The sequence below is a fragment of the Dipteris shenzhenensis genome, chromosome 13, assembly GCF_047967505.1.
Source record: "Dipteris shenzhenensis isolate YYH24624 ecotype China chromosome 13, Dip_SZ_1.0, whole genome shotgun sequence".
Lineage (NCBI taxonomy): Eukaryota > Viridiplantae > Streptophyta > Polypodiopsida > Gleicheniales > Dipteridaceae > Dipteris > Dipteris shenzhenensis.
The window spans coordinates 49971437-50115615 of record NC_141608.1 but is presented as its reverse complement, the minus strand read 5'-3'; the positions used below and the strand labels follow the sequence as shown (position 1 = coordinate 50115615).

The following is a 144179-nucleotide window of genomic DNA, read 5'->3' as shown; positions in this document are numbered from 1 at the left end:
AATGTCATATTTTCCACTGTTTTCAACATATAGGTTAATTGAGTAAGAGCAATGCTTACTCAGTATTTAATTGGAAGATAAATTAGGAATATGAAAATCAATAAAAGCTCTCGCTTGAACGCAGTCACTCGAATTCTAGTAATCCTCAGAACCACCCCTTAAATAGATCACAATGGGACACTATTGGCATTCAATAGTAAGAGTGAAGTGGTATTATAGGGCCCTAGTGGAGAGAGGTATTATGCCGAGTATTCCCGGTACTACTTTAGCACTAGACATGACATCCAGTGGTAAAGCTACTATTTCATCTATTATGCATAACCTCAGTCTATCGACTCTAGTTTCTACATCCATGACACCTGCATGTTCCCATTTTGCTCTGATCATGTCCCTAACATCTATGCTACCATTTTCATTATCTTTGTCCTTTCCTATTGCCTATCCATCGTACATGGCTTTGACCCCATCTTTCTCTTTTCCAACTGCCCTTGCATCCTCATTGACCCTCACGTTTCCTATGTTCTCACCATCTACTTTTGTAATGGTAGTGGCTGCAGCACATGCAATACCATCTATTACCTCTATGGCTACATCAATAGTGTCTTCACCATTGTGGTCCTCTCCAAGAGGTGTTGCCTCATCAGCCTCTCCATTGTATGTCTCCGTGGCACCCACATTTAGTGATGTTTCATGAAGAGGCCCTTCAACTCTTGCACCCACTTCAGCCCTTTGGGGTGGGTATGGTGGTTCTCACTCCTGCAAAAAAAGCCAGACTTCCTTGAGTTACTCAACAAGGTCCATGTGAAGACTCCGATGCTCAAAGGCCACCTCCATGAGGATGTGGAAGCTCATGTGAGGAAATTTCTCATGGCATGTAAAGCTAAGGTGTGGAAAATGAGCATGCCTTCCTACACATCTTTTTGTTATCATTGGAGGATGCCAGCTGATGTATGGTATAGTCAATTTCCCCCTGACCATTTCTAGACTTGGATAGACCTAAGGAAGTAATTCTTATAGACTCTCCAGTTGGAGAAGTTTGAACATATGATTGTCCAATAGTTGTCTACAGACACCATGAAGCTTGGCCAAATCATCTCTAAGATGTACACAAGGATGAGGGTCCTAGCCACGAAGATGTTTGTGCCACCTAATGGGGCTATCATGAAGGGGTGGTTTTTGAAATCAATACCTTCCACCATTTCTATAAGTCTGGTTGACAAACTCCTTGAGCATGCCTCACTACAAGTTTCAAAAAAAAATCATACTCGATCATGCCTTACTTGTAAAAACACATATTGAATGCTTAAAAACCAATGCCTCACTTTTGCCTGATTGTGCTTTGCCACAAAAAGTGTGCCCATGCACCTTTGGCTCAATGCCTTTGGTGTCTATGAAGCCTATAGGCCATCAATTTCTCCAACTTGTGCTAGCCCAGTGCCAACCTATGGTACGTGTCTATAAAGTCACGTGCCTTCTGCCTAGTAGCTGCTAATGTGCAATAAAGTTGGTGCTATTGCTCAAAAATCTTGCAATTTTTCATCTACCACCATTTTCTTGTCTCTTGCCTCTTGCCCTTGTACACTCCCTAGTTTCTCCATTATGCCACCACATGTCACACTACCACTATCATGCACTATGGCCATCATGGTGCCACTCAAAAATCTCACTTTATTACCATGGTGTCACAATGCCATTTCTAGGTGCCATGCTTGTCCATCATTGACATGTCTACATTGCTACTATTGTGCCAGCTATGTTTTCCATCAAATTACTGGATTGCCATCACCTTTGATTTAGCTACTACTACCTATATTCCTACTAATGTTGTTGCCACCTGCCTACCTACTTTTCTCTCGTGTGCAGTTGATGTCACCACTACTGTTTCCACTTGCTCATCTCTTTGTCACCCGTGTAAACTTGTTGTTCCCATTACATTCAACTACCCCACCAAAAAGTCTTCCCATGCCAGCATCGCCTTGTGAAATGCATACCAAATCCCTACCTCTATCACTCCTAAACACACCATGTCACTTTGTAGGCTGCAAAATCTATTGCCTCATGTCCATTCTTCCAAATTTGCCTCATCACCTTGCCTTCACCAACACATCTTTTCATAGTGCACTCAGACAGTGAGATCCACTACATTAGATCTTATGGCACTTGTACGCCCTCTGTTCTGTCCTTTTAGCCTCCAATAACACCTCCAAAAGGGATAAGAACCCTTGGGAAAGTCAAAACATTGAGTGACTATGTTCGAGTGAGAGCAATGTTTGAGCGGCACATTCTAAAATTATGGGATATTGTGTCCTTTCTTGGATGAGGGATGTGCACATTTTTTGAGCAAAAACCTACGAGCACAAAAGTCCGAGCGATAATGTTTGACCTATTAAAAAGAGGTTATATATTTTTCTTAGCTCAACCTGAGGACCTATAAATTTTATGATGCAACAAATGGTGAAAGGAAAAGAAAGGATATTTGAAAGTCATAAAATAAGTCACCATTTGGACATTATATATGTATATTATATAAAGGTATGTTTATATCTATCTCTGTTCATCAATATTTCATATTTATTTACATATTCCTTGAAATAATTTAGAATTTTTTGCTTCCCAAAAATGACTTGAGCCTATATATTTTGACCCCTTCCACCTTTTGTCCGCTCATCGCTTGGGGGTTTTCGCTTGAAAAATGGAAACCCCCCTTGGATGAGTATGATGAGGTGAGTGACACAACTCCAACATTTACAGGCAAATACCTATTAATCATCAAGAAGGACATACCCCATAGTTGATAAATTAGTATTGCTTTTATATAAAGTCATATAAACTAGATACCCATAAAGTCATTATTATTAAAGAGAGTCATTGTCCTTCTACATGCTAAAAGGTAATAAACATGAATACTATTCTCTTTCTCAAATGATTGTTTCATGAGTGCAACATCTCAATGCAGGGCAATATGAAATACCATCCAAGACACCCCTAAAAGATAACTTTCTATAGAATATGCTCTAATACAAATTGATATTGTTATTATGCGATCATTTGTTTCATTGCACAATTTTTTTCTCTAAATTTTTGTACAATGATAGTTCAAATTTGTTTTGTAGTACTCTAATGGTATCAACGGTGAGATAACCAAACTGAATATTAATAAGTTTTCATTTGTCAATCCTCTACCAAATCCAAGGTAAATTTATAGTGCCATCCATATTGAGTAGTACCTTGCAAAACTAGAAGCTCTTCAAAATTAATCCTTTTGTACTTTTCCCAAAGTTGTACTCAATGAAAAGAGGGGGCTAATAGAAATGGTCATTTCCATGAGCTCTTGTTCCAATTCACCACACACTTAGGTGTCCTGTAAGAGGTGCTCTTATAAAGGCCCCAAGCTTTAATAGCATCTCTTACATCAGGCCAAGCCTTCATGACGAGTTGCAAAAGAGCCCATGGAAACCAACATTTTTACCTACCTCTATGTTTTTATACAGTACATTTTTGCAAAAAGATACAAAAGAGTTAACTTTGAACAGCTCCATTGGTTAGGAGACATACTTAACAAGGATGAAAGATGGGGCTTAGGGTGGATCTGATAGAATCATGCAAAGGGACAAATGAGAAGTTATTAATATTTGCTCAATGTATCCCACAATTGATGTTCTTAGAGGAGATACTACAAAACAATTTTAAACTTGCGAGAGAGCAAAAAAATGAAGAAAGTAAAATAGTGTACGATAAAGTTTTTGGAAACATAAAAACATTATCAGCCTCCCTTGGAGTTAGTGCTAAAGAAAATTCTCTTTTGTGGATTTCTAGAATAGAAGTTTATTTTGATATGCATTGGAACATGGCACTCATGAAATAAGTACTTGCAAAAAATTAGGATTATCTATGTTTATTGTCTTCCATTATATGCAAGGGTTGTAAATGTCTAGGAATAATAATAACACATAATTTATTGTAGTCATTAGTTGGATGACTAATTTATCAATTATGTTAATGTGCTACTCAATCATTAAGAAGAACTGACTTTCTGCACTCATCTCGGGCATGGATTAGCATGATAAGCTTTTCCATGGTTCCCTAAGAATTGACATAAAGAGAATACCAATAGAACCACAAATAAATACATGCTTTGAAGCTAAGGTCAACACAAAAAGGATGTCAACTCAACCTTGAACCCAAAAGAAAAAGCCACCATCTGAAGTGCTTCATTCTTAGACATAGCATACATGCATCTAGGAAAATTTATTTATTTATTGAAAAGCCTACTATTTCCCCTTTTACCAACCTTAAATTCCCCCAAAGATCTTCGCACATTCCTTTCAAATGGAAAAAATTTGACTTTATGCACTTTACGCAATTACTGCTTACAAACCAAGATGAAAACTTATAATGTATTTTAATGAAGCCTCCTCTAGCATTGTCTTAGTAATTATGGACCCCTTCATAGACCTATTATACACAAAAAAAAAGACAAAGAAGTCCTCTTCTACAATGGGGAACTCAGCATCAGGCCCTTGGAAGGCCTTGGAAAGGATAGAGAAATGGGCAAATAGATTTCTTTGGAGTCCCATTTCTCCATTTTTTGGCTATTTCATGTCATCAAATAGATCCTTTGCTTTGATTTCCATACAAATAGCATTGGAAACTTATTAATTTTTATCATACCAACCTAAGCTCTCTTGAATACCATCTCCTAAAATCGCTGGCCTTTGAGGCCTTTAAAGTGATACCAATTAGGCTAGCTGAAACATGTCAATACACTACCACTAACACATTATCACACTAAATCCCACATTGAGAATCCTTGTTAACATTTATTAAACATAAGACTCCACTCAACTCTATGTTTTAATATCCATGAACATAATTAGTGCTTTTAAATCAAGACCATAACATGCCAAACTTGATAGAACCAACCACATATGTCATTGTATCTTTTGTGCATGTGTGAGAATGGCCAAATGCATTGAACCTTGGTCTTCACTTTTCCTATCGCCTTTTCATTGTGCATTGATATTTTGCAACCCTTCATTTTTTACTTGTAAGAAAAGATAGTTGTGATTTCTATGAGGCTTTGATAGAGCGGCTTAATATGAGCCACATAATGCTTTCAATGTGTGACAAATGATTGTGTTGCATTTTATTTTATGATTGTATTTCGTTTGGAACTATTTAGTGGATCTTTACTCCTCATGATAAGGTAAGAAGGAAAATCAATTGACTACCCATGGGGTAGCTATCACTATGAACCATGGAGCATCTATGCCATAAGTTGTTCTTTTGATTGCCAGCCAACCACTAAAGATCATAGAAGATCATCATGAAAAATCTTGGAGTCTAGATCACATTGGTAGTAATTAGTAGAATCTAGCCAGTAACAATTAGTATACTCTAATTCACACCACTGGTAATTGTTTTGCAAGTTAGAGGTGGGCTTTTTAGAATAGCTAGAAGTACTAAGTACCATCTAGCTAGTGAATAGTAGCGATTACTACTTAGTAGCATCTAGTTAGTAAGGTTATTACTTAGCAACTTGTAAGTTAGTAGTCAAAGTTTATTATTTAGTCTTAGTTTACTAGTTAATAAGTTAGTAGTCACAAGTTTATTAGTTAGTCTTAAGTACTAAGTTAGTCTTACTTTAATATTAAGTACCTACCTCCAGTCTGAGTTGTAGTGGTTCAATTGCAGCTCCTTGTAATAGCAACTCAACTTGAACTCCTCCACATTATTACCCACATGAACCTTTCTTTGTTTTCCCTTTGTTTGGATAGCCAAAAATTTAAAGAAAGTGCCTCCTAGGATGCCACAATATCTCAGTCTTGTGGAAGACACTATCTGTTCCTTTTTTATTGTACGTGAGGCTTAACTTTTCATAGATTTGAAGGTGCAAGATGTTGTCACAAATTTCCCATGAAAGGAAAAGAAAATGGCATAAGGGGGCCTTAGGGGGCTTCCTGGATGCCGCGATATCACGGTCTCCAAGGAGCCCCCTTGTTCATTTCTTTGCCCCTTCAAAAATCCTTTATATGGGGTTAAAGTGGCATGAAGGAATGCTTTGTCCTTCATTTGTATGGCCCTTCATTTTCTTCGGCCCTATGAAGAGAATGCAAGCGTGCATCAAGGAAATCAATGTATAGGAACTCATACCACCACAATAGGATTGATGTATACTTGTATACTTTACCTCAACGATGATGTGGATTTTTTGGATTGTGTAAGCATGCTTCTTAGTGAAGAAAAGCACAACAGCTTCACTTGGCTCAATGGGAAAGCATATGCTGCTAGTGATCAAAGAAGGAAGCAAGGGCACGATACATGTAAGTGCAACTACTGTGGCAAAGAAGCCTGAAGGATGCATTGAAATATTTTGCTATACCAAGTAGCGCAATGAGATCCTAAAATTAGATAAAGGTAAAGAAAAAGCACTTGTATCAGACAATAAAGGAGAAACAACTATGCTAACTGAAATTGATCATCTCAAAGATCAAGACTGGGCTTTTTAGATTGTGGGAGGGTAGAGTTTACTATCAGTTTTCAGGCTCTTTATGAGAAGATGAACATTGAGCTCTTTATGAGCTTCATTTGCTATGAGTTGCTCCTTGTGAGCATGTAGTTTTAGTTCCAATGTTCTTGTGTGCATGAGGTTTTATTTGATCTCCCATTTTGGTTGAGGGAGGGCTTGTTAGGAATTCATCCTCATTGGAGTCCTGTGGGTGATTAAGGTTTTAGAAGGGTCTTTTTTACTCTATTCCTATTGGTCATGATGAAGTATTTGGAGGCATGGTGATTGGTCCAAAGATGAGTCACATTAGTAATGCATGGGTGACAATGTGGCTCTATTGAATGCATTTTCGTACATAGCAGGAGGTCGTGATGAATCATTTTCATTCTAGCTATCTCCAAAAGTCAGTTTGAGGGTCGACTCCCATGAGCTCAGGAAGGTGGCATGACCTTTGGCCTCTATGTAGAGTCAAGGGTAGGAAACCATGTAGTTGGTCTTGATCTCATGAGGCAGTAATATACTGTCAGTGTTGATGCTTAATATTGTGGGAAGCAGCTCGACTTTTTAGTGTGTGAGTTGTAGTGTGTGTCTAGTGTTCCTTTGTGGCCATCTATGGTTGTACTGAGAAACAAGCCCAGTAGGGTCATATAAGTTCTTGTTGATGATAATAGATTGAGTTATCTCTTGTGAGAGTGATTGAGTCATTTCCATTTTGGTTCTCTTTTAGATGCTCTTGCTTTCATCTCGGTTGTGCTCAGCTAAACATATAACTTTGCATGCACCAAGTAACTAGAGGCATTAAGCCATTATCCTTCAAGCCCAAATTATCCATTTTTTTGGCTATCTTTCCATGACACATAAGTATTTGGTCTAGCTTTTGATCGAGCCAAAAAAATGGGCAAATAGGTCTCCAAGGAGGCCCCGATATTGCGGCCTCCAAGGAGACTTGTTTACCCCTTTTTTTTTCCCTTTCAAAGGCTCTCTTTTCATCTACAAAAGATGTCCTTTTCCCATTTTTTGCCATGCAAATGACAATTACACGTCGTTTAATTGAGATTTCCTTTTGTATCCAACAAGGACACTTACCAGGTGTTTGACCCAGCCCTCAAATTGCCAAACAGGTCTCCAAGTATATTGCCCTTAAGTATTGTCCATGATGGGTAATGGATTTTCCTCTCTTAAGGGATTTTTTGGAGGGCGAGAAAAATGAGTGGAGAGGACTCCATGGAGGCCATGATATCACGGGCTCCTTTGCTCATTTTTTGATGGAATAAAATAGATCAAATGCAACAAACATTTGGCCTGCGATCTAGATGATAAGCGATATCATGGTACCTTTCAAGCCTCCTTTGTTAAATTTTTTGAGGCTTAAATATAGAGAACAATCAGGGACTCACTTGGTGAAGGAAGTGGAGAACGAGTGTGACATATTACATTAGCACATGCGCCAGTCAATCCATCCAAGTGATGGAACGGAGGGTGCACCAATGGATCCAACGTGTGGGGGGCCACCGAGCTTGGCTAAGTATTGAAAAAGGCCGAGGGTAAAGCGAGGGAGGCAAGAGTGATGGAACCTGGAATAACAAGTGGGAGGGAGCAAGAGTAAGTTGTATGGAGTATGAGAGTTAGAATGGGAAGGAGGAAGAGTGTGAGAGTGAGCAAGATCAAGAGCATCGGCATGAGCAATAGAGTGAGCGAGTGTTGGAGAGTGAGAATGAGGGAGTGAGCGAGTGTTCGTAGAGAATGAGAGAGAGAAAGAGAGAACAAGGGGAGTTCAAAAGTGAGAATGAGGGAGAGACTTAGAGAACAAGAGAGATAAAGTGAGAGCAAGAGAGTTAGAGTGGGAGTGTAAGTTGGAGAGTGCGAGTCAGTGCGAAAGTTAGAGGTAATAGGTCAAGTGTGAGAGGGATTAAGACTTTTCTGAGAGCCACACAATGACGAGTGATTGGTACAAAGCATTGTTAGTGCCCACAAAGGTTTTTTTTATCGACATCTAATTTAATTCAGTACAGCAATGAACCTCACGCTCACGTTGTGTGCAGCTAAGGGCCAATGCATGCGCATACCTTTGTGTGGAGCAGGAGGCACTGCTTATTGGTTCTTGCTGGGTAGAGTCGAGGTAGAGAGCAACAGATGTGTTCAGCAGAGCAGTAGTCGATCATCAAAAAATGAGGGAGTCTACTGCAATATGATTGCGTGAACAAGAAGAGCAACCTACAACATCAATCTAGAATGTAGGTAGTGTGTAGCCATAGGGTGGACACTTATTTTCATTAAATCAATGACAAACCTACTGAAAGAAGATTTGAGGCATGTGTGAATGGAGGATTACCAAAAAGCGAGTGAGCCAAAAAAGTGAGCAATACAAAATGATAAAACATTTATAATTCCCCTATTTGAGTATCAAAAAAATATAATTTATTAAAAATTCTATATGTTTCCTCAATGCTGAAAGGTTAAATATGCATATAACTTTAAAGACATTGACAGTGATTTTACATCCACCATAAGAGAGTTGGTATATTTCATTGCCAAGTGGGGCATTTCTAAGGACTCCTTAAATGGATTAGCCCACATTCGAAGCATATGTAAATGCTTAGACTTTTTAACTCTATTCACTCTTGGAACAAAACCCATGTTTCTTTATTACTGCAAAAACATCCCTCCCCAATGATTGACTCTTACATCCCACTAATCCAACTAGTGTAACAAATTGGCCACAAATTCATATTTTGGTGCATGCAATTTTATTAGATGGTGCAAAAAGGCATGATAATCATTTATCTAAATCATGCCTTGCCATTTGATTTGATATGTAACATGACCCCATTCGGAATTATAAATCAAAAGATACAAAGATGTCAAAATGTCATCTTTTGGGCCAAAAAATGGGAGCACGTTAATGCACTCCCTGTTTTAGCCCAAAAGGTGATATTTTTACATCCTTGTATCCTTGCAAGTTGTCCAATTTGGTTTTTTGTCCCCAAAGATGATTTTTTGACATCCTTGCATCTTTTGATTGTCGAATCAAAATGGCATAATGTCACATATCAAATCAAATGATAAGGCATGACTTACATTAATATCATCTCATATCTTTTTGCACCATCTAAAAAATTGTGTGCACCAAAACATGAATTTTTGGCCGATTTGTTACACCAAATTTAAAGCAAGGTTTCCCATAATAGGGAGCAAGAAGACACTGTCTATTTTGGCCAAAAAAAAAGCCAAAACTTAACATCCTCTACCTTTTAATTGCACTCACTCTTCATAAACACATAAATCATGTGCAAGCAAGCATGTGCTAAAAAAATTCACTATTCTTGCATGTTTACATTTTCTCATGTAATTGGTTAAACCCCTGTATGTGTTTACATTTCCGATCTTAAAATTGTGACATCCCTTCATAAATCTACATATATATAAGTTACGTTAAGTTGCTATTTTATCCCCTCATGCACATAAACGGCATGTAAGTCCCCCCATTAAAAAAATACCCCTCAGTGTACTAAAGTGCTATGTTACATGTTTATGAGGGACCCCCTCGGGTAGTTGCCAAACCCAAATGGAGTCTATTAAATTGTCCTTAACTTTGGACTGCTCAATTTCAAAAAATGTGACACATAATCCCCCTTTTGATTACTTTCTATTCAAGCAGTTATTTTATGGGACACTTAGATTCTTTATTTGCTTACTTGATTTTCCTATGCTTCAACAAATTCTTGCTTGCTTTTTCTTGCTCGCTTTATCAATTGCCTCGTGTGAATATATGGAGGAAAATGGGAAAGCTACATCTTGAGATGGAGGATGACGGGAAAGATAAGGGAGACAAGGAAAGGAGGTTCATCTTGAGATGGGGGATGGTGGGAAGCTAAGGGAGGCAAGGAAAAGAGGTACATTTTTACAGGGGGGACGATGGGAAAGCTTATGGAGGAAAATGGAAAAACTAATTGAGGACAATGAGAATGATAACAAAGCTAGTGGAAATGACGTACATGTAGACATGGAGGACAAATAAGGAGAGATATCTGCTAATAGAGAAATACATTATGGTGACAAAAATAGGTGAACATGTATAGAGATAACTATACATAGATATGATTCTTATTTGTGGGACTTTGTATATATAAGGATATATATAAAACTCTCTAAGAGTCTTTTGTGTTTATGTATGTAGAGAGTCTTAGATATAGACACAAGAGCCCCTTGAGCACTCATAATATTCCAAAATCTCTTGTGCAGGCATAATATTCCTAAATTTATTATGTGATCTATCACAAATGTTTGAGTTAGGGGTTTTAAAAATGATGTCAATAAAATTAAGAATGCATTCTAGTATGCTCTAGGTACATACCAAAAAGGGTGCATTTACCTATCTGCATTGGAATTGGACTTATGTTTGAAATTCTATTAATTTATTTTGTTTTGGAACCTTTTGTTTGTAGATTGAATGAGCACTATGTAAACGTTCTACTTAACCTTGAACCAGAAAGAAAAAACCACCATCTGAAGCTTGAGAGAGGTTTTCATTAATGATGACAACATTTGTGAGTGCGATGCTGAAGAATTAATGAGCTCCGTAAATCCCCCAGAGTACCAAGTCATAAACAATACAAGAACTAGGGACTTGAAAGGGAATATAGGATGGTGCCCTTTAAGTAGAGGGTATTGGGATCTACGTGTATTTTATGTGAGAGCAATGCCATTGTCTTTTTTTATTTCCATGATTTTTTGCATTATTGTCTCATAAATTGTGTATCTTTGTATGGTGGTACATTCTCTTTGCTTTTTCACTATGGTATAGATTGAATTTAACAAGGATGTTAAGAAAGCACTAGAGAGGATTAAAGCTATAGTTTCCATGGAGGAGAGAGCAGCTGACAAAAGAAGGAGATTGATGTAGGAGCTTGAATGCTGAGACACGACATGATAGGTTTCTGCTTCCCTTCACTGACAAAATATTGGAGACGGTGGCTAGTCATGCTCTATATTCATTTTTCATTCATATACGGATATATTGGGTAATACTAGGTTTGAGTTAGAGAACAGGATCAATCAAAGACCACATTTGTCCCTCAATGGGGGATGTATGCCTACCGAATGATGCCCTGAAGGCCCAATTCTAAGACAACCAAATTGGGATATCATTTCTCATGTTTATGTGAATGCTAGTGGATGGGCCATTGGTGCTATACTGGCTCAGCCTAACAAAGACCACAAGATTGATTCGCATGTCTGCTTTGCCAACGACAACTTAATGGAGCATATTGCAATTACAGTACCATAGAAAGTGAGGGTTTAGGCATGTTTTATGCCAATGACCAAGTACCTCCACTACCTCTTGGGAAACAAGTCTATAATCATCACACTGATCATCAAGCTCTTAAATACTTAATTACTGAATGAACCTAGTCTGGGGGTAGTTTAAGCAGAGGGATCCTTCCTTTTCAGGAATTTGAATTTGACATTGTGGTAAGGACTGTTTAATGCATCAACCTGTAGACCACTTGTCCAAGCTAAGTTTCGAGGAAGCAGCCAGTGATATTAACGATGAATTACCTGATGTGGGCCTTTTTGGAGTGATATCACTACATGATGAATGCTTGTTTGATGTAGACTGCTTTCCACCATGGTATGCCAACATAGTACAATTGTTGTCCACAGGTGGATTCCCTCTAGGTCTGACCCCAATAGAGAAACGGAAGAGGATCATTCAAGCTGCCCCCTTCATGAGTGATCAAGGAACTCACTTCCTCAATGACACCTGATGTGCTTTGATTTCTTTTTTTTACTGCTCCAATGTGTCATGCCTTCATTAATGAGCTTGTGGCACTCACATTGTTGTCATTGAGGCTTGTTGTGCTTCTTTTGGACCATGGTTCAAAAGCTAAGGCTTGTTGTGCTTCTTTTGGACCATGGTTCATTTCTTCCCATTCTGTTTCTAGCCCTTTATGTCAATGAAAAATTCCTAACTAGCTCCCTCATTCTTGTAGTTTGATATTACTCGTTGTAGTCATTATTTCTTATGTTCATCAAGAAAGTCTATTGGGTTTCATTGCATTTTGAAATACTTTATAGGAGTTTTAAATAAAATAAAATAAGGTATCATATCTTCAACTGAGTTTTTAGATTGCCTCAAATCAAGTCAAGCATTTTCTAAAACATTAGGTGACCCCACCTCTTGATAGTTGAGCTTTTCCTATTGTGAGAGACGTTTCGATAAATGATTCATCTCTGAAGGTTGTCTTTTCAAAGTCATGAAAAACTGAATCGTCTCAAATATATAAACGTCTAGACGAATCTACCCAAACTCCCACACACATATCCACACACCCACATGACTTGAGCATCCATTTATATAAAGGTCTTCAAACTGAATTTCTGACAGCACTCCAGAGGTAAGGGCAGACTAAAGCAAGAGGAAGGCCTGCACGAAAGGAGAACGTTAACCAAAATGTAGTCCGTGTTCTCTTCATTCAAGCTACAACTGCGTGTTAAGACTAGGGCATTTCGTTTTAGTCCCTCCTACATGGGCATTTCTAAGCAAAAAATGTCAATAAGGTCATAATTTTGCATGCTTAAGTGTTTGAAAAACAAGGTTCTTATAACAGATTTAAGGATCTCAAATTTTTCGATTGCAAGGTCCATGACATGATTTGCACATAGCACAATTAACAATTTTCATTACTATTGTGTGTCACGGGTGATATCACAATTTTGATTGTTAAAATCTTCACTCCGGATGGAAGTGTTTTGTTCCAGTCTTGCTTCATGTGCTTTTGTCTCTACGAAGGGGTTTGAATTTTCATCACTACCCAGGGAAGAGTTAAATACACCCAGTCAATGTTTTTGTAATATTGTCTTAGAATTGTGGTCATATTAAAAATATTGTCATTGGCCATGCTCTTCAAAAACACTGAAGCTGCTTTTAGTCTGTCAAAAGTGCTATCAAATTGGTTTTTAAAATTTACTGGTATGTATCCAAGAGCTAGGCCCATCTTTTTTTTCAAGAATTCTAATATCGTTGGCAGCTTCTGTCCAACAGCACCGCCCTGTGAACGACTAACTGGTTGAACATGCTTTGAGTACAGAGACAATCAAATTACACACTGAGAAGCCCAAAAGCTAAATCATGGTTCTCTGTCTGTAATGAAAATACAACTTCCTTATCCATTCCTATCATCTGGTGCACCGCCAAGCCCAAATGAGGCACATACCCTTGTGCTTTCAAATGCACACCTAGGTGCTTTAGTTTTGCAAAGATACAATCATTTAGTGGGTGACTCCTCTCTCCCCCAACAAAATTATGCATCTTCTTGTCAACTTCAATAGATGCTTCCCCTGGCTTCTTCCATGCACGTGCACATTTCCTCTGTTCTTTAACCATGTCTGCATCATCCCACAGGCCAGCATCAGCAAAAATCTCAAACATAAGCAAGTAGCTAGAAGCTTGGCTCTGATCCATCGTGACCACATGATCAAAGCATCGCTTTCCCACCAAGACATTGCCATGTGTCCGACAATGACTAAGTAAACACATGCAACCCACGATATTGGGTTTGTGTGGCATCGTTTTGAGCAAGTCTTCAGCCTCAACCAAGAACCCTGCACGGCCAAGAAGGTCGATCATGCAGTTGTAGTGGTCACGTGAGGGGGCGATGCCATGGTCACCCCACATCGATTTGAAATGGGAAAAAGCTTCGCACAACAGGCCCACATGACTACATGCCGAGAGGAGAGAAACAAATGTCACATCATTCGGTCTCATACCTTCTCGTTGCATATCCTCAAAATATTGAAGTGCCAGCTTGTAATTGCTACACTGGGCATGTCCTGCAATCATGGCACTCCAGGTGACCACACTCCGTTGTGGCAATCTCGCAAACACCCTGCATGCCTCTTCCAAGTTTCCGCATTTGACATACATGTCAACCAGGGTGCTTCCAATAAACATATCTAGCTCAGATCCCCTTTCGATAATATAAGCATGAATCAGTTTGCCCTCGTCTTGGGTGATTACGGTCGAGCATGCTTTAAGTACAGAGACAAACGTGACATTGTCTGGTTCCATGCCCTCTTCTTGCATCTGCTGAAAAGTTTGAAAAGCCTGGCGACCATACCCACGTTCTGCATATCCTGCAATCATTGTACTCCATATTACCACATCATGCTTCTGCAACCTATCAAACACCTTACGAGCATCCTCAAGCCTTCCACATTTGGCATACATATTAATGAGGGTGGTTCCAACATAGATGTCCAATTCATATCCACTTTGAATAACATGGCAATGGATAAGCTTGCCATGATGCAAGGCTGCTATGCTGCAACATGCTTTAAGTACTGCCACAAAGACATGATCACCTGGTTTCACAGATGACAGTTGCATCTGATAATAAAGTTCAATGGCCTTCTTCCCTTCTCCGTAGTTGGCATGTGCTGATATGATTGCACTCCACGTAAAAATATTATGCATTGGCAATTTGTTAAATACGTGATTCGCTTCCAATAAACTGCCACACAAAGCAAACATGCGGATCAGGTGGCACCCCAGGAAGGCATTTGACTCCAGTCCTTTTCCGATAATGAAAGAATACACCTCCTTGCCCATTTCCAAGTCTTTTTTGTCAATGCACGCCTGTAGTAGGCAATAGAAGATGTTTTCGAGTTCAAAAGTTTTCTGATCCAGAATACATACAGGATGAATTGCCTTATTTTGTTTGAGAAAAAATTTCGAGTTGAATCCTGCAAAGCTAGCAGAAGCGTCAATCCCTGCCAACCTGGGTGAACCGGACGAAATTAGAAGTATCCGTGGGATCGCACATGACAGCGTCAAACTTTAAACTTGCAGGCCAGTTCAGATGCTACAGTACTTGACGTCAACGGAAAAGTGACCTCAGACAAAAAAAGCTGCATAAAGGATGATGCCAGACGAATTCGCACATACTCTTATACAGAAACTCGACATCGAAGGTAAAGTGATCTTAGGGGAAAAAAGGCTGCAGACAAGTCAAACACACCGCACCTGAAAGGGTTTCCACTAGCATCTCCGCACGCCCCGCCCAAAGCGTCGAGGTGTCCTGGATAAGCATGTGCTTTAAGTTGCTCAAAAACGTCTAATTCTGCTTCCAGTGGAGAAGAACTGTTAGGCCACAGGGTACCCTTGCCTGCATTAAGCGGGTGTCTCTGTAACAAAGATTGACCGTTCATCAACGAAACAAAAGATACGCTCTGCAATTGACAATGTGCAAGACACGGTCAATTAAAATGAGTCATGACATGACCGGGAAAAAACGATCGTACATAATTTCACCTCTTTGTGAGGAGGCAGGAGGGAACTCCGTAGGATTTGCGATAATTGTTTTATTGCTATCGCCTTGTCTACATGCCAGGGAGCCAAAAATGTGAGAAGCTGGATGGATGCTGCTACCAAAGTCACACAGAATACCCTTTCGGAATTCACTCACCGCCGGACATGCTACCTCCAGGCTCTAGTCCACCATGCTTTTCAAACTTCTTTCAGCGTGCCTCTTTCACACTTACAAGGCTACCCGCGCCGATGGAGGACTTGGCCATCGATTGGGCGGCCTTGAAGGGTAGCAGCCCTTCACACCACTTCTTGGACAATGGCGGGCTGGTGGTGTGAACCCAACCTTAGTAGATGTTGCACAGCGGTGCACAAATGCATCATTCACTATAACCCTTCTACGCATTAGGTATGTATATTTTCTAGAACACCGTGAGAAAACAAATGCACACGTTATCTGAGGCTCGTTACACACAGAGAGGCGGACGGACTGCTCAGGAAAAACGAACTACTGAGAAGAAAAAGGGCCGCTTGGCGGGCGCTCCTACCTTACACACAGAGCGATGGACAGTTTGCGTTGAGGGAGAGTCATAAATGCACAGCTCACCCTGTTGTGCGTGAAATCTAGGCGGGGGAGCTTGGCTGCCCAGCTCCCCGTCCTCACCTCTCCAATCATTTTGCTGCCAGCGCAGAGAGACGTTTTTCCAGCACAGAGAGACGTTTCCTCTCAAGAAAGCCATTGCCAATGAGAGACGTATATGAAGGTGTACGCTTCCACCAACGTTTGCTGCCATCACCTTCTTCCGCCAACGTTTTGCTTTGCATGGGCAATTCATGATTTGGATGCAAGTTCATTCGCCATAGCTGCCCTCAGCCCTCTCGCCTAGTTGCAAACTCTTCCTCCTCTTGCTGCGTTTCTGTCCCTCCTGGCTTGCCTACATTTCGTTCCACTCCCTCTCCCTCCTCTTGCTGCGTTTCTGTCACTCCTGGCCTGCCTACGTTTCATTCCACTCCCTCTCCCTCCTCTTGCTGTGTTTCTGTCCCTCCTGGCCTGCCTACGTTTCGATCCACTCCAGGACTGTTGCAGCCACCTTAGCGATGCATTCGTGAGCTCCCCTATGCTCTGGCCTTAGCGATGCAATCGTGTAAAGTCTTGTGATTGCTGTTACCGAATCCCTTTTACAGTATGCAGGCAGTAGACTCTTTCATTTTCACCTGCTCCCAACAGCAGATACTTCGTTAACACTCTTTTGAGGTTCGGGTGAGCTCTGCACTTGGATTTTACCAAACCTTGTATCTCATCAACCAAACTTTATGAGAGCACAACGTTTAGCCAATTCCATTCCAAAATGATTGTTTTGTTTCATCATCTAGACCCAATTACTAATTGGAGTTTGATTGCTTGGAGTTTGATTGCTTGCAGGCTTGAGACCAAACGAGGGGAGCAATCGATTTGCGGAGAAGTTCGTACTTTTTGTTGCTTTGAACCTGTGTATTCTAATTAAATCTGTATATAGTCTTTGGAGAGTTTTCTGGTTCCACTCCTTCCCTCATGAATTTGCATGATCTCCATCTTTTATTCCACTGGTATTCCAAAAGAAATCGTCATGTTTTTACCTTCATTGCACTCAAATATGTTGTGCTTGATTAGGAGTTTGACTTGACAAAAAAATTCAATGCTTAAAATTCACAATAAGTAGATTTTCATAGGCGAACTTAGATTCTTTGTCTTTGCTTGTCTCTTTCATACATTTAATTTTTATAAAAATCCCCTCGGCACCATAACTTCTATGACATAATAATTGAAAACTTAAAACCGGAACTTTGCATTACCTTGTGAAGAAGTAAATTGTGCTTCATAAATTTCTTCCACATTCTTTCCCACTATTGTTGAATAAAGTGTTGAAGCTAATAAGATCGAACATGCCTATCTTTCTTTAATGTCATAAAAGACTAGATCTAAGGACTAAAATTATATTTTTCCAACATCTTGTACGAAACCATGGATTCACAAGATAGCAACCCCTTCTCTTCCCAAGAGGAGTATGACAACTACATATCTCAAATGCAATGGAATCATGTTGAATTCTTATTTGTCTAATTGAAGTCTTTCCAAAGTGTATCAATCCTTATTTCTGGTGTTTAATAAGGTGTATTTTCAAATGTTTTGATAGGAAATGGAGAATGATGACATATTGGTCCTATGCACTGTGAGTGTTATCATTGTTATTATAGCAATGTTCAAGTTGTTGGAGTGTGATGTGGATGATGAGACTGATGATGAAATGATGCATGTAAATTTATTGATGGAATGCATGGCCTGTGGTATATTAGCCCGACATGATCGAATTGCACGTCGAAGACATGAGTGTAGAGCTTGTTGGGTTTATCCTAGAATGCAAACATTCATGGAGCAGGGACTTCTAGGTAGCTACTCGAGTAGAATGTTCAAAAATAGACTATGGGTCAGCAAGGATACTTTTGAGTATCTTATACCTACACTAGGTCCACAAATGCGACGAAGAAACACACATTTTCGCAAAGCAATATCTATCGAGAAGCATATTTGTGTGGCACTACATCGTCTTGCTAGTGGCTCCAATTTGGGAGTAATAGCTGATTTGTATGGGGTGACAACATCCTTTGCACAAAGTATTGTTTTGGACTTCTGCGATGCGCTAGTCACATCTGGATTGCATGATATGTATATAAAGTGGCCAACCATAGAACGAATGCAGAAGCTCGCCAATGTGTTCCAAAGCATTCAAGGAATACCATATGTGGTCGGGGCAGTGGATGGTAGCCATATACCGATCATTGCCCCAAGAACAAACCATGAAGATTATTTCAATAGGAAGGGGTTCCACTCGGTCATTCTTCAACTCACTGTGGCAGCTAATTATTCAATTTGGGACCTACGATATTGGGTGGGCAGGTTCAACGCACGATTGGAATGTATTTCAACAAACGGACTTAGAACAAAGATGTGCAAATAAGGGTTTGGGATAGTATTGTTTACTTGGTGATTGTGCCTATCCTGCACGGTACTAGATGTAACCTCCTTTCAAGGGTAGTAAAGAAGGTTTACCCATGGATCAATATTATTGGAACTACATACAATCAAGCACTCGAATGTCGGTCGAACGAGCATTTGGAATTCTTAAAGCTCGGTTCCGTATATTGTTGAAGCAATGTGATATGCTCTTACGAAATGTCCCAAACATGGTGGCAGCATGCCTTGTGTTGCATAACATGTATATTGTGCACAAAGATAGTTTTGATGATGCATGGATACGCGAGGCAACAGCTGAATTGGAAAGGGAAAGTAATGCATGTGGTGCATTATGAGGTGAAGACGAAGATCAATGAAATAGTGCTTGAAGTGGTATGGCAGAAGTAACAGCATTAGTCAACATTGACTCAACACAAGTGGTTCAACGAGCTCAATCTACAGAGGGCAAGGTAGGATCAAGTCAACCTGATGGAGCCGCATGAAGAGACAATATTGCTCGAAGCATGTTCCGCGATTGAGAGAATGCAAATGTGAGAAGCGTTTTTGGAGAGAATGATTCAGCCGAAGAAGCTGATAGCGAGGATAGTGGTGAGTAAGTTGTTTCTTATTGTGGCTTTTTTTTTTTCCTAGCATATGCACACTTACTTCATTGTTATGCTTGCAGATGGGAAGGTGGGAGGAGGGATGGTGCACCTCTCTTCTTATCCCTTCTCCCCTTGTCTCGGAGAGAGCTCGGCAGAGCCACATGAAAGTGCGGTGAAGGGGTTCAACTCCCCTACTCTCTGTAATTGTAATCGTATTGTCCGAAACAGTAGATGTCTTGTGAAATTTATCTTAAGTCTTGCTTGGGAAAGGTATTTTGGTAAGTTCGTATGTTGACTTTATAATTATTAGTCAAAAAGTTGAAATGTTAATTAGCATGTCTGGTAGTTGGTGTCCAGGCACTGTGTAAGTGTCTCTGGACTGCTACCAGATGGACACCTCTGGCAAAAATGTGTCTGCCACCCAGTGTGTAAAGGGGTGGCGGACGGACACATGCCCACCCTGTGCCCTCAAACTAGGCGTAGCCTGGGCGGGGAGTGGCGGTGTGTAACCAACCTTACATATTGTTTAGTGAACTCCCCGGGGTACATCCCAGTCCAGGTTTGCACATGTGCAAAAATGAGACGGTCTATGCAATGTCCAACAAAGTGAATAAACAAGTGAATGTGTAAGTGAACTGAGCAACCAATCCTATGTGTGTAAAAGACAAACACTTTCATTTAAACCAATAATTCATCTTTACTAAAATCTAAACTAGAAATGGGATGATCTTTCAATACCATCGTATGATTCACATATTCCATTTTCAACAATGTTATTTATGACTCTCAATGACAACACCTTAATATTCCACCAACAATGACCATCATCTCTATACATCACATACTGCTTATGTACATGTATTCTATAAAATCCATTTGCTTTTGGAGTCTATATAATCCATTTGCTTTTGGAGTCTCTATAATCCATCTACTTATGAGCATACAGAGTATGATGAGCATGCAAATATTGTAGTTTGATGAACATAGAGAGTATGATGAGCATGGAAATATTGTAGTTTGATGAGCATGCTCCATGTTTAGTAGACTCTCTATGCTCCTACTTTGATTCTAATTGAGGGATAGCTCTACCCATTTCAAAAGATAAAACAAAACCCCCACAAAACACTACTTACCTTGCAAGATACCAAGGATGGACAAGTATATTCTTTTCTTCACACTTCATTTTTTGAAACTTGGGCAAAATTCCAATAGACTCTATGAGAGAGATGGGTTGAAGAGCCAATTGTGATCATACCTACATCTCAATCCACAAAATAAGTTAGACAACAATTCCAAAAAACCATAAAATGCACACATTGAATAAGGAATATCTTAGCAAAAACCCTAGCATCCACATAATGCCTAGGGAATGGAGATCTACCCAACATGTATTCCTACAACTAAGTAACACAGGTCTTGAACATAATACTATCTAGATTTATCCCAATGGATCGATACAATTAGTGCATATTCTCCCATCCACACATACTTGGTTCTTATACATAAGTATTACACGTCCCTCTTTGGATATCTTTAGTTTGTATCATCTTATCACTCTTCTCCTTGATTTTGCAATAACCTCTCATGTTTGCCAAGCCTCAACCTACTCCATGGACCTAAGAAATTGAGTACAATCATCCTTTCTTTGGTAGAATCCCCATTTGTAACTTTTTTTCCACCACCAATCATAAAGACTCTAATTCCAAATTGATAGATAGCATTGCCCTTTGATCATATGCCGATAGGCATGGGGTTGCATTTGTGGTAGTTGTTTGGGATTCATCTCAACATCCTATGTTCATACCATGCATAGCACTAACAATAAGAGTGCTAAAATTCATTTGTGGTGTGCTCTCTAGCTATGCTGTCTTTCCTCATCTCCACTGTTCTCCTCTCCCTCTTCATGTTTGTTCATGGTAACAGAGCTTCCTTGTCTTTTGCTAAGACATTACAATCCATGAGAGGGTGAGAGAGATTGAGAGTCCTTTTTAGCATTCTCTATTTGAGCTCATTTTTGTTGAGAAATTATGTCAATTTATTCCATTCCCTTGAGATATTTCTTCTGAGAGAGAGAGGTTTTCATTAAGAGTGGAAAGAGAGAGTTTTATGATCATTCTACTTTCTAGTGAGTCCATTCTGTGAGCCAAAAAGAGAGAGGGACAACACTCAAGATATAGAAAAGGAAAAATTTGAGGGTGGGACAAAAAGCAAAAGTGATTACTTTCTTTAGCTCTATATGATCGTTACCTCACACACAGCTTTTGACACTTGCAGCTAATAGTTTTAAGCCTCTACATCAATACATCTTCTTTTCTACCTTTAATCCTCTTCATCAATGCATCTAGCCCCAGCACATTAAAAAGAACAAAGAAATAAAACTACTTGCTTCCCTTGCTACGATTGGTGTAGTAGAGGCTTACATAGCTTAGTTCATCTCAAGGAGATTCACTAACTGATCTTTTGGTCAAACTCACTCGACTAGTTCCTATTAGTGTCATTCCATATGTTTACACATAGACTCACACTCATTACATATCCTTAAACCTACCATCCATAGTTCATCGAGAAGAGTTCACAATTTTTAGATGTCATTGTCATTGTATCAGTGGGGGTAGATTGCACTTTACTCATTTTGCACATCCCATGCCTTCATTGTAAAGCCTTATCAGCTATTTTTGAAGCATTTATGCACACTTCCAGCCTTGTAAAGCCTTTTAGGCTACTCTCGACATCTATTGCCACCACAACAAGCCTTGTAATAACATATGGATATATTGCAATTTCTATCTCTTTCAAAGCAAAGCAAATTGTAGTTGATATAGCATTTTTTCACATGCACTTTGAGTCTTATTTTGCATCATGTCTACATCTAGAAACCTCAATCTATGCAAACATAGAGACTGCCAATTATAGTACACGGAAGTATTGGATAAAGACATAACTTGTTTCACAAGATAAGTGGGAGTATATAGATGGGTCTACACCTAGACCATTGGATGGCCCTAGATAGCACATCCTACCATTGCTCAGAATAGGCAAAATTGGGCAAGAAAGACAAGTATGCATATCAATCAATCAAGCACAATGTTCAATATCTCATGCTTGAACAACTAAACATGGTCAAAACATCAAAGGAAGCATGAGATATGCTCACAACTTGGTCACGCTTATGTACTCAGGACCAAAGGCCAAAACAATCAGCTTGCTAGAAGTAGGAGAGGCTAGAAATCCCATAGGGATGGTTCACGTCATGCTCAATGGACTGGGTGAGGGATATGAGAATCTGGTCCAAATTATTGCTACTCAAAGGCAAGTTTCAAAACTTGAAGATATCGGAGATCAAATTCATGGTCATTATGCCAATAAACCCAACATAATGTATCTTGTGGTTGAGGGTATGTAGAAGACTAGCAATATTCCAAGGAGGAATGTAGTTATCAAGTTTACCATGTATCTTATCATTGAGGGTAGTAGCAAGGAGGTCAATGTAGTCTAGGTGGCGATAGAATGGAAGAGGAAAGCATGTGTCGATAAGCCCAATACAATGTATCTTGTGGGTTGGGGTATGTAGAAGACTAAAAATTATTCCAAGGAGGAATGCAATTATCAAGTTGACCATGCATATTAAGATCCATGTAAATTGATAGAGGTCATCATCTCACATGATAGGACATCAAGAATCATTAAAGAGATAAAACAACTAGAAGGATCCAATAATGTTATCTACACTGTAGCAAATAACACACCAAATCCAATTCAAGAAAAGGCATAGTCCATATGAATAGTTCTGCTAGTTAAAAAGGATTACTAAAAGATGTACTTTATGAGTAGGACAGAAGAGGGTGAGAGAGAGGGAGAGATAGAAGAAAGCCACACAAGTATTGGTAGGTGTAGAAGACCCTAATTTTCAATGTCATCCATGTGTGTGTGTGTGTGTGTGTGTGTGTGTGTGTGTGTGTGTGTGTGTGAGTATTGTACATAACTGGGGTTAAGGCATAGCAGCCTTTAACCCCCACAACCTCCCACTTAAAGGCCAATGTGCCTTTAAGGGGAGAATAGCTAGTGAGCATACTATCCAATGTCCATCAATACATGACAATACTCAAACCGCTAACTTGGTAAACTCTTCATGAACATATCTACAAGGTTATCATCTGTATGAACATTGACAAGCTCTATGCACTTGTCCTCAAGTACCTTCCTGATGAAATGGTACGTGACCTCAATGTGTTTGGTCTTTTCATGAAAGACAGGATTCCATGCTGACTAGCACTCTTGGAATCACTATGCAACGTGGGTACAACTGTATGAATCCTCAAATCTCCCACTAGCTGATCAAGCCATATAGCATCCTTGCAACCCTTTGTGGCTGCAACATACTCAGCCTCTGTGGTAGACAAAGCAACACACTTCTATGCGTGAGACATCATCAACACTGCACCACTTGGAAAGGTGAACACATAACTAGAAGTGCATCTCCTGCTATCCACATGCCCTACATAGTCTAAATCTATGCACCCAAGTACATGCATCTCTCCTCTACCAAAGCAGATGCACAACTCCTTGGTACCCTTCATGTACCTCATGATGCACTAAATTGCCTCCCAATGCCTCTTTCTTGTATTAGCCATATAGTGGCTAACAACTCCCATTGCAAATGAAATGTCCGATCTAATAGCTATCATAGCATACATAAGACTCCCAACCATTGACGCATAAGGACCTACCTTGGTTATCTTGGCCTTCTCCTCATCTGATTTAGGACTATCTACCTGACTCAATTTCACATATGAAGGCAATGGAGTACTTACAGACTTCCCTTTCTCCATATTGAAATGCTGCAATACTTTTGTAACATTCTCCTTCTGTGAAAGCCAAAGGAGTTTCCTACTCGGGCACGCATGATGTGCACTCCAAGAATATGACTTGCATGTCCCAAATCCTTCATGTCAAAGGCCTCATACAACTTGGCCTTCAATGCATCCTGCTCATATATGTTCTTGCTAGCCAATAGAATATCATCCACATAAAGTGCCAGGAGTATCAGGATATTATCTTTAGCCCTTTTAGTGTAGAGGCACTGATCAATCTCACCTCATCTGAAACCCTCGAACTAAATGAAAGCATCAAACTTATGATACCATTCTCTAAGCACTTGCTTAAGGCCATAGAGACTCTTTTTCAGCTTGTAAACCAAAGGTTCTTTGCCCTTTTCTTCAAAGCCTTGTGGCTATACCATGTAAATTTCCTCATGCGAATCCCCATGTAAGAAAGTTGTCTTGACATCCATTTGTATAAGCTCCATATTCTCTGTTGCCACAAGTCCAAGTACGCTTCTAAGTATGGTCATATTCACAACTAGAGATAAGATCTCATCAAAGTCCACACCCTTCTCTTGCTTGAACCCTTTAACTAAACGAGCCTTGTACTACTTAGGCACATCATCATATGTGACCTTCATCTTGTAGACCCATTTACATGGCAATGCTTTCTTTCTTGTGACAAAGAAACCAAGTACCAAGTCTTATCCTTCTTAGTGAACTCAACTCTGATTGCATAGCATACTCCCACTTGCATTGATCCTCGTGCATCATAGCATCTCTGTAGCAAGAAGGCTCCCCCGCAATCAGTAAGCATCACATTGTCTGCCCCTGGAACAAATCTATCAGGCGGTGTAAACATTCTAGTTGATCTTCTCAAGGGCATTTCAGCTTGTTGTTCCACATGCATATTAGCCACATTTGGCTCATCATTTCCACCAATAGATGATCCATCATTTGCCCTTGATTGTGTACCTATGGGAGTACCTAGTAGCACCATTTCCTGCACATTTGGTGCATGGACAGCTTGTTGTCTTTCAACATATGCACGTGGATTCACATCCTGGAAAGTGATTCTCCACATTTCCACATCCCTCATGGGTGTCTCATGCATCTTCTTCTCATTGAAACCACATCATGGCTTTATATGATCTTATTTGTTTCTAGATCCCAGAGACGATAGCCCATCTCTCCACTTTTACCGTAACCCAAAAAGATGCATTTCCAAGACTTACGATCTAGCTTCTTTTGAATCTCTTTGGCAGATGTGCATCTGCCTCACACCCAAATATACGCAATGAGAGTAAGAGGGCTTCGTGCCACTCCTCTCTCAACAGAAGCAAAACGGAAGAGGGTAAGAGAGAGGGAGAGCTAGAAGAGAGCCACACAAGTTTTGGTGTGTGGAGAACACCCTAATCTTCTATGTCATCCATATATATATGTGTGTTTGAGTATTGTGCATAAGCGGGGTTAAGGCATTGTGGCCTTTAACCCCCATACTTTATGTTCCAAAACTCAACAAGAATCTTTTGTCAATAGGTCAAATTATGGAGCATAACTATAGATTCATAGATAGATCCAGAGGGTATCAGCTAGTTGGAAAAGTAGCCAAAGAAGGATGCCTATTTAGAATACTAGCTTTAGTACCACTCTTGCATGTCATGCTAGTTGAACATCAATTGATGCCACTTTCTATAATATGGCACAAAAAATGTGATCTGGTAATTTCAAATTTTTCTACAATTAAAAAATCAAAATATGGAAATCCACATTCCTAAACTTTAGTTCATGGAAAATTTTGTAAAACATGTTGTTTTGGTAAACAATCAAGAGATAGCTTTGGGAGAAGCACCTCTCAAGCAAGAGGTACACTTAATATGATTCAAACATATGTATGGTGTTATGCATAGACCCACAACATTAATGGTTTAGTATACTACTTGACTTCATCGATGAGTATAATAGTAGGGATTATTGGTTCTATTTTCTCAAAGGGAAATCTGAAGTCTTTTCCCAATTTTAAGGTGACTCTTTGCCACTTGTACGCTGAGTATTAGTTGTCACCTTGTTGGAAAATACTTGGTGCTTTTGCCATTGAACCAACAATCAAAGTCATCATGCCCAAACTTAGTGCAGGTGTTGCGATACTTCGTTTTGTGATCTTCTTCAAGGTGTCCATTCCTAGGACACTTGTTTCACCATTTCTCATTACTGCCTAGTTGCCATTGAATGCCCAATTCTTTCAGTGCCTTTTTCTTGAGCTTTATCCTTCTTTGCTGGTGTTTCTTTAGTATCACGATTTGCATCTTTCTTCTTTGTCTTGCCCTTAAGGCCTTTCTAGAAAAGTAATGGCATTCAAAGACCATTCACATGTGTAGATACTCCTCGGCAAAATACAAATAGCTAAAAGGAAGAGTAGGATTTTGGTAGACAGTGCTAGAGCAATGCTCAGTGTGATGAGCAGCATCTTTCAATCAATATTGCGAAAAAGAAATTCACACTGTAAACTACGCATGTAATTGAATTCCAATTGAATTGATTCAAGGTATGGCACCTTCTAAGATGATTTCTCATATGGGTACTTAGGTGAGGAAGTCTATATCCAATAACCATATTGAAAAAGGAAAAGAGAATAATGTTTTTCATCTCAACAAAGTCTCTACGACTTGAAGCAAGCACCAGAAAGTTGATACAAGAAAGTTGACAAGTATCATGGTGATTTGGAATATGTTAAGTCAAATGCAGATCATACATTCTACTACAAAGTTCAAGGGTAAGACATTACCACCACTACACTTTTGTATGTAGATTATCTAATTGTGATAGGAAGTAATAAATATTTCATCATCAATCTGAAACAAGACTTGTCTATAAAGTTTGACATGAAAGATCTTGGACTTATGCATTATTGTCTTCGTATTGAGTTTAGAGACTTGGATAGCACCTTCATGAGCCAACAAAAATATGTGGATCATAGTCTCCTAAGGAAGTTTCATATGGCAAATAGTAAGATTGTAGCCACTCCCATGGAGTAGAGCTTGAAAGTTAAAAAGGATCCAAAAAGTCAATGAAAAGTTAAAAAGTTAAAAAGGATGCAAAAAGTCCTATAATCAATGACAAGTATCGTCAGCAACTCATGGGATCTCTAATATATCCAACTATCACGAGGCTAGATGTTTGATATGTAGTAAGTTCACTCACACAATTTATGGAAAACCCAAAATAGTCTCACTAGAATGCAGTCAAGAGAGTTTTAAGGTAAATCAGAGGTACAAGATGATTTGGAATAGAATACAAAGGAATTTATCCAAGGTTACATGGATATTGTGACATTGACTATGTAAGAGATCATGGGACTAGGATATTCTGCTCAAGGGCATGCACTTTTCCTTGGTCAAGGGGCTATATCATGGTTATCAAAGAAACAACTAACTATTTATCAGTCTTCAACAAAACCAAAATATAGGTCACTTACAATAGATGCATGTGCTGTATGGCTCAAAACAATATTAGTTGAAACAAATTACTTTAATGACACAATGCTAACAATAGTATACTATGATAATCAATCAACTCAAGAATTTTCCAAGAATCCAGTATGTCACACTCCAAGTTGAAGAACATTAATTTCACAGAGAAATTCATCAAAGAAAGCGTGTTACTTGGTGACAACATACTACAACATTGTGAACAATAAAGAGAATGTTGCAGATGTCTTTAGCAAACCACATGGGAAGTAGTTTTTTGAGAAACACTAGTCTATCTTGGTTTGACTCCGAGGAATGATATTCCCAGTAAAGGGTTGTGATGGAATGCAATGTTCAGCCCTTCTTCCATTTCCCATACCCATCACCTTGAGGGAAGGTCTACTCCATGATGTTGATCTTGTGGGAAAGTGTTGAGGATTCTTCTCAAGAGCATGTGTTCATAATGCACATAGCACTAACACAAAGAGTGCTAAAGGCACAAGGGTTGAAAACCCTAACCCTAAACCTAAAGGGGTATGTATATATTCATTCTTTTAAACTAATATAGTGAATAATTACTCATTTGTGGTGTGCTCTCTAGCTATGCCCTCTCTCCTCATTTGCACTCTTCTCATTTTTCTCTTCATTTTTGCTCATTAACTTTGTGGTTTGTTTGATATGTCCACAATGTTGAATGAAATCTTTTATCCCTATCTATGTAGCACCAATATATATAGTATAGAATACAAGTCTTATTTAGCACATCACAAATGACCTTATTCATCCTTTCTACCCATAACCATCACAAGGTTTAATGTAATCTTTCAACCTCTGTGTCTTCATATTCGTTCATTAGCTTTGAGCTCACTTTGTGGGCTATTTGATAGGCTCAAAATGTCAAATTTAATATTTCATCCCAATGTATGGAGTTTAGAATATGAGTCTTACATTTTCTACCTAACCATTGCACTTAGGATGGACTCTATTCATATAGGTCTAAATGGAATCATAGGGCATAAGAGCTATATGTGTGAGATCTTCCTTGACTCTATCCATTATCCTATTGGTCTAAAGGCCATAAAGGAATGCTATTCTTAGATCATATGATGTGGCAAAATGTCCTACTCCTATGTATCGGGCATATAATCACTAGAAAAGCCATCAAGAGTGGCTAGAAATATTCTTAAAATTTTGACATTTTCCCCTTGATTAGTTGCCAATGTCACTATCTTGAACCTATTCATATGGGCATGTGGGTCTTGCCCTAGATAACTTAAGATACTATATTGTCCATGGTTGGTATTTGATTTCGACTGGCTATCAAAGCTATGGGGTTCATAGTAGCTAACACTAATCCCTCAAGCGATCAAAGCCCTAGGGTTAATAGTAGCTAATACTACTTACAAATGTATATACATTCATTGGGATACTTAGATAAGATGTGTTGGATGACTCCCTTTTGTCTACTTGATTGGATGGAGGATACTTGTAGAGGGGATCTCTATCTCCCTACCCCCCCTCTTTGTTGATGTCTTCTTATGCCTCTATCTTTAGACTACTCGTGGGACATGACTTCAAGGATTTGGGTTGGCATAGTGTTTTTTTTAAGATACCCACTCAACCAATCAACTCATGATAGTGAATTCCTCACAACAACTTAGGATTCTCAACACTTTTCAATTCACTCTTTAAACTTTATTTTATACCCCAATTTTCCTATCTGTGCTCTCATTCATTTCTCCTATTCTTTCCTAATAGCTGTGCTAAAAGAACTTATATTGATAGAAAGGGTTCACAAAACTATACCCCAAACCTCCATGTCAAATGGGGTTCTCACCTAGGGACTTGTGACAAGGAAAGTATATAGAAGTCATTGTCATAGTAAATAGGGCTCTCACCCAAGGGCTTGTGAGAGGGAAAGTATATCCCTACAATAGAGATAAATTGAACCAAATGTCATTGTCACAATAAAGTGTTCACAAGTCATCAAGGAAATTACTTAGATAAGATGTGTATGATGACATCCCTTGTATATCCCTTGTATCTACTTGATTGGATGGAGGATACTTGTAGAGGGATCTCTATCTGCCTACCCCCCATCTTTCTCGTAGCTCTATCTTCTCATGCATTGATTTGATCCTTATGATACTCATGGGACATGAACTTGGAAGATTTGTGTTGGCATAGTGTTTTTTTAAAGGTACACGCTCAACCAATCAACTCATGATAGTGCATTCCTTACAACAACTTAGGATTCTCTTAACACTTTTCAATTCACTCTTTAAACTTTCTTTTATACCCCAATTTTCCTATCTGTGCTAACATTCATTTCTCCTATTCTTTCCTAACAGCTGTGCTAAAAGAACTTATATTGATAGAAAGGGTTCACAAAACTACACCCCACACCTCCATGTCAAATGGGGTTTTCTCACCTAGGGACTTGTGACAAGGAAAGTATATAGAAGTCATTGTCATAGTAAATAGGGCTCTCACCCAAGGGCTTGTGAGAGGGAAAGTATATCCCTACAATAGAGATAAATTGAACCAAATGTTGTTGTCATAGTAAAGTGTTCACAAGTCATCAAGGAAACGACTTAGATAAGATGTGTATGATGACTCCCTTATATCTACTTAATTGGATGGAGGATACTTATAGAGGGATCTCTATCTCCCTACCCCCCATCTTTCTCGTAGCTCTATCTTCTCATGCATTGATTTGATCCTTATGATACTCATGGGACATGAACTTCGAAGATTTGGGTTGGCATAGTGTTTTTTTTAAGATACACGCTCAACCAATCAACTCATGATAGTGCATTCCTTACAACAACTTAGGATTCTCTTAACACTTTTCAATTCACTCTTTAAACTTTATTTTATACCCCAACTTTCTTACATGTGCTCTCATTCATTTCTCCTATTCTCTGCTAACAGCCATGCTTAAAAAAATTATCTAGATAGAAAGGGTTCACACAATTACACCCCACCCCTCCATGTAAAATGGGGCTCTCACTTGGGGACTTGTTGTTGTCATAGTAACGTGTTCACAAGTCATCAAGCATACACATGCTCCACTGACTATCAAGGCTAACCTGACACTCTTGGTCTATACATACACTAGGGCATTCATAAGATTCACAAAGGGATGCATAAATGTTCTAAAGTCAAGTATTACCATCCTTTAGTAGCTTACTATCCCATAATTCCTCATAGTTCATGTGCTAATCTAGCAAAAAATAAGTACTCCCCTTCATTGGCCTTTTCATCAAACTTCCTCGTCAAAAATCTTATTTTTTCTAATACTCCCCATGAAAGTCTTTGATAACAAAACTAGATATATGCATAAAAAGAGCATGCTAAAATCGTTCTTTCTTTTCAAACCATAGCAGTCAAAGATTACATCAACAGTTATGCTAAAATCATTCTTTCTTTTCACACCATAGCAATCAAAGATAACATCAAAAGTTATGGTCACTTGAATAGTACAAAAAATGAACATATGATCATGGGCCTCCCATTGCACTCAAATATATGCATTACCATAGTGGCAACATGGGCACACAAACAATTGACAGCCTTGCATTCAATTCCCATTTGGCCACTCTACCTTTTGGACTATAGCCCACATGGCACCTAAAATGACATGTTAGTAATCAAGACTTTACATATGTATTACCCTTGGATACCAAATCTAGATTTACCCCTAGATACTAGACTATTGATCCATGAATCCTTAAATTACCCGCAACTTAAAAACCAGTTGAATTCCCTATGGATGATGTTATCCACCATTTTTTACTATTGCTCGTAGCAATCTAAATTAGTATTACTAGAACTAGCACATCATCAAATTTTAAAATTCCATGTCAATAATTTAAATCAACAATCTAGAGTACTCAAACTGCCATCACTCTCTAGGTCTGACCGATTGGATCTAATACCTCAACTTGCAAAGCCATTAGATAGACCCCAAGTCATCTTCAACCATCTCAAACCACAATGTTATCTTTGATATCCCATCATAGTATACATGTATTCAAACATCCATGTCAACAATTTGAAGATGCCACATCACCTTGATCCATCACATCAAACTTCTACTCAGATTCCTATCACTCTCACACCACCAAATATGAGATTCTAACAAGATTACATTAACAACACATTACCACACAATTGTAGAGATTTCATAGTAAGGACAATCAAGAATGTGAAAGAATAGCATCTCCAATTTATTTCTTATATAGATTTATTGGCATATAGCCTCCCACAAATGATGAAAGACTATATACCACGACAATTGCACCTATCCCAATACACTCTCTATGCTACACAATCATTATCAATAGGATTATTGTTCCAAAATTTAAAAAAAAATAAATATAGGATTATTGCTCCAACAAATAGACCATGATCAAGATGTGTCTATTTAGAACACTATTTTGTAGATCTTATTAGCTAGGTCTGTATTGATCGTCAAAAGCCCACCTTACTTGGAAACAAGATTGGATCAAGAACAAACTATGGAGGGTAATTCAACTCTAGATGGACTGCTCACCAACACTTTTGGCACACCCAAGGGAATGAACATCATCAGTGAGTTTAAAGACACCCCACAATAGCCAAGACCAACATGTGAGAAGGAAGACATAAAAAATGGAATCCTAGTTCCTATTGTTGTAAGAATCATATGGGTGCAAGGGAATAGATTGATCCATCCCTCATCATCTTGAACTTACAAACCAATGCAAACTCCATAATGTGGATATCTAGATCAACCATTACAATGCCCTAGGCCCTTAATTCAAACTCCATAATGTGGATATCTAGATCAATTAACATTTCCCTTTAAAATGGGTCAGGGGAACCTTGATGGTATTACAATGCCCTAAGCCCTTGCCAATCTGGCTAGTACTTATAGAAGTTGTGGATTTGTCTTCATAGTATTCAAATTGTTCTCAAGAACGAGAGCACTTGACAAATTTTTGGTAGAAAATCTATTCCCCAATGCATTCCATGTTCAAATGAATTCTTTTTTTCCTAAATGATAAGTATGATTTCTTCTTTTACATTCACCTAAATGGCATATTAGCTTTCTCATCTTGTTTTGATAATCAATATCAATTGTTGTAGGTTGAGGAGTTGTACCGTATTTGTTTATATGAAGCAAAGGACTGAACTTCTTGACAGGATTAAAAAATACTATGGCAAAAGCCCTGTCAAGTTGTGGAACCAAATGACTTTGATCCAATAATGGGGAAGAAAATATCACCAAAGCATTTACTAACTTTTACAAATATTGGGAAATATGCAAATAATTTTTCTTACTTAAGACACCATGGCAAAATGGATTAGCAAAAGGAAGAATTACACCACTGTTGAGTGTGCAAGGAGCATGATGCAAACTAAGGACATGCTTGACACGTATTAAAAAAAGTAATTTGTACAATAGTTTATTTGTTGAGCCGGTCCCCTACTAATGCATCACTTGATACAACACGAAAGCAAGCTTAGAGTGGACATACACAAAGTCTCCAACATCTTAAGATTATATGCTCATATGTCAGAGGAAAATAGGGGCAAGTTTGATCCCAGGAGTGATAAGTACATTCTGGTTGGGTATGCAGAGGAACATAAAGCTTATAAGTGTGCAATCTTGAAACTCACATGATTTATGCTTCTTGTCATGTGGTTTGATGAGAAAGTAAAGCAAGCTACTTTCCATCATGGTTATGAAGAATCAAATGGAAGACTAGACAAACAAATGCTTGACAATGTCATAGGTGGAGAATTGTAGACATCCACAAAATGTGGAATATTCGATGATATGCTACCTAGTGTCACTAAAAGTAGTCAACATCATATAGGAAATCTGCAAGTTCTCAACCAAAGAATGCATCTCATGGTCACCATGGTGACATCATCCATGCGAATGCCAAAATAGGCAAAGAGATTGTTGAATGAGGTAGAAGACATTATCAAGGACATGAAGCTTGGAAGACAAAAAGTAGCCTTTAGATGTAGTGTGGTATAGGTCAAAGAGCCTACTAACTATTGAGACATAATAGAATCCAAGGAGTGGGTTGATGCCATGGAGGAAGAAAATAATGGCATTTAAAAAATGATGCTTGGGACTTGTGGAACTACCAAAAGCAGAGAATGTCATTGGTCACAAATGGTTCTAGGAAAGTCAAGCACAAAGCCATGGGAGTGAAAACAATTATAAGGCAGGGTTGGTGGCAAAAGAGTTGGAGGGCATTGACTATGAGACATTTGAACTGGTTACACAAGGATGAAGACAATCCACCTTATTCTCTTTCTTGAATGCAATATGGGCTTACACTTCCATCAAATGGATGTTAAAGTTGCATTCCTTACTAGAGAACTCGAAGAGGAGTTGTATATAAAACAACAAAAAGGATTTATGGATTAAAAAACTAAGAAAGGGCTTGGTACAACAAGGTTGAGAAGGTAGCAAGGCCTTATTCACAAGAAGTGACCTTGGTCATGAAATGCATATGAAAAGTGACCTTGATCATGCAATGCAAATGCTCTAACTATCACTGCAGTCTATGTGGATGATCTCATTACACCAGGCACCACTAATCAAGGAGATTGAGGTCAGCCATGGCTCCCACCAAAGCAGCTCAATTCTCAAGAAGAAAACTTCATTGGAAAGCCCAACAAGTCTTCATGCGCCACTACGTTCTGGTAATATAATCAAGAAGGCGTCCTGTTGTTTAATCGAGGGTTTCAGCATCAGTAAAGATGAACATGGAGCCTAAGAAGAAACCAACACTACTGAATGTAAGGTCTCTTGTGATGGAGTAATGCTAAGCACAAAGGAAGATCCTAAGGAAAGGAGAACGGAAAATGGATTAATACTTGAAAGCACTTCAGATGTTTTCAATAGTCCTACTAATGTGTGCAGTGTTGCTGCTCAAACAAAAAGGATGTCGAGGGAAAAGAACAACAACAGTCACTTGCATGTTGTTCTACAAAATTCAAAGATTGAAAAAAGAAAAGGGGCATCACGTACTTGCAAGATACAATGACACTGAAGAGAATGAGTGTGAAGTTGAGGGTAATGTTTACCTCAACTCTTTCACTTTTGGCTCTAAGAGTCATACCCTTTCTTTTCAAGAAGATTGTACAAGCTCCATGCTTGCCAAAGCACAATGACATCTACTACCATTTTCATTGACATCTACTACCATTTCATATGACATAAGCTAGAAGGAGGAACTATCTAGGCATATCGTGGGACATATTTGTAAATGTTATGTACACGAGGTAGATGGTTCAACTAGCTCACTATTTCTCGGAGGACCGGGTAATTGGTATGGCCATCCATGTACATATTATGGGACATATGTGTATATCTTATATACATGGAGGAACAGTCCATCCAGTTCACTGTTTCTTGGGGGACTAGCCGAGAACTAGGTAATAGATTAAAAACCTTGCCTCATGAAAAAATAAGAGGTTTTGACAAGAGGAATGCCCATAGTTACTTACTGATACATTATAATTGATGTCCAGAACACCAATGGTGCCAAAGATGAATGGGTACTTGTACCAAGTGAAGAGGAATAAATAAACACATTATTTTTATGGAGATGAATTTAAAGGTAAAATGCAAGAGAGTGACTCTATGACGAAGCACATCTCCAAAAATCTATATTTGAGAGACCAACTCGATAACATTACCAAAACAATAGAAGACAAGGAGTTCACTGTTTCTTGGGGGACTAGCTGAGAACTAGGTAATAAATTTAAAAACCTCGCCTCATGAAAAAATAAGAGGTTTTGACAAGAGGAATGCCCATAGTTACTTGCTGATACATTATAATTGATGTCTAGAACACCAATGGTGCCAAAGATGAATGGGTACTTGTACCAAGTGAAGAGGAATAAATACACACATTATCTTTATGGAGATAAATTTAAAGGTAAAATGCAAGAGAGTGACTCTATGACGAAGCACATCTCCAAAAATTTACATTTGAGAGACCAACTCGATAACATTACCAAAACAATAGAAGACAAGGAGTTGTTCAACCTCAATAAACAATGTCTCAATAGTATGCTATTTTTATACATCACTAAATATGTTTTCCTAAAGGATACTTCCAATATTTAAAGTGGCTTTCTAGTGGAAGGCAAAGGAAAATTTTAAAGAAAAGAAAAATTTTAATAACACGACCACAATAATAGTGGCGGGCTAGATGGTTCATGTAGAGCTTCATCCAACGGAAAACATGGCGAAAAGTCTATATTTAAGAAGGGCGGACACCTTAAGAATCTTGATCCTTTTATTGTAGTGTAAGTAGATCACCTAACAAAAGAAGAAAGTCAGACATAAGAAGTGGAGATTATGTAACATGAAAAATTGAAGCAATCCTCTTCAGAGCAACATGCTAAGTTTGTTATTGATGACAAGGAACATGTGTTTTGTAGTCACAAAGAAATATTCCCTCTACAAAAATGCTTTTGATCAGGTGGGAAAATCCATAGACATGTTGACATTGTCTCACATGAACCTTGTTTTTAGATTGAACAAGTTATCCTTTATGTCTAAATGTGGGCACATATTCTCCAAACCAAAGCCCTCATGAGAAGTAACGGTTTGATACCATTTGGCCATTCAAGGAAGAAGTATTTGTGCAAATGATGTCACTGTTAACATCATTGGTATTGGGGATGCAACCATTTGTGTCTTGCAAGGTCAAATTAAATTATTAGTATGATACATGCATGAGATTAAATCTCTATGCCTACAATTTTGCAAAGAGCAATGTATGATGCTTACATTGCAAGACATCTGTTATGTTTAGTCACATGGCAAAGAACAACTTTCTACCCTAGACGCACCAATCCACTTCATCCAAAGATTAATCCAATAGGGATTTCTATGGAACAGTGAGGAAGGACATGAACATACTTGATGGCACACGGAGAAAACCATGCAAACATACTCATAGAACAGTGAGGAAGGACATGAACATACTTGATGGCACACGGAGAAAACCATGCAAACATACTTTGGGTATGACAAAAGAAGACTACAAGCTTATGAATGAATACACCAATGATGCAATGTTGAGCAAATCGATGGATGCTACAAAACCAAAGTCTAATAAGGACTCAAGAGGCCATGCATAATGGCAAAAGGAAAGGGATTTGAGTTCAAATTCCTTATTCAGCAATATTGTGGACACCAAATCGATCCATAAACTTAATGATCACTCAAATCCAACAATAGAGAAGCATAAGGCTTGTCTCATGACCAACGGGTATGCCCAAGATGAAAGGATTGTCTATGAAGAGGCCTATGCTCCAAGCTCCAAGATGTAAGCAGTTGTTCCACTTGCTGCACAAGTGAAAAGTCTGTCACATACATGTCAACATTACCTTCTTGAATGAAGACCAAATGTTTATGTATGCCTAGCCCCAAGGATTTGAGGGACAAAGTGTGCGAGTTAAAGAAAGAAGCCTATGGGTTACAACAAGATCCTTATGCTTAGTGTGGAAAGGTACATAAGTTTTCTTGTCCAGAGGCCTCTTCAATACTCCCACCACGACAAATTGTGAGAGGGGACGCATATAACCCTACTCATTCTTTATGTGGACAATAGTATCTTCACCAAGAAAAGTTTTGAAAGAAGAATATTTCCCTTCTTCGTTGATAATATCAAGCCTGATATATTTCATGTTTGCGCCTCAGATTTTGTAAAGCAAATGTAGCATTTCAAACTTACAATTCCTACGAGTGTGACCCTTCAGTAGCCATACCATTGGAGACACAATGCAAGCTAAGAAAAGCATGATGCTACACAAAAGTTTAATGCCAATCTGCAAACACTTTGTAAGGAGGTATATCCATTTGTGTTCTACAAGAGATCGAATTGCCCCTGCTGCAATGTGCTTAAAAACTAGAATGGAAAGCAACCAAGAGGTCCTTCAGTACAGTCACAATACACTTACTTTTGATTTGCATTCTGCTTAAGATGCAATTTCGTACTCCATGGTCTTATCGTTCTCAACAATTCTACTGGTATTCGATGGCTTAATAAGAGAAAATGATATAGTGTGTACACAGAATCTGGCCACAATTTTGATAGCCAAAGGTGTGTTGTCATTGCAAAGAACCCATTGAAACATGCTGAATATCAGTCTCTTCACGTGTAAGAGCGCATTGAAGATGGCGCTATCAATCTTGCCTCTTATCTCCCTACCATGAATCTTTACTAAAAGCATCGGCAAAGATAATCTTTATACCTTCAGGTTTTACAAGATCATGCAAAAAGGTCAGGGGGGCAGGTAAAATGACATTAGTTTGCCCATACTCCTAGTTGTGTTACTTCCACAGGTTGCTATATCTCTATTTATAATGAACACAATAAGCTAAAATAACAGTACAGCAAGAACAGTGGAAATCACGTACTACTGATTCAAGCTTTAGTTATAAATAACTTGAGCCTGCTTCTACTTAAAATCTTTTATTCTTGAGCCTCTTTTACTGAATTATTTGTGAAAATTTGACATTTGATAGCATCTTACAAAAGCAATAACAACATTGAGATCTCAGGGTTGCCATCATCCTTCAAGAAATAAGGTGCCAAACAAGAGTTCCCAAAGGCTACGAAGCATTGTCAATCTATTTACAAAGCATGAAAACAACAATCATCCTTGTGATCAGGAAGAAAGGAACGTATACATGCTAGGGTATCAGATGTTCAAACTTGAATTGCATTGACACTCTATTGGCATGTACAATGCTCTATGGAGCCCTATGCTGTTTCACAACAAAATGGACCTAGACTGGTCGCTCTTGGTATATTTGTCTGCATTTCATGTAAATATGAATCCTCATCAAACTGAGCTCTGACACTCACCAGGTACATTTGAAGGCCCTTCCGACCTATGCTTTCCCTGGCATTTCTACCAAGAAGCAAGTTACATCCATTCATGTCTTGAGACCCTCCATGTCTTGCGAAAACAGGGCCATGCTCATGTACATACCCACATATAGAACAAAAAGATTTAAAACCATTGCGTTTCTAAAGGAAGTATCTGCGTACCTTATCATTCTGGTCTTCTGAAGAAGAAATAAAATAACTTTACGGGTGAAAAATAAGAACTTTGGTTTTAGGACTGAATAATGAGCAGATATCTCATATTCCATGCTACTCAATTTATAATGAAATCTTTGACATTTCAAATTACATGGTCACTGGACCATTCACGCCTCACTGATCTTTGATACACAGCTGCCACAAGAGGCATTACCATCAGTCATCTAAATTAGGTTCTTCGAGGTAGACAAGGCTGAAGAGATACGACTTCACATTTGATTTAACGCAGAAGAGCCATTGAAACAGTTCCCTCCTGTCCCCAAATCAATCTTTTCGATTCTTTAGCTTGGCCTTCGTGACCTACACCTACTGCAGTCACTTGAAAATCAGCTCTCTGTGCTGTCACTGACAAAAAGTATCCATCACAGTAATAACAGTAATTCTTCAGAACCTACAAAAACGACTTACTGGATGATGAGAAAGCTGACTCAGTTTTCTTTTGATGCAGAGAGAGCTGCAACAGCTAGTTCTCTCCATTCTTCCGAGCATGAAAATGAAATTCCCATTCCAACACTCAAACCTCGTAATAGATGTATTGTCCGTAAGACAAAGAAGAGCTCTTTTGGAAAGTTCTGCAACATCAAAATCTCATCATCGTTACCAAACCCCATAAAGTGGCTGTTACATACTACAGGCGCACAATAAAATAGACGGGGGATTTTCTTTATTTTCTTTATTTTCATGATACTTGCTTTCAATACGAACCAAAATTCATTTAATACCTTGACAACACTGAGTGTTATCAGTCATCAGATTTTCTGTTTAGAGTCATCATTCCAATGACACTGTAAGATTGTCAGCAAGGGTTCCTCAATCCAATGAATGGAAACCCCCAACCTACATTGATTTTCCTGATAATTCACAGTTTAACATTAACAATGCACCGATGAAACCTGATGAGCATTCTGAGGACAGAGAGTAGGAGAGAGCAGGAGGATCGAGAGGCTAGGGTAGGAGAGTAGAGAGGCTAGAGTAGGAGAGTGGAGAGGGTAGGAGAGTGTAGGAGAGTGGAGATGCTAGAGTAGGAGAAGCTAGCAAAGTGGAGATCTAGAGTAGGAGGAGCATGGAGAGGGTCGGGGAGTATAGAGGCTAGAGTAGGAGAGTGGAGAGGGTAGAAGTGAAGCCCATAAAAGTAAAAAAATATTTATATTTTTAAAAAAAGCAACTAGAAACGTTGTTTCAGCGTTTCGGCAGGCATTTTCATTTTTGTTTCGTGAGAAACGGCGTTTCGTGCAACCATGACCACAATAATATAGACTGAGGTAAGGGGGAGCAGTGAAAGAGGTCAGGAGCCAATCTAAGCAAAAAGGGGCAGAGTAGCAATACACGAGCTAGAAGGTAGGAGGATGGCCGAGAGGAAGAGCGAGCAGAAGAGGAGGGGGGAGCTGACGGAGAGTAGAAGGAGAGCAAGCGGGGGGGGCAGAGGGGCACTCCAATCTCAAAAAACAATCAATCTTTCACTTAACTGCCCTGTAGCTGACTCCCCATGCTAGCTCATCGCATGAGGCGTTCAACCAAAGACCAAACCCCCTATAAACTGCAAATCTAAATCATCAAATCCTCTAGGCCTCCATTTCAAGCGACATCAAGGGAACCTATTAGAATTATTATTATATTCTAGCAGTGACCAATGTAATGTAATAAGTAGGTTAGGGGCACTTTCCCTCATTTGAGGTTTTTCCCCCTAACCACAGTTAGTTCACTAACTACGGTTAGTGAAGGATAAGGTTTTGTCAGTTAGACAAAACCTTTCCCTCTTCTTGTATTAGTCACTTCATCTATTTCAATCTGACGTCGTCCATACAACCAATTGTACGTGCGCCGTACAGTTCTCCATCCGTACAACGTATGGACTTCCGTACTGCAAGCGTCACTTCGTTTGTACTGTCCCGTACCAGCCTGCGCTACCATTCCGTACAAGTACCCGGTGCAGCATTCGTCCGTACACTTTGAAGTCCGTATAACGTACGGATCGACAATTTTGTCGTACAACGGTGCAGTAGCTTCCGTACAGCGCAATCCATGCATCCGTACGCTCTGTCAGCACCGTACAACCTAAGTTCCTACTCGCATTCCGTACATGTAGATTCGACCGTACAATTGTGCCGCACCTGTGGCCGTACTGCGCTGTCTAGCCACCGTACAGGTATCCGTACACTGTACGGATTCCATACACAGTCCTGCATTCCGTACAATTGCAGGTTTCCGTACAGTTGCAGGTACATTTGCAGATTTTTAGAGCAAGTGGTCTTTGCCAGGAATTAGTGCCCAGAGCCATTGTTTGGCTGTAAAATTTGGGGCACTTTGTATTCGTGGGTAGACATTTGCAGTTGGTTGCTTGGCAGACATTTTTTTGCATTGAGCCATTGTTTGGCTGTGTATTCAAGGAGTTCTGTGGGCAATTGTGACCACATTTGGAGAAGTTGGTCCTTTTTGGTAAAGTTTGGGGCTTTTTGAGAATTTGCCCCAATTTCAGCTCAATTTCTCCCGAAATTTTAGGGCTTTTGGTTTTGCACTGCAATTTCTTGCATAATCAGGGCTTTCGGTTAATTTGCCCTCTTTTGGATGCAATTTCCCTCAAGAAATTGGGGCTTTTGCAAGTGGGTTGCAATTTTGCAATGAAAAAGCAATTTGGGAGTTTGCAAGCAATTTTGGACTCATTTTGAGTGACATTGCAGACATTGGTAAATTTTCAAGTGTTTTTTGGCAGTTTTGGAGAGCATTTGCAGAATAATTGAAGTGCATTATGAGCCTTTGACAGGCTGTGACAGTATTTGTCACTGGGGGCAGTTTTTTTCTTTGCAGATTTTACTTGTGCATATTATCCCAGGAAGGGATTTCACTTGGTCAGTCTGCTGTATTTTTTGATATTTTCTAGTATAAATGGCTCAGAACAACTCCAATAAGGTGTTCGGGGTTCTCACACAAGAGGATAAGTTGGATGGCACCAACTACTCCTTGTGGAGTTTCATGGTTCGCAATATCTTGGTTGGCAGACATCGTATCTGCTCCGTACAGTGTTTCGTACAACAGACCTACCTGCTGCGTACAGCTTCCATACAGTCTACACGCTGCTCCGTGCTGTGTTCCGTACAGTCATGTACCTGCTCTGTCTGTACAGCTCGTACCTTACACGACACACTCAAAATTTGGGGCTTTTGAAGGCTTTTGCTGTCCTTACCTTCCTTTTACTGTTTGAAGTCTTATAAAGTTATTTCAACAGTTTGTAAAGCCTACCTCTTGAGGTCTATACGTTGGGACAGTTGCCCTTTTGCAGTCACCTTGTGGACAGCAAGTCCTATAGGATTTTGCAGTTGCAAGCCTTGAAGCCTTGAGGCTACCTTTTGGGATTTGGTCTGCAATTTCTTTTTCACTTTTGCAGGACATTGAGTCAGATTTTCAGACATTGAGTCTTTTCTGCAGGACATTGAGTCAGATTATCATACATTGGGTCACATTTGCTAAAATCTCAGCAAAATTTAGGGCTTTTCTGCATTTGCCCTCTTTTTGGCCTATTTGCCCTCATTAAATTTGGGGCTTTTGCCAGATTTGCTGTTTTTTGCAGTGAACATTGCCTGACACAGTCACATTTGGGTCAAATCTGCATTTGCCCTTTGATTTGGGTTGGAAATTTGCAGAATATTTATTTACAGATATTTGCTTTTTGGACAGCCAGCTCTTTGCAGTGATAGCCTTGAGGCTTTTGGGTTTTCAGGTCTTTTTCAGGGTATATCATTTGCAATGGCTGGGAACAATTATGATCTATTTGGCATTCTTTGTGAAGATGATAAGTTGGATGGCACCAACTATCCGATGTGGTCTTATCTCATGAAACATATTCTTGTTGCAAGGCATTTCTCGAATATTGTTTCTGGGGTTGATCTGAGGCCAGTCAATGCTACAGTGGTTGCCTCTACTGCTGGTCTCTCTGCAGAGGGTACTCCCCCTGATGCCTTATCTTCTAGCACCTCTACTGCTGCTCCCCCAACTCAGGAACAATCAAGATGGGATGCAAGAGATGCAAATGCACATTCTTGTATAGCTTTATCATGCAAGAGAATCACTATTCCACACATCCGGTCCTGCCGGATAGCAAAGGATGCTTGGGACAAATTGGCTTCTCTTTATCAGATTCGCAATGAGGCACATGTTGCATTTTTAAGAAGACAGTTGCAAGAAGTCAGTATGAATGAAGGTGATTCTATGGATGCATATCTGGCAAAGGTGAAGGATCTCATGGAACAACTTGCCAATATTGATGAGGTGGAGCCAAATTCTCAGCTTGTCAGTACCACATTGAATGGATTGCCAGATTCATGTCAAGGGTTTGCTACAACCCTTCGGTTAGTGGCCATGGGTAATCCAGACCACTACTCTTTTGATCAGCTAATTACTTTGCTTTTGCAGGAAGAGCAAAGTCGTGCTAATAGACAAGCCATTATTCCTGATCATGCATTTGCTTCACAGCAGACAGGAAGAGGCAAGGCTTCCAAGCCTATGGGCAAGCCTAAATGTGCGCATAGCAGTGGCAATTCCTCCGATGCATCTAAAAATACAGTAGATAAGTCAAAGAAGAAAAGATGCAACTATTGTCGCAACCCTGGACATGACATTTCAGAATGCAGGAAGCGCATTGCTTCAAAGAAAAAGAAAGCCGGATTGACAGTTAATGCCTCACATGCCATTGAACCCCACGAACAGCAGATGCTTCACATGTACATGCTCTCCAGGATGATTGGGCATGGGCTGTCCATTGTTCATTTGATCCCTCCAAAGTTGATGCACTCTTTACTGCTAATGATGCTCAATCTTGGTATTTTGATAGTGGTGCTTCCAAGCACGTCACATCTTGCAGACAGTTGTTTCATTCTTTAGCTGATGCACCTCGAGGGGGGACTGTCACATGTGCTAATAATGCTTCCCATGCAGTAAAAGGAATTGGAGATGTGCAGCTCACATCCATTTCAAACCATCCTGTCACTTTGACAAATGTTCTTTTTGTGTCTGGAATTGAAGTCAACTTGATTTCAATTTCAACAATTGCCACTTCAGGATTCAGAGTGATTTTTTATGGATACAGATGCCTAGTATACGATCTTCGTGATGACAATGCCATAGTTCTCACTGGCACTTTGCAAAAGGGACTTTATCACCTTGATCATCACTCAACTGCACTTTCTATTGAAGCATTTGCTATTTCAGATTCACAGCTTGCTGAAACTCATCTTTGGCATGAGAGAATGGGTCATCTCTATATATAGAGCTCTTGCAAAGCTACATTCACAGCAGATGGCTAATGATGTACCTCAAACTCACACAGTTTCCAAACGTGTGTGAGGGTTGTCTTTTGGGTAAGATGCATCGGTTTCCTTTTCAAAAGAATTGTCCAAAATTCTCACACGTGATGAGCATATCATCCACATATAAAATCAGCACTAAAAAATCAGATCCACTCCCACGGACATAAAGAGTGGGTTCTGTGGGGCTATTCTGAAAACCAAGGGATAGTAAGTGTGCATGAATTTTGGCATACCATGCCCTGGGTGCCTGCTTCAAACCATAAAGGGCTTTTCTAAGCCGGCATACCATGTTTTCAGAATTAACAACCTCAAAGCCAGGAGGGTGTCTGACATAGACTTCTTCCTGCAGATCCCCATGAAGAAAAGCAGTCTTGATGTCAAGTTGGTGCACTTGCCAATGGTGATGGGCTGCAATGGCAATGACACATCTAATGGTAGTAATCCTGGATGTGGGAGCAAATGTCTCCTCAAAGTCAATGCCTTGTTGTTGGGCACACCCTTTTGCAACAAGACGGGCTTTGTGTCGATCTATACTGCCATCAGATTTCCTTTTTAATTTGTAGGCCCACTGGGTACCAATAGCATGCTTGCCGGGGGGGAGATCTACTAATTCCCATGTGTCATTTTTGGCAATGGATTGTAACTCAGCTTTCACTCTTTGCTGTCAAAAGCATCTTTATGGCACAAAGGCTCTTCATTGCAAGCTGAAGCCATCTGGGAACGTGCCTGTGCTGTCTATTGACAGCTCTTTCTTCAATCACTGCATCATAAATAGTGGAATCGTTTTGTGCTGGAAGAGAAACCTGCAAATCAGCATGGGATACTGGCTGATCATTGCTTAATGGAGGGCCTGGAGGAGGCTCATGTTGCTGGTCAAAGTCCTCTTCTGAGGATGGCAGAGGTAACCGAGATTCAAAGGCATCAAACATGTCAACTTCTGGCTTAGCTTTGCAGTCCACAAGAGGAGAAGCCGAATGCTCAGCAAAGATTACATCTCTACTGACAATAATCTTCCTAGTATTTGGTTGGTATAACCTATACCCTCTGCTCTCCTGGCTGTAACCAATAAATATGCATTTGATTGCCTTGTCATCAAGCTTATGTCTCAGCTGAGATGGTACATGAACATATGCAACAGACCCAAAAACTCTCATATGTGAAAGTGAAGGCTTCCTGCCTTTCCATGCTTCATAAGGTGTAATAGTCTTCAATGCCCTTGTAGGTGATCTATTCAGCACATAGTTGGCACACATCACTGCATTAAGCCAAAATTTATTGGGCAAAGACTTGGCCTTAAGCATACATATGGCCATCTCCATAGTAGACCTGTTTTCCTTTCAGGAACAAGATTATGCTGAGGAGTGTAAGGAGTAGTGCATGAGTGAACAATGCCCCGTGAAGACAAAAATGCATCAAACTCCTTTGACATATACTCTCCCCCCCTATCTGTGTTGAGGGTGACAAGCTTGCATCCTGATTCATTCTCAACCATATTCAGCCACCTCTGAAAGCATGAGAACACTTCAGATTTAGCTTTTGAAGCATATACCCAACAATTTCTTGTGAAGTCATCAATGAGAGTCATGAAATATTTGTACCCTCCAATGGAAGTTGTCTTCATTGGGCCACAGACAACACTGTGTACTAGCTGCAATTTCCTTAGCCCAGATACTCCGCATATTGCAGCTTTCAAGACTGATTTGCAGCAGATTTTTAATTTGTCAGACTTGGGGCAGCTCCACTATTATTTGAGCATTCAGTTTGCTCATGTTGAGGGGGGTATTATGATGTCACAGTCCAAGTATATTGGACAGCTCCTTGATCCTTTTCAGTTCGAGGATTGCAAGCCAATATCTGCTCCAGTGGACCCTGGCTTCAAATTCTCAGATCATGATGGGAGCCCACCATGTGATATCACTCTTTATCAGCAGGCTGTTGGATGCCTTATTTATTTATGTCACACTAGACCTGACTTACAGTATGCAGTATCTCAGCTCAGCAGATTCATGCACATGCCCAGCTCAAAGGCACTCAGAATTTAGCCCTCTTCTATGGTGATCAGAGCTCACTTACCATGCATGCTTACACGGATAGTGACTGGGCAGGTTGTTTCGACACCAGAGTGTCACAAACCGGCAATTGTTTTTTGCTTGGCAATTCATGTATCTCTTGGCTTAGCAAGAAGCAACCAACAGTTGCCACATCTAGCTGTGAGGCTGATTACAGGGCAGCTTTCACCGCTACAGTAGAGTGTGTTTGGCTTCGACAGTTACTTACAGATCTTGGTATTCGCCATACATCCTCCACTATGGTCTACACTGACAACCAGAGTGCTTGCCATTGTGCGTAACCCAGTGTTTCATGCGCGTACCAAGCATATTGAAGTTCGCTATCATTATGTTCAACAGCAGTTGTCAGCAAGAGACATAGAGTTGTCCTATCTTCCCACAGAGGACAACATAGCAGATCTGTTTACAAAGGCACTTCCTCGTCCCAAGTTCGAAGTCTTCCACCAGGCTTTACACTTGGTTCCCTTTGTTGCATGATCTGCCATACCTTGTATATTCATAGGTGGCTATATCCTTTTGAATGAACATGTGCCACCATGATAAGAAAATACCAGGTATTCTAAGATGTTTCCAGAATACTTCAGCCCATACCATGGAGGGGGGTTTGTAGGCCATATTCTCCAAGTTCTAGTGATGCCCTATGGGCCCTGGTATGTGCCTTGTAGGCATACGTATAGGCACTTAGTTTATTTTGTGCCTTTTATGCCACATAGGACACTTAGTCCTCTGTGACACCTAGGACACTTCGTCCTAGGGTCTAGGTACAAGTACAATGTACTTTTCTTTACACATGACTAGTTGACGTGACGGCTGTTCATCTATGGACTCATTGAACCTTGCACTCTCTCTCTTTCGTTCAACGATCCTACAGGTTGCAAAAGGATATGCTCAAGAAAAGGACATAGATTATGAGGAGACTTTTGCTCCTACATCCAGAATGACCACCATCAGGTCAGTTATAGCAATGGCTACAAATTTTGAATGGAATCTTCATCAGTTGGACATTAAAACCTTAATGGAGACTTGTTGGAAGAGGTTTATGTCAAACAACCTCTGGGCTTTGAAATTTCAGGAAATGCACATCAAGTATGCAAGCTGAATAAAGCTTTGTATGGGCTAAATGAAACAAGCCCCACGTGTATGGTATGCCAAAAGTGATGCCTTTCTAACCTGCAAGGGGCTGCACAATAGTCCAACTGAGAGCACTCTCTACATCAAGAAGGATGGGGGGGATATTTTGGTCATCATTCTTTATGTAGATGACGTGCTGCTCACCAGATCAAATGAGGAAGTAATTGTAGATTTCAAAGTCCAATTGAAAGCTACATTTGATATGTCAGACTTGGGCTTGTTACATTTCTTTTTGGGGATTCAGTTTATTCAAGAGAAACGTAGCATTGTTATGTCTCGGTCCAAGTATGTTCAAAAGCTCTCGGACAGATTCAACATGCATGATTGCAAGCCTATGTCCACTCCCACCGAGCCGGGGCTGAAGCTTACAATGCATGATGCAGGTGAATCAATTGATGTCACACTCTATAGCCAGGCTGTTGGATGCCTCATTTATCTCTGCAATACACGACCTGATATTCAGTTTTCAGTTTCTCAGGTGAGCATGTATATGCACAGCCCAAAGATTATGCATTGGCAGGCTGTAGAACGCATCTTCCATTACTTGCAAGGTACAAAGTCTTTTGGCTTGATGTTTCCCAGGGGGGGTGACTTGCAGATGCATGCTTACAGTGACTCAGATTGAGCTGGAGACTATCATACTAGGCAGTCCACCAGTGGGAATTCTTTCCTTCTAGGACATGCTTGCATTTCTTCGTTGAGCAAGAAACAATGTACACTGGCTACCTCCTCATGTGAAGCCGAGTACAGGGCAGCTTTCACAGCGACAGTTGAATGTGTTTGGCTATGTCGTTTGTTTGCTGATCTTCATCTTTCATTGGAGGGTCTTTCTCCAATTCTCACTGATAGTCAGAGTGCTATAGCAGTGGAAAAGAATCCTGTGTTTCATGCTCGCACGAAGCACATTGAGGTTCACTATCACTATGTTAGAGAGAAGTTGCATGCACAAGAGATCAGTATGATCTATGTGTCAACACATGACAATGTTGCAGACATCTTCACCAAAGCACTTCCACGTGAAAAGTTTGAGGCATTTCGCAGTGCCCTAAACTTATCTCCTTTTGGTGATTGATCATTTCCTTGTACATGACATTGGCACTGCAGGGGGGTGTTAGAATTATTACTATATTCTAGCAGCGACCAATGTAATGTAATAAGTATGTTCGGGGCACTTTTTCCTCATTTGAGGTTTTTCCCCCTAACCACAGTTAGTTCACTAACTACGATTAGTGAAGGATAAGGTTTTGTCACTTAGACAAAACCTTTCCCTCTTCTTGTATTAGTCACTTCATCTATTGCAATCTGACGTTCAGCTCTCTTGCTCTCTCACTCTCAGTTGGTTGGAAAATTTTCTTCTTTTCAACACGCTCACACACATACAAAGAAGGGAAAAAAAAGATTCAAAGAAGAATTTTGATCTACTTAGTAACTAAAGGAGCGTTAGCCACCATAAATAAATATCCAGAAGAAAAGAGTTAAGATCAGTTGCTGGGAATCATAGCTTCCTCATAACAAGACTTACTTGCACAGGGAATTTCCTTAGCACAGAATCTTCACCAAAAGGTGTTGACTTTGAACGGCCAGGAGGTAGCTTTGTGTCAAACATTCCTACGGCCACAGCCTTGAAGGAGGCTGGATCATCCTCTACTTTCTTACCAACGACCACTCCTAGTCTTCTGCAAGAAAGGTAATCATTTTATGTGAGAAACCTGGAGATTCATACAATAAGTGCCAGGATATCGAGGACATGAATCTCAGACCAAATGATACTAGACATAAAAGTAGCCTCAGTGCAACTGTGATGTAGCATATTTAATTCGATTACTACTATAACAGACTTCATTGCAAAATGTGCAAAAGAATGGGGATGGTTGTGCTTCAAGTTATTGCATAGAAAAGAAGAAGAGTAGCATGTTCCCTGACACTTACTCTAAGCAGCGACCAATCTCAAAAGGTTGGCCAGCACTCAATGCTATCACAAGCTTTGCATAGTCAAGTCTCAATTTATCTGGAAGCTCCTTGACTTGACCATAGTCAAGCAGTGCAACCTGCAACAAGTAAACCACAAAACTTTCTCATTCTGAAAGCTCTGGAGCCAAGAGTATTGAAAATTCACAGGCCCCATGTAGAAGCAGAGCAATGAGGTGGTTGGGTGGTGTGCAATCACTGTAAATACCCTGACTGATTCAGATACAATGATCTTTTCATTTCAACCAATAAAAATCTTGCAACTTGCCTTGCCCTTCTTGTTGATTAAGATATTTCCAGGATGAGGATCTGCCTGGAAAAACCCATCCTTTAGGATCATGTGTCCATATGCTGCTATCAGATCTTTCAGAATATTTCTGCATGAATGATAGCCCAAGTAAGTTGCAAGCAGCAGAACTGTGAGTTTCATGTTGACATTCTTTTTGCACCACAAACACCAACATAATATTTGTTTCCTCTCTGAAAATACTTCTCCTAAGCTAGTATGTGCCCCGAAAAAAACTAAGAAGAATGCCCAGTCCATGGTTACACAAATCCCTACCATGATGGTCAAAGCAACCAACATGCGAAAGCTAGGTAATGGTTTTTAAATTATAATGGTGGATGAGCAACATAAACAAATGCTACTAGAGCACTCTCCACTGTTTTATGGACAACAGATGGTGCATGTTCTACCATGGTCGCCTACTAGGGACTATCAAGCTCTCATTTGACATCGTTGTCCGGTGTGGGTGGAGGTGGTAGATTTTCCTCAATGTTTGGCTTCACTCTTGCCAAAAATTGCAGCTTCTTTGGGCAAGGTGGTGTGTCCACCAAGGCCAAATGGAAATTCAGATAGGTTTTGTAGATAGCACAACTCCAGAATCTTACTCTGCTACAATAAATAGTGTTGCCATGGGAAGTGCTTTTTATAAACTCAAATGGGGTTTATTTGCAGGAGCATGTTTTGAATGCAAAAAATCTGGGCACATGGTTTCACACTGCCCCTTCGTTCTACACAAAATGCCTCCATATGCTATGCCCACTCCAACGCAAAACAAGGATGCCAATGGATCTTTGGTGGTAAAAAATAATGGCAATAAGCCACTGGTTGCAACCCAAGATAAGGAGAAAGCACTAATTGTCTCAAATGGGAATGCTTCTACCTTGATGCCCTCCACTTGTCAGTTTAAAGTTGGAGGGGAAATTTTCAATGCTTCTACCAACAATTTCTTCTCCAAGGAAAATTGTATCAACTAGGAGACCTCTACCTCCTCGCACATGGAATGGTACATCTTCCAACGGTCATACCCCTGAAGAAAATTTTAGAAATTGGTATTACATGGGCTGTTGTGACAGCATGTCATACTCTTTTCCCTGAAGAAGAAATTGTTGGTTTGTTGTCTTCTCAACAGGCTGTCGTGTCACCTCAAGGCAGAGGTCCAGATCCTGAGGTGGATATGCAGAATTGATTTAGCTTGCCCACACCTGTACATAAACTGTAAAATATGATGTGACAAATCAAATGCTTAAAACTTAATGTACATGGTTAATGTGATATAAGGAAATGGAAACTCATCTGGTTGTATCTCAATCAATTGCAGCCAGATATAGTGGCTTTACAAGAACACAATCAGCATAGGACGCCAAGGTCATTTTGCTAGGTATGATATCTTTTATGCGGGTGAACACTCTTTCTCGGGTGTAGTCTTTTTGGTGAAACATGATCTTCAACCAATTGTTGCCCTCAATGACAATCAAAGTAGATGGATTATCAAACAGTGTCTTATCCAGGGGGAGAGATTTGAATTTGCCTCAGTTTATGCACCTCAATCGTCTCGCAATAGAGGTTTGATTTGGGATGCTATGCAACATTATCGCTGGAGACATCATGCCTTCATTTGTGGAAATTTCAATAATACCCCACAGCAGGGAGACCATAGTGCTAGAATACTCATACGTTGGCTTTTAAAAGGGCATAATTGGTCTCAATTATTGCTTCAGCTTGGTCTTGTTAACCTTTGGAAGGAATTGCGACCCATGTTGCCCAGCTATACATTCCAACATAATGCATTGTCTTCTTATCAGGCTCGCCCGGATCATTGGTATCACGTTAATCCACAACACTATGATAACATCACTTGCAAAATGTGGGTTGATCATGTCTTTATGCATTCAAATCATGCAGCTTTATGGTTGAGAATATCTCTTCATGAAATGCCCGATGACAGGTTGTCACAAAGGAGGCTTCTTATTGTGAATTATAGCTACTTAGAGCATGATGCTTACAAGGCAATGGTTTGTGATGCCATTAAACCTCTTTCACATTAGGGTCATATTGATATTGATTATGCATGGGATGCTTTGCCTGGCATATGGCATAAAGACATATTGATTTGCCTGGCCAAAAAGGACTAAGCTTAGTCAATGCGTACAAGGCACAATACAGTAACCAAAGAGCCCAATATCGACACTAGGCGAAGAAGTGGATGGAAAACGAGCTCAATCATCAAAGCCCTGTCATCAATTGAAAAAAGAAATCATGTGCAAAAGGACAAGTCCAAAACAGATTCAAGACCATCACTCTTGCATGAGAGCAATTAGGGCAAGTCGAGGAAGCAATGCGTCTGGAGGCCAAAAAAGATCCCTGCAATAAAGCCCCAACTAAATAGTGCCGGCAATAGGAAGACTCTTTGGTTGAGAGTGAGTTTGCTGCTCCAGATGTGCCGAAGAGGAGTTCTCCACCAAGAAAGAGACTTATTCAGATGCCGAAAAGGATTGCCATAATCCTGAATCCAAGAAGTGATATGCCTTCTTGGTAGAAAGATCCGCAAATGAAAAGGAGGAGTGACATGGAGTCCCACGATCAAACCGCCAATCTAGCAAGGAGAGTAGAAAATAGATGAGGGATGGGCTGAAGAGGCTGCAACAAGATAATAATAATATGCCAGGTAGGTCTGTGGTGCAGAAAGAAAGAAAGAAAGAAAGTCTATTAACGCCCACGGAAGACCAAGAAGTCTATGGGACAACATGAAAACCAATTAGTACATTAGCTTAGGAAGGGTAGCTCCCAGGGAATGCATAAAGCAGCTCCATTTATTTAGAGTACCTACATTATGACTTGGAAAGAAACATAATCGGGCATACATCAGTTTAAGACTGAGAGTCTTTTGGCTTGGATTTAAACTCTTTATTGAGTGCTACGCCCTCACGGTACACTGCCCATTTTCCATCATTCCTTGCAGCCTTGACCTTAGCTAATTCCGCTACCTTATTTTTCAATTGATCTCGTGTAAGTTCTTCAGCTATCCATATCTTAGTTCCTTTCAACTTGTAGGATTGTCGGAGAAGCTTGACTCGTAGATCTTGTGAGTTAAGCATAATGATAGCATGACCTTTAGACTGTAAGATACGAGTTGCTCTGGGTTCATCGTCATCATCAAGAGCATCATCCTTATCAACAGTCCAATCAATATTAGGCATGGTTGCTTTGATATGTGCTAAGGTGTCGCTGAAAGAGTCCTCCTCTGTGCACCATCCTTCGGGGAGTCCCCCTATTCTAATCTTCAAAGCGTTATCATGCCTAGCTGCATGTTCTTTAATCCCTTCCTGAATGTCAGCCTTGTTAACCTTTGCATCGAACTCCACAATCACTCCCTTCTTTGCGGTTTGTACTTCAGTGTGAACTAGGTCTTTGACTATGGAGACTAGCTGGGGGGTAGGGGGGGAAGCCTCGTAAGATTTTACAACCTCATCGATGGCTGCCTGCTTGCCAGGTCCTTCTAGAACCTGAATTCTAGGTACTGCCTGCCAATTGCATCTTTAACTCTCTTACCTGCTCTTGTAGATAAAAAATCTGTTCATTGTGCCCAATGATGGGTTGGTCCAGACCTCCTCGTATGTATGTATGTGCATACGGAGAGGGTATCATAGCTGCAACGGTGGCGTATCGGGACTTGTTGCCTAAAATGATTGGGGTTGAGGAGGGAGACTTCGAGGAGAGGCTCGGCCATTCCTTGCTGGCCATATCTTCTGCTGCCCCCTGGCTGAGCTAACCCCCTAGCTGGGCTGGGGGTTCAGCCCAACTAGGGGTTAACCCTTGGTTGGGTTAACCTCTGTCGAGGTTCAGTTAGGTCAGAGTTAACCTAGGTAAGGTTAATTGGTGCGGTGCTGGCGACGGCGGACGGTGATGAGGCTGAGGTGACGGGCGAAGAGGTTGAGGTAACGGGTGAGGCTGAGGCTGAGGCTGACGGGTGAGAGAGAGAGAGAGAGAGAGCGGTGAGGAGGGGCTTCAGGCAGAGAGGCTGAGCGACGGGAGAGGGAGGTTGAGCGATGAAGGGAGGGGCTAGCGACGGGAGAGGGAGGCTAGCGACGGAGAGGTTGAACGGGGAGGCGCGTGATTGTCTCTTGGCTCGTGGAAAGAAAAGTGTATAACCCCGATCATCCACAACATCTGCCACTGTAGAAACTCCCAATCGGTGGAGGAAATATGCCTTCAGGGCTGCAAGTGAGCCAAAGGAATAGGAAAGACTCGATTCCAGTGTGTTACTAGGATATGGAGGTCTACCAGACCAGTGGAGATAATCTAAAAGCTGCTGCCAATCATGAATCAGTCGAGAAGAGAACAGACAGCCCGGAATACGACTAGAAAACTGACCAAATATCACATCAGAAATAGCCGGAACGCAATGGACAAAAGAATTTGTACACAAAGAGATAAGCAAACAAGGTAACATGAGGGTCAAAGCCTGGCGCTGCTCTAACAAGGTGGGGCGAATAGACATAATTGCTTTAACTCCCATGAAGCATTTGCAATCATGGGTGAATAGACATAATTGCTTTTGAGAAGGCAGATAGCCTTACGATCATGCTTTGTGGGCCAAAAGCATTCCATAACCTTAGTGATAAACGTGTGAATATCCTGAGAAGACTAGGGGATAAGGGGCAAGTAAATAGGTTGAACAATTTGAAGGTGAACATGCAACGGCCAAGTAGATAACTTCCAATAATCTAACATGTGGAAAAGCTTTTGCAACTCCCAAAATCTCCCTTGTTGACAGGGAAATATGCCAAACCAGTAGCAGACCCGAATAGATGTAATGCATGAATAACGTGTTTGACATCATCCTCAAGTTTCGTAGGAAGAAAAAAGAACCATTAGCATAAGCCTGACTGACAAAAGACGCTCCTCTTGGAAACAATTCCATGCAAATTCCGTCGAGAAACCAAGGCATTAATGTGCATCAACAAAGGATAGTTAGCAATGTCACGAGGACATGAATTTATGGGAATTTTGATTTGCGACTCTCGTAATTTACGTGTGACTGCCTTGGGCCTCTGGGGCACGGAACTCTGGCCACATGTGCGGGACTTGGGGAATTAAAATTCCTAGTGGGCCTTTGGAAATTGTGAATGTGCAGGCCATTTACTAGGCATTTAATTTCTAGGACCAGTACGTGCATTAGAGGGGCAAAAGAGTGGTGCAATTAAATTTTGCTAGTTTTATCCTCGGACTCCAAAATCAGCACAAGACACCTATTTGGCCTACAGGAGCCCCAAAAGCAAGCCAGGAAGAGAGAGAAAATCCACCACAATTTTCCCTGGAGCCTACCTGGAGCTGAGCGACCTGTTTCACGCTCGATTTTGAAATTTTGATGCTGTTGGTGACCTCCAGGCTGGTGGACGACTTGTTTGAATGATGTTTCTGTTGCCAGAAGCTGAGCAAGAAGAATTGCGATTTCTCCATAGGCTTTGTTTTGCTGTTTCTTGGCCCCGGACGTGTGGCGATTTCTTCTACAGACTGGTTTCACTAATTTTTGGGCTCCAAAAGGAGAGGCGATTCATCTTGCTACCTTTGGCCTATGCCACGGTTGAATCATCTGTTCTTCGTTGGATTCAGGGTTTCCCAACTCAAACGACCTGATTCCTATGGATTCTGGGCAGAGGAAGGTTGGTGGTGGTTGGCTGGTTATTGCATTTGGGATTGTTTCCAGGTATAGGAAGAGTGATTTATGCGGTTTGGTAGTGGCCAGGGTGACTACAAATAGGGGCGACCTGTTTTTGAAGGGTTTTCTTGGTTGGTTGTGCTAGAGTTTTGGATGTCTTTGGCTTTACTGCAACTGTTTAGCTGTGTTTGGCTGGTTGGGCACTTGGTTGTGCAGGTGCAGTGAGCAGACAGATAGTTTATGCCTTTGGTTTTTGCTGCACGCTTGGTCAGAAGGAAGACTGCTTGATTGCCTAGTGATTGGATGCATATTCGCCATGTAAAGTTGAGCAGGAATTGCAGGGTGTGCATGATATTGGAAGTTTGTGGGCAGTGGTTTGCCTGGTGCAGCTTTCAAGAGACCTTGTAATCAGCCTCTTGGCTTTATATGAATATTAAAGAAATACCGCAGTGGGCGCCAGTGTTTGGGGCCAATCGGTGTCTTTGTTTCTGAGTAGGAGCACTCGAGCTCCCTGTAATTTAATATGTGGTGATTGATAATTTGATTATTTACTATGTATGCTGTGGTTAAAGTGGATTCCACCACCCTTGGATTAGTGAAGGTTGATTTCGTGGTTCCATTTCCGGGATCCACCTAACTTTTTCAAGAGATGAGCGTGTTGCTGGCTTGGTGCAAGTCCAGCAAACTACGCAAAGGATATTGCATATAGTCCAGTAAATATCTCTCACAAGGAAAGGTCTCTGATTCTCATAGAAGAGGAAGACGAAGAAAGGATGTCACAAACCCCTACTGATGATCAGGGTGTGAGAGAGGGAGCCCAGCATGTTAATGAGAATCAGGTTGACAATACTGATGAGGAGGATGTGGATTTCTTCAAGGCACAATGGCAAAGCTTTATGACTGCTTTTTCTCAGTTCACACATAACCCTCATGTTCAGAAAATTCTGAATTTTGAAACGCAGCCAAAGGAAATGAAGTCCGATGATGCCGATCAAGAGTTCGAAGTCAACAAGAGACCACATGCGAATTTTCAAGAGCAGCCCCTGTAAGAAAACAATACAACGTCTGTGCTCAACAGATAACAGGATCTCGTACGCAAAAGAGAAAACCAGATAGTATGGAGAACCAAAAATTTGATTACTGTAGAACTGATACAATAGATGGCGCTGCCTCCCAGCCGTGCGCTCCTGTGAAAGAAGCTTCGATGGCGAGCTGGAAACAGTAGAGGACGGAGGCTTGATGCTAAGGAATCAGGATTGCTGTAGCCAGTGATGAAATGGGCTTCATGGGCTTGCTCTTATATAGCCACCAGTCGTAGTCGGTTAGACTCAATTGGGTGACCGACCCTGTAAAGACTAACTATCTAATTCCTACTGCAGATCACGGGAGCAACACCATGGTTAATCCACCCAGCCAACCTTGCTGAAGCTCACGAGTAGACAGAGAATTCCGATATCAAAACATACGTCAAATCCTTCTCCTCCCTCTCTAGCCTCAACAAGCCCCATCTCCCTAGATAGATCTAGATGCCACATGTCATCCATATAGGGCCTTCCTAATGCAACATTTCACCCCTCTCTTGGGATGCATTAAATCCTTTGCCCCTAGGCACAATCTTTGCATTAGGCCCTTAGCCTTAGATCTACCTAGTCTGGTGCTACCAACCCTCACCTAGGACCTTGACATTAATTCCCTCCCGACCATTTACATGAAGCGCAAACAAACATATTACAAAAATAGATCCTTTAAGGGAAATGTCGACTGATTCTTTCGAGGTCATGCTACCTCGGCTAAAGCGTAACATTCCTTCCCTCTTCAGACATCAGCGTCCTCGATGATAACATCTGGGAACACTCTCCGCAACTGGTGTATGGATTCCCAGGTAGCTTCGGATAGAGGCTGACCATGCCATGCAACCAACACCGTGGGTATCTTCCGATTTTGTATTTGCATTGTTCCTCGGTCCAGGATTCTTGTTGGTTTGCGCCTCGCATTATACTCTATCTCCTGAAACAAAACCACACCTTCGATTAGTGAGTCACCTGTATGTAAAAATTTCTTTAAGCGCGAAACATGAAAAACCGGGTGCACCTTACACCCCTGTGGCAATTCTAATTTATAGGCTACACTGCCTATTCTCTTTAGAATTAACCACGGCCCACAGTATCGAGGTGATAACTTAGCACACTCTCCTGAAGTCAACGACTTCGAGTGCGAAGAAACTCTGAGAAAAACTTTTTCTCCTTCCTTAAATACTCTTATAGACCAGTTTTCATCCGCATACACCTTGGCTCTATCCATAGCCTCGCGGATATTAGCTCTCGCAAGTGCTAGCATCTCCCGCATCTGAACTACAAAGTTCGCGGCACTAGGCACTTTCTAAGGTACTCCAACTATAGTTGAATTCGCTGGTCTATAACCATAGTTCAGCTCAAACGGACTGAACCCGGTAGATGAATGTTTCCTATCATTGTAGGCAAACTCCAACAATGGCAACCACTTGTCCCACGTATGTTGCCTCAATGACACATATGCTCTCAGCATATCCTCTAAAGTCTGGTTGACTCTCTCCGTCTGACCATCCGTCTCAGGATGATCCCCACTACTCATTCCCAACTCAATCCTTAGTGTCTCAAATACCGCTGTCCAAAAATGACCGGTAAATCTGACATCTCTGTCTGACACTATAGATCTAGGCAGTCCATGCAGACGAAATATATGTCTAATGAACAAATCCGCCACTTGCGGGGCACTAACAGACTCTCTAGTCGGAATGAAGTGAGCCATCTTGGTTAGACGATCAACCACCACAAGGATAGAATCATACCCTCCTTGTGTCGTAGGTAGCCCTACAATAAAGTCCATGGAAATGCTCTCCCACTTAGTGGTATTTCCAAGGGCTGTAAAAGTCCGGGTGGCTTCACCCGCTCGGCCTTACTTACCTGACACGAAAAACACCGTGTCACATATTCATGAATATGCTTTTTCATCTTTGGCCAAAAGAAATCTCGCTTCACGAGATCATACGTCTTCTCGACTCCTGGATGTCCCGCACATGGGCTATCATGGCACTGTCGAATGACTCTCTGCCTGAGATCATTCTGACTTTACGCTTTCGCCGAACAGTGAGATTCGCAATCTTGCGGGCTGGGCCATCTCTCACAATCCGCTCGCAAACAGAAACACACTACCAAATCTTCTTGCTAGAGTCCAGGCTCTGATACCATGTAAGAAAACAATACAACGTCTGTGCTAGATCTCCTACGCAAGAGAGAAAACCAGATAGTATGGAGAATCAAAAATTTGATTACTGTAGAACTGATACAATAGATGGCGCTGCCTCCCAGCCGTGCGCTCCTGTGAAAGAAGCTTCGATGGCGAGCTGAAAACAGTAGAGGACGGAGACTGGATGCTAAGGAATAAGGATTGCTGTAGCCAGTGATGAAATGGGCTTCACGGGCTTACTCTTATATAGCCACCAGTCGTAGTCGGTTAGACTCAATTGGGTGACCGACCCAGTGCGCCCAAAACGGTCGACTGGGGGTCGGTCTCGAAATAGGCCACCGACCACACGATAGAACCGGTGCGCAAAATAGAGCAATTCACCTATGGTGTCCGTTCAGCCCACAGCCATCCGGGATCATCTGCGACTCCAAACGGGCCCCGCAACCCGAGAGTGGGCTGCCCCGGGAAATGCTCCGTCTACCCTCAGTGCGGTCAGTCATGGGATGCCTTCCCACACTTGCATGTAGCCTAGTTGGCAGTGTGCTTGCAGCAATCTAATGTTATTCTAGGGCCGAATCAAGGAAATAATTTTCAGCCTATAGTTATCGGACAACAAGGAGTATGGCACCCCCTGTGCAACAAGGTTATTTTGGTGGAGGATCAGTTTTTCAGGCTATGGTCAGCCCTCAAGCACAATTTGCTAGTATTCCTGCACGTCAAATGGTGGGGTTTCAGCTTACTATGTAGCCCATGGGACAGAATTGGATGAATGCAAATGTTGGTCTAGCCCCAAGGATGCAAACGGGAACGCCTAATGCAGTAGCAGGCAATATGGTTATGTAAAATATGCAAAATCCAGGAACTGGTCTGAATAATACAGCTTTGCCTCATGGTGTTGGTGCTGGAGAGTGTGTGAGTGCTGCTGTTCCTTTTGCTCAGCCAAGTGTATATGATCACTTGGCACCGAAGAGGAAGGTGAAAGACTATAAAGAAGCTGGAGCTGCAGTCAAACTTGTCACTCCTACTATAGCGAAGCTTCACTTGCATATTCAGTCTTTGGTGGACAGCAAAGACTTCTATATCATGCCTCTCTCGGTTGTAATGTTTTGTTAGGAATTCCAAGGATGGACCGCTTGGATGCAGTGACAGAAGCCAAAAAGAGAAAAATCACAGTTTGTCATCAAGAGAAGACCCATGTAATTGATGCTAAACCAGTTGTAACGGCTTCTGCCATTAATTCGATAATGAAAAGTCATATTTCAGCGTACATGGTTGTGGCCAGGGAGTTTCCTCCAGTGAATGAAGAGCATACTGTTTCTCGTATGGATAGAGAAAGAGCTGTTTTTTTAAATCATTGTCTTTCAAATGAATTGCCTATTGAGCTTTCGCTAGAAAATTCAGAGGACCATGGGATTGATATTGTGGGTTGCAGTATTCCCCCAAATAAACCACCCTATTGGGTCAGTGCGGTGCAGCAGCAGCAGATCATGAGTCAGGTTAATGAACTTTTGGAGAAGGGGCTGATTCAGCCAAGTTCGTCACCTTATTGTTTCCCAGTCCCGTTAGTGCTGAAGAAAGATGGTTCTTGGCGTATGTGTATCGACTACTACACCTTGAACAAGATCACTATTAAGAATCGCTTTTGGATACCTTGGATAGATGATATTCTGGATAGGTTGAAGGGGGGAGCTGTATTCACCCGAATTGATTTAAAGAGCGGGTATCACTAGCTTGGCATCCGCCCATAATATGTACACAAGACGGTGTTCAAGACATCTTTTGGGTTGTATGAGTTTTTGGTCATACCTTTCAGACTCACCAATGGTCTAGCGACATTCAATTGCATGATGGATAGGATCTTTCGAGAACATAGAGCCTTTGTTGGTATGTTCTTTGATGACATGATTGTGTTTTCGAAAGATGAAGCGGAGCATTAGGAGCTTCTGGCAATTGTGTTTGCAGAGCTGAGGAACCATAGGCTGTTTATTAATCCCAAGAAGATTGAGTTTTTCATCGCTGAAATTCATTTTCCAGGGCATATTGTTTCCGGGTCCGGATGGATCGGGCTAAAGTGGAAGCAATAAAGAGTTGGCCACAACCGAAGAACTTGCATGAAGTTTGCAGTTTCTTGGGCTTGTGTTCATACCACTGCCGCTTTATCCGTAATTTTGCAGATATCGCAGCTCCTATGCATGCATTGTCAAAGAAAGACAGAGAGTTCCTATGGACAAAAGAGGTGAATGACTCTTTTAAGGAGCTGAAACATAAGCTTATAATAGATCCGGTGTTGATACGGAAATCTTTTCATGTGAACGCAGATGCCTGTGGTAAGAATGGTATTGAAGCTGTTTTGACACAAGATGGGCACCCTGTAGCTGTAGGCCATCTTCTCCCGGTCGTATTGATGCCCTCTGGGCCCTGGTGTGTGCCATGTAGCTTTAGTTATTGGCACTTAGGTCACCTAGTTTACACTCCTCAGCATAATCGTGTTCCTGAAAGGAAGAACAGGTCCACTATGGAGATGGCCAAATGCATGCTTAAGGCCAAGTCCTTGCCCAATAAATTTTGGCTTGATGCAATGATGTGTGCCAACTATGTGCTGAATAGATCACCTACAAGGGCATTGAGGACTGTTACACCTTATGAAGCATGGAAAGGCAGGAAGCCTTCACTTTCACACATGAGAGTTTTTGGGTCTCTTGCATATGTTCATGTACCATCTCAGCTGAGACATAAGCTTGATGATAAGGCAATCAAATGCATATTTATTGGTTACGGCCAGGAGAGCAGAGGGTATCGGTTATACCAACCAAATACTGGGAAGATTATTGTCAGTAGAGATGTAATCTTTGCTGAACATTTGGCTTCACCTCTTGTGGACTGCAAAGCTAAGCCAGAAGTTATGTTTCATGCCTTTGACTCTTGGTTACCTCTGCTTCCCTCAGAGGGGGACTTTGACCAGCAACATGCGCCTCTTGCAGGCCCTCCAACAAGGAATGATCAGCCAGCACCCCGTGCTGATTTGCAGGCTCCTCTTCCAACAAAATGATCCCACTATTCATGATGCAGTGATTGAAGAAAGAGCTGTCAATAGACAGCAAAGGCAAGTTCCTAGATGGCTTCTTGACACATTGAGGGACAGCAAACAAGATCAACCTCTTGCTGCCCAGACAAGATCAGGGAATAGACAGATGCATGGTCACTTTCTTGAGTTCACACTCCTTGCTACAGCATGCAATGAAGAGCCTTTGTGCCATAAAGATGCTTTTGACAGCAAAGAGTGGATGGATGCAATGAGAGCTGAGCTACAATCCATTGCCAAAAATGACACATGGGAATTAGTAGATCTCCCTCCCAACAAGCATGCTACTGGTACACGGTGGGTCTACAAATTAAAAAGGAAATCTGATGGCAGCATAGATCGACATAAAGCCCGTCTTGTTGCAAAAGGGCATGCCCAATAACAAGGCATTGACTTTGAGGAGACCTTTGCTCCCACTTCCAGGATTACTACTATTAGATGTGTCATTGCCATTGCAGCCCATCACCATTGGCAAGTGCACCAGCTTGACATCAAGACTGCCTTTCTTCATGGGAATCTGTAGGAAGAAGTTTATGTGACACAACCTCTTGGCTTTGAGGTTGTTGGCTCTGAAAACAAGGTATGCTGGCTGAAAAAAGCCCTTTATGGTCTGAAGCAGGCACCTAGGGCATGGTATGCTAAAATTCATGCACACTTTTAGTCCCTTGGTTTTCAGAATAGCCCCACAGAGCCCACTCTTTATGCCCGTGGGAGTGGATCTGATTTTTTAGTGCTGATGTTATATGTGGATGACATGCTAATCATGGGCCCTGATACTCAGCATATTGCAGCTTTCAAGGCTGATTTGCAGCAAGCTTTTGACATGTCAGACATGGGACAGCTGCACTATTATTTGGGCATTTAGTTTGCTCATGTTGAGGGGGGTATCATGATGTCACAGTCCAAGTATATTGGACAGCTCCTTGATCGTTTTCAGTTTGAGGATTGCAAGCCAATCTCTACTCCAGTGGACCCTGGCTTCAAATTTTCAGCTCATGATGGGAGCCCACCATGTGATATCACTCTTTTTTTTTTAATTCAAGAAAAGTACTTCATCAAGTATGAACAAAAACCGCAAAGCAAGCTCAAGTGTGGGAGTACATCATGTCAAGCATGAGAAAAAACAGCTCAGAATGAGCAAACAAGAATCCCAGGTGGCGGCTGAAAATGCCACCTTATCCCTGGAGGAGAGTCAGAGAAGAAAGGACAATCCTTCCAAACTCTGAGAAAAACAACCCTCCTAGTAGTAGCAGTCCTGGAGGTTCCCTGTATGTTCGCCCAAATGGCCATCAAAGTGTGTATAGTATCTGCCCAGATACTGGCCATAGTCTGAGAAGGGTGAACCTGAGAATCCTCCAAAGCCTCTGTACATCTGGCTCTCCAAATATGCCATGCTGTGATACTAGCCAGAATCTCCCAAGATGTGTCTACAGAAGCGTGGGGAGCTCTGAATGGAGTAAACGGAACATCCCGGAGGGAGTATGACTCCACAAGGTGTCGTCGAACAAAGAAAGTTGTGTCCGTGTCATGTCCCTCGAAGAAAAGCCTGTGGACCAGTGAGTTGTCGACAACCAAGCAACTGATCCCCAGGTCATGGAGAAGGGTGCTCTATGAAAAATGCAAAGTATCCTAGCAACACTCTTCCAAATCATCCTCGCCTGAGTGCACTCCCAAAGCAGTGCTGCAGTGACTCAACTGCTGAGCTCCCCATCCTGCTGCTCCCTGCTGCCCTCCGTCCTGCACCCCTCTCCCCTCCCTCCCAGCCCTTCCCTTCCCCTCCCTCCTCCTCTCCGTGCCAGCCCCTCCTCTCGGGCTGCTGCCACCTCACCCGCTGCTGCCTCTCCCGCTCCCTTCCCTCCCTCTCTTGCTGCTGTCCCCCCCACTGCCTCTCCCGCTCCCCTCCCCCCCTCTCCTGCTGCCTACCTCTCCCTCCCTACCCCCGCTACCTCTCCCTCCCTACCCCGCTACCTCTCCCTCTCTACCCCGCTACTTCTCTCCCTACCTCGCTACCTCTCCCTCCCTACCCTTCCTTCCTCCCTACCCCTGCTGCTTTCCCCGCCTCTCCCTACCCCCTCGCTGCCCCTCCCTCCTTACCCCCTGCTCCCGCTACCCCTACCTGCCCCTCCCTCCATACCCCGCTGCCCTCTTCCCTCCTCTCCCTACTCCCCCACTGCCCCTCCCTCCCTCCCTCCCTCTGCCCCTCTCTCAGCCTCTGCATCACCACGTCCCACCCTCCCCCCCCCCCCCTCTCCTCTTCAACCCTTAACGGAACAAGAGAGAGATTTTCTCTCTGGCAGCAGATTGTCAGATGGACAGAGCATCTTCGTGTTCGTGTTGGCCATTCCACCTTGATTGACGAATGGGTTCCCATTCAGCCAATCCTTGACCGCTTTCACCGGCCGAAAAAACAATTACCTTTTCCAAAGATGAGCTTCAACAGCTCAAGACAGACTCAGAGCAGGAGTATGCCACCTCACTCTTTGCTCGCATCCACGGTTCCCACCCCTCCAAGCTACAGGCTAGGGATTGGATGCCTTCGCCTTTACCTGGAGACCTCGCAGGGCACCTCGCCGATGTTCGTCTGCTCGGACGAGGGTTATTCCAGGTGGCATTTGATTGTCCAGAGTCAGTAGTCCTTTGGCATTGAGCTCCTGGAGGATATTTTTGACACCCTTCACTTAGGGTTTCGATCCAGTAGAGGAAGATAGCAGGGTTACCTCACTTTTCATCAGGTTCCCCGGCCCTTTTCAGGTCTACCATCGACTCTTACCGTCCATAGGAGCCACTTTTGGGTTGGACACGAGGATCTCCCCCTCCCCTGGCATCAGTGGCAGAGGCTATCAGATCGGATGGGGTGCCACGAGTCAGGGTCATCGTCTCTGACTCTAATATTACAGATGATCACATTATGCTTCAGCGACCAGATGGTTCCTTTTCTCCACAGAGAGTCGAGGTTGCTGGGAGACAGGATCAGTGCAGGATTTGTAGGACCCTTGGGCACTTCGCCAGGGATTGTCCAAGAAAGAAGAAATGGCCCAAACGGTTTATTCCGCCTTCTCGTCCTATGTCTTCTACACGCGCTACCAGAGCCCCTCCTCCTCGCCCAGGACCTTCGGGACCAGCCCCTAGTCGTGGACCCTCTTCTTCAGCGCGCATAGTACAATCAGTACCCCGTTGGATGCCTGTGAGGGTTGCTGACACTTCGCCACCTCTATGAGGCACCTCGGACCATTCTCAGTTACAGGCAGGTGATATTTCTGCAGGCGTAGATGTGGTTGCCCTAGTCCCCCCACCTTCTCATCAGGAGGGGCAACCCATTTCTTCAGGTCCTATCACTGATGTTCCTAATCAGCCCCCTTCCTCTGTTAGTCACACTTCACCTCTTGATCGAGGTAAGGGGGTTTTTTCTCCTTCTCCCTCGGGTGCAGGGATTCTTTGCACTCCTATGCCAGTTCTCTCCTATAGGAACTCTTTTGCAGTACTTGCAGATTTGGCAGAGTTTGTGACAGAGGAGTAGTTTGTACCCTCTACCCTGGAGGAGCAAGTTACTGGGATTCCATTGGACAGCGTTTCCCCCTCTGCTGGAGTGGGTTGTCTTTCACCGGTTGATTTCCCTCGCTTGACAGGAGGACTCTTTCACAGGAGAGGATTTTCTTCATCACCAGGTCGGGTAGGGCCTTTCACCCGGCCTCTTCCTCCCGTCGATGAGGATCGTTAGTTGAAACTTTCAGGGCCTTGGTGGTATATCTCATCGTTGCCGCCGTAGGCAGCTGATTCGTAACCAACTCCATCCAGGTGTTTCAGGTGGCCCCATTGATATCCTTATGCTCCAAGAGCATAAGCTGGATGGTAGAGATTGTGCCAAGTCAGGTAAGCTTCTTTCTGGCCATACTTTTTGGTCACCTGCCTTGGGCAGGAGGCATTTTCATTTCTATCTTTTCTTCAATGCTCCCCTTAGTCATTGGACACAGAGTCATAGTCCCCTCTAGAGCACAGTGGGTTATTTTGATACAATATGAAAAAGAATCCTTAGAAATAGAATGGAAAGAATCCACCTGGAATAGATTAGAGCTTCTCGACTGTGCTGAAAAGCGTGTACCAACGGTGGGCTTCGGGCTGGAAAAAGTACATCATCAATTGCGAGTTGAAGGAGGTCTTGATGTTCGGCTTTAAGTTTCAAAATTAGGGTTTGCTATAGAGGGAGGCGATTCAGCGACCAAACAGTCCGGTTGTGGGCAGAAAGATGTTGCCAGCAAAACCACGAACCACATAGGATCTCGATCTGTTGTGTAGAGGCGAGGTTTTCTTGTACAAGAGGGGCTGGCTGAGGGAATTTGCTGGACAACAAGGCCTCTGTTCGCAGGCTGAGATGGCGAGGTGAAGAGATAGAGCAGGCTCTGTGCAGAGATGGGCGTTGGGCTGTCACTTTTCAGAGGCGATGGAACACATCCATGGCTGAGCAAAGGCTGACGAATAGATTCAAAAGGCTGAGGGCATGATTGGCATGACTAAGGAAGGCCGCCAAAGGCTGTGCAAAGCCTGGAAACAGAAAATGGCAAGCTTGGCGTGGGCTGGCAAGCAAAAATCGGCAAGGGAGGGGCAAAATCGGATGATTGGTGGGTGTAAGGTGGGCTTCCTTAACCTTTATGCACCCAACTTGAGAGGGGATCGTGTCCTCCTTTGGAAGGAGTTGCTCTCTTGGTCACATATTGCAGATTCTTGGATTATTGAGGGCGATTTCAACATTGTTGAGATGCCTTCACACAAAAGAGGGGGTAGGGAAGGTGGCATTCACTCCCTGGAGAGAGTAGTATGGTACGACTTCCTTTTTCAGTTCAGGGGCATAGATGTTTGGTATAATGATGCTTTTCACACTCAACCACAGTCTCTTCTGTTTTCTTGGTCGAACAGGAGAGTAAGGATGCCTATCCATGCACGGATTGACAGATTTTATGTGGATGATTGGGCATTGGATAGAGGTGGAACAGTATGCATCCGCGCTGGGGTGTCCACTTCAGATTATTTTTCGGTTGTTTTGGTCATTTTAGAGCCTCGGGCAAGAGGCCGCTCTGCCAGTATCAAGATTCTTGATGCCTTCTACGCAGAGGAGGGCCTCACGGAGGCAGTGCTACGGATTTGGGTTCCTCACCTGCAGGGTGGGCAGTCGTCCCCCTCAGATGTGGCTGCAGCCCTCACTGACATTTGCAGCTTGTATCATTCTGTTGCTAGTATTGGGAGAGATGAGATTCGTAAGAGAGATTGCAATTCGACAGCAACTGGCATCACTTCAGAGAGAAGAGCAGAAACGGCCTATAGATGCTTGGATTCAGGAGCGCCTTGCTGCAGCAAGGGCTCATTAGCAGACACTTTTAGATCAGAGAGCAAAGTATGTCTTTCACGCCAGAGAGTCTTTCTGGACGCAGATCGGAGGTAGAGTCAACAAGCAGTTCTTCTCTACTCTCGGCCCTAGACATAGCAGAGAGAGTGTTTCGCAGCTTGTTGACTTAGATGGGATACTTCAGACACATCCAGATGCCGTCATGTAGATTGCTTCAGATTACTATGCCTCCCTTCTGATTGCAAATCCTGATTCACAAGCCAGAGATGATGCTATTTGGCAGCATATTCCTATGTTGGTGGATAGAGGTATGAGAGCCTCACTTGATGCACGCTTCACCAACACAGAGTTCAGGACCGCTCTTACTGCCCTTCATAAGGGTAGTTGTTCAGGGTCAGATGGACTTTAACCTTCTTTTTTTTTAATTTTTTGGGATTAGGTTGGAGATTACATCACCTCAGTCCTGCAAGGCGTCTAGGGTGAGATGCCGGACTCACTCTCGGAGGGTCTCATTCATCTTATCCCAAAATGAGGTTGCAGAAATTTATTGTCTCAGTGGAGACCGATCACCTTACTGGGCACTTTGTATAAGATCTTGGCAAAAGCCATCAGCCTGCGATTGCATCCCATCCTGCCAGATCTTATATATGACATAGAGATAGGCTTTGTCCATGGCAGCAGCATTTTTGATAACATATTCTCATTTTGGGAGGCTTCTGAGTGGGCTCCGCATGAGGGCCATAGATTGGCAATTCTACTCCTGGATTTCAAAAAAGCATATGATAGGGTAGATTGGGGTTTTCTAGAGGGAACCCTTCCTCGCTTTGGATTTTCAGATTTGTGGATTAGAGGGGTTTCTGCTCTTTACAGGTCAGCCCATAGCCAGGTACTCATTGGTGGAGTCAGGGGAGACAGGTTTCAGATATCCAGATCAGTCCGACAGGGATGCCCTCTAGCCCCCTTTCTATTCTTATTTGTGGCAGAAGCTATGAGCCTCTATACTAGAGCTCAAGCTGATATTTTTGGATTGAGACTTCTGTTGAGACAGGAAGAGGAGTTGCTGGACAGTGAGCTGGCAGATCACACGGGTATTTTTTTTGGATGCCACTCCATAGACACTCACCTCTTTCAGGACAGCCTTGGATTTATTTTGCATTGCAGCAGCAGGGGCTCACATTAACTAGAACAAATCCAATGGTTTATGGATTAGTGATGAGGACACTCCAGATTGGGGTGCTGATATTGGCTTTACTTGGATTCAGATGGGTGCCTCCGTCAAGTATCTTGGATGCCAGGTTGGGGTGGGCATTTCTCCAGCACAGCAGTTCGCTCCCGTCTTGGAGTCCGTCTTGGAGAGCATCAAGAGGAAACTCCTATTTTGGAGTTCGGCCAGACTTGACCTTGCATCCAGAGTGGTGGTTGTAAACCAGGTGTACTGTTGGCTACAGCGTGGTTTGTTTGCTCTTGTTGGTGCCGATCTACAAGCAGTATCACTCAGCTCAAGAGACCTATCATGATTTTTTTGTGAGGTGGATTACATGGCACTTCAGATGTGATAGCCAGGGTGGCTTGGGAAACTCTTATTCTACCCACTAAGCAAGGGTCCCTCAATATTATTGATCCAGACTTGCAGTGTAGAGCCTTGCTCTGCAAGATGGTGGTCAAAGGTTTGATGCTTGGTCAGGAGCCTTGGAAGGATTTTTTCTTAGGCAATATACAAACATGCACACACCTTCTGGAGGAGACGTCAGCTCGTCTCAGATCTCCTTCTTCCTCTCTCATGGCTGTCATTCTGAAGGCTTGGGACAGCTTCAGAAGTACTGTTCAGAGATTTCCACCCTCCTCTCGTGAAGAAATTGACAAGCAGCCCGTCATGTGGAATGATTGCATACTAGATGAGCATGGCAGATCACTGGGCATGTCACATTATATGCAGTGGTCTAGATGGGAGTTGGGACCTGCATCCACGCTGGGTGCTTAGAAAGCTTTTAGGATGCTTCCAAAGGATCAGAGAGCTCGTTCAGTTAGTCACCTCAGAGGAAGTGCAGCCAGGATGCAGCAGATAGATGCAGCCATACCAGTGGAGTGTATGGATACAGACCATTTGCCTATTTCTGAGTCCACCTGGTTGGGGGTTTTTTCGAGGACAGGTATCCCTCTGCAGGTTATAGCCTTGCGGGATGCACATGAGGATACCCTTGTCTTTCAGGTTGATGCAGGAGGCAGATTCCACAGATCTTCAGAGGACATTCTTTTGGAGGCTGCTTTTCAGCCTGTCAGGATTGCAGGATACATGGAGATGGTTAGAGACTCATAGTGGTATCTTGTCCAGACCCCGTTCTCCTGGCTATTGGATCTTGGAGGCTTTGGTTGTATGGAGGTTCCCCTATTAGATCCTTGTAGTGGGATCCAGGGGAATGGGAGTGGATAGATGTAGGGCACCGAGAGAAGAGCATCCCCTTCTTTCGTTACATGGTCTGAAATTCCAGGAGATTCCAGCTTAGTGGTAGAGGTTGGAGGCCCTCTAGAGCTGCTCCTCATTGGGATACTTTTCAGATTTCTGCAGAGATGCAGAAAAACTTTTGGAGGAGACTTTGGAAATCCCTCAGAAAAAGGAAAATCACGTTATTCATCTAGCTTACTATTCATGTAGGGATTGTAGTGAACCTGTGGAGATTCAGGTTCGGGGCTGACCCTACATGTGATATCACTCTTTACCAGCAGGTTGTTGGATGTCTCATTTACTTATGCCACACCAAACCTGACTTACAGTATGCTATATCCCAGCGCAATAGGTTCATGCACATGCCCAGTTCACAGCATTAGCAGGCAGTGAAGAGAGTCTTCAGATATCTCAGAGGCACTCAAGATTTAGCGCTCTTCTATGGTGATCAGGGTTCACTTACCATGCATGCTTACACGGATAGTGACTGGGGAGGTGGTTATGATTCCAGAGTGTCACATACCGGCAACTGTTTTTTGCTTGGCAGTTCATGTATCTCTTGGCTCAGCAAGAAGCAACCAACAGTTGCCACATCCAGTTGCGAGGCTGAGTACAAGGCAGCCTTCACTGCTACAGTAGAGTGTGTCTAGCTTCGACAGTTACTTACAGATCTTGGTATTCGCCAGACATCCTCCACTATGGTCTACACTGACAGCCAGAGTGCTTTGGCCATTGCGCGTAATCCAGTGTTTCATGCGCGTACCAAGCACATTGAGGTTCACTATCATTATGTTCGAGAGCGGTTGTCAGCAAGAGACATAGAGTTGTCCTAGCTTCCCACAGAGGACCAACATCGGAGATATGTTTACAAAGGCACTTCCTCTTCCCAAGTTTGAAGTCTTTCGACAGGCTTTACACTTGGTTCCCTTTGTTACATGCTCTGGCATACCTTGTACATTCATAGGTGGCTATATCCTTTTGGATGAACATGTGCCACCATGACCAGAAAATACCAAGTGGTTTGTAGGCCATCTTCTCTTGGTCGTATTAGTGCCCTTTGGGCCCTGGTATGTGCCATGTAGCTTTAGTTATTGGCACTTAGGTCACCTAGTAATGACACCTAGTACTAGTGGTACCACTAGGACACTAGGTCCTAGGGTTCTCTTTTATAGTACTTTGTACTTTCATTTTCATTCCACTAGTTGATGTGATGGCTTCCACTTCTTGCTCCACTCTTGTGCATCCTTTAGCTTCCGTGAGCCTACAGTAGCCTATGAGAGTTGCATATTACAGCAGCTGAAAATTATTTACACGTTTATGAGAAGGAGATGTTGGCTGTACTTCATGCCTTGTCCACTTGGAAACGTTATGTTTTGGGAGCTGATTTTGCTGCATGCTTCACAGGCATATAGCATTTGCAATAGACTAATGATCTTGTTTAAGATGTCTATTCTGTAATTTCTTGGTCTCAGATTCAAGTTAAAAATGTTTAGATTAGTTTAGACACCAAGTTTGTCAAATTCCAAATGCATACAAAAAATGGCTACACCTTTTGAGAACCCTACAAGAGTTTTAAAAAGGATTTTTTGCTTGGCCAAGCACAACAACTAGAGGTAGTACTTGCTCTTGGGGCCTCGGAGGCTCACACAGACCTTATGGACCCATCCAAGGTGGAAGCCAAGGCAAGGACCCCACTGTACATGGGAAAGAAATGGAGGGATAATAGAGACAAAACCACTCTAAGAGAGGATGGAGACATAGAAGACGGATCATCAATCTTTGCACTACTCTTTGACGCAATCCAAGCTGTCTGAAAAGCACATGAGGTGAGTACACTTGTTGTCTATTAAATTTTATTTATTTTTTGGGTTGGTTTTTGGTGGCCTCTTTTGATTAACCTGTTTTTGCCTTCTTTTAATTAAAGCGTTTTTCGCTGATTCGTCGCCTCCTGTCGTTGCTTTCACCCCCTCCTGTGTTGCTGCTCTCCATCCTGCTTCTTTCCAGCCTCTCCATCTTTGATTCCTGTAACGTGGCACCTGTAGCCTGCTCTCCTCTCCATCACTCCATCCTGCAAGCTGGTAGCTGCTCTCCATCCTCTGCCTGCTCTCAGCTCTCCATCCCTCCACTGCCTCTCCTCTCTTACCTCTCCATCCTCCTTCTACCTCTCATCCTCCTTCGACTCCTTCTACCTCTCCAACCTCTTTCACCTCCCTATCCTCCATCCTGCAAGCTGGTAGATGCTCTCCATCCTCTGCCTGCTCTTAGCTCTCCATCCCTTTACTACCTCGCATCCTCTTTCGCCTCCTGTCGTTATTTTCGCCGCCTCTTGTGTTGCTGCTCTCCATCGTGCTGCTTTCCAACCTCTCCATCTTTGATTCCTGTGCCTAGGCACCTGTAGCCTGCTCTCCTCTCCATTCCTCCATCCCGCAGGCTAGTAGTTGCTCTCCATCCTCTGCCTGCTCTCAGCTCCCCATCCCTCCACTACCTCTCCTCTCTTACTTCTCCATCCTCCTCCTGCCTCTCATCCTCCTTCGACCACTCCAACATCTTTCACCTCCCCATCCTCCTTCTACCTCTCCATCCTCCCTCTCACCTCTCCATCCTCCCTCTCAAACTTCAAATTCTTGGAACTTCAAACTTGTTAGAAGTTAGAAGTTAGAACTTAGTTCATGACACATGTTGATTGTTGAAGCATCATTCATGGATAATAGATGATACTAGATAGATCAATCATCATAGAAGCATGCATGATGCTGCAAGTATAGATAATTGTATTATGTGTAATTTTCACTCTATTGATAACTGTACTATGTATAATTAAAAAAATTGTACCATAATGCCGTTTCTTCCGTTTCCATTTTGACAGGGGTCGGAAACTGCGTTTCCTCGGTTTTTCCCATTTCCGTTTCTTCCGTTTCTGTTTGGGCTGGCAACTATGCCTCTTAGTCCTCTTTCGGTTCGACAGGGAAATCCTCTTAGTGCTCTCCTTTTGGCAATTGCTTGAAACCAGCCTTCACTAATCAAAGGGTGGTAGAATCCACTTTAACCACAGCATACACAGATTACCACAGATTAAATCACAGGGAGCTAGAGCGCTCCTACCCAAAAACAAGACACCAATTAGCTCAACTTTATATGGCGAATATGCATCCAATCACTAGGCAATCACGCACTCTTTTCCTGTCAGTTACTGGTTGTTTCGCGACCTTTTTAAGGTGGGACGACCAGTTTTGGAGCTACCTTTGGCTTGTGCCAGGGCTGAATCATCTGTGCTTCGCTGGATTCAGGGTTTTCCAGTTCAAACGACCTGATTCCTATGGATTCTAGGTATAGGAAGGCTAGTCTTTGCCTGCTTTTGCCGTTTTCGGACTGGTTGTTAGCTGGTTATTACGTTTGGGATTGTTTCCGGGCGGAGAAGGCTGATTTATGTTGTTGGGCAGTGGCCAAGGTGACTACAGATAGGGGCGACCTGTTTTGGAAGGGTTTTCTTGGTCGGTTGTGCCAAAGTTTTAGCTGTGTTTGGCTTTTCTGCAACTGTCTAGCCGTGTTTGGCTGGTTGGCAGCCAGAAAGCATTTCGCCCCACTTTTCTATAGGCTGCTGTCTGCAGCCCGGGAAGCAGCAAGATGAATAGCCTCTCCTTCCGGAGCCCAAAAATAAGTGAAAACAGCCTGTAGAAGAAATCGCCACACTTTTGGGGCCTAGAAACAGCAAAAACCAGCCTGTGGAGAAATTGCAATTCTTCCTGCTCAGCTTCCGGCAGCAGAAAAGCATCCAAACAGGTCGCCCACCAACCTGGAGGTCACCAGCAGCAGCAAAATTTCAAAATCCAACCTGAAAACAAGTCGCTCAGCTCCAGGCAGGCTCCAGGGAAATTTGCAATGGACTTTCTGTCTTCTTGGCCTGATTTTGGGACTCTTGCATGCCAAACAGGTGTCCTGTGATGATTTTAGAGTCCCGTGCTAAAAATGGCAGATATTAATTGCACCACTCTTTTGTCCCTCTGTTGCACACACTGGTCCTTAGGAATTAAATTGGCCTACACATTCACAATTTCCAAGGGCCCACTACGAATTTTAATTTCCCAAGTCCTGCACATGTGGCCAGACTTCCGTGCCCCAGAGGCCCAAGGCAGGCACACGTAAATTACGGGAGTCACAAATCAAAATTCCCATAAATTCATGTCCTCGTGACATACCCCCCTCTTAAAAGAAGGCGCCTGGAAACAAAAACAACAGGAAAAGAAAAAATAACAAAAATAAAGCCAAATCTGAAAGGACAGCCAACAATGCCGCCAAGAGATCAAACAAGTCGGAAAGGGTAGCCAACCAACAGATCAACAAAATCTGAAAGGACAGCCAACAATGCCGCCAACAAATCAACCAACCATGTATACATATTTGTAGAGCCATGGATAACAAATACATATAGCATTAGATGCATCATAACCAAGTGACTAGTACACCAATCATAGAGACCCAGCGGCATAAATACCGTCAACAACGAGTACCTCGGGTTAGACATAGTGTAACACCAAGCGACCTCTAGATACTCAAGCGTGTCTGTACAGAGGGAGTGGAGGTGCTAACCCCCCCTTAGCATCAGGCAATGCTCCAGGCGTCTGTCGCTCTGGTGAACCAAAAGAAGTGCCAACTAAAGTTGGCTCAAACTGGAAAGCCTCAAGGTAAAGCTGCAACATCTGAGGAGTATCTGCCAGTACCTCTTCCTCCAACCACTTCGCATGCAATGATGAATAATTGCAAAATTTCACCAAGTAGCGTCGGGTAACTTTACCTTTTACCTTCCTTTTCTTTATGTGCTAGAATCTGCTGAGGTACCACAATTTAGTCTAATTCTTCCACCTCTGCTGCATTTCCCAAGGCACATCACCCTAAAAAGGCTTGAGAAGACTCACATGGAAAGCATTGTGAATCCTCCAATGATCAGGCGAATGCTACATCATTGATCCTCTTAGTTAATCTTAAAAGGTCCATAATACCTCATACTCAACTTAGGAAAAAGCAGAGTACGACCCCTTGTACTTTTCAGACTTGCCTTCTGAAAACACAGCAAGACATAATCACCTTCTTTAATATCAACTTCACGACGGTCCATAATACCTCATACTCAACTTAGGAAAAAGCCGAGTACAACCCCTTGAACTTTTCAGCCTTGCCTTCTGAAAACACAGCAAGACACTATCACCTTCTGAAAACACAGCAAGACATAATCACCTTCTTTAATATCAACTAAAGTTGGCTCAAACTGGAAAGCCTCAAGGTAAGCTACAACACTTGTGGAGTATATGCCAGTACCTCCTCCTCCAACCACTTCGCATGCAATGATGAATACTTGGAAAATTTCACCAAGTAGCGTCTGGTAACTTTACCTTTTAACTTCCTTTCGCTCAAATCTGCTCAGGTATTAGAATTTCGTCTAATTCTTCCACCTCTGGCTGCATTTCCCAAGGCACATCACGTGAAGACTCACATGGAAAGCATTGTGAATCCTCCAATGATCAGGCAACTGTAACCGGAATGCTACATCATTGATCCTCTCAATTAACCTTAAAAGGTCCATAATACCTCATACTCAACTTAGGAAAAAGCCGAGTAGGACCCCTTGTACTTTTCAGCCTTGCCCTCTGAAAACACAAGAAGACATAATCACCTTCTTTAATATCAACTTCATGACGGTGTTTGTCTCCTACCCTCTTTTGCTTATCCAGTGACCGCTGAAGTGCTTGCTTCACAATCTGATAAGCTATATCCAAGCTTCACCTTCTATAAGATGGGTGGAATCTTATGGTTGCCTTCCACTATCTCAAATGGAGCTTTACCTGTAGAAGAATGTTACCGTGTTATACTCAACCAACGATTAAAAATTATCCCACAATGACTGGTGCTCCGAAACATAGCATTTAAGCAAATCCAACACTGTGGAATTAGCCTCCTCCGATTGCCCATCTGTCTATGGATAAAAGCAGAAGAAAGCTGAAGACTAGTGCCCATATTCTCAAAAGTCCCCGCCAAAACAAGCTGGTCATGTGAGGGTCTCTATCACTCACGATAGACTTAGGCATGCCATGATATTTAAAAATATTATGTATAAACAACTTCACCATATGATCTGCCCCAATCTTCTTTCGTACGAATGAAATGTGCATGCTTACTAAATCGATCAATGATCGTTGTGCTATGCTTTTCCATGGTCCATATGGGATGGGCAAAGGATGTAACAATCTAGGACTCTTCCGACAATCATACTTCACCTTCTGACAAGTCATGCATGTACGAACATATTCTTCAGCATCACGATCCAGCTAGGCCAATAAAAGAAATGCTCCACCGCCCTTCCCTGTAGCATCAATACCACAATGTCCTGCATACGGTGGATCATGACAATCACTCACGACTTTCTGCCTCAATTGCTTAGTGACACACAGCTTGCCATGCATCATCATATAACCATCCTTAAGCACATAATGCTCATGTCTCTGCCCATTCACAGGTTGATCATAAATTCCAGCAAATTGCTCATCATCTGAGTATGGCATCAAGCTCATTGTGATAGGCAATTGTCACAGCTGAAACCTGCGGCCTTCGGAACAAGGTATGTGCAAGGACATTCTTCTTGCCTTCAACATGTACAATCTGAAAAATACGGCATTTCTGGAAGAATAGCCGTTTTCGTTTCCAAGCCAGAAACGGCCGTTTTTGGTAACTATGCTAAGAGGAAGAGAGGCTTCGGATAAAAGGCAAGTTGCCTCACTCCACCCTTATCATAAAGCCAATAAACCATGTTTTGCATTTTTGGCCCAAAGGCCAATTGTCTCATATTTGCAGCAATGAAATCCCATTTGACATTGTCAAATGCTTTTTCAATGTCCACTTCCATGATAGTGAAAGCTTTGATTGATTATATTACAAGAATAGTCACCTCATAAAAGAGGCGCTAGAAAATACATCAACTGAAGATCTCAGTATAAGCCAAATATACATTTTGATGTATCTGGCGAGTGTGCAAGCAATCAAACAAAGATTGCTGCAGAGAACGCTTAAAGAAAGCAAACAAAGAAAAATTGGGATCACTAAGACTTTACAATTGCGGTTTGTTCATAAAGTCCAAAGTGCCCAATAGCGAGTCCAAACAAAGAAAAGATGAAACTTTGGTCGGTGTGGATGAAAACCAAAAAGCCAGAAAAAATTCCCGAAGACACACGCACACACACACACACACATATACGCACTTTTATGCGTCTGAAGATTTTGTTGCTTTATATTACATAGTGGCTTTCCCTGAAAGGGAAGCTCAAAAGTACATCAACTGAAAATCTTAGTATATGACAAGTATACATCATAGTCTATGCAATGAGTTTGCAGACAATCAAAAAAAGATTGCTGCAGAGAGCGTCTAAAAAAGGGAAAGTGGAAAAAGTGGGATCACCAAAGACTATATGATAACGATCCTTCCATAGAGTCCACAGTACCCAATAATGAACCCAAAAGAAAAATAACTCAAACTCTTGTCTACGTGGGTGAATCCCAAAAATCTAGAAATGCTTGCCAAAGGTAGCAATAGAAAATTGAGCTCTCAAACGCCGCCGAAGAAGGCCTAAAAAATATTTTGTGTTTGGACAATGCCAAAGGAGATGAGGCACAGATTCCTGTGGAGCCAAACATTGGTGACAAATGTTTGCCTGCTAAAAGCTATTGTCACGGAAAGACCCCAGCATCACTGGCCACAAAAAAAGTTGTTGAAGAGGAACTTTGGATCTCCAAAGCTTCTACAATCTCTTCCTCCACCTCTTCACCGGGCGATTCATGCCCTAGAGTTGATTTGTCTTATCAGAAACCCAAGGTGGGGGTAAAAAAATCTTATACAAAGAAGATACTGTAATATGAGATAACCTCAAAGGACAGCCTGATGAACCTGGGGAACCAAGAGTCCAATCTTTGAGCCTATCGTGAATCTGGTTTGTCACAGAGGGTGATAGTGCATCCCTAAACCATATTTCATGGTGGCCAAAGGAAAAGATAATGATGGTACCATCATCAAGAATCACATATGCCAGAGAGCAGATTCCTTTGAAACTAATAAAGTAGAAACGTCTAGGTTTCTGTAAAGCCAATGGAGGATCAAAGGCCTTTGACCAATGAATACTTTCAGCCCTTAAAGAATTGCCCTTTAGAATGCAAGGGCAAGAGCTTAGATTTTTGTAAATTCACATGTAGACTAGCAGCCAGGCCATATAATGATAGAGCATGCATAAGGGAAGAAAGATCCCTCTTTGGAGTAAAAAGAATCATTAGCATATGCCTGAGCAACCACAGTGCGACTTAGAGGAATTTCCAATCCATGCAACATGTTTGTAGCCACAAGATTGTCCATGTATTGAAGCATTGGATGAGTGGCTATCGCATACAATAGTGCACTCAGTGGACATCCTTGGCGAACCGAACAAGGGAGAGTCCAATTATCAAAAATATCCAAAGACAAAATATAGACAGCCTTACTGTCATTATACAACCGGTAAATAACGTGCTGCATTTTTGTGCTAAAACGCAAAGCTTGTTAGCTTTTGTGATGATTAGTGTGATCAGTAAACCTCTAAGGGGTAGTGGGCTTTGCTAAGGTTGATGAAGGGATGGAGGAGTTATGCCATGTGACACAATCTAAAAGGATCTTCTACGTGGTTCCATAAGAAGGTGATGGTCACCTTCTCTATGGGTTATGCAAGCATGGAAGGTGTCGTGAGCCTTAAGCTCTCATGAGAGTCGACCTTCACGTGACTCTAGGGGTGGCTAAGGTGTTGCACCTCTTCTTGCTACTCGATGGAAGCACTGGCACAAGTCTCTGCCTCTTCACGTCTGCATGCAGATCCTCCACGACTTCTATATCAACGACGACTTTGGAGCTGTCGTTCTTTTGTGTGTGTGTGAATGAGCTTAGATTGCTAGAAGCTCATAGTTTTCTCTTGTGATAGGAGATTGATTGTACACAGATGTAACAAGCCACGTAGGGATGAGCATCTGTTAGAGTGAGCGGAGTGCTTTTGTATTGTGAAGTTTGGAATAAAGGATTGCCACCTTTTGTGTTTCTCTTTCTCTGATTATTGCATGAATGCATCAATTCCAACATATGGTATCAGAGCAAGTCGACTTGTAGAGAGCGTGTTGCAAGGATTCTCTGAGTAGTTTAGGGTTTAGGTCTCATGCATTTGAGAAATCGGCATCTGCATGTGAAGAAAACAGTTCTCATGAGGTCACCACGTTTTGAGGTTATCAGAGCTCCAAAAGATCTCAAGAGACCCTGAAGCAATCGTAGGAGGAAGGTTTCTGCAATCGACATACTTGGTGGTCTGTGTGGACAACTATTGTTGCAATAATGGATGCGTGGTTGAAGCAGCCCACCAACTCTGGTCGTCCCGATACCTCTGTGGTAAAGTTTGATGGTAGAAACTTTCCCTCTTGGCAACTGTTTGTTCGCTTACTATTCATGGAGAAGGGCTTGGGGGGGGGGGGGGGGGCCGTGCCTGGGTTAGAGAAGAAGCCCGCAAACAATCAAGGGCTCGAAAAAATGCAAGCATGGGATCTAAAGAATGAAAAGGCATTAGGTCTACTGGGTCGAGCACTTGGGATTGATTTCTTTAATCATGTGATATTGCCAAGACTACTGCTCAAAACTAGAGCATGCTTGAGACGCTATTCGGATCTAGAGTACAAAATTCAAAGATAATGTTGAAGCAAGAATTGTTTGCATTGCAAATGGGTGATGAAGATTCTTTGGCTACTCATTTGAATGGAATGCAGGCCATTATGAAGCAACTGCAGGCACTCAATGTACATATCGAGGATGATGATGCTAAGGCTATTTTACCCACAAGTCTTCCATCATGGTATTCGGAAGTCGTCACAATTCTAAGGCTCAATTCAGATTCTCTTACCTTCCATGATATTGTAGGTATGCTACTGAGCGAGGAATCACAGGAAGAAATGATTCAACAAGGCACAGGAGATCAAGCTATCTCAGTAAAAGACAAGGCCAAAGGTAAGAAGGACTTTACGTGCAACTACTGTGGAGAGGACACACTGAGAAAAATGTTATAAGAAAGCTTTTGATCTGAAGCAAGGGACGAGCAAACAAGCGTGTCTGGTAGAAGAAAATGAAGCAAGCACATCTGCAATGCCAGTGATCGATCTGGTGCATGACAATAGTTTTACTTTTTGATTGAGAGCAGTTCTTTTGCTATAGGTGGCAATTGATTGTAGTAGCTCATAGTATTCTGTGTTTCACCCCTTCTTGGTTTATGGGGGGTATGTTAGCTTTTGTGATGATTAGTGTGATCAGTAAACCTCTAAGGGGTAGTGGGTCGATGAAGGGATGGAGGAGTTGTGCCATGTGGCACAATCTTAAAGGATCTTCTACGTGGTTCCATAAGAAGGTGACAGTCACTTTCTCTGAAGCATTGGATGCGTGGCTATCGCATACAATAGCGCACTACTGTCATTATACAACCCGTAAATAACATGCTGCATTTTTGTGCTAAAACGCCAAGCTTGTTAGCTTTTGTGATGATTAGTGTGATCAGTAAACCTCTAAGGGGTAGTGGGCTTGCTAAGGTCGATGAAGGGATGGAGGAGTTGTCCCATGTGACACAATCTAAAAGGATCTTCTACGTGGTTCCATAAGAAGGTGATGGTCACCTTCTCTATGGGTTATGCAAGCATGGAAGGGTCGTGAGCCTTAAGCTCTCATGAGAGTCGACCTTCACGTGACTCTAGGGGCGGCTAAGGTGTTGCACCTCTTCTTGCTATTGGATGGAAGCGCTGGCATAAGTCTCTGCCTCTTCACGTCTGCATGCAGATCCTCCACAACTTCTATATCAACGACGACTTTGGAGCTGTCGTTCTTTTGTGTGTGTGTGTGAATGAGCTTAGATTGCTAGAAGCTCATAGTTTTCTCTTGTGATAGGAGATTGATTGTACACGGATGCAACAAGCCGCGTAGGGATGAGCATCTGTTAGAGTGAGTGGAGTGCTTTTGTATTGTGAAGTTTGGAATAAAGGATTGCCACCTTCTGTGTTTCTTTCTTTGATTATTGCATGCATGCATCAATTCCAACAAAGCTTGCATGGTCTGTGAAATGAAATCCCATGGAACCGTGTCAAAAGATTTGGCAATATCAACGTGCAGCAATAACACATCTTGCTCCGTGTATGTGGCATATTCTATCCCACCATAGGCATTTGCAACATTATGAGTGATATGCTTGTGACGAACAAACCCATATTGGGCAGGATGGAGATCATCATGTAAATATCCTTTGATGCGATCCACCACCATTTGGTCGTGATCTTATAAATTACTGGCATAAGATTGATAGGTCTCCAATCAGCCAATGATTGACATATCGGCTTCTTTGGAAGAAGCTTGACAAGCCCTTTCTTCCATGAATCCGGCATTTGTTCATTTTGCGAAGCACAATTGACCATATGCAGCAAAGCAGACTTGAGGATATCCCAAAATGCAATAAAAAATCCAACAATGAGACCATCCCATCCTAAAACATTGTCTACAATGTACTGATCATAGGAAACATTCTAAATGGGAGACAAGAGCAAGACAAAGGGCTTTTTGGATAAAGGTTGTTCCTCAAAATAGTTTTTCAAAAGCTTGCATTACAAGAGGCAATCTTCAAGTATTTGCCGAGTGCTTATGCATGATGATTGTTGGACTTCCTCTTGATCACACCTTGCCACTGCTTGTGTCACTCAATTTGCTCGCCAGTTTGAGCATGTGGATATCCCTTCACAGGAAGTTTTGTCTCCATGGTGCCAGCTTTTGTAGCATGTCTTTCCCATTGTTTCTCGTGCACAGGCTTTGGAGCTGAAGGAACCTTTTACTGAAAGGGAGTTATCTGATTTAATTAAATCATGTGGCAGATGGAAGTCTTGCTAGAATGCAAGAAGTCATTCGTGATTATGGCAAGGACATTGAGGGACACTGTTGCTCAGGCCAAAAACACTTCATTCGACTGTATGAGCAATCTTCAGTGAATGTCTTGAGATACTTTCAAGCTTCTTTGCTTCGGTCTCTGCAAAATGCTCATTCCTTTGGAGACCCTCTTCAAGCCCAGTTGGAAGTTTTTTTATTATTGTTTTTCCTTGTGAGTAGTGGGACAGCTATGAATGTAAATGCTTTTTTAATGCAAAATTTCTTCAAAAAAAGTGTGTGTGTGTGTGTGTTTCCCGAAAGAAAAATGTGTGTGCGCGTGCACGCGCTTGCATGCCTAGCTGAATGTTGCAGACTTAGCACGGGTTGTCTCTACCTACTTTACAATGCTTGTACATCTAAGCTCTCTAAAGTGGAGCAATAGCAAAACAATCTGTGTGGAGGGATGATAAACTCCAATCAAATCATTTGTGCAAATAAGTCAAATATGGGTGTAGTGCGGAGTTGCCAGGAACAGGAAACATTTTGGGAAGTCCAACACTAGAACAGGAATATTTCGGGCTGGGGGAACACCCAAGAACGAGAACACCACATCGTATGACACGTCATCAAACGACATGGAAATATTCCAGAATTTGAAAACAAAATCACTTTTACAACTCAACTTTCCATTTCAGCTTTAAAATTTTGAAAATACACAAAAATGCATAGAAATTGAAATGCACATTGATGTTTGCATTATGCGATCAGAGAGCATATCTCCTCTTGAGCCTCATCATCATGAACCTAGGTCTCATAATCATCCTCGTGCTCAAAAGCATCCTATGCTAGTCATTGTCATCATCCTCTTCAGATCAAATCCAATATATTATTGAGGAGTGCACTGTGTCCTAAACAAGATCACCAAATGCATGTTTGCATTAGCAAATATTCAACAAGCAAAGATCGAGCACTCTGACTGTATATGCAAATGGCCAATCTTTGTAACAATGAAGCATCTTCCCCCTAGTTCTCCCACCAATAAGCACTTGATTCTCGGGTCGTGAAAATGTGAGTGGAAGCACTGATGCTCCAGTCTAGCGAGTGCGGTATATCCCCGCACCCCTGCTCAAATGGGCCTGCATAGCTGGTTGCATTGTGAAGATCGGGCCTAAAAAGAGACACCAGGTACGTATAGGATGTAACAATCTCCACAGGAGCCCCATCATAGGTAAACTGTTTTCTATGCATGGTTGCTTGAAATGCATTGATGATCATGACCTTGGTTTTACCCAAGTTGACCTTCAAATCATGTGTCTCAAAGAAGTACTATAGTGTGTCCAAGTGCCTGTGGAGACCCTCGACCGGGGAGGAGAGTAGGCCCATGTCATCTGCGTATAGTAGAATTGGGATTAAGGAGCCAACTAAGGATAAACTTGCACCTCCTAGAGTCGTGATGAAGGACTCAAGCCCCGTCTATGTGTAGACCAAACAAGGTCATTGATAACAAACAACCTTGTTTGACCACGGTCATGTTCATGATCTCCTCTGTCCACCCCGTCCAAGTCTTGAATATGCTTGATACCCGCTTATATAGTGTCCAAACTGCCCAGATGATGTCTTGATTGTGCCCTAGATCAAGTAGTCATCTGAATAGTTGGGCTTGTGGTACTAAGTCAAATGCTTTGTGAAACCACAAAGCAACAATGAAGTCTCTGCTCTCAGTGTAAGTTAGATGTGATCCAGTGTAGCATGATCTACCTGAAAGCCTCTTGCACCATTGTTCTAAACCCCTCGCATTCTGCTACTGAAACCAGCCTTCAGTTAACTAAAGGGCAGTAAACTATAACTAACTTAGCATCCACACTATTACAGCCACATTGCATCATTTCCAGCCACTTCCATTAGTTTAACATCACTTAAAACCAACTTTGAAAACACTAAAAGGGAGGCTAGAGTGCCCCTGCTCAGAAACCAAATGCAAGAGACGTAGATTGGCCCCAAATGCTTTGGCGCCTCTTTCGGTATTTATTTAATTCTTCAGACAATGGCAATTGTCAAGGGCTCACCCTTGCACTCTACTACACTACAAGTCCACTGCCCAAACCAATACTTGGCATCAAAATGCATCCAATCTCAGGTCTTACTAGAACCCAACTACCAAGGCTAATAAGGTAAGGCATTCCACATTGATTGTGCCCCACTGAAAGTGATAATGCATCAAGACCGCTAGGTGTCTACAGCCTATATGCCCTAGAGAGAACCTCGAACCAAACAAGAGCAATAGCAAACTTCAAAAATGATAAATGGAAGCCAAAAGGGAGTCCAGATGACTGTCGTTATCCATGGAAGAGGGGCGAGCTCTGCCCTCACACCTATCCTCCGTAGGGCCCCCAACACCGCACACATGGCTTCTAGAGAGAGAATGAGAGGAATGAAGAAAGTGGGAGCTGGGAAGAGAAAGAAGAGCAAGGCTCACGGGTGCAGAGGCCAAAAACAGGAGAACTATGCTAATCCACCAGCCAAAAGACCTCGAAGTGCATGTCAATCAGCCCGTACAGCAAAGGAATGATCCCTACAGCAGCAAATCTCATTTGTACAGCAATTAATAAGTTCGTACTGCAGTATGGAGGTGCCTTGGAATGTGTGCACACACACAGAGAGAGAGAGAGAGAGAGAGAGAGAGAGAGAGAGAGAAGGGACCTCGAAATGTGTGATGGAAAGAAAGAGGAAGAGATGCGTGAAAAATCCGTACAATAATGAAGAGAACGACTCCAAACGTTGAATATAGGGGGATGGAGAGAAAGGTGCATGGGTTGCCACATGGCATATTTACCCCCCCTTCATTAAAGTCCTAGCCCACTACACCAATGACACACTTAAAAGCTCTCACCCACCTTACCAATGACATATTGGTTTCCCGTGGGCCCAACATTTAGACCCCTCTTTTCTAGCCTTAGCCTAGCACTTGGGAGTAGTGGGTGCACCTAGGCATTGGATGCATTCCTAGGGACTCCTGGAAATTATCACTTTACCTAGGTTACAAAATTCACGTCCCCGTGACATACCCTCCTCTTGAGACAGCAAACTACCCAATTTATTACTAACATTTACAACAAATAAATAACAAGGAAAGAGGCATGAATAGCCCATACCAGATAATACATGATCTGTAAGATACAACCAGCAATGATGATATGGTCTAGGAGAGCGTGCGATTCCATCAATGCATCACCTGTGTGGAGTGACTAGTACACTCATCATAGAAGTCCCGTGGCAGAAATATTGTTAGTAATCAGTACCTCCGGTGAGACCTACAGTGTCACCAAGCGACGTCTAGATATGTGAGCATGTCTGTCCTTAAGGGGTGGAGGTGCTACACCCCTCTTGAGCATCAGTCGGCAATGCTCTAAACCTTTGCTCTGTTGAGCCTGTATATACCTAGATGAATCCAAGAACATTCCCAAACTCATCCTCTAAAAACACAACATAGTGCAGTTTCAATCTCACGAGAGTCACTCATAAGATTGAAAACCATAAACTCCATCACGCATAGCAGGGACTAGCTACTATGACATCCCCACTGACGTCATCAGCGCCCAACAGTGGGTGTAGACCATAGTATAAAAGTATGCTCTCACACATACAAATCCACACACCCACACATACTTGAGCATCCATTTAGTACTGAGTTTCTGTCCGCACTCCGGAGGTGAAGGGCAAACTCAGCCATGACGAAGGCTAGCACTAAAGGAGAAGGCTAATCAAAAAGTAGTCCAACTCTCTTCATTCAAGCTACAACTGCTTGTGAAGTCTAAACGATTTCATTTTAGTCTCTCCCAAACAAGCATCTAAATCTTAATCTAGCTGATAGGGCAACGCACCATTTAAGATAGAAAGAATTATATGCTCTGTTGAAACTGAATGAGGCAGCACCACAGTGGGCTCAAGCTGAAATGCTTCCAGGTAGAGCTGCAATACGTTAGGTAAAGCTGCCAGTTCACCTTCCTCCATCCACTTTGGATCCAATACTGAATAGTTCTCAAAATTCACCAGATACCGTCGTGAAACTCTACCTCACACTTTCCTTTTCATGATGTAACAAAATCTGTTCTAGAACCAAGATCTCATCCAGTTCCTCCACGTCAGGCTGTTTCTCATCAGCATCTCTTCATGCACATCTCCCTGGAAAGGTTTCAACAAACTCACATGAAAGGTGTTGTGAATTGTCCAATGCTGTGGTGGCTTCGGCCTATAAGCTACATCATTTATCTTCTATAAGACTTGAAACAGTCCATAGTACTGCCGCATTTTCAGTTTGGTGTACACCTTATCATTGCCTTTCATTCGGTTAAGTCTTCCAATCTGAAAATGCAGCAGCACCCAATCACCTTATTTCAAAACCAACTCATGCCGGTGACGATCGGCTGCTCGCTTCTACTTTTCTTGGCTTTTCTGGAGGGCTTCCTCCACCTTCTTATAGGCTGCATCCAACCTTTCCACATACCAATCTGCTTCAAAGATCTTTTCTTTCGTGTGCAAAATGGGAGGTACCTTTCTTTCACCCTCTATTAATTCAAAGGGCTCTTTCCCTGTGGAAGAATGCATTGTATTGGTGTAGGCAAACTCAACTAGTGGCAAAAATTGTTCCCATTTTGTTTGCTGGTCTGAAACATAGCATTTCAAAAGATCCAAGGCAGTAGAATTTTTCTCTTCTCACTATCCATCTGTGGGTGGAAAGAGAATGAAAGATTCAGCGTAGTGCCCATGTTCTCAAAGAGACCTCTCCAAAAAAGGCTGGTCATACGGGGGTCTCGATCACTAACAATGGATTGAGGCATCCTGTGATGTTTTAAGAATATGAGACATAAATAGTCTTGCCATCTGATTTGTTGTAATATTCTTTCGCACTGGAATAAACTGGGCCTGTCTGCTGAATCTGCAAATTACGATCCAAATAAAGTCCATGGCAATACCTGTAGCAATAGAGCCGGCTTCCGCCTATCATATTTCACTTTTTGGCAAGTGATGCATGTCTTCACATATGCCTCAACATCTTTCCTCAAAGATGGCCAGTAGAAGAAGTGCTCCACGCCTTTGATGTGGCTTCAATGCCTCTATGTCCAGCATAGGGTGGGGCATGACTCTCCATCAGAACCTTTGGCCTCAACTGCTATGTGACACAAAGTCTACCATGCACCATTAGAAAACCATCCTTAAGCATATAACGCTCATCTCTTTGGCCCTCAGCCAGCTGATCATAAATCCTTGCAAGTCATCATCATAGGCATACTGATCCTTCATGGCATCAAGTTCACTGTGATATGCAATTCTGATAGCTAAAACTTGCGGTTTCTTTGATACTACATCGGAACTTGACTTCCTGGAGAGTGCATCTGCAACAACATTTTTCTTGCAAGGCACATCCACAATCTGAAAATGAAACATTGAAAGGAAGTCTACCCATTGCATGTGTTTTTCTAACAGCTTTCTCTGAGTGAGAAAGTACCTCAAGGATTAATTATCTGTCTACACATAAAATCAGCACCTAAAAGGTAATGTTTCCAGGTAGAAAGAGCATGTATGACAGCTGCCATCTCTTTCTCATAGATCTCTAAATTCATTTCAGCATCACTGGGCACCTTGCTCTCATATGCGACAACTCTACCATCCTGCATAAGCACTCCTCCTATGTTGTTCCCACAGGCATCACATTGGACAGCAAAGGGCTTGCGTAGATGTGGTAAGATAATGACAGGATCGGAGCATAGCTTTTCCTTACTCTTCAAAGGCTAAAATTTCCTTAGTACCCCACCTGGGTGATGCTATCTTTGCAAAGTCGCGGATAAACCGCCTTAGTACGAGCATAACTGAGAAAGCTATGTACGTCAACCGTGGCCAATTTCTTATGCCTTCAACTTTGGCAGGGTCCATCCTGACTCCATCTTTCGATATTATGTGCCCCAGAAAGTGGATCCATGCATTGAAGAGCTCACTCTTCTTGGCATTGATAAGCAACTAGAGCTTCCTGAGCTCTGCAAAGACAATTGCCTGTTAGAATTATTGTTATTATTTAGCAGTGACCAATGTAATGTAATAAGTAGGTTAGGGGCACTTTTCCCTCACTTAGAGGTTTTTCCCCCTAACCACAGTTAGTTCACTAACTACGGTTAGTGAAGGATAAGGTTTTGTCACTTAGACAAAACCTATCACTCTATTCAGTTGTAACACACTCATCTAATTGCAACTATCGTTTTCAGCCTCTCTCTCTCTCTCCTGCTCCTGCTCTCACACTTTGCTCTCTCCCTATTCTCACATTTGGTATCAGAGCAGTGTTCCTTCTCGGACGTGCTCCCAGCTCCTTGCCCAAGCTCCTCATGAATTGTCGCCATACAGCCTCAGCCCGTACTACTTCCGTACCTTTTCGTACCATCTCGTACAGCCATCGTTGGCTGTTCCGTACGTACGTACCAAGCCCAGCCGCCCTATGCCATATGCACACCGGCCGTACCTACTACAACGACATCCGTACATTTGCCCGTACAACTGCAGCACATGTTCCGTACATTCCGTACACAGGCGCACACTCTGCCTGTACATTCCGTACGCAGGCGCCTGTACAGTAGCCTGCAACCCCATTCCGTACACAGTTCGCCATTGCCAGCCGTACAGCTCCCGTACCGTCCGTACAAACTGCTGTACAGCTCCCGTACCGTCCGTACAAACTCCCAGTCAGCTCGCCGTACAGATCCGTACATCCATACAGGTGTAGGGATTTCGACCGTACAGGCTGAGATGTACAGTTCTGTACAACTGCATTCAACTGGACTGACAGTTCGGTGTACTGTTAGTCCGTACAGTTTGAAGGTGAAACTGAGTTCACATTTGGTCACTTTGTAGGTGGGCTTGGAAAGTTGCATTTTTGCAGGATTTTCTTTGCAGGAGGATATTGGAAAGGTTTTTGTCAGACTCTTGTGCATACAACCATTGTTTGGCTGTATTTTTGGGAGCACATTTGGAGCTTTGGCAGACAAATTGCAAATTTGGGACTTTCAGTTAATTTGCCCTCTTTTGGATGCAATTTCCTTGAAGAAATTTGGGGCTTTTGCAGACAGAGAGCAATTTGTGCAATTTGTGCAACATTTGGGGCTTTCAGACCATTTGCCCCTTTCTGGTTGCAACTTCAAGCCACAAATTGGGGCTTTTGTGTTTAGAGAGCAATTTGACAGGTTTCAGTTCACACTGCCTTTCTGTGAGTATTTTGAAGCACTTTTGGCAGGTTTTGGGAGAGATTGGATGCTCTGGCAGATTTCTGACAGAGACATTACAGAGATTTGAGTTGCATTTTTAGCCAGTGTTTGGCTGTATTTTTTTAGGATTTGTGCACTCTATTCCCAGCAAGGGAATTCAGATTTGCATTTGTTGTATTTTCTTTCTCAGATATGGCCCAGCAAAATCAGAATGGTTTCCAGTTCAGTGGTCTCTCACAAGAGGATAAGCTGGATGGTACCAACTACTCCCTCTGGAGTTCTATGGTACGCAATATTCTGATTTCTCGTAATTTGTGAAACTATGTAAATGGGGATGAGTTCCGGCCAGCAAATGTGGCCCCTAATACCCCTCCCCAACAAGGAGGAGGCAGAGGTCGTGCACACGGTACAGCTGTAGCACAAGTTATTGGTGCAGTTATACCTACCACTCCAGAGCAGAAGAGATGGGATTCACATGATGCTTTAGCTTTGTCGTGTATTTCTCTTTCAGTGAAAAGATTCATCATTCCGCATATCCGGTCGTGTAAGACCTCAAAGGCAGCATGGGATATTTTGGAGAGCATGTATGCAGCTTGGAATGATGCTAGGGTGTCTTTTTTAAAAAGAGAATTGTCTCATACACATATGGAAGAGGGTGACTCCATGTCAGTGCACCTCACAAAGCTACAAGATTTACGAGAGCAGTTGCTGAATATTGATGAGATCATTCCTAATTCAAAGATGATTACCACTACTCTGAATTCTCTTCCTGAGTCTTATCTCAACTTTCATACCTTGCTGAATTTGTCGTTGAGGGGGGGTGCAAATCCTCTCAATTTTCACGAGTTGATAGGACTTCTGCTGCAGGAAGAGCAGACCAGGAAAAACATGGCTTCACGAGCAGGTGAACATGCCATGCTTTCAAAATTCAAGCCTAAAGTAAAAGGACAGGCAAAGACTTCAGCAAATCAGCCTTCCAGTGGTTCAGGACAGCCTTCTCAAAAGGCTAAGGGTGATGCAGGTAAACCCAAGAAAAAGGGAATATGTCATTACTGCAAAAAGCCAGGTCACTACATTGGAGAATGCAAGAAAAGGCTTGCAAAAGAAAAGAAAAACAGCTCCGGTATGGCTGTTTCAGATTCAGCTCCTCATGCATCTGACAATGAGCAAGCTACAGCCAACTTTGTGGAGCACAACTATGCCTTCTTGTCTTGCATTTCAGACTCTCAGTTGGCTGCTCGGGATAGTACAACCACTTGTAATGATGACTCTTATGCTTTTCTGACATGCAGTTATAATTCTTCCAAGGATGCATCAGCTTTCAGTGTCAATGAGACACAAAATACATGGTATTTTGACAGCGGTGCCTCAAAGCATATCACTTCTAGGAAGTGTCTCTTCACATCTCTGCATCCACCACCCGTTGGTAAAAAGGTCACATGTGCCAACAACTCCTCCTATTCAGTTCGTGGTACAGGAGAAGTTGAACTTACAGCCATTGATGGCTCAATATTCAAAATTTCTGATGTCTTGTATGTGCCTGGTATCACAAAAAATCTACTTTCAGTGTCCACTCTTAACAGAGCTGGATTTCAGGTCATTTTTTAAGATGACAAGTGTGCAATCCATGATAGAGAGCATGACTATGCCTTGAGATTGTCTGGCACGTTGTTACATGGTCTTTTTCAGCTTGACATGTATAAGAAAAGACCAGCACATGCTCTTGCACTTTCCACTCCTACTGCTACTATGCAGAATGCAGAGTTATGGCATGCCACATATGGACACATGCATTATGGCAGCTTGATAACGCTTCAAAAACATGCCATGGTTGATGCATTGCCTCCTCTTGAAACACCTCCTCCACATGCCTGTGAAGGGTGCATTCTTGGTAAAATGCACAGATCTCCTTTTAAGAAGGATGGATCAGTAAAAGCTGTTCGAAAATTACAGCTTATCCATAGTGATGTCTGTGGTCCCATGAGGACTCTATCATTGGGTTACTACCCATTGCCTTGGGTTCCCTTGCAAATATATCTGATGCAAATCAGAATTTTCAGATACCTCCACATGCTCGGATTCAGCCATAGGATATCTTACCACCTCCACAAGCAGTGGAAGAGGTTGTTCGGCAAGAAATTGCAGATATACATGCAGCAAAAACAGTCCCAAATTGGTTGTTACAAACTCTATGGGAGAGTAAAATTGATGCTCCATTACCTGGCAGAACTCGGAGTGCAGTAAGGCATGGGGGAGGTGCTCTTTCAGTTGAATCAGTTTATGCGAGTACTCTTCTTGATGAGGAGGAACCTGAGACATTTGAAGAGGCACAGGATAATGTGCATTGGATGAATGCCATGCACGATGAGTTGCAGTCCATTCATAAAAATCAGACATGGGAAGTTGTCGATTTGCCACCAGGTAAACATGCCATCGGTACACGGTAGGTTTTCAAAGTTAAAAGAAAGCCAGATGGCACCATTGACAGGTACAAGGCAAGGCTGGTCGCAAAAGGATATGCTCAGAAAAAGGGCATAGACTATGAGGAGACTTTTGCTCCTACATCCAGAATGACAACCATCCGGTCAGTTATCGCCATGGCTGCAAATTTTCAATGGAATGTTCATCAGTTGGACATAAAAACAGCCTTCCTTAATGGAGACTTGTTGGGAGAGGTTTATGTCAAACAACCTCCAAGGCTTTGAAATTTCAGGAAATGCACTTCAGGTATGCAAGCTGAATAAAGCTTTGTATGGGCTGAAACAGGCCCCACGTGCATGGCATGCAAAAATTCATGCCTTTCTGACCAGCAAGGGGCTGCACAATAGTCCAACTGAGAGCACCCTCTACATCAAGAAGGATGGGGGGGATATTTTAGTCATCATTCTTTATGTAGATGACTTACTGCTCACAGGGTCAAATGAAGATAATATTGCAGATTTTAAAGCTGAATTGCAGACCACTTTTGACATGTCAGATTTGGGACTGCTACACTGTTATTTGGGAATCCAGTTCACTCAAGAGAAAAGTGGCATCGGTATGTCTCAATCCAAGTATGTGCAGAAACTCTTGGATAGATTCAACATGCAGGATTGTAAGCCAATAGCTACTCCCATGGAGCCGGGGCTGAAGCTTACAATGCATGATGCAGGTGAATCAATTGATGTCACACTCTACAGTCAGGCTGTTGGATGCCTCATTTATCTCTGCAATACACGTCTTGATATTCAGTTTGCAGATTCTCATGTGAGCAGATATATGCATAGCCCAAAGACTATGCATTGGCAGGCTGTAAAACGCATCTTCCGTTATTTGCAAGGTACCAAGTCTTTTGGCTTGATGTTTCCCAGGGGGGTTGACTTGCAGATGCATGCCTACAGTGACTCAGATTGGGCTGGAGACTATGACACTAGGCAGTCCATAAGTGGCAATTGTTTCTTTTTGGGAAAAGCTTGTATTTCTTGGTTGAGCAAAAAACAATCTACAGTGGCTACCTCTTCATGTGAAGCTGAGTACAGGGCAGCTTTCACAGCGACAGTTGAATGTGTTTGGCTGCATCGTTTATTTGCTGATCTTCATCTTTCATTGGAGGGTCCTTCTCCAATTCTCACTGATAGTCAGAGTGCTATTGCAGTGGCAAAGAATCCTGTGTTTCATGCTCGCACGAAGCACATTGAGGTTCACTATCACTACGTCAGAGAGAAGTTGCATGCAGGAGAGATCAGTATGATCTATGTGTCAACACATGACAATGTTGTAGACATTTTCACCAAAGCACTTCCACGTGAAAAGTTTGAGGCATTTCGCAGTGCCCTGAACTTATCTCCTTTTGGTGATTGATCATTTCCTTGTACATGACATTGGCACTGCAGGGGGGTGTTAGAATTATTATTATAATTTAGCAGTGACCAATGTAATGTAATAAGTAGGTTAGGGGCACTTTTCCCTCACTTAGAGGTTTTTCTCCCTAACCACAGTTAGTTCACTAACTACGGTTAGTGAGGGATAGGGTTTTGTCACTTAGACAAAACCTATCACTCTATTCAGTTGTAACACACTCATCTAATTGCAACTATCGTTTTCAGCTCTCTCTCTCTCTCCTGCTCCTGCTCTCACACTTTGCTCTCTCCCTATTCTCACATTGCCAAGTGCTCTTTATGCTCAACCTCGTTCTTAGATAACACTATGATGTCATCAAAGAATGTACCAACAAAGGCTCTGTGTTCTCTGAAGATTCTGTCCATCAAGTGGCAAGTACATTTGTCAACCCAAATGGCATCACAAGGAATTGATTTATACAAGCCATATGTGGTCCTGAAAGTTGTCTTATACACATCTTCAGGCCGTAAACTGATCTAGTGGTAGCCACTCTTCAAATCTATCCAGCTGAACAAAGCAAACCCCTTTAACCTATCCAAGTATCATCAATCCTGGATATAGAGAATCCATTCTTAATTGTGATCTTATTCAGAGCTTTGTAATCTATGCACATCCTCCAAGATCCATCTTTCTTTTGACCAACAAAACAGGTGAACAATAGGGGGAAGAGCTGGGCTGAATCAGCCCCTTATCCAAGAGATCCTTTACCAGATTCATGATCTCCTCCTGCTGGGCTGCACTAACCCTGCAAGGAGGCTTACTGGGCGGGCTGCTTCCTGGAATTACATCTATGGCATGGTCCTCAAGGCGTTCTGGAGGTAATTCCTGGTGTAGGGAGTCAAAAAAACAATCCTTAAACTGAAAGAGAAAATCTGTCTGCTCGTTTTCCAGCTTAGAGAAATTAAAACATTCCTTAGGTGGCTGTTTTTCCTGTGCAAAAACTAAGTACACTGAAAGATACCTTTTATTTACATTAGAAATTGCCGAGGCTGATACAACCGAGATAGACTCCCCTATGAGTCAAAGTCAGCGTTTTGTTTCTAGCATCCAAAATATCTCCATTCCTATGGTGCAAAGCTATACCCAACAAAACATTATTCAGTAGCATAATATAGAACTCTTCAATATCCACATAGCTCTAAATGTGCATGCGTAACTTCCCAATTATCGGAGTGACTGACTCATTGTGCACACGACAAGCCATATCTGCATCACAAAGTGGCCCAATCTCTTCTGCATGACAGAGGCGAGCACCGCCTCGGCCGAAAATGACAGACGAAGAGAAGCAAGCCCTTTATGATACCAATAAGTGTTTCATATGCAGGAAGAGGGCCCCAGAGCATTTGATTGCCCGAACAGAAAGAGGAAGTTTCCCTCGTTGGATCAGGGTTAGAAAAAGGAAGAAAAGAAGGATGACCAGAGGGGTAAGAAGCCCAAGTCCACTGCTGGTCTTATGGCAGATGTGATTAGAGCCACACAAGACGTGGATGCCACGGAGTTAAGCAGAGCATGGGGCAAAATTCGTGACCAGACAGCTTTGTTCTCTTTGATTCAGGGGCCCGTGCCAATTTCATTTCTCCAAAGCTGACTGGAAAATTGGGCATATGCAATAAAGCGAGCCTTAGTGGGCTGTTCAAACCTTCTGAACTTTCTAGGGGTTTCCTGCTTGCTGCCCTCAAACTTTTAAGCTTCCTAGTTGATGCCCTTGAACCCTGAAGTCTTTCCTTGCAAGAGGGCATAAGCTGTAGTGGCATTTTCAATAAGCTCAGACATGTTAGAGACTTTTTGTTTTGGTGCAGTAGTCCCAGATTTATTTTGGCAGCACACAACAATACTTCTTAATCTGCTTGGACAGCTCCACACGCCTGTAAGAACTCACGGGTAGCAAGGCTTCCCAAAACAATATATTGTATTCTTCCAGGTTCTTACAATTGGCTGCGTCTAGCTTGTGCCAGGCTGTCATAATGTCCAGCTCAAAGGTAGTGGTGAGCCAAGCGGCTGAAAACACTTGCTTGGTAGGACTTTGTTCCAATAGGCAAACATGTGGTCTGTGTCTAAAGCTCCTAGTTGTTGGAAGCCTCTTGCTTTTGCCTAACCCATGTGGTAGGAGCTCTACCCTGTAAAAGCAAGTTGGTCCACCATTGAATCGCATTGCCTTTGAGAAAAGTGGCTACCTTTCTGATTTTTGATGACTTTGTGAAGTTGCCACCGGCATATGCTGCATCAAACTACTGTACAAAAGTCACAACCTTCAGCCTGTCCTGCATTCCATTGAAGGTCTCAAACTTGTCTGCAGCTCCACCTTTTTTGAAGTCTTTTAACTTGCCCTTGGGTGCAACATTGTCATACACAGGTTGCTGCAAAAATGGAGGTGCCATCGTCTGTCCCATGCTTTGTGCATTACCGCCACTTCCCATGGCTGGGTTGACCATTCCAGGTCCCACTGCCTACATCTGAGGCATATTCATCGGACCACCCATCATTCCAAGCATTCACATTTGCATTCCGGGCTGCATTTCTCCCATCATAGGTTGCTGAAAATTTTGCATGCCGGGCTCCATGCTTGCCAAGTAAGTTCCAAGAATACCCATCCCCTATGTAGGCTGTCCAACCATGGCCTAAAAGACAGAATCTCCTCCAAAATACCGTGGATGCATCATTGAGGGGAGAAAAGTCTATTGTCCTTGATTAAAGGACTGTAAATTGTTGGCTTCTTGCGATTTCCAACTAAGGGCATCACTGGTGGCCATCCACCACGAGGTGAATGAAGATGAGTACGGCTTTGCTTCTTCTTCTTCTTTTTGGCTGCCTTTTCCCTTCTGGGAGGAGCATTCAAAGTTTCAGCCAAGTTCTGAGTTATCTATGTGAGGGTGCCCATTCCACTTGCCAACTACACCTTAAAAAGAGCTTCTGCATCCAACTCTTCAGCCTCATATGCCACATACTGCAATGCCTGAGGGAACATATTGTTCCTCATTATCTTGCACCCCAGCATTCTGCTCTTCTTCTTCACTTTCTTCATCCCATGGCCTATATTCAGAAGACTCTAAGTCCTCCGCGTGATGACTAGCTATGTCAACCATTGTGGCTGAACTGTGTGGATATAATAAAAGTGCAGCAAAGGCTTTTTATTCCCAGTACTACTAGGGCTCACCTCTGTGGGAAGATTGTGATTGTCCTGGCAACGGAACCACTGAAACCGGCCTTCAGTTAACTAAACGACAGTAAACTATATTGACTTAGCATCCACACTATTCACAGCCACATTGCATCTTTTCCAGCAACTTCCATTAGTTTAACATTACTTAGAAACAACTTTGAAAACACTGAAAGGGAGGCTAGAGTGCCCCTACTCAAAAACCAAATGCAAGAGATGCAGATTGGCCCAAAATGCTTCGGCGCCCCTTTCGGTAATGGCAATCGTGCAATTACATCAAGGGCTCACCCTTGCACTCTACTACACTAGCAGTCCATTGCCCAAACCAATACTTGGCATCAAAATGCATCCAATCCAAGTCTCACTAGAACCCAACTGCCAAGGCTAAGGTAAGGCATTCCACATTGATTGTGCTCCACTGAAAGTGATAATGCATCAACACCAGTCCTAGAAAATGTTGAAATGGTGCATAGGTGTGCCAAATGATCAAGTCAATGAGAGGGGATTTGGTCCTCCACTCAAGAAACTTCCACTAGAGATCCTTGGAACTTTTACTAAACCAAATGTTTAGGAATTCTTCCTCACGAAAGGTGATGCTTGAGCTAATAGCGCAAGCCCTTACACTCATCATCGTGCCAGCTATTGCAGGGGCACTCATCATGGTGCCAGCTATCGCAGAGGACCAATCCAAGGGGTGGTGGACGAATGGATCTAGTGGTGTCAGGGAAGAAGTGAATGGCGGCATCATCATGCCAACTAGGTGGTGGACAAATGAATCTAGTGGTGTGACGGAAGAAGTGGATGGCGGCATCATGTAGGGGATGGGAGATAAGTATCTCACGATGATGCCCTCTTGAATCCACATGAATCTGGCACGTGGGTCGCGTCTCTCGATGATGATCATCCCCGTCGATACAAAACTGTTGCTCCACCGTATCCACGTACTCCTCCACCCTGCCTGGTCCCCACCTGATGAGCATAATCCCATGTGTATCCACATAAAGGTGGTAACAGGCTTCTGATGAGTCTCTGTATAGAAGATATTGTCTCATCCTATGTATGACTCCGAGAAATTCCCTGACTCTAACCAAGAGGTTCTATTACAGTTCCAAATGGTACAAGCCAAGGTCTTATTCCTTGACATCCGCATCCCTATGCGGTGGCAATGGGCCCTCGTCTAGGTCCAGTCAAGAGCTGAACCTCGTGTACAACAGCCCACTTCCCCTCCTCACATGTGGCATCTCACTACAATAAGAGGGCTCGTCTCTCCTCACCAATATAGTGGAGTAAGGTCCTTGTCCATGTAAACATTTGGATGGACCGTAGGGATGCATGCTTGCGCAATGCCGCTAGCCTAAGTGTCTCTCAAGTGTATCACGAGAGGATAATCTCTAGCAGGATCTCATATGACCCACCATGCTGCCTCAATACCATGCTCTGGTACCACCAAGGTGGAGGTGACAAAGGCGGTAGACTTTGAAATGGCTGAGCTGGTGCATGTAACGCCACAAACCCTGATGTTGAGAACATTCCTGGCTCTCTATTGCTGCAGAGTGGCTGAAATGGTGGCCTTCGCAGACCCACGTTTCACAACATCCACCTACTTGGAGGCCTCCTCAATGACTGTCTCAATAATAGCTCCCTGGAGCTCCCACTATACAGCGATGAAGGTCGTTCACCTCCTTACAGAGATCAAAACCACTGTCTGGGCTGTGAGGAAGTCTTGTCATAGAGTCTCTCTCTACCTCTGCTGCTCAATCTGCCCCTCATGCAATGCATCTCCATGAGGAGCTACTGTATCTGCTGCTATAGCTGCTGCAAGGTGTCCGGATGACTATGAGCTGTTGTGGGGGATATGCATATAATAGAGGTAGCAGGCATTGTATGGGCTGGACAGAAACCAGTCATGGTATGGTATGGCATGGATATCTCGGGGGCTAGGTGTGACCTGGGAAAAGAAAGGAGACAATGTGTCAGTGCGAGAGGGGACAGGATTGGAGACGGGGGTGAATCCAAAGGGGCTGTCCAAGCGGCCATAGGGCCCAGAGAGGAGTCAGTGGTGGGTGGTCAGAGGTGGAGACATCCCAATATGTAGGGGTACTATCTGTCTGATTCTCGCTGTGGGTTACCTTGTGCTGATTTGGACCTTGATGTTATCTGGAACCACAAGTTTTCCCTTTCCTTTTTCCTACTTGTCATCGTCTTTGGGCTTGTCCGCGTTGCCTTTGTCCTTATCCATATCCTGAGCCTGAGAGGGAGTACAAGAGTCTTAAGTGAGGATAAAGTTGAGAAAGTGAAGCCCACTTATCCGGACTGTAGGAATCTCATCTCACCATCTAGAACTGTGGCTGTAGTGGGCAGGGCTGTGAGAAGAAGGCAAGGAAAGAGCTATGGAGAGGCTGCTGGTGCGAAATTGCTGGTGCCAAGAACCTGGCTGGGGCAGAGGCAAGATGGCAGCAGGGTAGTAGAGGCTCTTGAGCAGGTTGATGGAGCAGTCCCAAGCTGGAGGCTTGGGCAGGTGCTGCAAGTCTGCCTGTGCTGCAATCTGCAACCTCTGCAATCTGCAATCTCAAATGAAGCCCCTTGAAGGCGCACAATGGTGGGGGCTTTGAGTAGGGACTGCGCAGATTATGGCGGAGGTTTTGAGCAGGGAGTGGCACAGATCTGAGAACAGGCAAGGCGCAGGCTTGGAGAGGGCAATGGCGGGGTGGTTGGAGCAGAAAATGGTGAGAGAGGCAACCATGTAACTAGAGCAGGTTATGGAGCAGACAACAGTGGAATTAAAGCAGAGCTAGAACAGGGAGTTGGGGCTGTGAGCTAGAGGTTGGAGCTGGAATGCAGCATGGCCAGGAGGAGCAGCAAGGCTAGCTAGATGGAGAGCATGTAGAGAGATATACCCTGATGTCTCCGCGGGAGGGTGTACATAGCATATCACGTCAGTCCGCAAGAGAGGCATGGAAGATCACTACTTTAAAAATAGTCGGTCATTTATCCACCTAGGTGTTAGATCCTCTGTATGCTGTCTAGGGCCACCTGGAGGAGGATAGAAGAAATAATCTAGGCAGACAATGGCTCTGGTGAAGGCTGGCATTGCAAAGAATGAAGCAGTGATAGGACGCTACTGGTGATCAGCCTTGGTAGCCTGCCCGTGCCCCTCTCTCCTCCTCTATGATCTCCAAGAGAAAACTTGCCGCCTGGGAAGCACCAATGTCACTTTCGTCGTCTATCTCCTCAAGTCAGAGAGGGAATAACCATGTCTTTAAAAGAGCATGTTTAAGCTAGGACTGGTACACATCCAGTACACTTGGAACACAAACAGTTTCCGTTAATCTTCTATTCTATTTGGATTGGGGAGCAAGTCCCTCTGTTCGAATTTAAGTCCCAATAAATTTGTCTTCCCTAGAAAGGTTGTAGACACACCTAGTTAACTTTTCCATTCTCTTAAGATAGTAAATAAAATTCCCGTTAATCAATCAAAGCCAAATGGAATGGTAATCAATACTTATCAATTGGCTGAGTTACAAGGGCTCAATTTCATTTAAAGATCAAACCATGGAGGCATCTGACCTTTGAACACATACTTAAGGGTTGAGTTTATAGGGCCCAACTCCCGGATACGTGCAGCTAGAGGTGGCTACACATGAAAGGCATGGACAGCCCCAATTATGCTGCAAATTCAGTGCTTATATGAATAATTTCAGGATATTTGGGGAAAATCTCGTCGCTTTGACAAGCTTTTGAATGTATTTATATATATTCCTCCAAAAATTAGGAGTGGTGCTCTCCTTCCACCTCTGTATTTACGTATATTCCTATGGGTACGAGCACTACTTGGGACGCCAATTTGCAGTGATCTTCATTGGTCACATTTCATGCAATGACTTGAACTCATTTGGAAGGAATAACTGTTCTATTTTACAGTGCTACAGCTTCGGGGCTGTATTGGGGACGGCTGAAACTTCATAGCTTGCACTTGTGTCTTGTTAGGATGGATATTTAAAATGAGAGTACAAACTGGTGGTGACTCCATGTAATCCTGTGGCTTTTCGACACATCAAATGTCTCCTTTTCTGTATAGTTTGAATTGACTTGTATGGGATATAATCGCCATTTAAAATATACACTGATGTAGATGAGAGGATAGAAAGTCCCTACATGTAGATGTCCAAAACTACACTGTCACTAAACTGCCAAAGAAAGTTGTCCCTCAAGCTGTAAACTGTGTACGTTCCAAACACTGCATTGACATTCATAAATGCACCCATCTGTGTACATTCAGAAAAAATTTCCTTTCCACTGGTTCGGAATTTTTGAACAGTAAGTTTGCAAACAATGAATAATGTGTCATTGTTCCTTTGCTACTATCATTTTTAAAGGTGATCTGGCAGATTCATGAGTATGTTTGTGCTCTCCTACCAAAACTGTGTGAAAATGAAATATCTTGTCCAAAACTTTAAATGAAAGAGTTTGGATGGACCTTTTGGCAATCTTTGTAACAGCTCCATTGGGATTGATACCTCTTTTGGCCATCTTTTCACCCAACTGTAATATAGGGATTCCCTCAATAAAATCCATTACTAAAACCTGCCTGGAAAATCATTCATAGCAACAACAACAAAACATCAAACCTCTGTTAAGCTGCTCCTAAGAGAAATGCAAGGCAAAGATCAGAAATCTCAACTTGGATATATTCTTTGAGCATGTTGATAACAGGCGAATCAAAGCAGATCTTGCAACTACACAAATTCAACATGGAAGACAAGCAATTGGAAAAATTATGCATTTGCAACAAGCATCTGCATACATGTGACAAACCTTTCGCATGCACAATGTAGTCAGAAGTAGATAACCAGAATTCAATCCTCACCTGGTGACCATTCCTGAAATGGGCCTTGGAACTAGAACTGGAGGTTTCCCACGGTTAAAACCAGATAAGGAGTTTGCTATTTTGTCCATTGAACTTGCCTCCCTTTTAAAGTCAAACTCTAAACCAACCTGCAATAAACCATTAAGGCTCAGACTACCTTACCCGGTCAAACTCCATAAGTCTAACAAACGTTAGGTTTCCTAAGACAATTTCTTCACAAGGTTTCCTGTGTTCTCTCCTCAAGAAGTGATTTTAAAAGAGTACTTCCACAATGGGCTTCCTCCTTGCAGGACCTAGACAACTAGCAAATGAACTGGAATCCATTTATGTAACAATTTTAAGATGCTTGATGAAAGGGGTAAGAGTGCTGTCAAAAGCAACAATGCCTAGTTTGTAAGAAACAACTTGCATTTAGATAAATGAAGGATGGGTGGTTTAAGCTAGCTGAAAAAAAGTCCTAATCAGGCAATCTTGCCTGGGCAACTGTGTATATATACTGATCACCACCATGCTGGCTAGGAATCTCATGAGTCCACTGGTCCAAAAGAGGGGCTAAGGGTGTTTACAGACTATGTCCACCCATGCCCCCCCATGGTGCAATGAATGCATCTGGGCCATTGGCTGGAGGTGGGCAGGCAATCTTGCCTGTCCACGATGCTTGGGTGTGTCCACGGTCGGCTAACTATGTAAACACTTTAAGTTTAAAGACTATGTCCACCCATGCCCGCCCATGGTGCAATGAATGCATATAGACCATAGGCTAGACCGTAGGCTGGATGTGGGCGGGCAATTTTGCCTGCCCATGATGCTTGGGCATGCCCACGGTGGCCTAAGTCAGTAAATACCCTAAGGTTGGTGCAAGAACGAATTACATGTATAGGAACATTTCAGATATCATCATTTATATAAAAAGAAAAAAACTACACTTTTTGAAGTACTAATAGGCATTCACAAGGCTACAAGCATCTCCTCCTGAATGCAAACCAAGGTTAGCCACTCCGGCATTCGTAATGAATTAATCAACACCCAACAATGGGTGTAGGCCATTCTAAAAACTCTGCTGAAACCCACCTGCCCAGTTGGCATGAATTTATGCACGGTCTTAATGCTCATATCAATATCAGGGGTCCCAAGGATAGGGATTAAGCATCATAAAGGATAGAACTTGACGGTGAATGTTGAAACATTAGTCCACGTTCTCTTTGATTAAGCAAGAATTTCTTTAGAAATAGCATTGACTCAATTATTATCACTTTTTTAAAAATAACTACAAGCAAATTAATTAGAAACAGTAGTTGATGGCAAATGTACTAGGAAAAACAGGGAATCGCCATAATGTCAGAATACAAAAATTTTACATAGAGATCTACTAAGTAGGAAATAAATGTATGCAGCTAAACTTGGTACTCAAATGTGGGTATGTATAATCATTGTATAAAAGTCGGCAAGGCATCTTAAAAAGGTATCATTGTTATCTGAAAATTTATTTTTATGGTATTAGAGGTGCTTAGCAGGTTCTAGTGTTATTGTATAAAAGGTTGCATTGAGTTGTATTGTAAATCCACCCCCGCTGACGGCTCCTCTCTTCTCCTCTCCACCTCTTCCTCTCCCCATCCTCCCTTCTTCCTTCAGTGCCTTATCCTTCCCTCGCAAGCCCTCAGCCTTTTAGATTCTAAGTTTCGCAGCAGTGGACTTTTTCCTCAAAGTGTAAAGTCGGCTTTCCACCTTGAGATCAGTGAATAGCTACCCATTCAGCCAATCCTTCTTCAACCTCATTGGCCATGAGAACGTGTTTATTTTCAAAAGACAAGTAACAAAAAGGTGTGGAACAAGAAAGTTCCACTACCCTTTTTTCTCGCATTCATGGATCCCACCCTAAGTCAAGCTCGGGATTGGATGCTATATGCCTTACCTCTTGACCTGTCAAGGCATTTATCAAATGTCCGACTCTTGGATAGAGGTTTCTTTCAGGTGGTTTTTGATTTGGCATACCTCGCAGCACAAGGGCTTCAATAGCCCTCTCCACCAAGATGGTGTTCATCTCTCCTTACACCTTGGTTTTTGACACCATTGAAGCTTCTTTCAAAGTGATCACAGAGGTTTATCCTCTCCCTAGTTTGCCTTCTTCAACAGGAATGACAGTCAGCTTTGATGGAGTCCCTCGTGTTAGGGTCACTTTCCAACCCTGACAATTATGATTATTACATCTTGTTTCAGAGACCAGATGGTTCCCTTTTTTGACAAAATATCGAGACTACTGGTCCTCAAGATCGGTGTCAAAGTTACAAACTCTTTGGCCATTTTGTTTGCCCAAAGAAGAAAATGGGACCTCTATCCATAGGATCCTTTTGTTGTTCCTACTCATTTCAGATCAGGAGTCCCCTTCTCAGATGCCCCATCAAGACGACTCAGCTTTTACTCCCCTTGCTGATTGTGGAAGCTTTTATGAGTTCATGCCTTCCACTTTTGTTAATGTTCGAGATCATTAGGAGAGGGCACTGATTCCCACTGGCATGAGACAGCATGGTAAAATCCTTTCCTTAGTGAACTTTTCCCCACTCACCCATGCGAAGAGAGGTTTAGAGAGGACGGATGCTTCATTCACTAGATCTGAGAAGCAATCTGCTTCTCGCCGATGAGGACATTCGAGCTCTTGTGGTGTCCCTCATTGCCACCGAAGACAATTGATTATTTGTAATTAGTTGCACCTCGGGTCTCACGGAGATAAGATAAACTATAAAGGCAGTATTCTACTCAAGTTAAACTAGATCTCCAAGCTTTGACATCGCTTAGACTTTATGCTTCAGCCTGAGTTATAGAACTAGAAGGACCAAGGAAGATCAATTACACACCTCGACGCTAATCTACTTAGAATATGTAGTAAATAAGGAAACGAAGAAAAGAAACAACAAAGTGAAAATATTCCACAAATTCCATTACAACACCTAACAAAGTGGAATTATCCATAACATAAGTGAATGAAAGGAATATAATGATATTTTCATGCATTTATCCATATAGACGAGACCATTCCAACATTTCTCTATGTCTACCATCAATACACAAAAAGAAGTATTTCCAACATTTTTCTATGTCTAGCATCAATAGACAAAAAGAAGAGTTTCCATTCCAAATCTATCTTTAACATTCCCATTCATTTAGTCCACTTTATAATAGGTGGTTTTCTTTTAAAATTACCACTTTTTATTCAATGTTTCCTTTCATTTAATCAATGTTTTTTTAACTTGACAGTGATGCCTTTCCTATATAGACATTGACAATTAATATATAGAATTCCTTTCTTTTGATAGATAGAATGAATTAGCTAAATAGATATTTGTAATTCCTATATAGATATTGTCAATTACTATATAGAATCATATACCTAGATGAATCCAGGAACATTCCCAAACTTATCCTCTAAAAACATAACAGAGTGCAGTTTCAATCTCACGATAGTCACTCATAAGATTGAAAACCATAAACTCCATCACGCATAGCAGGGCCTAGCTACTATGACATCCCCACTGACGTCATCAACGCCCAACAGTGGGTGTAGACCATAGTATAAAAGTATGCTCTCACACATACAAATCCACACACCCACACATACTTGAGCATCCTTTTATACAAAGTCTTCGTACTGAGTTTCTGTCGGCACTCCGGAGGTGAAGGGCAAACTCAGCCATGACGAAGGCTAGCACTAAAAGAGAAGGCTAATCAAAAAGTAGTCCAAATCTCTTCATTCAAGCTACAACTGCTTGTGAAGTCTAAATGATTTCATTTTAGTCTCTCCCAAACGAGCATCTAAATCTCAATCTAGCTAATAGGGCAACGCACCATTTAAGATAGAAAGAATCAATTGTTTTCCTCGATAGAATGCATTTTTTCTAGATGATTTTGCAATTTCCTAGATTGAGTATATCGTAAATCCTTTTATCTAGATTGAAGGAAGAAAAAATGGCTCTACATTTAGTAAATTGGGCAAATTTTGCCAGATAATGTAGCATTTGCTATATAGGAAGTTGTCTAAAGTCCCTTGTGCGATTCTCTCAAGCTATGAATCAGCTTGTTTTCCTAGATAGAATGCATTTTTTCTAGATGATTTTGCAATTTCCTAGATTGAGTATATCGTAAATCATTTTATCTAGATTGAAGGAGGAAAAAATGGCTCTACATTTAGTAAATTGGGCAAATTTTGCCAGATAATGTAGCATTTGCTATATAGGAAGTTGTCTAAAGTCCCTTGTGCGATTCTCTCAAGCTATGAATCAGCCTCCACAAGATAGATCTCCTCATGATGAGGTTGAAATCAGTCCCACACAAGGCATCTCACCCAAGCCAACTATTTGAGCGTAGCCACATGCTCTCCTTCCCTCCTCTGAACCCATTGATATTCTATTAATGCAAGAGCAGTACAAACTGGATTTTAGGGATTGCAGTCAGTAAGTCAGGTAAGCTGCTTTCACGTCATATTTTTTTGTTTGCTGCACATGGCACCAGGGGAGGAACTTACATTTCATTTTCAGCCACCATTCTCCCTGTTGTGGTTGGCCAAGGTATCATTATTCCATCAAGGCCTCTAAGAATTATCTTGTTGATAGATGGATGTAAGCTTGACCTCTATGCTCCTAATAATATCCAGGAATTGCTCTCTTGGACCCCTATTGCTGACTCCTGGGTAATTGGAGGTGACTTGAATATGATGGAGTTGCCTACAAAAAAAAGAGGAGGAAGGTAAGGTAGCATTCACTCTCTTGAGAGAGCTTCTTGTGATGCATTTATTTTTCAGTTCAAAGCAGAGATTGTTGGATTGATGATGCTTTTCACACCTTGCCACAGTCTCCTATTTTCTTGGTCAAATAGGAGAGGCTTGAGTCCCATCCATTCATGGATTGACAAATTCTATGTGGATGATTGAACTTTGGATAGGGGTGGTACTATTTGCATTGCCCCTGGTGTATCTACTTCTACGACTGTCGGGTTATTATATTTGTTTTTGAGCCTCACACTCATGCTCAGTCTCCAATATTATCTTATCATCCACAGTCTAATGGTCAATCAGAAGAGGCAAATTCTACAGCTTTGGATTTGCTGCATTGTTATGTGTCTGAGCACAAAGCAAAGTGGGAACAGTATTTGCCACTGATTGAGTATGCATACAACAATACAGTGCACTCTTCCACGGGTAAGGCACCGTTTGAAATAGTGGAAGGAGTGAGAAAGGTTACTCCTATCTTGCATACAAAGGAGAAGATTATTGTGGCAGATGAGTATGTGGAGGACTTGCGGGCAGCCTATGAAAAGTTTAAGTATGCCCTCCAATGAGGCCAGGACAAGCAGAAAAGAGCTGCGGATAAGCATCGCAGGAGCCTGGTCTTCAAAAAAGGTGATTGGGTGTTGCTGTGTTTTCTTAAGGCACACCTCAGAAACAAGAAAGGGAAGGTAAAGCTGTACACCAAGCTGAATATGAGGTACTACGGCCCCTTTCAAGTTCTTGAGAAGATCAATGAGGTAGCTTACAGGATGAAGTTACTTGAGCAGTGGACCATCCACAATGCTCTCCATGTTAGCTTGTTGAAGCCTTTTCATGGAGAAGTGCCACAGTATATGCTAGTTGAAGAGCAACCTGAAGTTGATGAGCAAGATGAGGTCTTGATTCCTGAGCAGATTGTGGCACATAAGGATCGAAAGGTTAATGGTAGAGTTGCCAGACGTTATCAAGTAAAGTGCAAGAACTATCCTGCAAACGATGCGATCTGGATGAAAGAGAATGAATTGGTAGATTCACCTCAAGTTTTGCAACTCTACCTTGAGGCATTTGGTCTCGAGCCTACTGTGGTAGCGACTCATGCCAGTTCAGCAAAGCACATGTCTGGGGCATTACCGGATGCTCATGGGGAGGGGAGCACCTCCACACCCACAGTGCAGACAAGCTCACAGGATATCTAGAGGTCGCTTGGTGACACTGCAGTTTCACCCGAGGCACTGATGCAGACAATGTTTCTGCTGTGAGACTTCTATGATGAGTGATCATGACACTCCAGTTGGTTGATACACTGCCATATGGATGGATCTGCAGTCCTACTGTATGTACATTGTATTTTTGGTACTTCCTGCGATATACTACTATTGATTATGGGCTATTTATGCCTATTGTGACACCCTTTTCTATTTGCTGTAATTTTGGGACAAAAAACAAGATAGTTTGCTGTTTCAAGAGGGGGGTATGTCACGGGGACGTGGTGGTGATGGTAAAGTGTCTAAACTAACTGTCACCGAATTTAGCCTAGGGTACCAGGCTAGGGGCCTTAGTTAATGCCCAAAAGGTACCTATGATTTCATGTGCAATAAGTGCAACTCCTAGTGCTATTAGAGTGGTTTCAATTTCTAAGGTCATTGGTTTGGTTCAGTGGGGTCATTCTTTAAAAACTGACCCCCTAGAGATCCTACAAACTAGGGTCATTGGTTCCCAAGCATTAGGGTCATGGTGTGCCATCTGACCCCCTAGGGACATTAAAATCCCACACCTCATTTTGTACATGTTTCTGCATGTGGCTTCTCTGCTTGCCTTGTGTGGCACCTAGGTGTCACCCCTGGAAGTCCCTAGAAGGCCCTGGAGCCCTTCCTTTCCCTTCCTTGCTGATTTGAGACTTTCTGCAACTCTCCTCTTGCTGGCTGAAGTGTTTTTTCGAGCTTTCTTCGCGATAGTTCTTGGTGCTCTCTGTAGGCCATCTTCTGGTGGTTCTAGTGATGCCCTATAGGCCATGGTATGTGCCTTGTAGGCATAAATGTAGGCACTTGTATTGTTAGTGCCTTTTAGGCCACATAGGACACTTAGTCCTATGTGACACCTAGGACACTTAGTCCTAGGTCTAGGTACAAGTACCTTGTACTCCTATTTTTCATTATCCTAGTTTTGACGGCTAAGACTCGTGCGACTCTTTGCTACTTGTACTCTCTCTCTCTTGAGAACATTGAGTCACATTTGCAGGACATTGAGTCAGATTTTCAGACATTGAGTCTTTTTTGTAGGATATTGAGTTAGATTTGCATACATTGGGTCACATTTGCAAAAATTTCAGCAAAATTTGGGGCTTTTCTGCATTTGCCCTCTTTTTGGCCTATTTGCCCTCAATAAATTTGGGGCTTTTGCTAGATTTGCTATTTTTTGCAGTGAACATTGCCTGTCACAGTCACATTTGGGTCAGATCTGCATTTGCCCTTTGATTTGGGTCAAAAATTTGCAGATATTTGCTGTCATTTTTTGGACAGCCAGTATAACATGAAAATCTGTCTGCTCCTAGAATGTCACGTCGAATCACGGGCACAGGCACAAGTATTTTCCTCCAACCAACCTCGGTGGTAGCAAGCTCTCAGAAAAATCAATCAATGAATCCGATTACGTAAAAGCTTCAGCTTGCTTATTCCCAACAAGCCCCAAAATTCCCTAGATGGATCTAGTATGCCACATGTCTTCATTTTAGGGTCCTTCCTTAATGCATCATTTACCCCTCTCTTGGGATATCATTGAAACCATTTGCCCCTAGGCACATTTAATGCATTTAGGTCCCTTTAGCCTTAGATCCACCTAGTCTAGTGCCATATCACCCTCACCAAGGACCTTGACCTTTATTCCTTTTTTTGATCATTTACATGAAGCCCAAACAAATATAATACAAACATTGATCCTTTAAAGGAAAATGTCGACTGACCCTTCCGAGGTCATGTTACCTCAACTTGAGCGTAACATTCCTTCCCTCTTCAAGCATCAGCGTCCTCGATGATAAAGTCTTGGAACACTCTCCGTAACTGGTATACGGATTCCCAGGTAGCTTCTGATAGAGGTAGACCATGCCATGCAACCAACACCGTGGGTATCTTCCGATTGCGTACTTGCATTGTTCCTCCATCCAGAATTCCTGTTGGTTTGCGTCTTGCATTATCCTCTATCTCTTGAAACAAAACAACACCCTCGATTAGTGAGTCAGCTGTATGCAAAAATTTCTTTAAACGAGAGACATGAAACACTGGGCGCACCTTACAACCCTGTGGCAATTCTAATTTTTAGGCTACCTTGCCTATTCTTTTTAGAATTAACCATGGCCCACAATATCGAGGTGATAATTTAGCACACTCTCCTGCAGTGACTTAGAGTGCGAAGGAACTCTGAGAAAAACTTTTTCCCCTTCCTTAAATACTCTGGCGGATCGGTTTTCATCCGCATATGCCTTAGCTCTATCCATAGCTTGGTGGATGTTAGCTCTCGCAAGTGCTAGCATCTCCCGCATCCGAACCACAAAGTTCGCGGCACTAGGCACTTTCTGAGGTATTCCAACTATAGTTGGATTCGCTGGTCTATAACCATAGTTCAGCTCAAACGGACTGAGCCCTGTAGAGGAATGTTTTCTATCATTGTAGGCAAACTCTAACAATGGCAACCACTTATCCCATGTATGTTGCCTCAATGACACATATGCTCTAAGCATATCTTCTAAAATTTGGTTGATTCTTTCCATCTAACCATCCGTTTCTGGATGATTCCCACTACTCATTCCCAACTCAGTCCTTAGTGTCTCAAACACCGCTGTCCAAAAATGACCGGTAAATTTGACATCCCTGTCTGCCACTATGGATTTGGGTAATCCATGCAAACGAAATATATCTCTAATAAACAAATCCGCCACTTGCGGACCTGTGCTTAATAGTGATATTATTCAATGCTCTGTAATCTATACAGAGACGAAAAGTATCATCTTTCTTCTTCTTTAATATCACTGGCGAAGCAAAAGGTGAGAAACTTGGTTGAATCTGCCCCAACTTGAGGTATTCTTCCAGTTGTCTTCGCACCTCTGCCTCTTTAGGAAAACTCAACCTATAGGGAGGTCTATTTACAGGTTCTGTCCCCGGGATTAGTTCAATCTTATGCTGAACATTCCGCTCTGGAGGTAACCCATAAGGTAGCTCATCCCTAAAACAATCAGAGAACTCCTCTGCTATTTGATCAGCCAGCTTGGCCATCTCTCCATTTTGGACAACATCAGTGCTAGCCGAAGAATCATCAACCGGCTCTACCGATGCTATACAAAGAAACAAAAGCTCACGTAAATCAACGGTCCTTGAGGTATATCCTTTTCACCTCGTAAGACATACAGCACATCATTCATCTTGAATTCATAAATGTGCTTTTTTCAATCTATGGCTGGATTCTTCCTAGAATGCCAAGCCTTACCCAGGGCTATGTCTGCATGAGCAAGCTTAGTCATTTCAAAATCAAGCTTCTCAGCTTAGTCCTGAATTCGAAGCTCCAACTGGGTAACCCTTTGGTCCCATACTTCAGTTGAACTTCCGTCTGCCATTCTAACTGTATATGCATAGTCAGATGGGCTAGTCTTTAGTTTCAGCCTCTTTACAAGCTTGAAGTTAATTACATTGTGCATTGACGTTGAGTCAAACAACACAATGACATCATGATTAGCTACTTGCCCTTTCATCTTAATTAACTCCGTATCATTAAAGGCTGTATACCCCGTTGTTGCGGGCTTTGACAAGATATTATCAGGTGCACTAGTTACTAACTTAGCAATAGACACACATAACAAAAAAGGTACTAATCTTTGAGAAGATCCCGCCAGCTGAATCTGCATCTGTTCTACTCTAGGACTTCCCTCCATTTTCACGTCGCATTCTGAGACTACCATCTCAACCATCCGACGATCTTTGTTTCGTGGACAATCTTTCCACTGATGAGACTGAAGGCATCCAAAACACAAGCCTTCTCTCCTCGCTTTTTCCCTTTGCTCTGGGTTCAAAGAAGACTTCGACCAAGCCCGGGCTGCCATTGGTGTTACTTTTCTTTTCATTCCAATAGTGGTACTTGATTTAGGAGTCTCAACTGGTTTCGCCTGCTTGGCTTGACCACTAGGCTGTGAGACACTCCCCTTGCTAATCCACTTCTTAAACCCAGTTTTCTTCGGGTAACCATACTGAGTCCCAACCTGCACAAACCCACTTGGTCTATTCCCTTTTTGCATCCTCATAGTTCAGGGCTATGGCAATTGCTTCATCTAGCGTGTTCGCATACTTAGCCCGAACTTCCATCTTGATTCGATCATTCAATCCAAAGATAAAATCTTTTACTTGGATTGACTGAAATAGGGGTTCATCGACCTTCATTACACTTTCTCTGAACTTATCAGTGTATTCCGCCACTGATAAATTTCTCTGACGAAGGTTTTGATACTGATCCCAAGCTCGGGATGCTTCGTCAGGAGGTAGGAAGTGTTTTCTAAATTCCTTTTTAAACCCCTCCCAAGTAGTGGATGCTACTCCATCTTTCTGCTGTTTTATCCACCACCTATCCGCTGCCTCATTAAACATATGGGTGGCCTCACGGATTTTCTTCATATCATTACTAATTTCACAAATGGCGAATGCCTCGTCCCATTTGTGTAACCAGGTCTCAATGATATCGGAACTACGGTCAGACATCCGACCAGAATACTTTTCTGACCTATAATTGGGAATATTAGGCACCTTAGTCCTCCTAGGCTCGACCGTACAAACACTAGACTCCGGTTCCATCGGAGATTTATCTTTCTCCTCACGAGATAGTCTGGCAGACATACTATGCATCATTTTCCTGAGCTTAGATTGCCCTACATTTGCTTGTAACTGTTGCGCTAAAATCTGTTGCAAGGCATCCTCTAACATTGCAATTCTGCCAGATAGTGTATGACCTGCTCGGCATGACACCTGCGGGGTCGGCCGGACTCCCGACTCTACAAGATCCATCCTAGAAGCTTCTTCTTCTACTTCCATTTAGGTCAATGGGTGGTTTTCTTTTTTTTTTAATAATAAACCACTGCTTGAAACTATAATTACAAATCACAAGTCCAACTTTCAAATTTATAGCTATGGCAGCATAGATCGATACAAAGCCCGTCTTGTTGCAAAAGGGTATGCCCAACAACAAGGCATTGACTTTGAGGAGACATTTGCTCCCACATCCAAGATTACTACCATTAGATGTGTCATTGCCATTGCAACCCATCATCATTGGCAAGTGCACCAACTTGACATCAAGACTGCTTTTCTTCATGGGGATCTGCAGGAAGAAGTCTATGTCACACAACCTCCTGGCTTTGAGGTTGTTAATTATGAAAATAAGGTATTCCGGCTTAGAAAATCCCTTTATGGTTTGAAGCAGGCACCCAGGTCATGGTATGCCAAAATTCATGCACACTTACTATCCCTTGGTTTTCAGAATAGTCCCACACAACCCACTCTTTAAGTCCATGGGATTGGATCTGATTTTTTAGTGCTGATTTTATATGTGGATGATATGCTCATCACGGGCCCAGATACTCAGCAAATTGCAGCTTTCAAGGCTGATTTGCAGCAGATTTTTGACATGTTAGACATGGGACGGCTCCATTATTATTTGGGCATTCAGTTTGCTCATGTTGAGGGGGGTATCATGATGTCTCAGTCCAAGTATATTGGACAGCTCCTTGATCGTTTTCACTTTGAGGATTGCAAGCCAATCTCTACTCCAGTGGACCCTGGCTTCAAATTCTCAGCTCATGATGGGAGCCCACCATGTGATATCACTCTTTATCAGCAGCTGTTGAATGCCTTATTTATTTATGTCACACCAGACCTGACTTGCAGTATGCACTATCTCAGCTCAGCAAATTCATGCACATGCCCAGTTCACAGCATTGGCAGGCAGTGAAGAGAGTCTTCAGATATCTCAGAGGCACTCAGGATTTAGCCCTCTTCTATGGTGATCAGGGTTCACTTACCATGCATGCTTACACGGATAGTGACTGGGCAGGATGTTCCGACACCAGAGTGTCACATACTGGCAATTGTTTTTTTCTTGGCAATTCATGTATCTCTTGGCTCAGCAAGAAGCAACCAACAGTTGCCACGTCTAGCTGTGAGGCTGAGTACAGGGCAGCTTTCACCGCTACAGTAGAGTGTGTTTGGCTTCGACAGTTACTTACAGATCTTGGTATTTGCCAGACATCGTCCACTATTGTCTACACTAACAGCCAGAGTACTTTGGCCATTGCGCGTAACCCAGTGTTTCATGCGCGTACCAAGCATATTGAAGTTCACTATCATTATGTTTGGGAGCGGTTGTCAGCAGGAGACATAGAGTTGTTCTATCTTCCCACAGAGGACAACATAGCAGATATGTTTACAAAGGCACTTCCTCGTCCCAAGTTCGAAGTCTTCTAACAGGCTTTACACTTGGTTCCCTTTGTTACATGATCTGACATCCCTTGTACATTCATAGGTGGCTATATCCTTTTGGATGAACATGTGCCACCATGACCAGAAAATACCAGGTATTCTGAGATGTTTCCAGAGTACTTCAGCCCATCCCATGGAGGGGGTTTGTAGGCCATCTTCAGGTGGTTCTAGTGATGCCCTTTAGGCCATGGTATGTGCCTTGTAGGCATAAATGTAGGCACTTGTACTGTTAGTGCCTTTTAGGCCACATAGGACACTTAGTCCTATGTGACACCTAGGACACTTAGTCCTAGGTCTAGGTACAAGTACCTTGTACTCCTATTTTTCATTATCCTAGTTTTGACGGCTAAGACTCGTGCGACTCTTTGCTACCTGCACTCTCTCTCTCTTTCATTCGATCCTACACTCTCTGCCGCTGGGATGCTTCCTGGACCTACACGCCTTCATTCTGGGCCACTTTTGAAGCTTTTCTCGACTTTCTTGATGGAAATGAGGAGAGGGTGAGAGACTTGATCACATGATTGAAGACAAGAGTTAAGGCATAAGCTGATGTTGATAGATCGATAATCACAGCAAGTACATAGCCTCTTTTATAGGCTGGGCAAGCCTTACACACACCTCATACATGAGGTCACACACGAGAATCTAGATCCTATAATCTAGGTGAGGAATCACATCTACCACATGAGGTGGCACAAGTGACCTCAAGACTCTTCACACTCACATAATTGTAGGACACTCCTAGGACTCTAGGACCACACACACTAGGACTCTGATTCCAACAAACCCCCTTTCGGAGGTAGGGTGAGAAACTATGACATCATCCAGACTGTGCATCCCAAGCAATCTCAGAGGCTAACAACAGAGCATAATTCAGAGGTTGAACCAAGCACTCTCATGGCTTAGGTGTCAACATGATCAGAGACTCAAATCTGAGCATGGATGCATGACCAACTCATAGGTCTAGGGCCAACTGATTCTAGCATCATCACTTTGGGGTTTTGGCTCCTTGCCATTGGTGATATTCCATATCCCTTCTCGCATAAGAAGAAGCCGGAGTTTTGTCTGCCAAGTTGGGAAATTGCTCCCTGAGAATTTCTCAATGAGCAAGGAGTTTTTTATGCTATCCATTGGTGGGAAGGTCTTAGCTGTTATTACAACCAGTGTCTAAATCCCTTACAATGTTTACTCAAATTTCAAAAAGGGCCCAAATTTTACATAATAGAGGCTTCAATTATGCCAAAGGAAGACACAGAACAGAAAAGCCCTAAATTTTAGGGTTAGGGTTACTGTAAAAATTAGGGTTTGCAAAAAATTGGGGCTTTTCAATATTTCCTAGAGCATAGTGTTCTAGCAACACTAGGGGAGCTTCAGACCATAAAAGCCCCAACAAATTCACAATCTTCAAAAACAAAATATCTCAGACGAAGAAGATCAACAGCGTAGAGCAACAACTCAGATCTGTTGTGCGAGTTGATGGCCACAGCCCTCAGATCATCAGTCGTCAAGTCAGCTCCATGGCTGGCGCCGTCGCAGGTCTAGCTACGTGGGCAACCAGTTGCATGGGAGCAGCAGGTTCGGGCAGAAGTCGGAGCAGCAGGTGTTAACGTCGGGTTCACCACGGAGCAGCAGGTGTTCGAGCAGAATGGCGGGCTGCGTGGGCAACAGGAGAAGCATGGGCAGCAGGAGCAGCTGCATGGGTAGAGAGGTGCAGTAGATGACGAGCAGAGGGGCGAGCAGAGAACGAGCAGAGGGGCGAGCAGAGAACGAGCAGAGTGGCGCAGACGACGAGCAGAGTGAAGCAGACGACGAGCAGAGTGGCGCAGACGACGAGCAGAGTGGCGCAGACGACGAGCAGAAGGAGTTCAGTTTGTCGCAGCAGAGTGACGACGACGGATGGGCAAGCGGAAGAGTGGTGAAGGATGAGCAGGACGCTTCATTGCGAGAGGTAAGGCTCAGTCAGGGAAGACCCGCTCTGATACCATTTGATGGAAATGAGGAGAAGGTGAGAGACTTGATCACATGATTGAAGACAAGAGTTGAGGCATAAGCTGATGTTGATAGATCGATAATCACAGCAAGTACATAGCCTCTTTTATAGGCTGGGCAAGCCTTACAGACACCTCATACTATCCAGCCCTACTGTTCCGCCTCCTGTCAGACCATATACCAGGCCCTGGATGCTGTCCAAACAGCTCTGTACTGATTTTTAAGACCTGCGTACAGCTGCTGATGTCAGTGCCATGTCATCGCAGTGTTTCCTGGCTGTATTCCCAGGTACATTGCAGCTCACCTTCCTGTCCACCATGGTGGCTCCAACTGCCAGGTAAATCTCTAAACCTGCTGCCCACAGACAGCTCATGTGCTGCCCATGTGGCAGCCCCGTGTGTTCATATTTTCCTGTTTGTATGCTGCCCACATGGCAGCCAAAGTACTGCCCATGTGGCAGCCACATCGCCCTTGGTTCACCCCCCCATGCTCTCCTTTTATGGGGGTTCATAGATGGGGAGGTGGCCACTCAATGTCCAACACCCTCCCCCCCTCATCCCTTCTTTCTTCCCCCTTCTTCCCTACTTGTTCACTTCATGGTAGAAGGAGATGATGAATGCCTTATTTGGTATTTGGATAAGCGATACTATGGGTTGTGATAGGTGGTTTTTGTGTCTCGTCGAGGATAAGCACCAAGCATCTCTAGTGGGTATTTACAAACTGGGACATGTCGCTCAATCCCTTCCTATATAGGCAATTGGACCACCCTCTGATTTGGTAGAATGCTCTCCTTTTTTAATTGGATCCTCAACCTATATAATGCAAGTATGAGCTAAGCTAAAGCAATTCTCATTGCATGTGATAACTGGATTTGAAGGCATTCGACTCTCTTCATGAAACATCATTTTGTAACCGGCCTTTGATCACAAAGGGCAGTGTAACTGTCTCTACTATCTCACAAAACTGAAAATACAGCCAACTTGAAAGATTGCTTTTGTCCACAAACAAAACTCAAAGCATAAAACTTCACTGGAACCATTCAAGACAAGGGAGGCTAGAATGCCCCTACTCAGAAGCATAAAGAGTGAAACCTGTTGGCCCAAACGCTTGGCGCCCCTTGCTGTATTTATTTAATTGCTGGTTAGCTCAAAATACAAAGGAATCCCTTCAAGAGCTCACCTGCAGGTGCAACCCAGTACAGTGCCAACCCGTGGCTGTGCTAGTGACCAACTCCCAGTGCTATTCCTTTGGTTCCTTTCAGAAGTCATGCATAACACAAGTAGACCAATCTGACAACATGTCAAGCAATGCATTCACACATAACCAAGCCATTACTGAGCCCAAGGCTAGCCATTGCACCCCCAAGAAGAGAGTATCACAACCAATGCCCCAATCCTCTCCCGGGCCAACCGCAGGACATCCAACCTAGCAAGAACTCAATAGGAGTGCCAGTAGCATAGAGTAGAAAGAGAGGATGAGAATTCAGCCAGCAGAAAGAGCCTGTTTGAGCCCGAAACAGCTCCAGAAGTAGGTTGAATAGCGGACAGCAAACTTTGGTAGGAGGGAGCTGTCTATGAGTGTCTTCCAGCACCAGAAAAGATCAGAAAAGAGAGCGTCCAGCAAGCTGTAGCAAATCCGCCATAAAGGCATCCTCCAGAATGGAGTTTACAGCCCACAAACACCTCAAAACTCAGTGCGCCTTGCACCAGACAAAGACCAGGAGTAAGGTGTCCAAGAATATGGCCTCAGACGCAGGAAAGAAGAACTTCTGTCGCAAAGAAATGTTGGAATCGGAGTCCTAGTGTGTGTGGTCCTAGAGTCCTAGGAGTGTCCTACAATTATGTGAGTGTGAAGGTTCTTAAGGTCACTTGTGCCACCTCATGTGGTAGATGTGATTCCTCACCTAGATTATAGGATCTAGATTCTCGTGTGTGACCTCATGGAATATTCTTCGACGGGACCTGTGGATTCAGCGCCGGATGGATGTTTTGACTTAGAGAGGCAAATCACACGACTACACATGGAAGCTTTTAGGTCCAAGTAATTTGGCTTTATGCTTGGGATTTGATTTCTCGAGTATGTTATTTGGTTGCAAACCTTGCCAAGATGGAGGACGGGTTGAAGCAGACCCTGACAGCATGGTGCCTAGAGGACCCCCAAGGCTGTTCACCCATCATGAGGGAGAAAGTTGGAGCATGTTGGTGCTTGGATTGCTCCAGTTCAAAGGCGGGTACGTGACTGAAGGAGGCGTTGCCATCTGGTGCTACCAAAGATGGACCTTGTAACACAGTGGCTTGCTTGTATGGGACCCGACCTCGTGGAGCAGAAGCTACTAGATGAAAATCCAGGAAGCAACATCGACACCGCAATGTTCCAGAGGGCTACGATATGAGAGCTACTGGAGGGTTGGGATCGGGCCAATATGTGTCGGTGAAATGGGGTGTTGGATATTAAGTGTTCACCTCCCCATCTATGAGCCCCCATATGAGGAGAGCATGGGGCAGGTGAACCAAAGGGTGACGTTGCTACCACATGGAAAGTACTTTGGTTGCTATGTGGGCAGCACGCAAACAAGAAAACATGAACACATGGGGCTGCTACATGGGCAGCACATGAGCTGCCATGTGGGCAGCAGGTTCAAAGATTTACCTGGCAAGGTGGACAGCAGGGGTACTGAGGTGCCACGTGGCTGTCCGTGATTGGAGGGAGCATGATTGTGCAGGGAATACAGCCAGGAAACACTGCAATGAAATGGTGCTGACGTCGGCATCTGTACGGAGGCCTTCAGAAGAAATATAGACCTGTTTGGAGAACATCCAGAGCTCGAACATGGCCTGACAGGAGGCAGAACAACAGGGCTGCATAGGTGCCTGTTTGGAGCAAGTTTAGGGGGCCAGAAGAGCCCTAGAACAGGTCAGTTTATGGGCAGAACTGCCTGGGCCAGTGGCAGCCTGCCACATACACAGGCAGGGCCAGCCACACCTTAGAAGGTGTGCCCCCACCAGGCTGGTTTTACAAACCAGCCAGTCAGTCGGCTTTTTAGGGCTGACTGGGTCAATTGGTAGGCCTGGTTGGGTTGGCCAGTTTAGGGGGCTAACAGCCCCTATAAAAGGGGCCCCTTGGGGCCTCATACTACGTCAACTTGGGCAGCAAGAAGTCCAGCATACTGGAGCAGCAAGACAGCCTTCTTTGGGCCTACATCCGGAAGAATAAACAAGGGCTGAGCAGCTGCAGACAGAGCTCGGAGGGGGCTGCACGCCTAGGCTGACAGTCAGGGCAGCAAGGTCCAAGGATCAAGGCACGATGACTATGTGTACAAAATCTCAACGAGGAGCACACCGGCTTAGGGATCTAGAAGTGCCAAGGAGATAGTAGTACAAATTTTGGTAAGGACAAAGAACCATGGTTTGATGGGACTCTAGACTCTTTTTTATCGTGTCCTATTGTGGATGGAAATATATCTTTTGTTGGTTCTATATCTCTCTTGGAGCATTGTCTACTTGCTAGCGTGCACACACATATGTTTGTTGAGTATACACAAGTAAAGAAGTTTTGGATTCCATAGTTAAACACTTTTTCTTGAATTACTGGGATTCTCTATTCAGTCTTCCATTGCGGGATACCCTCAGCTTGGTTCATTTCTAACATGGTATCACAGCCGTGATCAGAAGTCCACGAGAAGTGGAGGTTGAAGGCAAGGACGTTGCTAAAAGACTAACTTGATTCAAGGCTCCGGGGATCTACTTCAACGTTTGAAGGACGGCGCCCTTGTGAGGGGGGCTAAGGTTCTGACAGGTGTACGACTTTCTTACTCTATCTGTTCTTAGTTCATTGTCATGGCCCAAAGCTATGCTATACCTACAAACAAGTTGGATGTAAGCAATTACCCATTATGGAAGATGAAAGTCCAGAGCCATTTAGTGTTGAGGGAATCGTGAGAGTCGTGACTCCAACCACAGCGACTGTAGCGTCGGTGACTGCACCGGTAGACCCGGTGTCAGTGAGAACTTGCAAGACATACATGCCAATCACGCTAAGCAGCCTGATGGCCAAGCTCTGTAGCACGATCTCAGAACAGAAAATGAGTGAATGGGCAAAAAGCACCAGGGCAAACAACATCCCAAGCAGGTTTCAAGCCCAAGCATTCTACAGTGGACCACCTAGTCGCAATAACAGCAGTAGCAGAAGGGGCAACGGGTAAACCACTAGTAGTCGACTCAAACTCGGGTTAAAAAGTCACTAAAAGCAGTGCAGCAGAGCAGGGTCCCGAATTGCAGGCTACGAACTCCTCCTGTTGCTATATGCAGAGGACATGGTCCTATTTGCAGAGGATGAACATAAACTACAGACAAACTTGAATGCTTTACAAGCATCCATAGATTTTTCAACATGCAAGTACACATCACGGCGATTGATGCATCAGAACTCCCCCCCACCAACATTCACATCAGAGAGCTGGTAACTGCAAACATCACAGGCAAACTATGGCAAGCCCGAAAGAGAAGATGACCTTCTACAAAAGAGAAATCAATCCAATGCTGCCCTATGGGGGACAAGATTATCTCAAAGGGAACATCTCTCATTTAAACGGAAACCAATATGCCAACTACAAATCAGCCCTCACAAACTTCAAGTGGTAGATGGAAAAAGGTGCCACGAGAGGATCGGGTTTGCGGCCTATGCCCATCACGGGATGTAGAAGACGAAAGACATCAAGGAGAAATATGAAATAAGGATGTCCACACATACGAACTTGCACATCCTCTTCGACCAGCCAATGAGGAAGATAGGAGCTTACATCAAGGAGGTATTGGCACATTGCAATAAAGCCTTGGAACAAGGACATACACTTGCAAGCATTGCTGGAGGATGCAAACATATGAACTGTTGTTGTTGAAAGCTATTTTGGGAGCTGCAACGTATAGTTTTCTCATGGACTCACCTTTGTCCTATAGATCCTGTTGGTTCTCCAACGGACATTAACAATATCATATTCTCTCTCTCTCTCTCTCTCTCTCTCTCTCAATCTTTTTAATTTGAATCCCAAGCACATTGGAGGCTAATAAAGAGAGATTTAGGAGCATAGGAAGTGAGCTAAGAAAACAAGTAATGTGAATGAAGGTTTCTTTGCTCTCCATTTCCAGTGTATTTTTCATAAGGATATGTAATTCTGATAAGTGGCACAGCTATTTAGAGTTGCATCAACCGATCATATAGTTAAGCTATGCCTAGTTTGTCTAAGATCCTATTCGGCCTCCAGAGAACAAAACAATTCATTTCATTTCATTTCTTCCGTCAAGTTGAGAAATCCTAACGACTTACTACCCTTTCTCTACCACCAACATGGATTAGAAAAGCACTTAGCAGTAAGAACAAAAGGGAACATAAAGAAACAGGGTAAGCAGCAAGATAGTCCATGGGAACAAAAGTATACCAATTCATAGCAACTAGAGCAATAAGCATCCTCTTCAGCTCATCTATTACAGATAGCATGTCAACATAAATATCAAATCATTGTAAAGAAACAGTAACAACAAAAGGGATACTATAACAATGGGTTGAACAGCAAGATAGTCCATTGAGAACAAAAAGAGATTAATTCTAAGCAATTAGAATAACATGCCTGCTCTTCCAGCTCATCTATTACAGATAGCATGTCAAAATGGATATCAAATCGTTGTAAAAAAGCAGCAAATGTTTTTAGATTGCGGATATCAGTCATCATCAATTCCTCAACACCGGGATGCTGGACCTGTTCACGTTAAAATTACACATTTGTCCAACTCTCTCTCTCTCTCTCTCTCTCTCTCTCTCTCCCCTCACAGACACACTTTTTTTTTTTGTAAGAGGATCTTTCACTAAGAAGAATGTACATTCATAGCTATCTCAAAGTGAAACAGCTACTACTCACAAACTAGAGAAAGGTGAAAAAAAGACGTTCATAACTGCTCAAGTGAAGAGTAGCTAGTTCAGTAAAACTAAAAGCAATGAAAGAATACTTTTAGCTGGGCCGAAGGAAGATCTCCCATGGAATGCGTGTCCTAAAGGGAGAGATGCACGGAAGAACAGAAGAAGTGATAAATATCCACAGAGGAGTGTCCATACATCTACTAGTTATGGGCATGATATAAAACCCACACCATACCCAATAACGACACCAACTAAAGAACTGAACATAGTCCGGTGTAGAGGCATATCTCCCAAAAAAACAAAACTGCCTGCCAAAAGAGATGCTAGGAAATCTTTTTTGTAAAAAAAAGAGATGCTAGGAAATCGAGCCCCCAATCTGGGCAGAAAATCACGGGCAACCGGGCAAAGTCCATAGCAGATGTGGGACCATGTCCCTCAGATTGTGAACAAAATGGGCAAGGCAAGGAAGCTATATGCCTGGCAGCCAAGAAATAGTCCACCACTAGGGCAACCCACCAAACAATGCCATAAGAAAAGCCTCTTTCTGAGAGGTAGCTTACTGTTCCAAATACGGCCGAGACAAACCTTCCGCCAAGCAAGAGGTTTGTCAAGATGCCAAATAAAAAGACCATGCGCCTGAATCCATAGCTGTGGGAGCAGAAGATGATAAGCTTTCTTGGCAGTAAGATCTGTAAATGAAAATGGAGAATAACCCAAAATGTCTTGATCAAACTTCCAACCCATCAAAGAAAGATCGATAAATAAACGGGGGACAGGCATTCTTTCCGCACAAAAAAAAAACGGGGGACATGCTGAAATGGGTGCAGCATAGGAGTGAAAATATGTTGATGTCACGAGCATCCACAAGCCCGTGGCCATGCTAGCCGGTGCCAATGCAAGCAGCCAAGTCAACTGCCATGCCAGCATCTGTACATCCATGCAGGCAGCCTTGCGCAATCAGCAATCAGCACACAGTCAACAGACAGTCAACGCCACATCATTGTAGGTCAAAAACATAGAGTTGACTTTTGGTCAAAAGTCAATGTGTTGACTTTTTGGCCGACCTGGTCACGGTTGGCGTTGACCAAGCCGGCCGGGCTGACCTAACAGCCTATAAGGCAGCCTTTGGCCCTCATTCTTCATCCCACAGTTGGGCACTTCAACCCTCAATATAGCAGCAACAAAAGGCCTCCCCGCAGCAGACCAGCAGGGTAGCCTCAGCCTCTTTAGGGATCTAGTGAGGATTCACCTCCTCTAGGTACTCTAGTCTTTTTGGTTTTGCAGTGAGGGTTTCAGTCCCTTCATACAATTGTATTCAGCCCATTAGGCATTCATTATTCAGTTGTATCTTTTTCCTCTTCGTAGGTCCACTACATTCTCTCCCCCTGATTCTCTCACTGACATCCACATCATCACTTTGTGCATTGAGTGCATCATCTTATAGTTGCAATTAGTATTGAGCAGGAGAGAGAGTGAGGATTAGTCTATCTCCCGCTACATCGGTATCAGAGCTTCAGTTTTCTTTTCTGAGGTAGGGAGGGTCAGTTTAGGGGCAGCTCTATTGTTTTATGGTCCACACAAGATCCGGCAAGGACACCACCAACACAGGGGGGATCAGGGTTCAATGTCTCAACCGCCGCCACCACCCCCACCACAGAATCCTGCAGACACTTCCATGTATGCCATGACAACCATGTTGCAAGCTATGATGTAGATGCAGCAACAACAGTCTGAGGCTCTCTTCACCCGCATGACCTAGCTTCAGAAGATGCAGGAAGATCGTGAGCAGGCCGCAAGAGAGTGCAAAAGACTCGCGCTCGGGAAACAAAAGAAGAATGCAATCAGGAAGCTCAAAAGATGAAAGGGCAGCTCAGGAAGCAAAAGACAAACGCGATAGAGAGGCTCGGGAAGCCAAGGAGCTCCGAGAATGTACCGCTCGAGAAGAGAAGGAAGAACACGACTGATAGCTTCTCATTTCTCTACTCCAACAAATGGGTTGGGAGAAACGGAGAGACTTCCACCTCCGGCCAAGCCCTCCTTCCCGGGGAAGCTCAAGTTCACACAGTACGATGGTAAGCAAGAACCCTTAGTGTTGACTTCGTGGCTCAATCAATTTGAAAGTTATTTTTCAGTGATGCCTACAAAGGACGACGAGTAGTGCATCCTAGCATCCATGCACCTCATAGGCGAGGCGGTCACCTGGTGGCCCAAGTGGCAGAAGGACCACTATGATGCAAATGAGGAGACACCTTTTTACAACTGGACGGAATTCGTGAAAGATCTTCGATCAGTTTTCCTGCCACCGCAATACCTAGACAAGCTCCACAGTCAGTTCTACGAGCTACGCCAAGGAGACACCGAGACAGTGAATCATTATGCCAATAAATTCACTCAGGTGTTTACACAATTGCAGCTGGAGGAAAGTCAAAAATTGAGGAAATTTCTCCATGGGCTGTGTACTGACATCCAGTGGTACATCAGAAGTTGCAAGCCACAGGATTATGAGAGTGCATATGAGCTTGCTCAGAATTTTGAGCTCATGCACAAGGGTCAAGGATCCAAGCAGGTCAACAGGAAGAAGTCCACGCCAGATGATGGTGGGAATGGGCAGCAGACGAAGAGATGAATGGCGAAGGACAGCAACGGCTATGGCGTGTACTTGGATTAAGCAACACAAGCACTTATGCCAAAGAGAACTGATGCTTCCATTGTCATGTGCCGGGCCATATTAAGGAAGATTGCCTGCATTACCAGAAGCTTCTAACAACACAAATCGCGTCAAGTGGTTCAGCAACAACTTCAAAAACCTCAGTGGTCATTGAGGAGCTTGATGAAGAACAGACTACAGGGACAACCTCATAGTCATACAGGAGCTTGAAGCTCAGCAGAAGGGGAAGCCTCATTAGTTTCCCAATATGTTTCAATTTAATGAGTAAGTCAATGGTCAGAAGGTCCTTATCCTGGAAGATTCCGGCAGTTCCGAGGACATCACCTCCACCAAAGTAGCTCAGACGGCTCAGTTGTCTCTTATGCCAACGAAACCAATGACTTTGAATGGGGCATTTCTAAGCCACTCAGGGTCGCACCTACTCAAGCAGCGGACGTCATCTTGGGAGCGTGATGGTGGCACCAGTTCGACCAGATTATCAGCACCAAGGCTTGGATGTCGAAATCCCAAGCGATGGGTCCAAGTTCATCCATTGGAGTAAGGGTGTTCCACCTCAATCTTTGATATCAGTAAATCAAGGGGTTCGAGACCGGAGCCATCAAGACACAGTAGTACAGCAAGATACAGTATTACATCAAGCAACAAGGCTACAACAAGACTAGGATGCCTCTCTCAAACCCAATCTTCCTCCGTCCCTATCACCTATATGCACCGAGGAAAACCACATCGAGCATCATCCTATAGCATTAACCCACAGCCAATATCCTTACCATAAGTCAGCACTAGACCCAGGAATTCAGTTCCTACAGCTCAGGATTAGAGATCACCTCAAGATTCATGAACTAGGCATTCAGATTTAAGATTTATCATCTAAGTATACCACAGATAGTCACATCATCAGCACGATGGGAGGCTCCTTTCATACCCTAGTCGAGTTTTAGCAGAAAGGGATGTCACAAGCATCCAGGGACCAGAAGCATGTGGCCATGGTAGCTGGTGCCAATGTATGCAACCAGGTCAACTGCCACGCAAACATCCATACAGCGATGCAGGTAGCCTTGTGCAATTAGCAATCAGCACACAGTCAACAGACAGTCAATGCCACATCATCGCAGGTCAAAAACATAGAGTTGACTTTTTGGTCGAAAGTCAATGCATTGAAATTTTTTATCAACGTTGACTTTTTTGACCGACTTGGTCAATGGTCAGTAGACCAGTCGACCAAGGTTAATGGTCGGCGGGCAGCCTTTGGCTCTCATTCTTCATCCCACAGTTCCACACTTCAGCCCTAAGTCTAAAACCCTGATCATCCACCACATCATCTACTGTGGAGATACCCAACAGATGCAGAAAATAAACATTTCTAAGCTGAAGATGAGCTAACGGGGGTCAAAGGTACGGCTCCAATGTATACCCTGTTAAAACGAAGTGTCTTTTCAGGATCCGAAGGACGGCCTGACCAATGCAGATGTGCCAACAGAAGTTGCCAATCATGGAGCAGACGAGTAGAAAATGGACAGCCACGAATACCTCCACATAGATGCCCAAAAATAACATCCAAAAGAGCAGCAATCCAACTGCCAAGAGTATCAATACGGAGGAAGCAATCATGCACGAGAGCTAAGTGTCCATGGCTGACATTGCTCCAAAAAAGTAAGTAAAAGAGTAGCCTTGTGAGCTATCACATAAGTGTGAATGTTCAAAATATTTAAACCCCCATGCATTTTGGGCAAACTAACATATTTGTAATTAACAAGCTGAAGCGCCTTATGATCAGTTCTAGTGCACCAAAGGCATTCCATAGCCCTGGATATGAATTTCTCAATATACGTAAAAGACCAAGGAATTAATGGCAAGTGAAACTGCACATAGGCCATAATAATTGACTGCAATATCCAAAGACAAACATGTAACGGCTATGTGGCCAGCTTCCAATAATCTATCTTATGAAATAGCTTCTGTAACACCCATAGTCTTTCTTGTGGCAAAGAAATATGCCAACCAATGGAGTAGGCCAAATGGCACACAATCTGATCAGAAGGCAAAACCAAACCAAGTAATAAAATACGGTGCCAATCACATGCATGCAAAGGTAGGAGTTAGTATTTGGCTGCAAGGCCAAATAAATGAAGAGCCTGCATAAGATGCCGTACATCCGATGCTGAGTTCCTGAGAAAGAAGAAATCATATGCGTAGGCATGTTAGTAAAAGGAGCACCTCCAGGAAAGTCAATGCCATGTAAACACTGGTGCGAAACCAAATCATCCATATGCATCAGGAGAGCATGGGTAGCAATGGCAAAAAGCAAAGCAATGAGAGGGCAGCCCTAACAAACCAGTGACTATGGAGAAGAGAGGGCATCAGATAAGAGGGCAGATGCCGTGCCCCCATTCTAAAGCCAATAAACCACCTTTTGCATTTTAGGTCCGAAGCCCTGTTAGAAATTACCCAACAGAGGGTACGCACAGCAGAAGACTTATAGTAATGCCCAGGAGCTCACACAGTGTGGTGCGGGGTGTGGAATCACAAACTTCTTTACTTGATGTGCATCACATAGATGTGCAGACTCATCGATAGACAATGAACCAGCCTCACCAAAATATATTTCCGTCCAAAACTATGGACACAATACAAAAGATATAGATCCAAAGTCCCACCAATGGTGTGGTCCTCTGCTCTTACCACAAGGTCCTTCTCCTATCAGCCAGTTATCTCTAGACTCCAGCCCGCGTGCTCCACCTCGAGCTTCTGTAGACTTTCCGTCCAAATCCCTTCCACCTTGCTGTCTTTGCACCAGCCTAGGTGGGCAGCACTATGAGCTAGGTCTGCAGCTCTACAGCTCTCTTGTCTCCTTCTGGATGGAGGCCCACAAGTGGCTGATCTGCTGCTCCTGCTGCTCCCTGAACTGCTGCTCCAAGTGATAATGAATGAGGCCACAAGGACCTCCTTTTATAGGGCCCCAAGGGCTGGCCAATATACCGACCAGCCTGCAGCAAACTGGCCGACCAGTCTATGGCTGGTCCAGCCCTATAAGGGCTCTAAAACCAGGGCCCTTTGGCCCTCCAATTTAGGCAAGGGCCCAACCTTATATAAAGCATGCCACTGCCCCCTAGCAGCCCCATTTGCTGATCCACATCTGCGCCTGCACATCCTGCCATAACTGTGCCTCTGCCAGGCCCTTTTCCAATTCCGTACAGAGCCGTACACCCTGTAGATGTCAGCGCCATGTGATAGCCTTTTATTCCGGGTTCCTTGTGCTGGCTACTGCTTTGCCTTTTGCTGCTGCAGATCCCCAGGTACCCTCCATCTCTTTGATTCTTGCCCACATAGCAGCCATGCTGCTGCTCATGTGTCAGTCTCTCAAACCCCAAGTTCGCCCCCCCCCCCATGCTCTCCTCATATGGGGGCTTACAGATGGGGAGGTGACCTTTCCAACAAGCCCAACCGCTGCATGACATCTACAATAAAATCTCATCTAACTGTGTCAAATGATTTTCCAAATATCTATCTGAATGATCAAAACATCCTAATGCGTATATTTGGCATATTCAATACCAATACAGGCATTGCAATGCTATCCATGATTTGCCTACGAGACACAAAACCATATTGTGCTGGGTGCAAGCCTCTATATAAGATTTGTGAAAACGCAATACCAACATTTTAGACATGATCTTATAGCACACGCATTAAGGTGATTGGCCTTCAATCCAACAAATGTTGTCATATCTTGGGAACCAAACGCAGCAAGCCTTTCTTCCAAGAAGAGGGCAAAGAACCGCCGGGCATCATTGATCATGTACAAAAGAATAGGGCTAAATTGATCCAAAATTCAGTAAATAATTCCACTATGAGGCCATCCCAACCCCGGGATTTAGAACGCCCCAATTTAGATAATGCCCCTTTCAGCTCTTGAGTCTTTATCCATGAATGGCAACTCCAACTCCAACTCCATGAATGGCCCTTTTCAGCTCTTTATCCATGAATGGCAACCCCAATTAGATAATTGCCCTTTCAGTTCTTTATCCATGAATGGCAACTCCAACAAATCTAGGCCACCCCAACACACTGATTTAGAACGTTCCAATTTAGATCATGCCCCCTTTCAACTCTTTCTCCGTGAATGGCACCTCCAACAACTCTGCCTCCTCTAGAGAGCGAATTGGATGGACATGGCAAAGGAAAACGTCTCTGGCAACAACTTTGCAGATAAAGAGGGAGGAGGGGCAGCACACAAAGCTGCAAAATAATGATGGACCACATCATGAAGTTGTTGATTACTCATCGTCCAGGAGCTGTAAAGGCATGCATCTTGCGAGATGTATGTAAGCTTTGGAAAAATCCTTGGAAGAGCAGCCCGTATCCTGCATGGCTTTTTTAACGAGAGAAAAGCTGCCATTTTCTTGATTTCTTTTTATCATTCTGTGCCAAGCAATTAAGGGCAGCTTGAAAAACAGTTTGCTGACTGCAAGTTAACCAATGTTGCTGTGCAGCAGCAGTAAAATGCTGAATCTGAACCTTTGCATCAGCCACTTTCTAGCGCAAATCACTCAGGTAGCATTTGCCATATTCTTTAATCAAAGTCTGCATACCTGAAGAAAAACAGTCCCATGCCCAATCCACATCTACCAAAGTATGCAAGGTGAACCTGGTAATGAGTCCCTTAACCATGACCGAAAAAATCTTTTGGAGGGCAATGGCCCATCAGTCACTGGTAGACCAAAGCACAAGGTCATAAAAACCAGAAGGTGATCTGATAGACGCAATGTGTGTAATCCAAACTCATGTCACAAGTAAAGTCATCAAATTGCCTTGCATGGGATACTCTTTGGTCAGATCCGGGAGGCTTTTCTGAGGCATACATTGATAGAGACACCATTTTCTATACGGAGACACACGAGAATCCAAAGAGAGGGCTGCAAACAGTAACAGGATATACGTGGGAATCAACTTACAGGAAGACATTGAGAAGAGACACTGGAATCCGAGGTTCTGGGGGTGTAGCTGCCCTTTCAAATCACATCTATGGCCGCTCATATATGTGATGACACGTGGGTCCGGTTCCAGTGGACTTTAAGAAAGCATTTGACACAGTACTACGCAAAAAACTGTGGGAAATGCTAGAAAAGATGCAAGTCTGCCAAGCACTGAGAGAAGCCACCCTTAGACTATATGAGAAGGTGCTACCCGAACTGGCACAACCACTAGCTGATGGCACCTACAACCAAGGGAAGATTTTTCATTGATCAATTGAAAGAATGGATGAGAGCCCACAGTAAGGAGGGGAGTTCAGATTGCAGGCTATGCCCTACTCCATCTCATCTACGCAAATGATGTGGTCCTCATTGTAAAGGACAGAAAAGACATGCATACACACCTAGATGCATTGGGCAAATTCTGCACTAACACTCAAGAATGCAAGCAAACATTGCCAAAAAATTCATGGCAATCGGGACGGGAAACAAGCACATGGCCTTCATGTTTGAAGGGGAACCCTTGGAAGAAACCACCTCATACAAATATTTGGGACTTGAGTTTGGGGAAAACTACAGGTGGAACGAGTGTGTGGAAATCAATACATGGCCTACCTCAACAAGCTCAAAAAGATGGATGCAAACAGGATCCCATGCAAGGCAATGGAGGCCACAAGAACCGCAAGGTGGCACAAAGAACGGACTAAAAGGATGGAGCAGTGGGAAATATGGGCTGCCAATATCCCAAAAGGATGGACAAGAAATCAGAAATCTTGTCATGCAGAAAATGCTACAAAAACGATGGCAAGACCCAAGGCCAAAAATGGACATCTACAAACGAGAAATCAATCAAATGGACATGTATGAAATGCAGAATTATCTCAGAGAGGACATATTATGGTACAAAACGCCATTTAATCTGCAAGCAAGGACCAGCTCTCATGAATTAGAGGTGGAGAAGGGTAGGTGGACAAAACCCGAAATGCCCCGAAATGAAAATGTGTCCCCCAAAAGAGAGAAAAAATGAGAAACATATGATCCTCCATTGCTGAGTGTACCCATACATCAGGGAAAAATACAGCAGCAATGCCACCAGTCTGAAAACCCTTCTGAGATGCCAGCCCAATAGCTAGTACACCGCAACAAAGTCCTCAATAAGGTGCAGCAGTTAGAAAAATATGTGCTTGCAGCATAGCATAGCAAGCAATATATAAATATTTCTCAAATTCTGGATGTAACAAACCACCATCATTTTGATAGTGGTCTCCAGTCCCATAGGTCCTGAAGGGTTTCCAGAGGACTTTAATGCATGGCATGCACACGTTTCCACATGGTTTTGCCAGTCACAGTATCCTGATGGACCGGCTGCCCCCCTTCCAGTACAACATGAACGCACCACCCAAGTCGAGGGGGATGGACTCATCATCAGACCCTAGTACCTTGAGGATAGAGGAGTGGGGATTGAGGCAGGGAAATATACCTATAGAGCAGCGGATCTGCAGGTTATGCACACAGGAGACAGTTGAGACAGAGGAGCATTTCTTATGTGTCTACCCAGGCTATTATGAGATTGGGGACACTATCATTGCCTCTTTCACGAAGGGCAAGGCTTTGATCCACTCTCCTGACTGATCCACTTCCACGATCAGGTCTGCATTGGGCTCTATTTGATCAAGATGCAACGACACAAAGAGACGCTGCTACAACAGATCAGACAACAGCAGGTATTGCAGCACCACAGGATGCTGAGGCAGACCGACCACAGCGGCATGTCATGGACTTCTATGCATTGGAGTTGGCTCCAAGCCACCGAGGGGAGGAGAAGTTAGCAGACATGCACGCAGCATGGATCAACGGAGAGAGACAGGACAATACTTACGAGCGAGAGACGCAGAGTCCACACACGACATAGAGAGCAACCAAAGCACGCACGATTGAGGTTCGACCCATCTCCGCTCTCCTTAGAGGAGACCACCCGACACGAGGCATCACTCTTGATATAGCTCTTCGGATACAGAGGTCGAGGAGACGCTGCTACGACTGATCAGATAGTAGCAGGTATTGCAACACCATAGGATGCTCAGGCAAACCGACCACAATGACATGTCATGGACTTCCATGCATTCGAGTTGGCTCCAAGCCACCAAGGGGAGGAGAAGTTAGCAGACATATCGCGCAGCATGGATCAACGGAGAGAGACAGGACAGTACTTGCGAGCGAGAGACGCACAGTCCACGCACGACATAGAGAGCAACCAAAGCACGCACCATTGAGGTTCGACCCATCTCCGCCCTCCTTAGAGGAGACCACCCGACACGAGGCATCACTCTTGATATAGCTCTTCGGATACAGAGGTCGAGGAGACCACGCCCTCTACCACAGCGGGAGACAGCCCGACAGATGCAAATCTGAGATACCTTTGTGGCCCAATGGAGAGCCACCACAATGCCGGGTTTCGGCTACTGAGTCCCAACTTTCTCAGTTTTTGTTGAGAGATTTTGAGCTATATAGTTCAATGCCTCAAACTTTTCACGTGGAAGTGCTTTGGTGAAAACGTCTGCAATGTTGTCATGTGTTGACACATAGATCATACTGATCTCTCTGCATGCAACTTCTCTCTGACGTTGTGATAGTGAACCTCAATGTGCTTCGTGCGAGCATGAAACACATGATTCTTTGCCACTGCAATAGCACTCTGACTATCAGTGAGAATTGGAGAAGGACCCTCAAATGAAAGATGAAGATCAGCAAATAAACGACGCAGCCAAACACATTCAACTGTCACTGTGAAAGCTGCCCTCTACTCAGCTTCACATGAAGCGGTAGCCACTGTAGATTGTTTCTTGCTTAACCAAGAAATACAAGCTTTGCCCAAAAAGAAACAATTGCCACTTGTGGACTGTTGCTGAGCCCTAGCGCACCCTTTGTTTCATCCCTTTGTGACTTGTATGAGTTTCTTTCCATTTGTTGTACTTTGTCCCATAGGCCCGTGAGGCCTCCGTGGACGTTAATACATCTCGCCAGTAGCAGGCAATACCTTCACAAATGATTGCAACAAGCCTATGACCCCAGAGTTCTTCATTGACTCTCCGCCCCCCCTCCCCTAGCCTCTCCGCCCCCCCTCTCATAGCCTCTCCGCCCCCCCTCCCGTAGTCTCTCTCTCTCTTGTAGTCTCTCCACCCCCCCTCTCATAGCCACTCCGCCCTCTCGTAGCCTCTCTACCCCCCCTCCCGTAGCCTCTCTAGCCCCTCTCTTGTAGCCTCTCTGCTAGTCCCCCCTCCCCCCCGCCTCTAAGCATTCAGTGTGGGTGATGATGCTCGTTTAGTAGCTCCACCCTTTCTGCTTGTTGTATCAGTTTTTATCACTCTCATAGACGGTCTTCCGAAGACTTTAATAAACTTTCCTTCTTTCTTTCTTTCTCCACTTCCCAGCCCTCCCAGATGCTTCACCTCTCAGCCTTACTCCCCCACTCACTAGCCCTCCCTTTGCCCCCCCCCAATCTCTCCCGCCTTCCTTTTCAGTTCCCCTCCCCCCTAGACCCCCGCCTCCATTCCCCCCCCTGCCACCATTCCCTACTCCCCCACCTTCATTCCCTTCCCTCCCCCTCCTCCCCCTGGCCATCAAGGAAATTAAAATATTGGTTCAAGAACAGTGTCATCAAGCAGAGTTTTCATTAGGTGACAAGCCAATTTTTTTCAAGGACCTACATACAATATGGGATTGGCACAGGCACTTAAATGCAACCAACACCATTATTTGGACGATTCTTTGTACAAGGATCACCAAAATCTTTCCGGTACATGGTGCATACTTTCCAAGTTTACAGACCAGCCAGTCGGCCCATTTAGGGCTGCCTGGTCGGTTACTTCAAGGGGCCCTTGGGGCCTATAAAAGCAGAGGCCACACGCCTCATTTCACATCCAGCATAGCCAGCAGTTCCAGGGCAGAAAGGAGCAGCAGGAACCTACTCTCTAGGCCTATCTACAGGAGGCGAGAGAGTGCAACAAGGGCTGCAGACTTAGCCAGGAAGGTCTGGACCTTGGCTGTATTCTAGGGCAGCAAGGTGCTGAGATCATCACACCTTCTGGAGCAGCCATTCACAAGCAGGTTGGAGCAGTGGAACAGCTATCTTGGGGCCTACATTCAGGAGGACCAAGGGGACCTGTGTGCTGCAGACAAAGCTTGGCAGAGGCTGCCCACCTAGGCTGATTCACAGGGCAGTAAGGTGGAGAAGAACACACTGGACGGACGGTCTACAGACGCTGAGGTGGAGCACGCGGACTCGAGTCTAGAGATAACTCGCTGATAGAAGAAGGACCTTGTGGTCAGATCAGAGGACACACCATTGGTGGGACTCTGGATCTATCTCTTTTGTATTGTGTCCATAGTTTTGGACAGAAATATATTGTTTTGGTGGTTTCTCTATCTGGCTAGTTCATTATCTATTGATGAGTCTGCACATCTATTTTATGCACATAAGTAAAGAAGTTTGTGATTCCACAACCCACACACACACTGTGTGAGCTCCTGGGCTTACTATAAGTCTTCCGCTGTGCATACCCTCTGTTGGGTCTTTTCTAACACATGGTATCAAAGCCCAAGTAGGAGGCTCACAGGTGTGGGAGCCTGAAGGCAGGGACCTTGCTGAAGGACGACCCTGATTCAAAAGCTCTTGGGAATCGACTTCCACGACTGGAGGATTGTGCCCTTGCAAGAAGGAGGGTGACTCGGGTTCAGTCAGGTGCGTTTAAAAGTTCACGGTCAAGGTTATCTGGAGATGTACTTTTGTTGCAGACCTTGCCAAAGGAAGGACCGGTTGAATTAGACCCTCAGAGCATGGTGCCTGGAAGACTCCAAGTTGTTCACTCATTATGAGGGGGACAACTGGAAGATCGTGACGGCTGGTTTGCTCGAGTTCAGAGGCGAGAATGTGACTGAAGGAGGTGGTGCCAGGAGGTGCTACCAAAGATGGACCTGTGTACCAAGATGGTGTGCGGAAACGGAACCGGACCTGGTGGAGCAAGAGCCACTAGATGACAAGCCAAGAAAAGATTTCGACATTGAAAACTTCCAGAGGACTACGACCAGGGAGTTACTGGAGCATCTTCATCGACATCTTGGCATTGGGCCGAGATGTGTCGCTGAGAGGGGGTGTTGGAAAGGTCACCTCCCCATCTGTAAGCCCCCAAATGACGAGAGCGTGGGGGAGGGAGACCTAGGGCAGAAGATGCCCAGAGAGAAGAGAGAGACAAGGGCCTGCCACATGGGCAGCACCTCACAAGAGAAGAAGGCTGCAAAGGACGGAACCTGTGGAAGGAGCAGAAGGCAGGGACAGCAAGCCCTAGATCTGACCTGGCAGGGCACGATGACATCAGCAGCAGTACGGTTCAGTACAGCGCTGCACACGTGGCTGGAGAAGAGCCTGGCAGAGGGCAGAACCAGCAGCAGCAGGGTGGCGCTGACATGGCTGGGGCCTGGGGGAGCAGCAAATGGGGCTGCCAGTGGGAAGAGGCATGCCTTATATAGGCTCGGCCCTTGCCTAGATTGGACGGCCCAAATCCCTAGAAGTGTGGGCCAAAGGGCCCTAGTTTTTGGAGCCCTTAAAGGGCTGGTTTTGGGGCAGACTGGTCGGCCCAAACAGACCAGCCAGTCGGCCCATTTAGGGCTGCCTGGTCGGTTACTTCAAGGGGCCCTTGGGGCCTATAAAAGCAGAGGCCACACGCCTCATTTCACATCCAGCATAGCCAGCAGTTCCAGGGCAGAAAGGAGCAGCAGGAACCTACTCTCTGGGCCTATCTACAGGAGGTGAGAGAGTGCAACAAGGGCTGCAGACTTAGCCAGGAAGGGCTGGACCTTGGCTGTCTTCTAGGGCAGCAAGGTGCTGAGATCATCACACCTTCTGGAGCAGCCATTCACAAGCAGGTTGGAGCAGTGGAACAGCTATCCTGGGGCCTACATTCAGGAGGACCAAGGGGACCTGTGTGCTGCAGACAAAGCTTGGCAGAGGCTGCCCACCTAGGCTGATTCACAGGCAGTAAGGTGGAGAAGAACACACTGGACAGAAAGTCTACAGACGCTCGAGGTGGAGCACGCGGACTCAAGTCTAGAGATAACTGGCTGATAGGAGAAGGACCTTGTGGTTAGATCAGAGGACCACACCATTGGTGGGACTCTGGATCTATCTCTTTTGTATTGTGTCCATAGTTTTGGACGGAAATATATTGTTTTGGTGGTTTCTCTATCTGGCTGGTTCATTATCTATTGATGAGTCTGCACATCTATTTCATGCACATAAGTATCTATTGATGAGTCCGCACATCTATTTTATGCACATAAGTAAAGAAGTTTGTGATTCCACAACCCTGAGCTCCTGGGCATTACTATAAGTCTTCCGCTGTGTGTACCCTCTGTTGGGTCTTTTCTAACATGAACAGCCCCGCATAAGCTGTGCCAGCTTTCCGTATGTTCTTTGCAGGCACCCATGATACTGACACCAGCCTCCAGCCCTCCAGATCTGCTGCTGGCAGTGCTGTTCTGATCATGTGGCATCCCCTGGCCTGCAAAGCGATCCCATTATGCACTCCTTTGTGCTGCCCACATGGCAGTTCATGTGCTGCCCATGTGGCAGCCCCATGTTCCCTCTTTTGAATGCTTGAATGCTGCCTACATGGCATCGACTATGCTGCCCATGTGGCAGCCACAGCAGCCTTAGTACACCTCCCCATGCTGTCCTCATATGGGGGCTTACAGATGGGGAGACTTCTCCAACATTTCCCGCGTCCAAATTCTCACCCAGGTGCTGTGATTCAACCAAAGGAGCTGAGTTGAAGATCTTTTTTGAGGTTTCAGTGGTATCAGAGCCAGCCCTGTCACTTTCTTTGGTGGTAGCAATCAAAGAACTAACAGATCAAGTCATAAAAGCAGCGAGATTGGAGGAGCCTGCAATGAGTTGTTCAACGCAAGAATTCAGACGAGCAGCTCCATATAGGATCGCAAATCAAAACAGCTCCATATTGGATCACACATCAAAACAGCTTGCTTCAGCCAGTTAGTTCGACCCAAATCAGGCTCAAAATCCTGAGCGAATTCATCTATGGACAACCCCAAGTATTTGTGAAAATCCTCTGTGGAAGATTCAACCCTGTTTTCAGTCCCAATCAGCTTATTTGGATTCAGCTTTGCCCAGAAAATCCTTTTACTGATCTATTGTTTCATATTCAACTTTGTTCAAGCTTTGGGAGCTGCCAAAAAGTGCGATTCAGAACAGCCTGCCTTGCTTTCAATGATCCAGTGTTATTTTCAGCCTGATCTACTTTGTTAAAGCAAGAGAATCCAAGAGTACTAGTCGTCGAAGCAAATACCTCGATTTCAGCACTTATTCTAGGAGATTATGTCCAAGCCAAAAGAAGTTATCAAAGGCATTCTCCTAGGCTTATCTTCAGATCACTCCCTTCAAGGAAAAGACTAAGCTTCGAAAGTATAGGGGTGGTTGACATCCTAGTATCCGTGCCCAATTAAGTATTTAATCCAAGACAAAACTTCAAGATTTGATGCATTCAGCCTCAGTGGTCAAGTTGATGAAAGAAGGTTTGTGAGAGAAATTGTGACGGATAGTAGCAAGTGTCAAAAGGAAAGGATGGGGATATCCTCAGAAGGAATATGGTACTTGCACAAAGTCAAAAGAAGTTTCAGCCTCCGAAGCCAAGGGGTTGATCAAAGCCCTTCAAAGGAAAATCTAAGTTCACTCGAGAACAGCACAAGACCTTCCGAAAGGAAAGAAAGTGCTTCCATTGTGTAAAAGAAGGGAATATGGCTGCCCAATGCCCCAAAAAATCTCAAGCTTTGAGGGAGCCAAAAATGCCTCAAGAACTGCCAAGACCTTGGTGGGAGCGGTTCTCGATGTTCTGCGAGAGTGGCCGATCCCGAGGCCAAAGAGCTTTGCCTTTCATGGGGCAAAGTAATACAGCAGAGTGTGCTAATTTCATTTGATGCAGATGCAACAGATAGCTTCCTCTCACATGATCTCGCCTTGCAACTAGGGATCAAGACGAAAGAACTCGAACAGCCTCTTGATGCCCGACAAATCTTTCACAATAGCAATACCTCCACTCACATGCAAGCTCGGAATCCATGTACAGGATTGTGGATGAAGAAGACTTTTTTGTTTCACCTTTGGACCAATTCGATGTAGTTTGGGAATGCCTTGGTTCCACATAAAAGGGTTCATCTGGTGATGCCAAAGAGAATGCTTGTTTTCAAGCATAGAGACAAGGAACATTGGATTGTTGCCAAAGGGAGAGGAGAGACCATTCTAATTGTATCAAGTGTATCCGTTGGAAAAGCAATAAAACCCTCTACTTCTACTCACATGACTTTTGTTGGAGAAAAAGAAGATAAGCCGGAAGCTGAATTAGATCCTTAGGATAGAGAGAAATTCCAGTTACTAGATACTTCCAAAGATTGTTTTTCAGATTCTTTGCCAGGGATCCACCTCCAAAGCAACCCGAAGGTCACACCAATGAGCCCATTCCAGGAAGTGAGCCCCCAAATCGTCCACTCTTTCGGTCGTATCGAATGTGTGTAGATTACAGAGCCCTCAACAAGATGACCATTGATAATAGGTTCCCAGTTCCTCACATAGACGATGTTATGCACAGGTTGAAAGGAGCCATGATTTTCAGCAAGATTGATTTCAAGAGAGCGTTGTTAGAAATGACCCAACAGAGGGTACGCACAGCGGAAGATTAATAGTAATTGCCCAGGAGCTCACACAGTGTGATGTAGGGTGTGGAATCACAAACTTCTTAACTTATGTGCATAAAATAGATGTGCAGACTCATCAATAGACAATGAACCAGCCAGATAGAGAAACAACCAAAATAATATATTTCCGTCCAAAGCTATGGACACAATACAAAAGAGAGAGATCCAAAGTCCCACCAATGGTGTGGTCCTTTGATCTTACCACAAGGTACTTCTCCTATCTGCTGGATATCTCTAGACTCGAGCCCGCGTGCTCCACCTCGAGCGTCTATAGACTTCTGGTTCTCTCTACCTTACTGCCTGTAGATCAGCCTAGGTAGGCAGCACTTACTAGCTCAGTCTGCAGCCTTCTTTAGGTCTCCTTCACCTTCTGGGAAAAGGCCCAAGGAAGCCCTATCTGCTGCTCCTGTCTGCTGTAAATCTGCTGCTCCAGAGAATGAGATATGAGGGCACAAAGGCCCTCCTTATATAGGGCACAAGGCCCTCCTCTAGCTTTTGGAAAAACACAAGCTAGGCCTGGTCTATAAAAGAAGAGCCCTGAGCTCTAAGTTGTATTGAGAATTGTACTAGACACGTTATTTGTCATGTCATTATGCTGTCCTTTTCAATTGTTTGGAATACTCTTGATCTGGGATCTCCTTTGTGCAATATCATGGTAAATATGCCTTCTTGGTACACTCCGTACCAAAGTAGGGGGAGGACTCATTCACATCCACTCTGAACCTTCGCACTAATGTTTTGCGAATTATGGGATGCTATTAATGGATATCTTTCCTTAAAATTCAAGTCTTGATCATGAGAGAGCATGGGATCGATATAGCACAGTACTCTCTAAAAAGGAGCACCTCAAGGCATGGAAGAGGCAATTTCAAATGAATATGCAATTGTGAGGCAAGTCAAAAATTTGGCAATGCTACGTGGTTTTGCTTGTTGTACGGCGTATCAGGCATTTATGATTGCAGCATATCACAGAACATAATGTTACAGCTACAGCAGAAACTCTAAAGGACCAAAATATTCCCAGCAGAAGAAAAGGTGTCACTAAGGTTAGTGAGGTAGGCCCTTGGGACTTCAAACTAGGGCTCACTTAGGCCTTCAAATAAGGTATGGTAGTGGTACGATTCTCTTCAGCATCACCTTTCTATATGGGAGGGCCCATCATTTTCGTTCCTTCTGGACATCTCATCTCTCCACCTCAATCAGCACGTCTAGGCATTTTTCAATTCCCATTCAGCCCTGCATTGCAACACCACGTGCCCTCCATCTTTGAAATTTCAAGAAGCTAAAATTTCGGCCTGGCAACTGTCCTTTACTCAGTGGTGCACTACAGGGTACCATTAGGAGAGGAGACAAAGATTCATATTTTTCGCCATACATGACTCGCCAATTTATTTCACATGTCAGCTGACAGCACAACCAAGTCTGCAAAGATACTTGGGCCTACAAAACCAACTGTCATTACTCTTGTGCAACTATAGTGGGAAAGACGTAGAGCACATGTTGATTTTTGCAAATGCTTTACTCATCTCCAAGTATGCAAAAAACAGAGTATTGCAAATTTTGTTTGCTGTTCTTTTGAAGTTTTGACATTAAATTTAGTGCTATGAAGGTTTTGATCCAATGCGAGGCTTTCCTGGCTGCAGAAAATTAACATAGACTTCCAATCTATTCTGTTCCAATTCCGCCTCTCCTCTCTCCTCAACACTTTTACCGCACACTTTGTGCACCCAGAAACATTCACGCTGCTTTATGATAGAACATAGGATGGCACACCTTCACTGCAACATCATGTTTAGCACCCTTGATTCTTGCTCGGTGAACCTGCACAATCACATAAGTTTTTGCTTCTTGCTCATGTCGACAAAAAGAAGTAAGACTTCGATAGAAGAGTGCAATTCCTTTGATAACGCTACTATCTGGAACTTGACTTCAACCTGGGCAATAGAAGCAGAACCAATTGGATCTTTGTGAAACTCCTCAAATAGGTCTTCTGTTGCCATTCCCAATTCCCGTTCAAGAACTATTTTCATACTGGGAAATGGAGTTGAAGGTGCGGCATCGCAAAGGGTCACGAGCTTCCTCACCCAAGCATCTGGGGCCAAATCCGGTTTACCTATCAGTTGCGCTACCTGTTTGCCATAACAATCATCTGTGAGTCCTCAGAAACCGCAAAAAATGCACTCTACATCGTGACTTCCGCCACAGAAGGAACAAAGAGTTAGGGGCACCTTTAAAAAGAAACCTCCAAGTTCAGAACACAAGGAGTGCACTTTTGTAGCGGCCCATTCGTGCTGATCCTCCCAAGCTTTGTCTTGCGCCTCCTTGTTCTTAAGAAATCGTGTCCGTAATTGACAAAGCTGGACCATAATGAACCTCATCCAAATAAACAAGCTATGAAATCTTCCGATCTAACTAGACCAATATGGTCGCTATTCGTTCTCGTGCACTTTTATGAATGCGTTTTCATATACGGAGAAACTAAAAGAGGCTAAAAGAGAGGAGAGAGGGAGAGAGAACAAGGAAGATACAGACACTTGCAAACACACTGCAATAAAATGTCACCTTGTAACTCGCATATATAGCAAGTGAACGTCTCCAGAACTGCATAGTTCTGTCAAGGGGCTTTTGCTTTTCCAACCACGTTCCATGAAGGGAATGTAAACGGACGGACCTCTTTTTCTCATCTAGAACAAGGCCCGCCCAGTTCTTAACATGATCTTCAAACCACGAAGCAGGATGCAAGCTTAAATCCTTATTCCGCAAATCTTCTGTCTGTAGATGAACCATGCTTGCAGTCGACGAACTGTCTGGCGTTAGAGCAACATCACGCTAATGTTCTAGTCATCCAAACCAGGATCGAATTGTCGCATGGAAGCTAGCAAGGCCCAGATATATCCATACAATTCATGAGAATTCAACTTGCGCGTCTCGATTAAGGCCCAAGATAACCACTGGGAACCGTGAACATGACGACTCCCACGGAGACAGGGCCGTAGATTGCAGATATGGAGCGCTTTGGAAGGCAAGCAGCAGAGCTAGAGAAGCTCCACCAATCCCACCAAGGAGATGTTTGTGGATGTGCTTGCAAGACTCAAAATGTAATTTTGATTGCAACCCAATCATCACGAGCAGCTGCTGTTGGCCTGCTCGCTCACTTTTCCATCCACTCTACTAACGAGTAGTTTGACCCCTCTATGACTGGTTAGAGACCCGCTCCCTTGAGTCTCACGTTGGATATCTTTAATTTCAAGAATAAAATTTCAAGCTTCATTTATAAATCTCAATATTTTAATGAAAATTTCCATCTACATCTTGATTAACACTTAGCATTGCCTACATGACTCACTCTCTCTCTCTCTCTCTCTCTCCATGTGTGTGTGTGCATGGAGTCAAGTGTATGTATGCTCTTGTAAGCGTATGTATGTAGGCCTATATGTCTACACATTTACATGTGTGTGTTTGCCTAGTGGACACACATGCACATCTGTTAATTCTCTACACATGCTTGAGTGTGTGTGTCTCTCCACACATGTACAATTACTCCTCTCTCATCATGCACACACCTCCACTCTCTCTCTCTCTCTCTCTCTCTCTCTCTCTCTCTCTCTCTCTCTCTCTCTCTCTCTTTCTCTCTCACTCACACACACACATACATGTATGTATGTATGTATGCATGCATGCATACATACATAAATACATACATGTTAATATTTATATGCCAATCTTGTGTTTTTCCATGTGTCAAGCTCGAATTTTATCCAACACTTCTACCGCATCATTGCCCTTTGGACTATTTTTGGCCACGTTAGAGTACCGTTTCGTAGTCTGGCTCTCGTGCACAATCAGTTTGCTGTCTCTTTTTTTCTACCTCAGCTGTTGCATTTTTGGGTAGCACATATATTTTTTCTGCCATACTGGGCCTCCGCTCGCGCGGCTAGCATTTATTGTGCCACGTATGTGTCTATATTCATATTTATATAGTTATATTGATATCTATATGTATATAAATAAATAAATACATGCATACATACATACATACATACTAATGTTAATATTTATATATCTATATGCCAATCTTGTGTTTTTCCATGTGTCAACAAGCTTGGGTTTTGTCCCACGCTTCTGCCACATCATTGTCCTTTGGACTGTTTCTGGCCACATTAGAGTGCCATTTCATAGTCTGGCTCTCATGCACGGTCAGTTTGTTGTCTCATATTTATATGTCAATCTTGTGTTTTTCCATGTGTCAGGGTTGGGTTTTGTCCTACAGTTCTTCCGAGTCATTGTTCTGTGGACTGTTTCTGGCCATGTCAGAGTGCCATTTCGTAGTCTGGCTCTTGTGCGCAGTCAGTTTGTTGTCTCTTTTTTGCTAGCTCAGCTGTTGCTTTCTTGGGTAGCACGTAGATTTCTTTTTGCCATTTTGGGCCTCTACCCTCACAGCTAGCATTCATCGCGCTTTACATAATCATATTTATATAGTTATATTTATATCTATATGTATATAAATAAATGAATATTTATTTATTGAAGCGCACACACACGCACATGCCAATCTTGTGTTTTTCCATGTGTTAAGCCCTGGTTTTGTCTCACACTTTTGCCATGTCATTGTCCTTTGGACTGTTTCCGGCCATGTCTAAGTGCCATTTCACAATTTGGCTCTCGTGCACAGTGTGTTGTCTCTTTTTTGCTAACGCAACTGCTACATTCTTAGGTAGCGTATAGATTTCTTTCTGTATCATGTGCCTCTGTCTGAGCAGTAATGACTAGCACTCATCATGTTAGTTTGCTACTCTGCCTGTTTGCTATTCGTGGCAATTTGCTTCACAGTCTCGTATGCTCCAAGCTCAAGTCCTTTGAGTGCTAATTGGTGCTCCTATGGTGCTACTAGTCGTCTCAGGTCTATATTCTTGAATTGAATTGTCCTGCCCCACTCTAGCTTCTCTTATCTAGTCTCCACTCCACCTTCCAGCGTCATATGGCCCCTCTCCACTGCACCCTGCAGCTCCAGGTGGCGTGCCCAACAACTCCTCTCCACTCCACCTTTCAACAGCACCTAACATGCCCAACATTTTCCCCTCGAAACTCTTCCTTAAGGGAGTAGTTAGATTAGATATAGAGATATGAATACAGTTCAAGCTTATGTGTGCGTGTAAATGGTTGTGTATCTTTATGTGTTTTATTTTGCATTGTAACACAAACATCAATTTACTTGTTTGTGGTCATATGCAACCAAAGAAGTTAAATCCTTGTTTAAGCAACTCTTCCAAGGCCAAAATTATTTACCTTCCATTTGTGAGCCCTTGCTTATTGTGGTCACACTAGAGCATCAACTAAACGTTAAATAACTAAAACTATGACATCCCTACCATGCTCCTACAAACTAATCAATAACCACCCCGCACATGTCCCCTTCTAAAAAACCAAAAACACTACACCCAAAAAAAATTCCCTTGATAGTGGAAGCTTATTGTGTGTGGCGAGGTTATTGATATGCACAACAATAAGTATTTTGTTAATGCCTTTGAGATAGCTCTTAAATAGCTCAAACAATTTTTGAAGAACTGTGTACTTTCAACATATGGATAGTCTTTTGTTTGTTAGAAATAGGATAGCTTAGTCAATTTTTGAGAAAGCTTGTACCTTCAACATAGCCCTTAGGAACAACCTCTTGTTTGCCAGAAATAGGCTATGAAGGCCTACAAAATTCATGCTGAACAAAAGAAAATAAAGCATGATCATGATTGCCTAGGAGGCCACTTGAAATTCTTTTTGCATCTATTGATGTTTTACGACAAAATTGAACACAATGTAGTTTTTATTGGAAGGGGGTCCAAGGACAACCATCAAGTTGAACAATGGATTCCATCAGATACACCTTCCTTGTGTAATAGATAAAATTGAACTATACCACTCTTATGAGAAAAAACTAGAAGAATGATGAAGCCAATTGAGATACTTTTGCATCCATTGATATTTAAATAGAACATTTAATCATATTAACACAACTTTTTTGGAAGGCGGTCCAAGAGCCTCTTGAGATACTTTACATCTATTGACGTTTTAATGGAAAAATTAAACATAACATAGCTTGCTTTGGAAGGAAGCCAAAGATAGCCATTAAGTTGAACAATGGATTGTGATGATTCACATTTGGGTTGTACATAATAGTTGAAATTGAACTATACTGCTACACTGAGAAAAAGGGGATTGCTTTCTTAGCAGAAAGCCATTAGGTAAGTAGCGATGTCAAATTCTCTAAATCTACAGCAGGCGAGGACACTCCCATCATAAATCCAACCCACAAATTCCATATTGTGTGGCTATACTAATGCTTGATTGGATAGATTTTTCCTAAGAGGCTAGTAAGAGATATCCTTTGTTTGGTTATGGAGAAGAATTGGCAACAAACCCAAAGCTATGACTACTCTCCTGAACAAATGCAAATAGAAAAGGCAATCAATGTTCACTATCAAGTTGGATTGGCAAAGCCTAAAACAATACCAAAGGCAACGTTCTATCAAGGGACGAATCTACGAAGATTTAAAAACAACCATAGGCAACCTTTTTCCCAAACAATGCAATGCCAACTTCATCGCTCACCAAGTCCATCTCCCATCATTCCTCTTCAAGCATTATTTTTGTGGAGAAGAATTCGCAATGAATCTGCAGGTATTCTCTTGAATGAATGAATTATTCAAGGCCAATAAGATCTCCTTTCTTTGCTAAAGCTGTAGGTACTCTCTTGAACAAATGGTCAATTGAATGAAAGACCAATAAGGTCTCCTTTAAGGCTACAAATTATATGATGGAGAGAAAGAGCCTCCCATATGCCACAAAATCTATATACCCACTTCTTATTGCCTCTATGTCCAACTCTTCGATGTAGCCCCCACTACTCTTCACGAGCAAGCTCTTAGGAATTGTAGGAAACTTTTGGTTGTTTCAATCGTGCCTTGTGATGTGTAGCATGTCTCTTGCATATATGCAAGGTTTCAATTGATTCACTTACTAGACCGATTCAATTACTCAACCACATAGAAACCCAGTACTATGTTTTAAAACCTAATTGATTAGATATCATTGTGCAGCATATATCTCCACACCATTGAATCTTGAAGGCAATTGTTCCTAGTCAAAAGCAACACAAATGTGGATACATAGATGATAAAAGTACTCCATCTAGTGT

General features: G+C 43.1%; 2 protein-coding genes across 9 annotated transcripts; both read right to left on the bottom strand.

Annotated features, from left to right (window-relative positions):
- Positions 1 to 13582: 13582 nt before the first annotated feature.
- On the bottom strand, positions 13583 to 16290 carry LOC147895533 (pentatricopeptide repeat-containing protein CRR2, chloroplastic-like). 8 transcript variants are annotated; one of them, XM_087384298.1, is made up of 5 exons: positions 15976 to 16290; positions 15822 to 15889; positions 15534 to 15739; positions 14279 to 15288; positions 13583 to 13897 (listed from the first exon to the last, which is right to left on the bottom strand). In XM_087384298.1, exons 1-5 carry the CDS (start codon positions 15983 to 15985, stop codon positions 13611 to 13613), a joined length of 1581 nt encoding a protein of 526 aa, XP_087240424.1. In that variant the 5' UTR covers positions 15986 to 16290; the 3' UTR covers positions 13583 to 13610. The 8 variants fall into 8 exon arrangements, with proteins under 8 accessions (XP_087240424.1, XP_087240421.1, XP_087240422.1 ...); XM_087384295.1 differs by having other exon boundaries at positions 13583 to 14113; positions 15976 to 16286; XM_087384296.1 differs by having other exon boundaries at positions 13583 to 14644; positions 14873 to 15288; positions 15976 to 16278.
- A 22550-nt stretch (positions 16291 to 38840) lies between these two features.
- On the bottom strand, positions 38841 to 140145 carry LOC147895532 (uncharacterized). Its single transcript, XM_087383559.1, has 12 exons — positions 139553 to 140145; positions 139219 to 139347; positions 138925 to 139119; positions 138764 to 138811; positions 120300 to 120428; positions 100424 to 100551; positions 100034 to 100144; positions 49574 to 49682; positions 49267 to 49385; positions 48860 to 49013; positions 39246 to 39409; positions 38841 to 39146 (listed from the first exon to the last, which is right to left on the bottom strand). Exons 1-11 carry the CDS (start codon positions 139775 to 139777, stop codon positions 39266 to 39268), a joined length of 1491 nt encoding a protein of 496 aa, XP_087239685.1. The 5' UTR covers positions 139778 to 140145; the 3' UTR covers positions 38841 to 39146; positions 39246 to 39265.
- Between the last annotated feature and the right edge of the window lie 4034 nt (positions 140146 to 144179).

Coding starts and splice junctions, on each gene's coding strand:
- LOC147895533 (XM_087384293.1), bottom strand. Junction 15,740..15,821: donor TCCTGCCTCCTCACAAAGAG/GTGAAATTATGT, acceptor TGTCAATTGCAG/AGCGTATCTTTTGTTTCGTT. Junction 15,289..15,533: donor GCTAGTGGAAACCCTTTCAG/GTGCGGTGTGTT, acceptor CGGTTCACCCAG/GTTGGCAGGGATTGACGCTT.
- LOC147895532 (XM_087383559.1), bottom strand. CDS start 139,777: ATGGTTCATCTACAGACAGAAGATTTGCGGAATAAGGATTTAAGCTTG. Junction 139,348..139,552: donor CTATATATGCGAGTTACAAG/GTGACATTTTAT, acceptor ATTATGGTCCAG/CTTTGTCAATTACGGACACG. Junction 120,429..138,763: donor AACATGATGTTGCAGTGAAG/GTGTGCCATCCT, acceptor TAACGTGAACAG/GTCCAGCATCCCGGTGTTGA.